Consider the following 119663-nt stretch of genomic DNA (forward strand, 5'->3'; position numbering starts at 1 on the left):
AGATAAGCGACTTTTATTAAGGGCAAATCCAGGGTCGTAGTCAAAAAAGTCCAAGTTCAGAAAGCCAACACGGAGAGATTGGGGTTCAGACATGACAAGAAACACAAATAGCAAACAGATTCAAACACAATACAGCGGACAAAAACCGATACATTAAACAAAGACCGGCGAACACTAAGGGCAAACACAGGGCTTAAGTAACACAGGGACAATGAGGGTCAGGTGCAGACAATCAGGGTCGGAGTTACAAAACAATGGGTTGGACTAGGACCACAACAAAAACGCACATGGACAGGACTGGGAGGGGCCAACCGTGACACCTAGCAGCAACACTGACGTATGTAAAAACTGAGAACTGAGACCGATTCAATGCCCAAACAATATCTGGACATCAGAAGTCCTGTGGTCAGAAAGCGACCATTAATAAATGGTGCAATGGCGTAAATGGGGCTGATAGGTTTTACAGCAACAAGTAGGTTACAGTATGAAATTGTACATATACTGTATGTAGAGGAGCTTTTTAGTTTTTTTAGTGAAGAAAATGATTCCATGTAGAGCCTTGAACACTCAAAGAACCCTTTGCATGATTAAATGGTTCTTTCCATTGTGAAAGGTTCTTCAGATTGATGGAGAACACATTTTATATGGTGCAATATAGAACATTGCTGAAAACAAAGAACCAAAAAGGGTTCTTCTAGTGTTACAGGCTTGACATTGTCACAATAGAAGAACCTTTTTAAAAACCATCTACAGCACAATCGCCATCAATCTGAAGACCCTTTCATGATGCAAAGAACCCGTTAATCATGCAATGGTTCTTTGAGTGTTCAAGGTTTATATAGAACCATTTTCTTCACTAGAGAACCTTTAAAGGACCATCTTTGTGGTGAGTGAGCACTTCTAATGAAGTGGAAGAATAAGTCTAAATCTCTCTCTGTAGGATAAGTTTGGCATTAAATTTGACCTCACTGGACTTAACATTACCATACATTTTATAATCCGCTGGTCAAAGTGGTGGCGATAGGAACCAGGTGTCTGGAGAGTTTAATGCCTCTCAAAGCTCCCACAGAGAAAGTTATTACATGAAGTGGTTCTAAATACACTGCCTGATACCTGAGACATGTTTATTGATAGTTTTGAGATGATATTTTGTCCCAAAAATGTTTTAAACTCAGAGACGTCAGTGCAAGGTGTCGTTAGGCAAAATAGTGCCCAAAGAAATGTATTTTTCAGACTGACCACTATTTTATCATCATCGACACTACAAGGCACCTGCAGGTTCACTGGTGGCTTTGGATAGTAAATAAAACGATGGCTATATTTTTGATGTAGACATGGTGACCCCTGGTTCCTATCAGCACCACTATAAAGAGTCAGCAAGTTTCTCTACAGTGAACCACTTCACAACAAACCACTGTGAATGACTCTTTTTACATCTCAGTGGTTGAACTATGCCTCAGGACACTCAGGACAATGTGTTTCCAGCAACATCTATCGCAAATATTGAGAAATACTGAAGAAAGACAGTGTAAGTGCAGTGTACCGTTCTTCCATGCTGCACGTCCTCTTCCTCCGTCCGGTACCGAAGTGCTTTCTGATGAAATTCTGGATGCAGTATCACTCCTGTCTCCATTAAACTGAGTGATCGCCTCCTCCATCACAAAAAGAACTGTCGGAAAATGTGCATTTTCACGAGAACATGTTAATCCTGGGCTTGTTACTATTATTACATATTAAGCTGAAGAATTAATATTAAACTTAATTAGTCAGTAACTACAAGGAAACCAATGATTATGTTAATATAGCTTTGTGTTTGAGGGGTTGAAGGAATATTCCAGCGCATTTCAACCTAATCTCTGTCTGCCATATCTGAAGCGCTGCAGCGTACAGTCGGCTAATACAGACTCTCTGGATAGAAGGTAGCCCCACTACTGGTCATTCCACCAGCAGCTCAGAACAATTCATATAATTGCAATTTTTTAAACAGTTGACCTCAGCAGTGAGTTTATCACAATATACATTAGAATAAAGTCGTATTCATAATTCAAATAAACATAAAAACTATAAAAAGTAACAAGAATTTCTTGGGTCCATATTTTTCCTGGACACCTTCACAGCCGCCACAGAGTAACACATAATATCATAATTAATATCATCAATTACATTATGAGCTCAATTTACTGAAGCACTGATTGGTCAAACCAGGAGCTGCTTTTTAACTACATATAACACTGGGCTTCCTCGAGGAGAGGCTTGGAAATGGTTAAACAAACATGCTAACATCCAGAAAATCACCGTTTATTATTATTATATTAACACTTTTCTCAGCAAATAAACACAAACTATACAAATAAATAGATTGTGAAAATGTGTCTTGGGTGCCTAAGACTTTCGCACAGTACTGTAATAAAAAAAATTCCCTGTAACTCTGTCCCTGTGACCCAGAAGGATGAGCGGTTTAGATGATGTGTGTGTGTGTGTGTGTGTGTGTGTGTGTGTGTGTGTGTGTGTGTGTGTGTGTGTGTGTGTGTGTGTGTGTGTTCACACCTCTCCACAAAGACGGCCAAGCTTTGATAAAACAGACAACTGCAGCTTTCTAATATTAAAAAACATAATAAAACAGCAATAAAACCATTTTTCTACAGCTGTTTACAGCTGCCACAATAAACACCAGCAATAAAACACAATAAAACCCTTTTATACATGTTACTAATGCAACAAAGGCATACTGAAAGAGTAATAATTCCACTTATTTTCCAAAATTTCTGCTCGATTAAATGGTTAAGATGTAAATAAAGTCATTCGGAGCGGTTTGGTGTGAAATGTTCCGTTCTAGAGGAACTAGAATTGTTCACAGTGGTGGTGATACGGACCAGACGTCCACCTCTAAAAGCTACTACATGAATTGGGGATGAATACACTGCCTGATGACGTTGTTTTATGACAGTTATGACCGTAGATAACAATGTATTCTATTCATGGCAGAGAGGTACATGCAGGTACATGCAACACCCGGTTCCTATCATCACCATTGTGAAGGAATTCAATTTGGTATGTTTCTCTACAAAGTCTGAATGACTTTGTTTGTCTCACTGATGACCAGATTATGCAGAAATTTTGCAAATTTGGTGGAATTCCTCTTTGAACTGACGGACCTCTAACAGAAATGTAATTTTACAGCCACTGTGAAAATGGCAGCAGCAGCCCAGTGAATATTATCAGTGAGTTTTGAGTCAGTGGGTTTCCTGCTCATTTCGAAGTACTGGGGAATGCGTATAAGGCTGTCTGTGGTAATTAGCTGTATTACGCTGATGCAGAAGCTGGTGATTGCATTTGAATGCTGGAGTGTCTAAAAAACATACACCACTGTTTAAATTCCTATTTAAATTAAAAGCTATTCAAATCAGACTATTCAAACTAACTTCGTAGAAAAGTTTTCAGTATATCATTACGGGGCACAAACAAAGCACACTTTTTTTTTTTGTCATTTTTTTCTCATCTTTCATCTTCACTGTGACCCAACCACATCATACATGAATCATGAGACTGTAAAAAGCCCCCACAAAATTAATTTGTGCGCTCAGCTGACATCATTCTCTCCTCACATTCTCACAGCCCAGCAACACACTCAACACATTCAACAACCAACCAATGAACCACGAGCCAGTGAGTGAGTCTAGAGCTAAATACATGGATTTTAAAAGCTCTTGCAGCCCAGTTGGCTTCGTTTTCTTGGATCCACATCCAATCCACAAGTCAAAATGTTTTGAACAAAGTGAGCTTTTCAGATGAAGCTTGGCTCTCTGCTGATTTGCAGTAGGCCACCCGCACTGGAACAGGAAACAGAGCGGCAACACTTCTTCTTTCGTAGTTTCACATATAAGCAGCTGAACTTTCTTTACAAATATTTAGCTCCCTTAGCTGAGAACAGCTCACACAGCAGAGTCAAAATGACAAACATCTCACACTCAGACTCTATATTTGCTTGTTTCTTGGTCATGGCTTCCAAAATCAGTAAACTCATTAACATTGACAGACCAGCTGGCAAGTCCATACGTACCCTTAAAATCAATAATAAATCACGTGTCTAATAATTACGTATCTAATCACGTAATAATAAATCTACGTAGTTACTAAGGCTCATTCTTATGATGTGGACATACAATAAGCTTAAGGAGCTGTAACCAAGACTGAATCCAAACATGTATTACACACTACAATAACCTTAGAATAACTTTGTTAGTTTGCATTGTAGTCCATGTAGGTTTAGATGGTGTCCATACAAGAAGGCTAAAGAATTGATCCCTTAAAAAGGCCAAAACATCCAAACATTTATTCCACACTATAATAACTTCTATAAAAAAAGAATATGTTAGCCAGTTTGTACTGTTTTCCATGTAGTCACTAAATATGCAGCAGTTAGTTCTGCCAGCACAATACGATTGGATCGGGAGTGTTCTTGCTGCATGTATATGTACATATTACAAATATTGGTGCAATATATGTAATGTATTAAAATACAGGTGCTAAATATATTTAACTGTGGTTGGTATGGTGTAGTGGGTAACATCTCTACCTTCTACGCTGTAGACTGGGTTCAATCCCCACCTGGGCAAACACCCTACACTAAACCAATGAGAGACCTTGGGCAAGACTCCTAACACCACCTTCACCTACCTGTGTAAAATGATCCAATTGTAAGTCGCTCTGGATAAGAGCGTCAGCCAAATGCCATAAATGTGCTCTTTTTTGAATATTGAAACATAAGCAAATATGTGCACATATATCAATATGTTGAAATAAAATATATGCACATATGCAAAAATGAAATATGTGCTATTTTTAATATTGGAAATATATTTACTTTGCAGATAGGCAGTTTTTTTTCACAATAATGGTATCATTCCATCAAGCACTGGTCCCTAAATAACAACTCACATTACTCTGATTTCTACTTGACCACCTATAAAAACATTATATTAGATTTCACATATTAGATTTCAATGCACATTAGGTAACTTCTATATAGCTGCAGTCTGTCTGGTCACGTTCTGAAGGGGAATCTGACAGCAGGTCTATACATCCAGTTCTGAACCTGTCATTAATCCTAAATACGCTTTTCAGCTCGGCGGCTTCGAGGGCGGAACAACAAAACAAACTGGATTCAGCCAGAAAGCAACAGAATACAATTCAGCAAATAAGATGAGCTGCGAATTGATTTACAGACTGAATAAAACCACATTCACCTGGCAAATTAATAAATAAAGCTGAGCTAAACCTGATATTGCGGCAGTGTTATGGCTCTATCTGTAATTCAAAAGAGTAGTTCTTTGGACTTTTTTGGTGGAAGAAATCACTCTTTTTAAAGAAAAGAGTTTGATATCATGTGGAAACATTTAAAGTGTACCTTTCACTCCCTCTTGATGACCCCTCACATGGCCAGGGCCTGACAGCTAGCCCAAAGTTTTATAACACAGCTACGACCAAAAAAATAGCTCAACCAGTTTACACTGAAGTCCCTGTAGTTACTGATTAGTAAGACTGGAATTGTAAAGGGTTACACTGTGGTACATAAAACCACACAAACATTATAAGTGGCCACCAGGGAGAAAAATAAAAGAATATTGTAGGATATGGGTCCTTTAAACAAGCCCTAGGATGTAATAAGTCTGGGAGTTTAAGGTGTTAACTATAGATAGATGTATAGATGACTACATATATACATAGATACACTCTAAATTTGTGTATTTCTTAGTTTAAATAAAGACACCACTGTCTTCTCAACTGCCTGCCAAGATTTGTTTACTTACTGTACTTCAGTTGAAGCTGCCAGCTCTGGCCCACATGTCCAAACACTCGCTTGGCTGTCAGTGTGTGAATGAGAGAAAGGAAGAGAATGAAAGATAGACACACTTAAACTCAAAGAAGCATAAATTAAGAGAAAAACACAACATACAGAAACATGGATTACCCTGATGTAGCTGCTCTCTCTCTCTCTCTCTCTCTCTCTTTTTCTCTCTCTCTCTGTCTCTCGCTCTGTTAGCTGGCGCGTGAGTAAGCCCACATTTTACTGCAGACGTGTACACTAGCAACCTGACAAGACTAGTCCACCTCTCCTTTTACTTTCCCTCTGCCTCTCTCCCTCGTTTTCATGACAGTATCCGCTCTGTTGCTTTCGTTTTTTTTTTTATCCTCTGGCTCCTCCCACTTTCAGCACTCATCTATGTTTCTTAACAGTCTGACATTTCCTCATCCTCACTGTTTTCTTACTTTATACTCTCTCTCTCTCTCTCTCTCTCTCTTTCTCTACATGCGACTCTCTCTCTTTCTACATACTGCACTCTCTCTCTCCTTTTCTCCACCACTATTACTTCCTCCTTCATGAGACTGTAACACCTTAATGACAGCAAGCCCTCCCCCTATTTTTTGCTCTTCCTCCTTTATCTCTCTCTCTCACCGCAACCTTGTGACTCGGATCAGCCTGAACACATGACTAGAGGAATTCATGAAACTTTTCTCAGCTATAAGGCCAGTCTGTGAGAGAGAGAGAGAGAGAGAGAGAGAGAGACAGAGAGAGAGAGACAGAGAGGAAGAATGAGTTAAAGAGAGAAAGAGTGAGAGAGAGAGTTTGAGACAGAAAAAGTGTGAATGAGAAACTGAGTTAAAGACAGAATGAGAAAAGAGAAAGATTGAGTTTGAGATAAAGACTGAGAGAGAATGAGGGAGAGAGAGAGAGAGAGAGAGAGAAAAAAAATAAAGGGAAAATTAGGGAAAGAAAGCAAATTGGAGAGAGAAAGAGATCAGAAATAAAATGAGACAGAGAGAGAAAGAACAAGACAGAAAGATTCAGAAAGAGAGAATGAGATGGGGAAAAATTCAGAAAGAGAGAAAGAGCCGATAAGAGAGAACAAGACAGAGAGAGGGTCAGAAAGAGAGATGGAGTCAGAAAGAGATAGAGTCAGATAGAAAATGAGACAGAGAGAGAGTCAGAAAGAGAAAGAGTCCGAAAGAAAATGAGACAGAGTTGGAAAGAGAGATATGAGATAGAGAGAAAGAATGAGACAGAAAAAGAGAACGAGGCAGAGTCAGAAAGAGAGAATGAGACAGAAAGATAGAGTGAGACAGAAAAAGAGTCAGAAAGAAAGAATGAGACATAATGAGTCAGAAACAGAGAAAGGGGAGTCAGAAAGAGAGAGAGAGTCAAGAGAGTCAGAGAAAGTGAAAGAGTCATAGCAAATGAGTCACTGGGAGAAAGAGTGAGCCACTGGCAAAGAATTAGAAAGAGAGAGAAAAAACTATTTATAGATAGGAAGAACAAGGTAGAGGGACAAAGAGAGTCAGAGAGAGAAACAGAATGAAAGGCAGCGAGAGAGAGAGAGAGATCAGATTATGGTCACTCACTCAGAGGCAGCCATCTGAAGGGAACATGTTTCAATTCCACAGTTTCAAAAACAGCACAGAGGAGAAAATGCAGGCCTGCCTCATCTGTGGGTTCCTGCAGGCCTCAGCACAGAGGCAGTTAACACTGAGTCTGACAGAGGTGTTATTTGACAGGCATGAACAGAGATCAGACTTACCTGAGAACCTCTATCACCTACACCTTAATCCTCACCCGTCACCACCTCTGGCTCGGTGATCTCAGGCTGCGGCTGCTGAATCATTCCCCCCACCCAGAGGGACTCGCTGACACTCTGACGATCTTTAAGGGCATAGCAGCTTTATAATGCAGCTGTGCTCCAGCTATTACACCAGCCCTAGCCTTAAAGGGGAATTCCACTAATTCTTCTAAATTTCTTCACAATTTTTACATTAATAACATTGAGATGTAATTAATACTCAGTCACTGAGATATCAAAGTCATTCAGAGTGGTTTGATGTGAAATGCTCTGTTGTCATAATTGCTCATAGTGGTGGTGATAGGAACCAGACATCTCAATGGTTTGATGGTTCTATGAGCTACATCACTTATGAATATGCTGCCTGATGCCTGGGGCATTGCTTTAGAACAGTTTTGAGATAAGATGTTGGCCTTAAACATATGTTTTAAGACTCGTGTGTGTTGGAGAGGTACACACAGGGCATTGTTACACAAAAGTAACAATAAAACTTCCGGATTCAAAGGGGAATTCCACTAATTTTTTCAAATTTTCTGCGTAACTAAGTGGTTAGGATGTAAATAAAGTCATTCAGGGTGGTTTGATGCAAAATGCTCAGTTCTTATTCACGGTGGTGGTGATAGGACAGTGTTTCTGCCTCTAAAAGCTCCCTCACATAAAGTTATTACATGAAATGGTTATAAATACACTGCCTGATGCATCTCTGAACAACTCTATTTTCCTCTCAGTGACTGAATTTTGTAGAATTCTTCTTTAAAGCTTTATCAACAATACATATGAAACTCAGACAATACATTTAGGTTCACTGGTCATTTTTTAACAGCATGTTTCTCTGCAATGAGCCATTTTACATCAAACCATTCTGGACGACTTTGTTTACATTTCAACAATTAAGCTATGCAAGCAGAATTGCCCTCAACCACAGGAACTAAAATCTTCAGGCACTTTCAGTTTCACCCAAATGGAAAAAGTATGTATTGAAACTTATTGTTCAGTAAAGAAAGTATATGAAAAATGCATTTGCAATAAATATTTAATATTTTATAGGTCTTTAATATTTGGTTCCCTGCTCTGTTTATTGCTCTTGCTCTGTTGGATTATGTCCTGCTGTTATATAGGCCATTTAAAGGAGAAGATATACCTTAAACAGCAATTAATCCACATATTATTGTTTGTTTGTGGTTTTTTTGTATGTTTTCTAATACACACACACACACACACACACACACACACACACACACACATATATATATATATATATATATATATATATATATACACATATACTGTTGTCAGAAGAAAACCTTGCTGCATATCCAAAAGTGTAACTGTACAGGAGAAGGAAAAAAACATACTTTACTTTTAATGTCAGTCAATGGAACCAGAATTTTTTTCAAGTACTTTTGGATAATTTCTCATGAAATATGCACACAATGTAAAAGGCAACAGGTATTTTCAAATCCAGCAAAAACTGAATTTGTGCGTATATCTGAGTGGCATGCATTTATATAATCTAAATTTTTTTTTCATATAGATGAAAGCGGCAAAGTAGTGTTGTTAAAAATCCTAATTGGGGCCTTCAAACTTTCTCTAAAACCTCAGACCTACTGTTTTCCACCATTGTGGGGACATTTGAACGCCACTTACAGCAAAGTATGTATACTTGTGCATGAATACATACAGAAATCACAGGAAAGGGTCCATGGGCTTTCCAACCTAATAACGAATGTAGCCATCTGGTGCCACCTTGAGGCGCACATAGGCAAATGCAGACAGCTCACTGAGCTAGTGATGACTGTGGGCTTTGTATTCTGTCAGCTAGTCACTCTGTGTCTGTCTTAGAAATGAAGGTTCTGTACAGGCACATTTTTGTTCATCAAGGTACAAACAATGCAAATGTTCCCTCGAAGGCACAACCATGATTTTAAAGTCCAGTTGGGAACCTTAAATACGTTTTTCCAGGTGAAGAGTTCATATTTGTACCTTTTTTGTAACTGAATGTTTTAAAAACAGAGCAGTAAAATAGAAGCCCCCTTGAGGGGACCACCCCAGTGACAGCACAGTACCTTTATTTCTGAGAGTGCAGTGCGCGGATTCTGTGAAGAGAAATACACATGAAAATAGAGAGAGGCTGTCCGAAGCGAGGTCCAAACACTTTCAGGAGCACTTCGCTTGCATGGGTCATGAAGGACTTCCATGCAGACACACTATATATGGTCTGTCTGGAATTAGGCTTGACAGCCAATGTGCCCATCATTTGAAGATGCTGATTACAAAAATTCTAACCTGCTATCAAATCAGTGCAGATGTATCTGCACCCCAAACAAAGAGCACCACAGTGTGTTCATGCAGGTGATGCACTGGCAGGTGTCTTGCATATACAGATTCATGTTCAAACAGGGTAACGTCAGTTAAGATGATATGTGGACTAACAGACGTCTGTCCAGTATCACCACTAAGCTGCACCTTGTTCCCTCTCGCGCTCACAGCCCAAGAAAAAAGGAATGGCATTTAAAAAAAATATTTATTTATTTATTTGTATTTTCATTTGTTTGGGGCAATAGAAAAAAAAATTGCTTCTTTTTTTTTTTTTTTGATCGCAGAAAATATGCACGCCTACCAAACGGTTGAAATGGGTGTATATAGTGACTCAAAATGTGCTCTACCAAATGGTTGAGCAGAACATTAAAGGGATATGATATCACAGGAACGTGGTGTTTTGATAAGGCTGAGAATTGCACATGCCTCTCCTTCCTGCAATGCTACTGATAAGAAAAGTCTGCTGAGCTCAACTATAAATTACACAGAAAAACATTGTTATCATATGGGAGGGAAGAAAAGTTTTCCTTTCACATAAAACAAAGACATTTTTTACATTTAACAATTCAATCAGCCCAAACACAAATCTGAATATATATTAGCATGTCCATGCCAAAATTTGGCTTGCGGTAACTGATTCAGGCAGAAGTGAAAAGGCAGAAGGGAACTCTCAGGGCCTTTTAGGCCTTCAGAGAACGTCTTCAGATTTCTGGGAGCTAAAAACACTTCTGTACGTTTTGGTTTGTCTTTTTTTTGTTGTTGTTGTTGTTCAATTGAATCATTCTTGCAGTTAAACTCTGCAAGTTTCACAGAACTACTGTTGTTTCATTGTTAAGTTCTGGACAGACTGGAAAACACAGAGTAAAAAACTGGCCAATCAGGAGTTGTTGTTTTTTTTTTTGGCAGTACCTAGGTTGATATTGCTAAGGGAGCCCTCCTGTAAGTTAGGACTTCAAGAACCGAAGAGAAGGCCTGATGAATGCTTAACTGTCAGCACAATTAATAAGTGACAGAGGAATCATCTCGAAGTTCTAGATACTCACTGGCTGAATCTGAGCAGCGGTCTAACCAGTGGCTTGTTAGTATTGGAAAACAGCAGCAGCAGCTCTGAAGCTCTGACCAATAATTCCCTGTAGTACATCTTTAGATCCCTTTAGGAAACCATCAAAGCATTGGAATCGGCTAATGGTCACCTGTTAAACCATCAGGATCCTTACACTGTTAGATCAAGCTATCAAAAAGGCCAAAACACATTACCAAACCTAATGGTTTCTGTTGTTTTTTCAGCAGGGAAGGTGAAGCGTATGGTGATATGTGTGCCACAACCTTCAAATAGAACATGGCACGTCTTCTAGAAGCTTTAAATGTCTGTGTTTAATATAGAAGAGCTATTATAATCCCATTGGGATGCTAGCAGGAAGTAGCATTATCGTTGAAGTGTTTTCTTCCTCGTGTTTTGACCCAGTTTTGACATTTTTGGCTCAAATTTATGGACTAGCTCTAAAAGTCACTGTTTATATATAATTCACACGAATATTAATTGTGCCTCCCATTAAAAGGAACCTAGAAAAAGCCACAAGAACTGAAACCTTACATTCTAAAACATGAGGATGTTAAACTGATCACGTTTTAGACTCATTGTTTCCATGCCAACTTCAATGTTTTTTAGGCAGTTGGAACGAAATCCTGGGGAGGGTTTTTAGTTTTTGGACCTGGATTATCCACCTCTAGTAAATTGTAAGCATATAGTAATACGTGTGATCAAGACGAGGGTGCAGGCAGGATGGAGAGGAGAGGTATGAAGGTCAGTAGAGACAAGACGGAATACATGTGTGTGAATGAGAGGGAGGCAGGTGGAAAGGTGAAGATGCGAGGAGTAGAGGTCGTAAAGGTGGATGACTTCAAATATCTGGGGTCAACCATCCAGAGCAATGGACAGTGTAGAAAAGAGGTGAGGAAGAGGGTGCAGGCAGGATGGAGTGGGTAGAGACGGGTGTCAGGGCTAATGTGTGACAGAAGGATAGCAGCAAGAGTGAAAGGGAAGGTTTACAAGACAGTAGTGCGTCCTGCTATGATGTACGGTTTGGAGACTGTGGCTCTGTCTAAAAGACAGGAGGCTGAGCTGGAGGTGGCGGAGATGAAGATGCTGAGATTTTCCTTGGGAGTGACAAGGATGGACAAGATTAGAAATGAGCAGATCAGAGGGACAGTGAAGGTGGAGCAGTTTGGAGATAAAGCCAGAGAGGCCAGGTTGAGATGGCTTGGACATGTGTTGAGGAGGAATAGTGGATATATTGGGCAAAGAATGTTGGAGATGGAGCTGCCGGGTAGAAGGAGAAGAGGTAGACCTCAGAGAAGGTTTATGGATGTAGTGAAGGAGGACATGGAGATGGTTGGTGTGAAAGTAGAGGAGGCAGTGGATAGGGCAAGATGGAGGCAGATGATCCGCTGTGGCGAAGAAGTAATATATGTGATCATAAAACACATGTTCTGTTAATCTGAGAGTAGCTTTTACAAAATACATAAATACATAAACAAATAAACACAAATTTAAAAATTACTGCATTACGGTTTGGTCACGTAAATTCAGACGGACAAGCCAAAGTACACCCTGGTAAACGGGGCTCTGTCTGCGCAGGACGTGCGCAGCAGTGAGAGTTCCCAAATCGCGTTTGGCTGGTCCATGTGACAGCGTGACGTCACGCACATCATATGATGAAGTTGTGAAGAAGCCGAACGTCCCGTCCGAGTTTCCTGATCAGATCGGTCAGCGCCGAGGATCGATACCGGACTCCGGATCACACGAACGCGCAGGAGAGGCTGCTTCTGGCTGCGGGATGGAAGGCGTGAGGCTGGCGGCTTTGCTCGCGGTCCTGCTGCAGGCGGCTGCGGGGCGCTCGCAGCTCCCACAGGTAACGCAGCGGCAGGCGCGTCGGGCTCGAACTTTCCCGTTCCACCTTAAATGGAGCAGCGTAACGTGCGGTCGAGCAACAGCTGTTCGCAGTCAGGTGGATGGCGAGCGTTTCTGAAGCTCTGCTGGGAGCATTGAGCACGGGCTTCTTCAACTTTGTCGCCGAGTAACGGCCGGTTTTGAGATTGATCTTAAAGGGCAACCCCACCCATTTTTCAAAATTCCTGCGCATGTGGGCCCTTGAGACGTAAACAAAATCACCCAGAGTGTTTTGGCGTGGAGTGCTCTGTTGTAGAGAAACTAGACGAGTCAGAAATGTTCTCAGCAGTTTCGATAGTAACCAGACGTCTGAGGACTTCACTGCCTCGAAAAGCTCGCAGGAAGTGTTGTGAGCACACTGCCTGATTTCTAAAGCGTTGTTTCACCGTAGCTTGCCACAGTCTTTTGGCTTAAAGCGGTTTGTTTTGTTAATTATTATCGTCTCATGGCGGAGGGATACATGCAGGGCGTTGCGAAGCAAAATAGTCCCCAGTAAAACTCAACTTTTGTCCTCATATATATCATATACTTACTTACTTAAGGCAGTCATTCTCCTTCCTTTTGTTACTGTCTCTTTAAAACGTCCTATTTAAATCTAAGGAATAAAGAGGAGCTGGGAGACGGTCTTGTGGAAATAAATTACGTTTTATTCATACGTAAAGTGGATCTCGGGGAGAAAACAAAATACCAAAAATGTAGGTTATGGGCACTTTAAACGTAATTAATATATTATAATATGGATCGTATAATTTAAAAGGCAGCAGTCTTGTTTTCCTGTGGTCTTCCATGAGATCATGATTTTTGGCCCCCTCTGTGCATCAGAGCTGGGAAAAGCATTGATAACCAAACCACTCTGAATGACTAACATCCTGCGAATGAACTATGCAGAGATTTTGAAAAATTTGGTGGAACGCCCCTTTAAGTCCTTCCTTGTAATAAGTTTAATTGGGAAGGTGAATGCTTAGTGTAAAAATGATGAGGTCTTTATTGGATCATAGGTTCATCCTTTCAGCAGTAGAGAGAGCTTGTGAACGGTCGTAAGTTGATGTGCCTGTGTTGTTGTTTGAGCGCATAAAGCCGCTTTAAGCATTTTATAACGTCTAAGAATTGAGGCTTCTACATGTAAGTGGATACAGTCACATCAGAGACCTCAGAACTGACGCCTTAACCAGGGCTGGTGTGTTATTTCTCTCCATGTGAGCCTAAAAGAAGGGTCCAGATCATTTTCCCCATTTTCAGCAACCGCTCCACATTTTGAGATTGCTTTGCTTTGCTTTGACTGTTGTTGGTCATAAACAGTAAACTCTGCTAATATAGAGAGTTTCTCTGCCTTCTTCTACAGGAATCTGCAGGACGCTGCCAGGATCCTATAGGACGGCCTTAAAGAGATAGTAACAAGAACATCCCATTTAAATCTAAGGAATAAAGAATAATAATAAATAAATACTTTTTTTTCATACGTAAATTGGATCTTTGGGAGAAAACATAAAATACCAAAAATGTAGGATATGGGCACTTTAAACGTAATTCCTCATATCGTATAATTTAAAAGGCAGAAGTCTTGTTTTCCTGTGGTCTTCCATGAGATCATGATTTTTGGCCCCCTCTGTGCATCAGAGCTGGGAAAAATATTTTAATAGGGGAGGGCAAAATGAGCGTGATGAACCACCTTGCTGAGCTTGTCTAGAAAACATCAGCTCTTGAACAACACTGTATACGTCATTACAGAGAGAGGATAATTAGTCTTATATAAGACAGGGCAGCATTATGAGATGTTCCAGTTATCAAACCTCTAAAAACTCAATTTTGTTATGCGTATAATGTATCATGAAAATGCCTCGTATTACGTGTTTTTGCCACATCGCCCACCCCTAAACTGTGTTTCACCTCTCCCACCCATCATCAAGCTCCCTGATACTGTGTTTCACAGTGCGTCACAGAACAGCAGGATGACTTCTGTTATGATCTCCAGTGCATATTGAATTTAAGGTGCAGTTTACAGTGTTGGGGAAGCAGCCTTGTGACCGGAAGGTCGCCGGTTCGATCCCCTTGGCTGACAGTATGTGACTGATTTGCAAGACACCTAACCCCCCCGCTGCTCCCCGGGTGCTGAGGGTCGGGGCTGCCCGCTGCTCCCCGGGTGCTGAGGGTCGGGGCTGCCTGCTGCTCCCCGGGTGCTGAGGGTCGGGGCTGCCTGCTGCTCCCCGGGTGCTGAGGGTCGGGGCTGCCTGCTGCTCCCCGGGTGCTGAGGGTCGGGGCTGCCTGCTGCTCCCCGGGTGCTGAGGGTCGGGGCTGCCTGCTGCGCCCCGGGTGCTGAGGGTCGGGGCTGCCTGCTGCTCCCCGGGTGCTGAGGGTCGGGGCTGCCTGCTGCTCCCCGGGTGCTGAGGGTCGGGGCTGCCTGCTGCTCCCCGGGTGCTGAGGGTCGGGGCTGCCTGCTGCTCCCCAGGTGCTGAGGGTCGGGGCTGCCTGCTGCTCCCCGGGTGCTGAGGGTCGGGGCTGCCTGCTGCTCCCCGGGTGCTGAGGGTCGGGGCTGCCTGCTGCTCCCCGGGTGCTGAGGGTCGGGGCTGCCCGCTGCTCCCCGGGTGCTGTCGGCAAGTGTGCTCACTGCCCATAGTGTGTGGATGGGATGGGTTAAATGCGGAGGTCTAAATCCTCTGTGGACAAAACACAGTTGGCTAATGGTTCTGAATCCAGTTCAGCTCAGTGAAATGGCTTTAGTGAGATCAGTGCTGTGTTCTGCACAGATGAAACGCGCTGTTTAAATGGAAACAGTCGGGTATTGAGCTCTGTTGTGTTACATGAGCGATGCAGCTATGGCAGCTGAGAAGGCCGCTCTTGGTGTTCTTTTCAAACAGTTTTCAGAGCCTGATGAAGTGGGTTTAAACTTATGTTTAATGCTGCTAAAAGTCTTGTAATGTGTTAAGTTGTTGCGAACTCCAAGCTGCAGCAGCCACGTTTATAGATGACTTCATTAGAATCCAGTGTGTGCATTGCCTTGTTAATACGGTGAGGTTTATACACACCTTTTTGAGGTTGACCGTGAGCCAGGTGTTGGAACAAATATCAGTTGCTTAGAAAAGCGTAGTCAGAGGTTATTCACATGGTGCTTTTTACAACAGGCATCGTCACAAAGCAGCTTTACAGCAAAGTCCTGGTCCGAGGCCCAATGAGTGTTGCCAATGGTGACAGTGGCAAGGAAAAACAACCTAAAAGCAAGAGGAAGAAACCTTGAGAGGAACGAAGACTCAAAAGGGGAACCCGTCCTCCTCCGATCGACTCTTGATAGCATTAAATAACACCAGCAAAATGAACAGAGAAAGGCTTTACCATTACTATAAAACATTAAAATAGAGTAAAAGGGGAAAACAGGAGAATCAGTGGCTATGGTTAAATAGTTGGACAGACCAGTAGAATTGGTCATACTAAAGAGCTCAGTGACTTTAAACATGACACTGTCACAGGAGGCCATATTACGGCCTTAGTTTTGGAACGGGATGTTCAACAAGCTCGTAGAGGTGTGGTCAGGTGTCCACATACGTTTGGCCATATAGTCAATCTCAAAGTGCATTGTAGTGTAATGTTTAACTTTCATATCATTGTGAATTGAATGGGAATCAGCTGAAACTTCAAACCTGACCCATAAAGCCTTCCCTAAAGCCTCTCGGTCAGCCCTTAATCACATGATGTTTTGCTGTTTTATGCCTCATAAAAATCAGTTATAATGCTTTCAGAGGTCTGTAAGGGTCTATTCATGATTTATCACCACAACAGAGATTATTCCTAATGTTTAGTTTCATATGACAGTGTTGAAACATCTGGAATCTTTAGAAAAGTCTTTCTTCTTTGCAGATTGATCCGCTGATTTATGATGAGCAGCTGCTGTGGGTGGGCGGGGGAGCAGGTGAAGTGAACACGTACAGGATCCCTTTGCTGACGTTTACATCACATGGAAGTCTGCTGGCCTTTGCTGAGGCCAGGAAGCATTCGTCAGGTGATGTCGGGGCTAAATTCATCGCAGTGAGACGTTCTGAAGATAAAGGTATCATGCAGCTTCAGTAGACATATACATGAGCACATCTTAAAGGGGAATTCCACCGATGTTTAAAAATCTGTACCTAATTAATTTGGTAGGACGTGAACAGAGTCAAACAGAGTCCGAGTCTTTTGTTGAAATGCTCTGTTCTAGAGAAACTTAGTGCGTCAGAATGGTTTGCGGTGGTGGTGATGGAAGCAAACATTTATTAACAGAATATAATAAACATATACTTTCAGCAGTATCTTCTTATTTTCTTAAACCATTTGCCTTTATCGTAGCTTCCACTCTTTTCTGGAGACTCTGTCTTTTTAAGGCATCTGCAGGTATGTTTTTCCACACCTCCCAAGTTCAGTCTTAGAAGTTGGTTGTGTTTTCGGCTTGCCTCCCAAGTAATCCCAGTTACACATGTAGATCCATAGGCCCATAAAACCTTGCTCCACATCGCCACATCTCGTTTTCTCAGTGAGGTTCTTCTTAACAGCTACACATCCTTTCAGACCCACAGCACTGAGTGGTCTTCTCACAGTGGAAGGATGGACAGAAACACCTGTGGATGTTTTCAGATCTGAAGCAGCTTGATTTTCTCCTCTCTCTCAGAGATGAAAGCGTTAAGTGCTGTTTATCTGATGGGGGCAGTTTTGGTGTCTACCAGGTGGTCTTCCAGGTGGTTGTTAGGAGCCTCATTTTCTCTGTAGCTTGTAATCATTATTTGAACTTCTGTTTTGTCACTTATTTTCTCCGACTTCCCTCTTTATTATGCAAGTGGAATATCTTATGTATAATCTTGAAATATCTCCTTTAGCTATTTTAGATACTTATGTGAGAAATGTGAAGACTGCTGAGGTGAGTTTATGTAGTGTCTTGTGTGAATGTCTGAAAGGGAACGTAATGTCAGTGACTCATGTGGGAGCAGCTTTTGTTGACTCGGCTGTAAATGGTTGGGTTTAAGATTGGAAGGATGGATAATTTATACTGGTAGTGGGATAAACAAGAGAAGAAAAGTGGACCGATTTTCTGTTATATTTGGTGATGAAGGCTTTTGTGTAATATTCTATTAAATAAATGTTTCCTACTTTTATGATGCTGAAAAATGACTTGTACTTTACCTATTTTGCATGGAAATTAAATAAATAAAAGGTGTGTTCTGACTTTTGCACAGTACTCTATCACAAGTAATTACGTGAAAGGCTGCTTGATGCCCATGTCATTTTTTTTCAATGGCTTTGAAAAGGTTTTGGGCTAAAATGTGATTTTAAAAACGCATTTATGGCCTGGACATACATGCAGGACATTGTAAAGCAAAGTAGTCCTTAAAGAAACCACATTTTTTTCAGATTTACTTTTGAATCGCCACCATCAGTATTGCGTGTAAAAGACATCTTGACCCATGGTTCCCGTCACCACCACTGTAAAGGAACCAGAGTTGGTAAATTTCACATGAAACCACTGCGAATCATCTGTAGAATTGCCCTGGAAGACTGGCACCAAAATGAACTTCTCCTATCCCTTTATTTGTCTGTCTAACAGGAGCGATAAGCGGCATCGGATTTAGCCAGATGCCTCATTTTATCTGCTGTGTATGAAAAATATAAACGGTGCTTTCACTTACATTCCTCACAAAAAGCTGCAACATATCCTTTGTACATAGTTACATGGCTGTCTGATCTTTCCTTATTCTTTTATCTCAAGGAGCCACATGGTCTCCCACATCCTTCGTAGTGGACGACGGTTCTCTGGTGGATGGTTTGAACCTGGGCTCGGTCGTGGTGGATGAACAGAAAGGCTCTGTGATGCTGATCTACTCCCTGTGCTTCCACCTTTATCAATGCAGCCCCTCCAGCACCATGCTGGTGGAGAGCCTGGATGATGGTCAGACTTGGAGCCCTCCTCGCAACCTCTCTGTCCAGCTTGGGGTCAAGAGTTTCGCCCCTGGACCTGGTTTTGGCCTTCAGGTGTGCTTAACATCTTCCTTCTTTTTATTTATATATATATATATATATATATATATATATATATATATATATATATATATATATATATATATATATATATATATATATATATATATATATATATATAAATTTAATGGTGAATATGAATGTTTGATTATTTGTTAATGTTGATTGATTTAGCAATATAACTAAACATGCCATGTTTTAAGCGAGGGAGGAAAACAGTACCCCTTGAGTTTTTATAGTGAACTCTACAACCACACACAGGCAGATTTATTGTAACTATCACAGGTGGTTACTAGGGTGTTGCTAGGCAGTTTCTGTGGTATCCATGCTGGTTGCTAGGGTGTTGCTAGGTGGTTGCTGTGGTGTCCATGCTGGTTGCTAGTGTGTTGCTAGGCGGTTGCTGTGGTATCCATGCTGGTTGCTAGGGTGTTGATAGGCGGTTGCTGTGGTATCCATGCTGGTTGCTGTGGTACCTCTAGTGCTTGCTAGCATGTTGCTAGGTGGTTGCTGTAATGTTCCAGGTGATTAGTAAGGTGTTGCCAAATGGTTGTTGGCTGCTTGCAAAGATGTTACTATGGTAAAGATGTTACTTCTAGTGTACTTGTATCACAGGTGGTTGCTATGTTGTTGCTATGATATCCCTGATGGTTGCTAGAGTGTTGCTAGTTGCTTTAAATGGTTGTTGCTAATGTAGTTGTATCACAGTGGCATAAGAGAGGTGTACAGTTTTTGGCAACATAATTTCACCATTCACTCTTATTGGAAATAAATCATTTGAAAATGATTGTATGAAAACAATGTATATCCAATCAAAAAGCTGTATAAAAGCCCATCATTCTGGATCAGACAGAGGCATGTAATTTTATTATTTGAGTCCCTGTTGAGTAGGAGCAGTCTTCCTTATTTTAGGAATGACATCAGTGTCACTTCACTGTATTCAGGGTACATCACTGTATGTACCCTGAATCAGTTGACTGATTCAGGGTACATACAGAACAAAAGAAAAGTTTCTTTTTTCTGCCTTTTTATATGTAATTACATGCATTTACAAATATTACATTATGTAAAGGTTGAAATCCCAGCTGTGCAATTTGCCATGTGAGGGATCAGCCAGGAGCTTTTTGGAAAACTTTCATAAACATTTTATCTTAGGAATTCCAACACATGACCCTATGAACAAATAATGATAGCATGATGGTAAAAAATTTGCAATTGAAGACTCTGGTTGTGGTTACTAGGCTGATAGGAGTAGCTGAGAAGTCAGTTTCATCAAGAAAAAGGCATGTTTTAAAGATCTGAAGTCAAATTATGTTAAAATGCAGGTAATTTTGCTCTTTTCACTGTTGGACTGAAGTACAGTTGGACATTAATTGGCAAAGCCTTGACTGTGAAATCTGGAAGGTTTCTGTTTCTGTTTCCAAGATGTTTTAAGCCTTTGAAGAGTAGCTCATGGTGGTTTATCATGTAGTCATAGCAACCAAATCTGGTTAAAGAGAGTGAAACTAAAGCATCAGTAATGCTTTTCCTTTTTGTGGATCACTAAGTGTGTCACAGGGCATAATGTACAGGTGGGTAACACAGCAAAATATATGATACTTGATCACAGCGTCTTTTGCGTCGTGTTTTGTAGTTTAACATGGTCTTCAGGTGTTCATCAGTGTTGTTCAAAGGGGAATTCTACAGATTTTTCTAAATATCTGCAGTTTTTAGTGGTTGAAATGTAAACATTCAGAGAGGTTTAATGTGAAATGCTCCGTTCTAGAGAAGCTTACTTGCTGTTTTCTTTACAGTGGTAGTGATAGGAACCAGGCGTCTCAATGTCTGCCAAAGAAATATATTTATTAACTATACAAAACCACCAGTGAAGATACATGTGTCTTGTGAGTTTTTATGGGCTGTCATGATAAAATTGATACATTTTTTTAAACTCCATTTATGGAAGTGTGTGTGTGTGTGTGTGTGTGGTTTCCATAACTGGAGTTAAAAAATTATTAAAAGATTGAAAAAAATAGTAACAACCACCTGGAAGACCTGGTAGACACCAAAACTGCCCCATCAGAAAAACCGCCCTTAAAGCTTTCATCTTTGAGAGAGAAGAGAAAATCAAGCTGCTTCAGATCTGAGAACATCCACAGGTGTTTGTCCATCCTTCCACTGTGAGAAGGTGACTTGGGGCTATGGGTCTGAAAGGATGTGTAGCTGTCAACAAATAAGCTGCTGATTTTCCAGACCTCGTTATCTCTCTGGAGTAACGTTCTTTGTGTCTACAGAAACGCTATCCACCTGCTAAAGGCCGTCTGGTGGTGTGTGGTCATGGCACTATTGAGGGTGATGGTGTTTTCTGCATCCTGAGCGATGATCATGGGCAAACGTGGAGAAACGGAGCTGCACTGAAGAGTATCCCCTACAACCAGCCCAAAAAGAGCCTGGACTTCAACCCGGACGAGTGTCAGGTAATTGATTTTTGTTTTAAGGCTGTATGAGAGGAGGATGATGATGATGATGATGATGATGATGTTGTTAACATGACTTAGATTTTTAAATATTGGAAATTGATTTAAAACTAGGTGTATATTTCATGCTATAAAATAGGGCATTCCTCCAAAAAAAACATGCAAAGCCATATATAGTAGCTTTCAACGGACTGTAATGACTTGTCATATTAATATTGTTATTTTATTCTATTTTAATATAGACAGTTTAAATTAAAGTACGGTAAGCTAGATGCCAGAATGTTTTATTCAGTATTTCAAGTTTTTGGAAACACCAGGAAGTTATTAAATAAATAATAAATAATATACTGTAATCATCTATTCATAGCATTTCCTTGAGAAGATGACCACTCCTGCTCAAATGACCTGTTTTGTTGAAAGTGAAAGTAAATTGACACTGAATTGACTTGTTGAATTTGTCATATTGGAAAACATAATGTGTTCCCGTGCAAACGTTAATGCACTTTTAATTATTTGTTTTATTTTTTCCAACTTTCTATTTCTATTTATTCAGTTTTAGAGAATAAATAGAAACTGTGCACTACAATTAGCAGAAAAATATGCAAACTTATTTTGAATTAGGAGACCAGCAAAACCATGGAGTTTGACCTTTCTTGGTCTACAGCTTATTCTGGACACATCCAACAGCTTCCTACAAATGATTTAAAATCTATAAAGTTGGAGTAATGATGTCGTAACAATGTCATTGAATGTAATTGAAGGGTAGTGTAAATTGTAGATATTTATTTACATTGAGTTGAAATGGTGTTGACTTGGTTGTTTTATCGAAGTATTTATTACATGCAAATATATCCTCCAGTTAGTGTTTACATAATCACTGTGGCCCTAAACACACACCCTTTAATTCTGTTGTGGTCCACAGCCGGTGGAACTGCAGGATGGAAGTATAGTCATTAACGTGCGAAACCAGAACAACTACCACTGCCGCTGTCGTATGGTGGTGCGGAGTCTGGACGGAGGCGAGACGCTGCCTGTGGAGGAGCTGGTGTTTGACTACACGCTGGTGGACCCTGTGGTAGCGGCTGGAGCTCTACAGAAAGATGGAGTGCTGTACTTCAGCAACCCAGCCAACTCCCACCAGAGTAAGAATGAGGGGGCAAGAAGTGGACTGAGGGCTCTAAACGGGAACAGGACTGTTTACGTAGTTTACAATGTTGAATACCCTGAAAAATATTGGGACAGTTAGTAGTGGGTGGTGTTGCCAAAAATGACTATGATAGTATGATCACTACGTGTGTAGTTTTAGACCCTTTTGAACCTGTTTTTGAAGATAAACTGTGGCTTATTATTCTGGGATACCCTTCACGTTTTAATAAGTACCATTTTTAACAACCTGAAATATTTTTATTGTGCAAAAAAGTAAACAAAACCAAACAATGTATGCATAAAACTTTTTTAATATTGCTCTTGGGCAAAACCAGTTCTAAATGTTACATCTGAATTTCAACACAGCTGAAAGTGTAATGGAAAATGCGAAGAAGCCAGCGTTGGCTTTTTTGGATTTTTCAAAATATTTGTCTCATAAGTGCATCACATTCTCGTACCTCTGACTGCCAGACGCTGCTGGAACTTCAGAAAACATATTAAGGTTGGTCATGTTTCAGTACCAGCTGTGATGCTGCTGCCTGAGTCGGGCGGCTCCTCAGCAAGGCATCATCAGTCCGGTGTCCAGCCCCAAAAGCCCAGCAACTCCTTTATGTCACCGGGCTCAAAAACACAGTAAACTACTTCACATCCAGTGTCGTGGGCAGTGACTGAGCGTCTGCTGTGTTTTCATTGTTCTTTGAAACATAACAAACATTCCTGGCTCAACCACTCAGCTAAAGGGGATAACATTTGTGTGGTTTGCTCTGTTTGTACGTCTGTGTTTATCTGTGCTTATGTGGCGTAATGGTATAACCGTTCAGATGAAACTCATACATGAGGAATGAATCAAAAGTGCAGAATGTCACCTTTTATTAATAGCTATGTCTAGGTGTATTTTACCATATTAGAGTAATATCTTGTGTTGAGTCCTTCATTTTTAGATAAGAATAATTATGATGCCAACCACTCCTGCCATCACACCGCACAATATGCTCATCAACCCAGGTCAAAGTCAAAATTTACTTATGTAGCAAGTATTTGTTAGCTGATGTAACAGAATTGACAGTTAGCTCTTTCCTCCAGGCATGTTAGTGTCCAGTGACTTTGCAAAGGGGCGTTGGTGCTTCAGCTCACTCAGAAGAGCTAGGCTTCACCATCCCAGTTTGGTAGCATTATGTGATGGGGGACACCTAGCTAGTGGGTGCAGCTGGACATGACTAAACTTGAAATGTTAGAAATTAATTAATTAATTAAACACGTTTAAGTTTATCCTTCTTTTCTCTCTCCTCCAGGGATCAATATGACTCTCCGTTGGTCTCTAACAGATGGTAGGTCGTGGGTGAACGAGGCCCTACAGATTTGGCAGGGGCCGAGCGGTTACTCTTCGATGACGGCGCTTGTCGGTAATTCTGTTGAAGACAAGAAGTATGTCTTCGTCATCTACGAGAAGGGCCATAAGAGCTCTGTTGAGACCATCTCTGTCGCCAAGATACACCTGTATGGTGGCAGGTAAAACGAAAGTGAACAGTGTGATGGAAAGAAAAAGGGAAACGGAAGTCACCTCATTAAATACTGGACCACCTGGAATTTGTGGATTTCATGCAGTAATTGAGACAACAATCATACAAAAATATTGAACTTTCTTGGTCAGATTACGCATTAATTTTATATACATAGAGATATAGATATAGATATATATATCTATATAGATAGATATAGATAGATAAATAGATTATATCATTAATTTTCTAAGTGAAAATGAGTTAACACATCCTCTACAGGTAATAAAATAAAAAAGACTTTTCTCTGTGAATTTTAGTTTTACATTTTCTGTTAATTTGCTAAGTTCAACCAAATGGGGATAAAGGTCAAATATAAATTGTGCCATGACCTTTGCACAGGCTTTTATCCCAATACGTTAAATTCAGGGAATAAACAGTAATTTTGCATTAAAACGTGCAGACGTGTTTCTCTGTAGAGGACGTGTTCACTTTATTTTTACTTTGAAACTCAATGATGTCAGGACTCGGAGCGCCTCGCCCTCCGACGCAGAGTCCTGGACGATGTGGATGAAACGCGTGTTGCTTATCAATTAATTCCAAGTTAAGTTTTAGTGCTAATTTATTCTGTTCTTTAATGCAAAAAAAGGGTCATTAAAATCAAAGGATTCCTGCAAAAAGCAGAAAAGAGAATACAGTCAAAAAGATTAAAAAGCCTTCTTGCAGGAGGTTAAAGAAATACGAAAGCCGAACTCCAGCCGATGGTTCTGTTGAGGAAGGAGAAGGCCCTCTTTGTTTATTAAGTTTCAGGTGACCAGTCGGCTCCCGGATCGAAAAAATGCAAAAATTCACCACATTTTTTCAAATATGGTCAGTGCTCCTCCCCGGGCACTCTCTTCACTCCTCCTCTCTGACCATCCTAGGGTTCCCATTGGCTATCATTATATTTACTTTTTGACACCTATGTTTTGTCTGACAAGGACCATTTTTACAACTTCTCCATAATGGGCCTTTTTTTAATTATTTAAGAGTTACGACCCATTCCTGCTCGCTGCTTATCTGTCTCCTCACTATGTATATATACTCACAGTGTATTTCTTTACTTCTTTACTTACTTCGCTTATCTCTCAAGGCCTTCTAACACTGCCTGGCACAAACACCTCTCGCACAGAAGCATTAGGCCTAACTTTCCTACCTAAGGCTGCCGGCCTTGGTTAGGATGACTCTATAATCTATTTTAATAGTTTCTAAATGAATGATTGCTGCAGACCTTTTATTAATGGATATTCAAGGATATATTTCATTAATACATTCCCTCAATAACATGTAATCTGACCAGAGATGTCCAAAATTTTGTGTACGATTGTAAACGTTTGGCAACTGTAACATAGAAGTTGATCCCCTGGGCTGAAGTGGAGTCTAATAGGTAGACATGCTTATTGTCTCCGTCTTGAAATCATCACAAAAATCCAGCTTGGAGGTTCTTCAAACAGGGATGGAAAAACCTGAGGAATATCAAGAAGATGCGTAATTGATTGTCTTCTAACAGTTTAAAGCCCTCTTCAAAATGGGCCATCAAACCGTTTCACTATTTCCCCACTCCAGCTTAGCCAAGTCATCTCCCAGCATGTGCAGTGATTGCTTCATGAGTTGAAATGGCAAAAACACTGAACATTACGGTCATTACTTCCAGGACGGGAGTTTAACATGGATTCCAGAAGCACATCAGTGTCTGAACATCTGACCTTCAGAGCAAAATGTGGCCTGGGAATATTTCCCTTTTGCATTTATTAATTGATGACTACTTTGTTAGTGTAGTGCAAGTACAACCCGCAGTAACTCAGCATCTCAAAGAGTATTTTTACGCTTCCATGCAAATGAAAACAGAGTTATGGTAGATGTTCGAGCTGCTTTCACTCTCTGTTGAAAATGCATGTGGTTTATTTTTGCCTTCATTTCATTCTTCTGTGCACATACAGTCGCATGCAAAGGTTTAGGCAGCTCTGGTCAGATTATATGCTTAGATTTAATTTTCCAAGTGAAAATAAGTGAACACGTCCTCTGAAGAATTTTTTTCCGAATTTAACAAATCGGGCAAAAAAATGTGACCTGTGCAAATGTTATGGCGCTTTTTATATTTTGTTTTATTTTATCCAATATGTTGATCTCAAGTATATAAAATTGTGCACTAAAATTTGCAGAACAATTGCTTATTTAAATTTATTCCCTCTAGATGTGTTAATTTACTTACATTTAGAAAATAAAATGTGCAAGAGGGGTACAAAATTTTGCATGTAGTCTTGAGGATAAGTGAATGAGAAGTTTGATATATGAGGCCCTAAGGGCTATTAATATGCATAGTTGATTTATTATTATTATTATTATTTTTTGTATTTTCAGTAGTGATATAGTTTAATACATGTAATAAGTGTGGTGATCCGGTGCTGAAGAAAAATCACATGGCACCCCCCTTTAAATCACAACATGCACAATGGAATCAAGAATTGATTGATTTTGGGATTTAGTATGCACCTCCAGCAGTCCAGTATTCAGATCAGTTGTCTTTTACTGGTTGTACTGTACGAATGAATTTTTGAACTCAGGTATTCTTTCTCTTGGACATATTATTTTTAATGTGCTAAGAACTCCTAATACTGGCCTTAGGAGATGGGCTACAATAGAATGTGAAAGGAGCATGCCATTAACCTCACTGTATTAGTGTACATATGACTTCACTCCAGTCATTACAGTTTGTCCACTGTTTTATTTCAAACAGGAAATGACGTCAAATATGCAAAGAGATGAGAGAAAGTGTACGAGTGATCAATTTATGTTTGTCTTAATTCCAGTTGTACTTCTGTGAAGTCAAAATACACTTTTAAAAACCCACTGCTGTTTTGTATGGTCTGTATGGCTTTGGGATGCATGGCCTAAACAATATGGACAAACTTTGTCTTTATCCAGGTATGTGTGTCCACTTGTTGTCCATACTGTGAAGATTTCCAAAAATCTCCAAAATGAGAACTTTTACAGCAGAAGGAAAAAACTTACTTTAGTTTTAATGTAAGTCAATGGAACCAGACAGTTTTCCAAGTCATTTTGGGTCATTTCTTTTAGTCCATTCATCATGAAATTTACGCACAATGTATAGGACCATGACTATTATCAAAGTATGTCAAAAACTGAAAATCTCCAAAAATGGAGATACAAGGTTTTCTTCTGACAATATATGCGCTGTGAAAAAGTATCTGCCCCTCACCCAATCTGTTCTATGTTTGCATGTTTGTCACACTTGAGTGTTTTAGACTATCTGACTTCATTGTCAAATATTACAAGATGATGCCGTTTTAAATTATGCTTTTGTTTATTTAAGTAAAAATGTCCCTGTGTGAAAAAAGTAATTGCCCCCTTAGCTACTAAATCAACCAGTTAACCAATTTCAGTTGTTGGGTTCAGTTTCATTAGCCACACTCGGACATGATTAGTGCCAGATCTGGCAGCTGGATCTAAACATCACATAAACAGAAACTGTCTGGCAGTGTGAAGCAGCTAGAATCTTTTCAAAAGCAGCACATGGTGCCACGTTATAAAGAGATTCAAATACAGATGCAAAACAAAGTCACTGAAATCTACCAGTCTGGAAAGGGCAATGGCTAAGGCTCCAGGACTGCAGTGTACTTTGCCTTTGCTTCTCTACCATGGGTACATAACCTTGAGACTTAGAGCAAGAGGATTGTTTGGGCCAGTTAAGGGCCCAAATGGCATCCATGGTAGAGACACAAGGCGCAAACCACTGCTGAACAAAAAGACCACAAAGGCTGTTCTCACACTTGCAAAAAAAATAAAAAATCATCTAGATGACCCCCAAGAACCTTTGGGACAATATTCTGTGGACTGATGAGTCAAAGGTGGCTTATTTTGGAAGATCTGGGTCCCATTACATCTGGTGTAAAATTAACAGAGCATAATAATATCATACCAACAGTCAAACATGGTGAAGGTAGTGTGATGGTCTGGGGCTGCTTTGCTTCTGCACCACCTGGACAATTTGAAATAACTGTGTAACTGTATATGCAGTATCTCACAAAAGTGAGTACACCCCTCACTTTCTACACATTTTATATCTTTTCATGGGACAACACTGTAGAAATGAAACTTGGATATAACAAAGTAGCCAGTGTACAGCTTGTATAGCACTATAGATTTACTGTCCTCTGAAAAGAACTCAACACACAGGCATTAATGTCTAAATAGCTGGCACCACAAGTGAGTCCACCTCACAGTGAACATGTCCAAATTGTGCCCAGTTGTGTCGTTGTCCCTCGCTGGTATCATGTGACTCATTAGAGTTACCAGGTTCCAGGTGGGAATGGGGAGCAGGGCTACTTGCCACTCACACTGGCCACTGGATATTCAACATGGCACCTCATGGTAAAGAACTCTGGTACCATCATGGTCTGGAGCTTCATGAGTGCTGTCGGCACTGGGGAGCTGTGGCTCATTGAGGGAAACATGAATTCCAACATCTACTGTGACATTCCGAAGCAGAGCCTGATCCCCTCCCTTCAGAAACTGCGCCGCATGGCAGGTTTCCAACACGATAACGACCCCAAACACACCTCCAACATGACAGCTGCCTTGCTGAAGGTAAAGGTGATGGACTGGCCAAGTATGTATATAAAGTATGTCTCCAGACAGCACCTTTGGGGCTTCCTCAAGCAGAAGGAGGAGGAGCACAAGGTGTCCAACATCAGAGGACAGTAAATCTATACTGCTATACAAGCTGTGCACGGAGTAAGTTATATCCAAGTTTCATTTCTATTGTGTCGTCTCATGAAAAGATACAATAAAATATGTGCAGAAATGTGAGGGGTGTACTCATATGTGAGATGCAGTGTATATATATATATATATATATATATATATATATATATATATATATATATATTTGTTGTCAGAAGAAAACCTTGTATCTCCAAAATGGTAACTTTACAGGAGAAGGAAAAAACCTACTTTACTTTTAATGTAAGTCAATGGAACCAGACATCTTCCAAGTCATTTTGGGCTGTTTCATTTGGTCCATTCATTTCCAAAAGTATTCACTCATCTGCCTTTGCACGCATATGAACTTGGACGACATCCCATTCTTAATCCATAGGGTTTAATATGATGTTGGCCCACACTTTGTAGCTATAACAGAGAAAAAAATGAGATCCTAATGAGTGGCCACGACTTAGTAAGGCGTTAACTAAGTCGTGACGACGACTTGATCATCTCATTCCCACGCCTTACTAAGTCATGGCCGAGCATTACTTTTATTTGTACAGGGTGTCACCAGCGGGGTTCCGTAGGGAAATAGTGCCTCACCAATCTAATAGCAGAGGAAGGAGGCAGAACATCTAGGTAGAAAGCGGCGTTAAACCCTAACATAAAGAAGTGACCTGTGGGGCTGAGATGCAGCCCGGTGGTGTTAAGGTGGAGTCAGAAAGTCGTAAACTTCGCAGTCATGAGCTCCAGTCAGGGTTTATACGAGCAGGGTAGCACAGCAGAAGGCTAATCAGCCATGAAGCTCTTCGGGCTGCTGCTCTCGGTTTGGTTCACCCAGGTTTCCATCGCAGGCGATAAAAAGGTAAACAATGTCTGTTTTATGATTAAAAGATCGAGAGACTTTTGAGTTTTGTCACTATTACCGGTTGAGCAGTCTGTAGGACCGCGTGGCGTTCAGCAGCTTGCTTTAGACGAGGAACATTTGATGCAGGAACTCCTGCAGGAAAGGAAGTAAATAGACGTCGTGCTCAGACTAACGCAGCTAACGTTACTGTGGAAGATTAGTGGAATTTTCCCGTTCCACCTTAAATGGTGACGCTATTAACGTTCTGGCGCCCATGGTGCCTGAGGCGCCAGAATGGAACTACTGCACCATTTAAGGTGGAACGGGTAAATTCGAACAGGACGTTCGAACTTAAGCCTTTTCATTAAATAATGTTATTAGTGTTAAAAAGAAATGACCTTAACTCTGATGCACTCCACCTGAATATGAATGATATGTTCTGTGTGACCCGAGGGCTACCTGATCCCAAATTGTGACCCGAGGGCTACCTGATTCGATTATTATTCGGTAACCAACCCAAAGAATTACCTAAATAAGGCACGCAGAGACGTTAAGAGGCTGGTATATTAACAGGTTTATTAAGGATAGAAAATTCGACAGCTGCACACATCATAGCGATCAGACCCACTTCTAAAATCACATCACCCTAGCACAATCTGGGCCTCGATGGGTTATTAATTACTAATGGTAAAATAACCACGCATAAAAAAAAGGAAGGAACCACAATACCAGCCTAGGTTCAACCCCCCATACTAAATTACACACTGTGATTAAATAAAATCAGTAGACAATGAAAAGAGATTACATAAATATACTTCCAGTCACCCACACTAATCAAATCAAAAATAAACCAAACGTGACACAGCAACCTTCAATATAGGTGGGACAGAAACCCGGCTTAAATGAGCTGAATATCCTCTACCTTTCAGCGTGCGCCTCCTAACCGTCCTTCCTAAATTAAAAAGGCACCAGATTAACCAGGGGTAAAATATATTAGGGGCTGCCCTGGGTCAAAAAGCCTCCCAATAATATACTAAAATATTCCTTTATTAACTATTTAAAAATGATGTAATGCAGAGGTATTAAAAAAGGGGAAGAAGAAAAAGCAGTGGCTATTGTTGCTGACCGTACAGACCGGTTAACTGTAGCAGGTGGAATGCACAGCGCAACTTCACTTTGTAGTACTTCAGATATCCCCAGGGGCTCACACAATATCTGTCACGCCACACTGCTGATTCAGAAAGCCCCCCACTCTCCCTTTAAAATAAATGAACAAACCATCATTAAGACACTAAACTGGGACCTCCTGTGGTTATTATTAATAAAAACCACCAATACCTGACAATACTACGACAGTAATACATATCGTAACTGCCAGCATTTACAAAGCATTTAAACAGCAACCGTACCTGTGTAAATGTGGGCTTCTCGCACACACACGGCGCCAGCAGGCTCAGTCACGTTCCTATGGTCTTCCCCAAAAGTTTAACATGCACATTAGCAACATACAGCTTCACGGATCTTCCCGACGCCGAGCTCAGATTTGCCCCCACGAGATCAAACGATACTTCGTTCTCCCTGCGCGAGACTATATAGCGGGTGAAGCCGAGATCAATCAAAACACCAGTGTCAAAATAAAAGCCCCCTCTATGCTTCTACCCATCACATCCACCCCTACTTTGAAATGTCACCGTCCCGGTGACAAACAAACCACAAGGGTTACCATGGTCTAAAGAAACACTGGACTGTATTAAGACTGGGCTGAGCTGTAGCCCCTACCTCCTCATGCTGGAAGGTGACTGATCGTGGGAGGTTATACAAATTCGAATGCTGGCCGGCCGTTTTCCGGGCTGAACGTCGTACTGGCACTGATGCCACTGACGGGGATAACTCAGGCTCTGGTGGGACAAGGTTTCCTACTGGCTCTATGTTCAGGTCTAACTCTGGAACAGCCTCTTGCCTCACCATCCACTGGCCAAAAATTGAATCCTCTTCACTACTACTTTCTGTAGAATGCTCCTCCACTGATTCAACCCTACTCGAGTGTTCTCTCTGTGAAGCCACTGGGGATGTAACTTGTCCCGGGACCACTCGTAATTCAGACCGGTGCAGGTTTCTGGTAGGACCTAGACCGTCTACTTGCCTAATGGTGTAAACTCTGCCACCTCCATCCAGGCACTTCACCACTTCATACGGCGTACTATCCCAGATGTCTTGAATCTTATTCCGACCTTGAAGGTGATTCCTTCTATAGACTATAGTACCATAAGGAAGCACAGGGGCAATCCCCTTTAATGAGGTCGGTACTTGCCGCCTGGTGGCCGCTGTTAGTTGCCGCTGTGCACTTGCATAAGCAAACCGTAGGAACTCTTGCTGCTCTTGCACCCAATCTCCTACCATACCCTCCACAATTTCTTCTTCCGCAACGCCCAGCAGTGCGTCAATGGGTAGTTGAGGTTTCCTCCCAAACATCAATTCGTATGGGGTGTGGCCTGTTGACTGATGCACAGTGGTGTTATATGCAAACAATAACTGGGGTAACTGTTGTGGCCATCTTCGTTTTTTCTCCACGGGCAAGGTTCTCAGTAAATCATGCATAGTGCGGTTAAACCTTTCGCACTGCCCATTACCTTCAGGGTGGTATGGTGTTGTTCGACTTTTCTGTATCCCATACAATTTACATAATGCTTTTAGCATCTCACCTTCAAAGCACCGGCCTTGATCCGAGTGTATTCGTTGCGGCACCCCATACACATAAAACCACTTCTCGATCAGGGTACGTACCACAGTGTTGGCTTTTTGGTCAGAAGTAGGGAATGCCTGTGTGAATTTTGAAAAAACATCTGTCACCACCAGTACATTCTCTCGACCATCGCTGGCCTTCTCAAGCAAAGTGAAATCTATAGCAAGGATTTCCAGAGGTTTAGAGGCAGACAAATGCCCTGGAAAAGTTCGCACCTTTGGAAACTTAGCTTTAGCTACTACACAACGGGCACACTGCTGACACCACCGTTCGATGTCTTTCCCCATCTGGGGCCAATAGCACCTCTGCCGCACTAGGTATGCTGTTCGTTCACACCCCTGATGGCCATGGTCGTCATGAAGAGCAGTTAATACTTCGGCCTGTAATGTCTCTGGTAACAGCAACTGCAAAAACTCCTTGTACTCCCCTGGCCCATGAGTCAGGCGGTAGAGCACCCCACCTCTCTCTCTTATCCGTTTCCAGTGCTTGACCAGTCCCAGTACAGGTTTCTTTTCCATTGCTCGCTCTTCAGAAGAAGGGGGTCGGCCCCGCCCCCAATACACTAGAAAAGCTCCTATTGTTGGATCCGCTGATTGGAGGGCTACAAGATCTACTTTTCGACGTATAGGAAGGGCGTCTATAGTAGCCAAGGACCCAACACACGGAGGCCCACCAGACAAATTTGGACCAATGGGTGGAACAGAGAACCCAGGAGCAAGGTCTTCAATATAAGAAGGTGCAGGTAAGTCAGGTTGTCGGGACAAAGCATCAGCAGCTCTATTGGTGCTTCCAGGTCGATACTTAATGTCAAAATTAAAAAGAGCCAACTGTGAGGCCCAGCGCTGCTCAACTGCACCCAACTTGGCAGTCTGGAGATAGCTCAGAGGGTTATTATCGGTTAGCACTGTAAACTTGGCCCCCAATAAGTATTCTCTGAATTTCTCAGTAATGGCCCATTTCAACCCCAAAAGCTCCAATTTCATGGAACTGTAATTAGACATATTTCTCTCTGTAGGATGCAACCCCCTGCTTGCGTATGCTACTGGACGTGGTTTTCCTTCTTGTTCCTGTGACAACACAGCCCCCAGACCCGTATGACTTGCATCTACTTCCAAGATAAAAGGCTTGGCAAAATCTGCATATGCCAAAACAGGTGCAGTTACCAACTTGTCTTTGAGTAGGCGAAATGCCTCCTCACATTCGTCACTCCAATGCCCATCTAGTAGGCTCAGTCTGGGTCTCGACTTAGCTCCTTGAAGGGTGGCCACTAATTTATGAAGCGGCGCAGCATATCTAGCAAATTGAGGGACAAATCGCCGGTAGTAAGAAGCGAACCCAAGAAAAGATCGAAGTTCCTTCACCGTGGTTGGACGCTGCCATTCTGACACCGCGGTAATCTTATCAGGGTCAGTCGCTACCCCCGAGGCAGAGATCACATGTCCAAGGTAATGGACTTCATCCTGAAAGAAATGACATTTCTCAAGTTTTAGTTTCAAGTTGTGCTGTTGTAATCTTCCCAAAACCATCTCCAAACGCTGTAAGTGGGACTCAAAAGAGGAGGAAAAGACCACAATGTCATCCAGGTACAGTAACAAAGACTGAAAGCGTTCATCTCCAAAAATACGTTCCATGAGTCGCTGAAAGGTACTGGGCGCATTACAGAGGCCAAAAGGCATTCGATTGAACTCAAAAAGGCCGAAAGGAGTGCAGAATGCTGTTTTTGGCTTGTCCTTTTCTGCCATAAGGACTTGATTGTATCCACTAGTCAGATCCAAGGTCGAGAACAATCGAGCACCCGCCAAAGCATCCAAAGATTCCTCAATCCTTGGTAATGGGTAAGCATCCTTTCTAGTCTTTGTATTCAACTGCCTGTAGTCAACACATAACCGTAGAGTGCCATCCTTTTTCTGGACCACAACAATTGGAGAGGAATAGGGACTACAGCTCACCCGCACCACTTCCCTCTCTAAAAGCTCTTGAATATGTGCCTTAACTTGCTCATACTGGGAAGGTGGAAGCCTGCGATAACGTTGACGAACTGGTGTATCATCAATCAATGGAATTTCGTGTTGTACTAAGCTGGTACACCCTAGATCACCTTCAGTTTGGCTAAAGACCCCACTATACCGTTGGAGCAACTCTTTCCCTTTTTGCCCCTGAGCTAATGACAAGGTAGGCCAAGAAAGATTAGACAGATCTAGTGGCTGACCCTCAACCTGTAGTGCCTGTATAATGGCAACACTCCCCTGATCTTCAACCCTCTCCTCCAAAATCACCACCGGGTTTTTGGTTTGTAGCGCTACCAAAAATAGACTTCCCAACACAGTACGGGGTGGTAGCCACACATCTCTGGTCTCCACATTAACTACCGGCACCCAAGTCTGGCCTCTACTAAAAGAAAGATAGGCTCTAGAAAGTAAAATGCCAGGTGGTAGCTTACTGTTCCCAGGCTCCAGCAATACTGACTGTAGTGATGACCCCACATGCTGATTGCCAATAGCTTCCACCAATTGAACTGAGCCTGCTGGAATGCGGATGGCCATACGTCCTGCTACCTTCACTGGGCCCAGGCAACCACTCAAAGGCAGGCAATCTAACTGATGGCATTCTTTGAAAGCCTGCTTCCAAACATACCCCACCGACTGCAAAGGAGGGGCCTGAAAAAGAGTCGAGCCATGTTGTTCAAACAATTCACGGTAACACTGGCCGATAACATTCATGCCCAATAATCCCGGGACCCTAGACTTTTGAATTTTACTATGGGGATCAACAGGATCTCTAATAACCAAAACACCCATTGCCGCCAAGGTCCTACCTAATACTTGCATATCCAACTCCAAGTAGCCAATATAGGGAACTTCCAAACCATTAGCTGCCCTAAGTTGAAGCCAGCGACATTGCTGTAAGGGTCTAAAAACAGACTGAAAATGTTGATTAAAAAATGTTTCAGTAACAGTAGTAACCATAGAGCCTGTATCTAGTAAGCAAGGAACAGAAACCCCTCCCATGCATACATCAATAACAGGACAAACTCCCATTAATCTAGATAATGGGCTAGAGGGCAAAGTGGAGCCTTCAATATGCCTAGCGGGCGGTTGGCCCTCCCCACCAGCCGGTATTAGTTTTCCTGCGGCTTGAACGGAATACCCGCGCTCCTCGATCCCCCACTATCTGGAAACCTACCCCCCCTAGATACTGGGTTAGATCCTCTACCTTCCCGACAAAACCTTGCAATATGGCCTGGTTGCTTACAACGAACACAAATAGGCCTACCAAAAGAATCATATGGATAAGATGGAGCAGTTTGACCCAAAGAAGCCCCCTGTGTAGAAGGTGACTTATTACCCAAAGACAAATGTGTCAACAACATATCCAGTTGAGCTTGCTGCTTTTTCAAACACTCCTTCAATTCAGCTAATTCATTACTAGGTTGAGCCGTTACTGCTTGGCTGGCAGCCCTATCCTCACCTACTACCTCAAGTTGAGTATCACAGGAGTATGCGCGGGTCCTTGCCAATCCCCCATGCTCACCTTCTTCTACCCAACGAATAGCATCACTGCGTATAGTTAAAAAGGGAACATTAGGGTTAAGCCTCACTGTACGTTTTAACTCCCGCCGTAACATGCTATCCCGGACGTACTCAATGAATTGATCCCGTACCAAATGATCGCCATTTGCAATGGGCCTAGGGCTTTGGCGTTTAATAATCTCCATTAGGGATAAAAGAGAATGCGAATATTCTCGCAAAGACTCCCCTTCTAACTGTCGACGGTGGAAAAATTGCTTTTGTAATCCAATATAAGATTTAGAACAGCCATAAATATCAACCAGAATGGTGAGAATTTTCTCTGGATCATTTCTTTCACTCGCTGGGCGAAATTTAATCTCCGTTTTAGCTTCCCCATCTAAATGATCGTATATAAATAAGGCTTGCTCACGTGGCGACATGTGACGACCTTCCAAAGACCTGCGCACCTCCTCAACCCAATCTTCTACTGAGGGCATATCTGCAGATTTGCCAGAAAACCTAGGACATTTTCTCTCTCTTGGAATGTAGATATACCGCTCAAACCTATTTTGGCTAACCTCTGCTCGCATACTGGCTTGTGTCTCCTCCCCATTACTGGTGCTAGCACCCACATTAACACCTTCAGTAGCTTTCAATCTATCATTTTCAGCTTGCAACTGCTGCACACGTTCGTTCAAAGCCCTTAGTTGTTCTTCCATATCAGAATTAGGCAGAGACATGTCGCCCAAAAAAAAAACACACCAAAAGGAGTCAATGTACTTAAGACAAAAGAAAGAAAAAAGAAAAAATGGTTTCCAGCGTCACGAGGAGCGGTCAGGTCTGCAGTCTTCCTTGATAGCGGCTTCCTTTCTGGCAGCTTCCCAGACGACCCGGTCCGTGGTCCCACTGGATCTGCTAACAAATAACCACTGCTTTTCTTCCACCCTTTTTGTTTTCTTCTCTGCCAAAAATCACCCTATATGCACCGCTACCCTATCAAATATTAAATATCCCCAAACAAATCGGTTAATATATGCTCGGAAAAGCTACACCAGCACTCTAATCCTGCCGACTACGCCAAATTGTGACCCGAGGGCTACCTGATCCCAAATTGTGACCCGAGGGCTACCTGATTCGATTATTATTCGGTAACCAACCCAAAGAATTACCTAAATAAGGCACGCAGAGACGTTAAGAGGCTGGTATATTAACAGGTTTATTAAGGATAGAAAATTCGACAGCTGCACACATCATAGCGATCAGACCCACTTCTAAAATCACATCACCCTAGCACAATCTGGGCCTCGATGGGTTATTAATTACTAATGGTAAAATAACCACGCATAAAAAAAAGGAAGGAACCACAATACCAGCCTAGGTTCAACCCCCCATACTAAATTACACACTGTGATTAAATAAAATCAGTAGACAATGAAAAGAGATTACATAAATATACTTCCAGTCACCCACACTAATCAAATCAAAAATAAACCAAACGTGACACAGCAACCTTCAATATAGGTGGGACAGAAACCCGGCTTAAATGAGCTGAATATCCTCTACCTTTCAGCGTGCGCCTCCTAACCGTCCTTCCTAAATTAAAAAGGCACCAGATTAACCAGGGGTAAAATATATTAGGGGCTGCCCTGGGTCAAAAAGCCTCCCAATAATATACTAAAATATTCCTTTATTAACTATTTAAAAATGATGTAATGCAGAGGTATTAAAAAAGGGGAAGAAGAAAAAGCAGTGGCTATTGTTGCTGACCGTACAGACCGGTTAACTGTAGCAGGTGGAATGCACAGCGCAACTTCACTTTGTAGTACTTCAGATATCCCCAGGGGCTCACACAATATCTGTCACGCCACACTGCTGATTCAGAAAGCCCCCCACTCTCCCTTTAAAATAAATGAACAAACCATCATTAAGACACTAAACTGGGACCTCCTGTGGTTATTATTAATAAAAACCACCAATACCTGACAATACTACGACAGTAATACATATCGTAACTGCCAGCATTTACAAAGCATTTAAACAGCAACCGTACCTGTGTAAATGTGGGCTTCTCGCACACACACGGCGCCAGCAGGCTCAGTCACGTTCCTATGGTCTTCCCCAAAAGTTTAACATGCACATTAGCAACATACAGCTTCACGGATCTTCCCGACGCCGAGCTCAGATTTGCCCCCACGAGATCAAACGATACTTCGTTCTCCCTGCGCGAGACTATATAGCGGGTGAAGCCGAGATCAATCAAAACACCAGTGTCAAAATAAAAGCCCCCTCTATGCTTCTACCCATCACATCTGCTAAACTGAATCTGAAAGTTTTCCAATGTCAAGGAGAAGGCACAGGAAGCCTGAACCTTCAGTTTAAAAGTAGGACGCTCTACTGTCCTGGTCATTCACACACAACACATTTTCACATTTTTCTTTCAGTTACAAAGAAACACACACACATACACATGTTCTAAGTCGCTTATCCTTCTGGGTCATGGGGGTGCTGGAGCCTATCCTAGCTATTATTGGGCGAAAGGCAGGATACACCCTGGACAGGTTGTCAGTCCATCGCAGGGCTTCAAATAAACAATCATTTTTTATTTTTTATTTATATGACAGTTAGTTCTGGCCATGCACCCAGTTGATTGGTTGAGATGCGTTCTAATCGTGCTGATATTTCACCGTAATATCACAGGTTTTTCACAAACACTATCACTCCACAGAGACGCCGTTGCTAAGCAACGACTTTGACAGCTGTAGGAGATGCTCAAGCCATTTGAACGTTTTCACTTCTCACTTTGCCACAACCAGAAACGAGACGACACTACATTCCCAAGCTGTCATCACCACTGAGCAACTTTTCAGTCGGCAGCTGTGACAGAAGAACAGCTGAACAACCTGGAATCAGCCAGAAATGAACCCGATACCATTCGCCAAGCGTGTAGTCTGGTCTTTAGAATCGGACCAATCTATAAAACCGCCGCAATAAAAAAACAAAAAGCTGCTCAGTGGTGATGACAGTTTGGGAATTTAGTGTAAGTAGCTGGAGAACGAACTGCTGGCTGTGCAGAGAGTGGACGAAGCTCATTACTCTATAATTTGGCGGAAGGAACTGCGAACATTAAAACATAAACGTCGCGTTCACGGCCCAGTTTATTCATTTCTTACTTTATTTATTTAACTGTGGTATAAAAGCAGTAGAACTCTTGAGGTCGTGTGTTATCATCAGTAACACACTCCCTCTCGTATTCTATTACTTAAATGCTTCACACTTTAAAAAGATGGTTCTTCAAGGGTTTTAATTTAGAACCACAACTTTGAATTTTCATGTTCCAGTTCCTGCTGAAATTGTTCTTTAGATTGATGGAGAATGTGTTGCGGTTCTTTATAGAACCTTTTTGAAAATATCACCAAAAAGGGTTCTTCTACTATTGCAAGCTTGACATCATAACAGCTTCTCTCTTTTGTGCTACCTAGAATCGTTTTTCAAAACGGTCCTATAACCACATGCAACGCAGTCTCTGCCAATCTGAAGAACCATTTCCCCATGCAAAGTACCATTTAAGCATGAAATGGTTCTATATAGAACTCATTGTTCTAAAGAGAGCTGTTGCCTTTACATTTCATATATCATAATATATGATGATCGGACCTTCATATTTACAGGTATTTTTACCTGCATATGTACAGATGTTCTCACTTCTCTTCAGCTCCTCCATGGCTCTTTAATTATTCAGTAGTTTTCACCTTTTTTGTTGTATTTATATTAAAATTTTCCCATGACTACATGCACTATATTTCCAAAAGTATTCAGTCACCCATCCAAATCATTGAATTCAAGTGTTCGTTTCTTCCATAGCCACAGGTGTATAAAGCCAAGCCCCTAGGCCTGCAGACTGCTTCTACAGACATTAGTGAAAGAATGGGTCGCTCTCAGGAGCTCGGTGAATTCCAGCATGGTACGCCACCTGTACAACAAGTCCAGTCGTGAAATTCCCTCACTACTAAATATTCCACAGTCAGCTGCCAGTGGTATTATAACAAAGTGGAAATAATTGGGAACGACAGCAACTCAGCCACGAAGTGGTCAGCCACATAAAATGACAGAGCGGGGTCAGCGGATGCTGAGGGGCATAGTGCGCAGAGGTTTCCAACTTTCTGTAGAGTCAATCACTACAGACCTCCAAACTTCATGTAGCCTTCAGATCAGCTCAAGGACAGCGTAGAGAGCTTCATGGAATGGGTTTCCATGGCCGAGCAGCTGTAACCAAGCCTTACATCACCAAGCACAATGCAAAGCGTTGAATGCAGTGGTGTAAAGCGCTGCCACTGGGCTCTAGAGCAGTGGAGACGTGTTCTCTGGAGTGACCAATCACGCTTCTCCGTCTGGCAATCCGATGGACGAGTCTGGGTTTGGTGGTTGCCAGGAGACGGTACTTGTCTGACTGCATTGTGCCAAGTGTAAAGTTTGGTGGAGGGGGGATTATGGTGTGGGGTTATTTTTCAGGAGTTGGGCTCGGCCCCTTAGTCCCAGTGAAAGGAACTCTTAATGCTTCAGCAGACCAAGAGATTTTGAACAATTTCATGCTCCCAACTTTGTGGGAAGAGTTTGGGGACGGCCCTTCCTGTTTCAACATGACTGCTCACCAGCACACAAAGCAAGGTCCATAAAAACGAGGATGAGCGAGTTTGGTGTAGAAGAACTTGACTAAGTCCTGACCTCAACTCGATAGAACACCTTTGGGATGAAATAGAGCGGAGACTGCGAGCCAGACCTTCTCGTCCAACATCAGTGTCTGACCCCACAAATGCACCGGAACAACAGTCAAAAATTCCCCCAAAACACACTCCTAACCCTTGTGGAAAGCCTTCCCAGACGAGTTGAAGCTGTTATAGCTGTAAAGGGTGGGTCAACATCGTATTAAACCCTGTGGATTAAGAATGGGATGTCACTCAAGTTCATACATCTGTGAAGGCCAAATACTTTTGGCAATATATTGTACTTGTTAACAGTCTGTTTGCCTGTCTGGTCTGTTTAAAATGTTACATGTCATACATGTGTGACTCACCAAGACAGATTCTTTGTATGTGTGACATACTTGGCAAAATAAAGTGATGCTGATTCTGGTAAAGATGCAGTAATTAAAACAGCTTGTTCAATCCTAAGAGATTAAGAGGTTAAAATGGACATTAAAAATGAATTATCACTCTTTTCTTTTAGATAAACCCACATGAATATTATAGGTGGGGAGAAATATTGTAGTTTATGGGCTCTTTCGAACTTCTGGGGTTATTACAGTAAAATATATTAAAGGGCCCATATCACTGCATTTTCTTGTATTTTATTTTAGTTGATGTCCACTTGTGACAGTTATAATTAATTTCCACACAATCATTTTCCAACTTCTCTTTCTTCCTTAGAACTAAACAGGCTGTATTTGTTCAAGAAGTAATCTAAGCTGAGACAAACTTCAGCATAAATGGGCTGTAGTTGAATAGGTGGATTTAGGTAGATGTCCTGGTTTTTGTGATCTCACAACAACAGTGAATTGTAAAAAAAAAGGAAAACTACATTTTCCACGATATGCTTCCTTTAAAATAAAATAAAAAAAGTTTATTTAAAAAGATTTGCTGAATCCATCTAAAACAAAACTCAATTTTACCTGCAATTAAATTATACAGAAAGAAGGCTGTGTAATGTAAAAGCTTTGTTGTCTCTCTTGCTCTTTGCCTTATCTGATCTCTATTAGTTTAACCCCATTATTACTGAAGAGAAGTTGCTATGGGTGGGCAGCGGAGCTGGAGAAGTGCACACATACCGCATCCCCCTGCTGACCTTCACCACCCGCGGAAGCCTGCTGGCATTCGCTGAGGGCCGGAAGACATCCAGCGGTGACATGGAAGCCAAATTTATAGCCCTGAGACGTTCCACAGACAGAGGTCATCACTTTTATAGTGTCCATCTCCAGCCGTTTAGTCTTGGTCTCTGATTTATGTATTAGTGCAGAATCAGAATGTGTTAAGAAGTTGTTCATTTATTTAAGGTCATGCCATGAGATTGGTGCCACATGGGCATGCTAATTGGAGTTTTTTGTGTCAATAATCAGTTATTTGTCTGAAATCAATATGTAATATGTTCACTTACAAAATGATTTTTCCAAAAAAAAAAAAAAGATTTTCCCACCTGATAAAACATTTTTTTTATTGTTTTTGTGCAAAATAACATGGAGAACTTAATAAGAGTGAACTTAGGATGAAAAAGTATTCAGGCTAAACAATTTGCTGCAACAAAAACTGATACTAGATCAGCGCTCTTACTCCGTAATGAAGACCTGGCTGCAGTTTGAGCAGAGTAAGAGGAGTTTGGTGATGTATTTTTACAGAAGTAATTTGCGCTATTTAAGTGACTTTTGACTGTTAGCCTCACTGCTCCAGTTCTAAATTAAGAAGCATAATTTGGGCTCCAGACGTCTCAGCTCATCAACTACAGCTGGGACCAGTGAAAAACTGTGTAAACTTGATTTTGATTTCCTTCCTTTAAGGAACCATCTGTTGAAAGGTTCTTTGTGGAATAATTGTAGTTCTTCTGTGTCATTGCCTCCCCAAAAAAAACTATTTTTATAAGCGTGTCAGTATAATATACAGGAAAAAGTTCCTAGTGCAAGAACGTATGATAATGTCAGTGCAGTGGAAGGAGATGTTACTGGTAAATTGATGTTTTAAGATTAAGATTCCCTTATTAGTCCCACAATGGGGAAATTCCACCTCCGCATTTAACCCATCCGTGAAGTGAAACACCACATACACACTAGTGAGCACACACACACACACACACACTAGGGGGCAGTGAGCACACTTGCCCGGAGCGGTGGGCACCACGCGCCCGGGGAGCAGTTGGGGGTTAGGTGTCTTGCTCAAGGACACCTCAGTCATGGACTGTTGGCACTGGGGATCGAACCAGCGACCTTCCGGTCACAGGGACAGTTCCCTAACCTCCAGCCCACAACTGCCCCTATATTTTATAGTATTTTGTATCGTAGTAACAGGTTCAGTGGAACTCAAGTAGCAGATCTCCTTCAATGCTTTTTCTCTTCTCTCTTTTATTCACAGGAGCTACATGGTCTCCCACGTCCTTCGTAGTAGATGATGGGATTCATACAGATGGGTCAAACTTGGGCTCTATTGTTGTGGATGAAGACACAGGCGCTCTAATATTGATCTACTCTCTGTGCTTCTACCGCTACCACTGCAGCCCCCCCAGCACCCTGCTGGTGGAGAGCCTGGATGATGGTCTGACTTGGAGCGCTCCTCGCAACCTCTCTGTGCAGCTGGGGGTCAAGAGCTTCATTCCAGGGCCTGGCTTCGGCATTCAGGTTCAGATGCCGTCCACTGATTTTGATGGTTTTGTCTTCTTATGAATGTCCCAGGGCGAACAACTTTTACATTTTTATTTAGATAAAACTAAACTACAGTGCAAAACTAAAGTAGCAAACTTCCAATACCGAACGTGTCGCTTTAATTTTTGGTACACTATGAAAAAACTTTGACTGCCCATTTGTGTTAAATGTGACAGAAACGATATCCACCTGCTAAAGGCCGTCTAGTGGTGTGTGGTCATGGCACTATTGAGGGTGATGGCGTTTTTTGCATCCTGAGCGATGATCATGGGCGAACGTGGAGAAACGGAGCTGCGCTTAAGAGTATCCCCTACAACCAGCCCAAACAGAGCCTGGACTTCAACCCGGACGAGTGTCAGGTGACAGACACTGGGGTTCAGTGTTTACACTAATTTATTAATTATTTAATTTGTTAATCATTACAGTTTTTTGCTCATAAGTGCCACCCAGGATGTCTCCAGGCTTTTATTTTACTGTTCTGTTATGAACAGGTACAAATAGGAACTTTTCACCTGGAAAAACGGGTTTAAGGTGCACAATCGGACCCTAAAATCACTGCTGTACCTCTGGGGGAACATTTACACTGTTAGTACCTTTATTAATGAAAAATGTAGCTGCATAGAACCATTATTTCTAACAGTGTAGTGTGCAGAAGCACAAGGTAGAAGATGTTAAAAGAATGTATTCAAGGGTGGCAAAAGTGAAAGAAGAAATGCTACCTATTGATCTGTTTAGGTGTTGATATCCTCATTTTATGAGCAAAATCATGGGGTGCCACAGCATACTAGTCAAATTTTATAATGCACTTTAAGGGCTTGCAGCTGAGGCAAATATTAACATACATCTACCATAAAGACAAAAGTCACATTTTCACAGCTCCACATATTTCATACCACCAAACATTTCTTGTATTATGTCGATTAGGGCAGATACTTTAATTCTGTGAGAGGTCATTTCAAAGTAACAACTGAGAGATGCTTTTTTTTATCAGGTTTTATTTACTATATTAGATTTAGAGCTGGTAGCATTGCCTTTTAATTGATTAACTTGAATCAAGCCCTCTGTGCTTGTATAAGTTTCTCACAGTACTTTGGTGGAATGTTTGCCTATTTCTCTTGACTGAGCTAGTGTAACTCAGTCAGGTTATTGGGCCTCCTTTCTCCAACACGCTTTTTCATGATGGCTTCTTTAGTACATTCGCTTTGTTGCATTTAAGCCATTCTGTCATAACTTCGCAGGAACGCTTAGTACCATTGCCCTGCTAGAAGACCCAACTGTGACCAAAATATGCCTTGCTTGAAGTGTTGCTTCAGTATTTCTAAATAATCTTCATTTATCATGATGCTATCTATTTTCTGAAGTGCAAAGTCCCTTTTCCAGCAAAACACTCCCCACAGCATGATGCTGCCACCCAACCTTTACAGTTGAAATTGCGTTTTTTGGATTAAAAGCCTCACCCTTTTCCTCCCTAGAGATTATTATAATGTATTAATTATAAACAGTTCCATTTTTGTTACATCTCATCAAAGAACACTTTTCCAAAAAGGCTGGGTCTTTGTCCTGTTGATCTCCTGTAAGCTTCAGTCTTTCGTCCATTAGAGTTTTGTGCCACCTTCCTGAGTGATGCAGTATCTGCGGTCAAAAGTTGTTTTTTTTTTATATTTGGTGCTTGTGGTTTCTGTGGTCTTGGCTGAGTTGCCTGGTTTTTCCTCAGCACCGTCTTTGAAAGTAAGCCCCTTCAATACAGCCACATTTTCACTCAGTGAACTCCTTGTTTTGGCAATTGGCCAATCAGAGGATTCTGTTATTCATTTAATGAATTTCTAGAATCTTCCGGACTGTTTAAAGGGACTGGCAACTTTACTGTTATGTGAATGAAGTAGATACCCTCTGACTTGCCAAAAAAAGATGGTAATATAAAGTATATGGAGTTTGAATGACTTTAGCCTAGATGTGTGTAAACTTTTGGCCTCAGCTGTATGTAATATTTAAAAGGCCATTTAATAGCTCATTAGCTAGTTCTTTGCTTTCAGTCTTGTTTTAACTTATCTTTTAAATGTTGTTATTACTGTGAATTTTGTTCAAGCATGGGTCTGTATTGTAAAACTCTTTCAAGTAAATTAAGTTCAAGAAATAAATTCCAAAATTTGCAGCCGGTGGAACTTCAGGACGGAAGTATACTCATCAGTGTGCGAAACCAGAACAACTACCACTGCCGCTGCCGGATGGTGGTGCGGAGTCTGGACGGGGGCGATTCACTGCCTCTGGAGGAGCTGGTGTTTGACCACACGCTGGTGGATCCCGTGGTAGCAGCTGGAGCTCTACAGAAAGATGGAGTGCTATACTTCAGCAACCCAGCCAGCTGCCAACAAAGTGAGCACAAGGGGGTTGGGGCGGAAGTCTAAACTGGACAGGACAGTATGGCACATATATAAAAGTAGTACACATACTGCATAAATGGTTAGAACTATATGTTATGTTACAAACCACAATTCCATAGAAGTTGGGTCAGTATGTGAAAAGTCAATTAAAACAAACAGCAGTGAATCTACTTGTACTTACACAAAAATACAAAGCTGAGATTTAATTTTTTTATCATAGCATGCTCATTGTTTTTTGTAAATATTGCTCTGTAAGTATTCTGATAATGACGCAATACAGACGGGGCAATTTGAGTCAAGATTTGAGTCAAGGGTATACAGAAAAAGCCTAGTCTTTTATTAGCATGAATGGAGTGAGGCTTGCCCCTTTGCCAAAAAATGCATCAGCAAATAATGCACCAGTGTAAGAGCAACATTCCTCAACAAGCGACAACAAGGTACACAATGTCATCAAAAGATTCAGGGAAACCAGAGAAATCAGAGAAAAGGTCAAAGCTGAAAACCACAAGTGAATGCACCTTTGATCCCTCAAGCTAGTATGCTTCTTCATTGGTATAACTACATGGGCTCAGGAATACTTTAACAAACTGTTATCATTAAACATTGTTCATTGCTGCATCCACGAATGCAAATTAAGACTGAACTCTGCACAGTGGAAGCCATGTATCAACAGTGTCCAGAAACGCCGCCTACTTCTCTGGGCAAATGATGCACAGTGGAAACATGTATTGTGGTCACATTGTTTTTAGAAACAATAGAAATCATGTTCACCAGGCCAAAGAAGAAAAGGATCCTCCAGATTGTTACCAGCATAAAGTTCAAAAGCAAGGGTCTGTCATGGTACGGGGGGAGTATTAGTGGGAATCTCACATCTGTGAAGGCACCAATAACACTGGACACATTTTGGAGCAACATCTTCTGCCTTCTAGAAAACGTCTTGTCCAGACACATCCCAGCTTATTTCAACATGACAATGCTAAGCCACATTCTGCATGGCTGAGTAATCAGAGAGAGCGGGGCCTGTCTCCTATTGAAAACGTGACATTATGAAGTGGAAAATACAGTGAAGTCCCCTTGCAGTTGTGTAGCTGTGGACGAATGAAAAAAATCTGCTTTCAAAACTGGATCAGTTGGTGTTTCCATTCCCCAAATTTGCTGCTTTGCTTTAGAATTTACTAATTACTGCTTTTTTGATCAATTACACCAGAGCTTTAATCTTGAAATGGTAAATGTGAATCAAAGGTACAGCTTTTATTTATCACCACAGGAATATCTAAACATCAACCTTATATTTTAATATTTTGTATGTTTTATGTAATGATTTTTTGTTTTGTCCTCTTATTTTAGATGAGATATGCTAAGTATTAGAATAACTTAAGAAAAGGTGGTGTAAAAGTTTTTCTTTTTTAAATATACGATTATATATAAATGTTTGAATGCCGTTGGTCAACTTGTACATGTTTTGTTGATTTTCTAAGTGAAAAACATGCTGTATGGGGAAAAAACTTAACCATTACTTAGCCATAACTTAACCATGGCATTTGCACAAGCCACATTTTATGTTTTTGTCTTTTTTTTTCCAGTTTGTCACATTCGGTGAATAAACAGTAATTTTGTATTAAATGTGCTGAGCTGTGTTCCCTGTAGGGGATGATGTTCACTCAGAAAATGAACAAAACGTCATTTGACCAGGGGTGCACTAAATTTTTTGTGTGAGTAAAACTGTTCAAATTCTTATGAAAGCCATATGTACTAGAAAGTTCAAATGGCACGGTCAATTTTGCCTTACTTCCATTGCTTCTGTTGTCATACTTTCTTTTTTCTCTCACCTCCAGGGGTCAATCTGACTCTCCGCTGGTCTCTGACTGATGGTAAGTCATGGGAAAATGAAGTATTACAGATTTGGCCAGGGCCGAGCGGCTATTCCTCTTTAACATCGCTCAGAGGAGACCAACCTGAGGATGAGAAACACATCTTCATCATCTATGAGAAAGGTCGTAAGGACTATTTTGAGACCATCTCTTTTGCCAAAATTAACCTCTATGGAGGATTATAGAAAGAGAGGGGGGATAGGTTTTATTTTTTTGGAAAAATACTGTAAAGAGCAAAGGGAAATTGCACCACGAATTGCAGATGGAGTCATTTTTTCCGCTCACTTTCACCTTTCAGTCAACAACTTTTCAGCGTTTGCAAGTTAAAAGGAAATTGCACCACTTTTTTTTCTCTCATCTATTGCTTATTTACATGACCAAAGTGTAAACAAAGTCATTTTGTCTGATGTGAAATGCTCTGCTGTAGAGAAACTTACCGCTTCAGAATAGTTCACAGTGGTGGTGATGGGAACCAAACGTCTGAGGATTTTACTACCTGTAAAAGCTCCTTCACAGAAAGTTATTACATTAAATTGTTATTAATTCGCTGCTTGATGCCTGAGACAGTTGTTTTATTATTTTTAAGAAGCTTTTCACCTAAAACATTAGATTTTTAAATCAATTAAAGGCATAGAGGAAACAAGTCCCAAAGAAAAGTTTCTTTTTTTTTCTTTTCACATTTATCACTTTTACCATAATTAGAAAATAAATATAAATAATAACAAAATAAAATAAAACATGCATTTCTACCATCTCTCTGTCTCTCTCTCTCTCTCTCTGTCTCTCTCTCTCTCTCTCTCTCTCTCTCTCTCTCTCTCTCTCTCTCTCTCTCTCTCTCTCTCTCTCTCTCTCTCTCTCTCTCTCTCTCTCTCACACGCACACACACAGTCATACCTGTAAACCTTACAATGTGCAATGTATGGGTCTAAAGTTAAAGCGCTGAGTGCAGCAGCAGTTAAAGGGTGTATAGTGGCAGAGAAAGGGATCAATGAGGTGACAGTCAGATAAGTGGGGTACATGACACTGTACACTGTATAAAGTAAATTCATACACTGTTATGGATGTAAAAAATGATTAATAATTTTAGCCTATAGTGTCAATTCTTCAAATTTTTTACGTCATGTTTTGAAATGGAACGTATTAAGAGTAAATCAATTAAGTGAACTGATGATTATTAAAAATATTTTGAAGCTCTCTTTTTCTTTCCTGAATTTCACTCGCTCCATATTTTATTTTTATATTTTACATTTACTTTATCTATTCCATCAATTAGTATGAAATATTAAAAAAAAACACAATATGGACACACATTGATCTTCAGTGTCTTTACCTTATTAGTCTATTCACATGGTTTTGTAGAGAGGTAAACATTGCTGAGCCAAAAGAGTCGTGAATAGAGAAAAATCGTGCAGCCTATCTTTGAGATTCTTTGATATCTTTAAGATTACTTTGTGGATCTGAAGCTTGGTTTTCTGAAATCTGCATTAAGCCCTCCTGTGTAGTCCCTTTTGGATTTGAACTGCAGTAGCTTTCTTCCATGGCGATTTCTGTTGGCGTGACATGATTGTAACTTTAACTGGTGCAGTCTCATCCATAACACATCCATAATGGGGCAGTCGTGGGCTGGAGGTTAGGGAACTGGCCCTGTGACCGGAAGGTTGCCGGTTTGATCCCCAGTACCGACAGTCCATGAGTGAGGTGACCTTGAGCAAGACACCTAACCCCCAACTGCTCCCCGGATGCTGTGGATAGGGCTGCCCACCGCTCCGGGCAAGTGTACTCACAGCCCCCTAGTGTGTGTGTGTATTCACTAGTGTGTATGTGGTGTTTCACTTCACGGATGGGTTAAATGCAGAGGTGAAATTTCCCCGTTTGTGGGATTAAAAAGTCTCATTCACTTAAACACTGACATTTTTTGAGTCAAAGCTGTCCAGCAAAGCATCAGCAGAATCAGATGGTTTGCACGGTGCAGAGCACATTTTGCCCATGAAAAGTGTCGTCATTTATAAACCTTTTCTCAAGGCAAACACCTATAGTCTTGATGTCTGTTGATAGACATTTCAAAGAAAACAGTAATGATCTGACAAAGCACCTTCCTTAAGAGAGGCTCATATGTTGAGACCTTTTAAGAGTGTGACCATGACAGTGTGAGTCCAAAAGAGTCCAGTATAGCAGATCCTTTGCATAATTGTCATTGGAATTGTCAATATGTATTTAAAAACAGCAGCAAAAACCAAAATCCAAGGAAGGAAAACAGATAACATCTGCAAATTCATCGATAAAATTAGCTCTGTACTTTCGGAGGCCGCTTGACAATTAATATTAATATTCTTGGTGCCCCTCTCAGAACTGCACAAAGATACACAAAGTATGTGAAATCACCCAATGATTATTACGCAGTAATGGCTGACGGAACCAACAGTTTCTCCGTGACTGGTGGGAGGTTCAGGTGGGGTGAGGAGGGCAACTGAAATGATAAATGGTGTGGATTGCTTGTGTGGGTTTGGTGTCTCCAGATACGGTTGAACATCATCACGGATCTCAAGTGCAGCTCCGTCAGGACATCCTCAGTGTTGGAGGACGTTGTGGCTCTGGTGTGATGACGGAGTCGTTGGGTGCTAGTGCTAATGTGTCTCTGGGTGGAATGGTGGGTTTTCTGGAGTGTTTTAGCTTTTAGCCCTGGAGAGGCTGTGTTTCAGCAAATTAAAAATATAGAGTTATGGACCGTAACCTTGAGTCATCAAGTTTCTCTTGTGAACCCCAAACATTGCAGTATTTTTTGCAGTTCACCTTTATTGATAAGCTACATTTAACCCCCAAAAAATGAATATCAGGATCCCAAAATTACCTGAATATTCAGCCCTCATAGACAGACAGACAGCTAGATAGACAGACAGACACAAAGGCTTAAAGATAGATAGACAGACAGATAGATAGATAGACAGACAGATAGATAGACAGATAGACACAAAGGCTTAAAGATAGATAGACAGACAGACAGATAGATAGACAGATAGACACAAAGGCTTAAAGATAGATAGACAGACAGATAGATAGACAGACAGACAGATAGATAGACAGATAGACACAAAGGCTTAAAGATAGATAGACAGACAGATAGATAGACAGACAAACAGATAGACACAAAGGCTTATAGATAGACAGATAAATAGACAGACAGACACAAAGGCTTAAAGATAGATAGACAGACAGATAAATAGACAGACAGAAAGGCTTATAGATAGATAGATAGACAGACAGACTGACAGACACAAAGGCTTAAAGATAGATAGACAGACAGATAGATAGACAGATAAATAGACAGACAGACACAAAGGCTTAAAGATAGACAGATAAATAGACAGACAGACACAAAGGCTTAAAGATAGACAGATAAATAGACAGACAGACACAAAGGCTTAAAGATAGATAGATAGACAGACAGACTGACAGACACAAAGGCTTAAAGATAGATAGATAGACAGACAGATAGATAGATAGACAGATAGACACAAAGGCTTAAAGATAGATAGACAGACAGATAGATAGACAGACAGACACAAAGGCTTAAAGATGGATAGACAGACAGATAGACAGACAGACAGATAGATAGACAGACACAAAGGCTTATAGATAGACAGATAAATAGACAGACAGACACAAAGGCTTAAAGATGGATAGACAGACAGACACAAAGGCTTAAAGATAGATAGACAGACAGATAAATAGACAGACAGAAAGGCTTATAGATAGATAGATAGACAGACAGACTGACAGACACAAAGGCTTAAAGATAGATACATTTATGGCATTTTGGCTGACGCTCTTATCCAGAGCGACTTACACTTTGATCATTTTTACACAGATAGGTGAAGGTGGTGTTAGGAGTCTTGCCCAAGGACTCTTATTGGTATAGTGTAGGGTGCTTACCCAGGTGGGGGATTGAACCCCGGTCTACAGCGTAGAAGGCAGAGGTGTTAACCACTACACCAACCATAGACAGAGAGAGAGATAGACAGAGAGAGGCAGGCAGACAGTCATGAATGTGGTTTGTGTTTTATATCTTATTTTTTCCAATATGTTAAACTCAGCAAATACATTGAAATAGTGGATTTTCCACTTTTGTGCTTCAGATTCTGTGGATGAGAATGACGAAAGAGAAGATGAAATGCAGGGTGGAAGCAGTTACATTAGAGACCATGTAGCTCATGTGGCTGACGCCTCGTTCCGCGTACTTCCCCTCTACAAAATCTCAGCGGTCGGCTTTGCTGCTTTTGATGTTGATGTGCCGCTTGTTTGTTCTGCTTTTGTTAATGTTAGATGCTGCTATTTTGTCCACACAAACTACCACTTCAGTTTTTCTGCTGAATCTGTTTTTATGTTATCGTTAAAGATTCTCAGCAAGATTATTCACACACAAACTGTTCTGTAATGCATATGCAGGCACATTGTTATTTAGAGTGGGATACCTTTATAGAGGGATATGAAATTAAGATTTGCTGTGTCTTGAGGAACTTTGTTGGACATGCTGGTGCAAATGTGCTCTCCAGTCCAGCTCCTTCCACTGTTACATGCACATTACATTGTAACCAGCTTAATTGCAGATGATATGATGCAGATGGCTGTTCAAAGTGGCTCATTTTGCATTTTTTGATGGACATCAAATGCACTGTGCTGACCACCTCGCTAAGCATTCATGGTAAAGGATTGTGCAGCATGTGAATATTCCATAGTGTGCATTTTTTGTGTTTTATTGTTTCCTTTTGGCTTTAATTGTAATAGAAAAATGATTAATGTTCACATGACCATATTGCTACCTCTCTTTATCCCTTAACCTGGGCAGCACCGGTGATAAAATTGCTCAGCGTCACTCTGGCAGCCTTTAGCCTGTTGCTGGTGAGCGTATTGACGTGATTACATGTAATAGCAGGTATCAGATTACAGGCAGCATGTTGGATTGGATCGCATGGTCATGCAAACTACATTTTTCTAAGCCTAGCAGCCAGCATCACCCAGTACTATATTTATTAACATCACATGAGACAAAGTATTTGAATATCTTTATTTGATGGTATCAAAATAAAAACAAGAAATTCGTAATATTTTACTTCTGTGTTTTTCCTTTTAATTTATGCTCCATCTGACCAGAAATGCTTAGTAGGCCAAACCATTTTGCTCACAATGTTAACCCTTGAACACGAGTGCCTGCATCTGTTTCAGGAAAGCAGATGCTACATGTCTTTCAATATCCTTTAAACAAAACTGCTTGACCTATAACATAAGCTGAGTTCAGAATGAGGCAGTGCTAAGCTAGCACTTCACTAGAGTTTCATGGTCATGGTCATCATTACAAAATCAGGAGGCATTTTCTTCTACCACAGTTTTTATCAATATCTCAGAATTTAAACACAGAATCCATATTTTCACATCCTTTGCACAGGATGTCCAAAAACCGCCAGACCGCGTCACAGCTTATTTCCATAAGTCTGTTCACTTAGTGACAATCTTGGCAACATCGCCGGGCAATTATTTCCAGTCAAACATGTTCAGACTTCTCTCTCTTTGAATGGGGAGAGCCCTAAATACTCGAGAGTAAAGTTCTATGTTTTTAAAGAGACTGTTTTTAAAACATATAAACATATTTGAAATCACTGATGAAATATGACAGAAATCTCATAAGCTGTTTGTAGCATTTGCATCAAATACTGTTGGGCTGTTTTGGCTACTGCACTTGTACTGATCTCCACAGCTGAGAAGGGCTTTTCCTGCTAGTGGTTTAACCAGCAAGCTGATTGTATCGCAGGCCAAGACCTTCCCCCTTAAACACAAGCCATTTTAAACATTAGGAGCCTTTTTCATTCATTTCCTAAACAGTGGCCTGTCTCCTCCTTTATAACGTCTCTGGCTGAACGTGTCCCCAACAGTTGCGGCTGCTTTGTTGCTCTCCTTGCCGGCAGAGTGTGAGGAGGGGTAGAATTAAACAAGTCTTTGTTACTGCACCTTCAAAGCTGATATATGTAACTGACCCCTGTTCTGGTTGGCCGTCCTGTGTTGTGCCTCAGAAAAGCACTCTGAACCACTCCTTATAAATTCAGCATGAATGGTTGGAGCTAAACTGTATGTTAAATAGGTGAATATGTAAATGAGTTGTTTTTGTGACATCACAAAAACAAGTAATTGAAATTGTTTTTGCAACATTGTTTCCATATACATACTATTCACTCTCCAGTCCTGTATTAACTGTAGTGTGAATAGTATGACTGGGAAGTGAATAGTATATTTACATATTATTTCAAACTGAATTCATTAATTCAATTCAACCTTTATTTACACTTGAAAAATATTGAGGAGGAATCCTCATTTGCAGTTTAGCAGAATAAAAAACAAAGCATCGCAACACAGACACCAAATAAAAATATAAAACACCAAATTAAAATATTTAGACCATAGGAATAGTATAATGATGAGATATAATCAAACATTAAAGTAATAATAAAAATAAAAAAGTAAGTAAACAGTAAGAACAAGTCAAACAGCAAAGATCAATGGAAAAACAAATACAAACAAAAGTACAATAAGTGAATTAGGGATGACTTAGAGCGGAGACTGTGAGGCAGGCCTTCTCGTCCAACATCAGTGCCTGACCTCACAAATGTGCTTCTGGAAGAACGGTCAAAAATTCCCATAAACACACTCCTAACCCTTGTGGAAAGCCTTCCCAGAAGAGTTGAAGCTGTTATAGCTGCAAAGGGTGGGCCGGCATCATATTAAACCCTATGGATTAAGAATGGGATGCTCCTCAAGTTCATATGCGTGTGAAGGCAGACGAGCGAATACTTTTGAAAAAATAGTGTAGTTCTGAAAGGTGTTCTAAGTTGCCGGAGCACAATGAATAAATCCAGATTTTCCTTCATTACTAAAAACAAAATGTATCTTCAGAGTAATCCAGTCTTTCAAGTCAATTATGTAAATACCATTATTATTAAGTCAACATAGGTGTGAGACATGGAGGTATTTGATAAGGGCTTTATGAATAAATAAAATCCAGTGTTTGTCACGCCTCACAAATAAAGAGGGCCATCCAACTTAAACATAAAGCTCACAATGGTGAGCACTATAACCATCACTGCTAATAGATCTAAGTGCAGCATGATGAACAGACTCGAGAAACATGAAGATCATCATAATTAAGGACTGAAAGAAAGTTTAAAGGGAATTGTGACTTATTTCTATAAATGAAACCCATTTTTGCCTAAATTTACTTAGTTTATTTATAACAGGTTAATAGGCCCATATTAATGAGCACTAACTATGAAGCATAAATGGTGGCAAAAGCAGCTATTTAAACAGCTGTTCGCATTAGCTGACATGTTAATCCAGCTGGATACAGGAATGTTAGCCTCGAGACATTTATGCTGTTGTCATGGCTCAGGAAACTGACAAAATAATCAACTACCAAGCTAGATTCAGTTGGAGAGGGGACAGGGAAGTGGCGTTTTGATTGGCGTTTTATTCCGCAAAGTTGAGACATTTGCAACGGTTGCGGCTAAGTATCAAGTGGGTTGCATGACACTTTGTATTGTGCAACTCTGTGCAATGTAGTTTCGTTTAGTTTTCACACAACTCAAATGTCACTGTGTAAAGTCAGGCTAAGAGATGGCATAGTTTACCACCTAAAGCCCAGCAAATCGAATGTCATGGTTTTGAAGCACTAAGTGTTTAAAAGCAGTTTACTGCTTTTACTTTGTCTGCCATTATTTTTGAGTTTGTGAAGTGAAATGTATCAGATCGCAGTGACTTCTAGGCAAGTTCCGCTGCTGCAGTTGGCACCTTGTGTTCACTCGATCCTTCAGCCCCTCTAGAGCAACTAACACCCTTGAGATAATCAAGTAGCGTAATGACTCTTAAGATGGCATCGAGGAGTCTCCTGAGGGGAAATGGCGAGGCCTAGTAAATGAGGGCCTGCTAAAACTGATGGAAACGGGCGATTAGTCTTGCAATGACACATCCAGCTGTCTTGGACATAGATTCTGCACAATGCTGCCACCTTGTGATATGAAGAGGCTCATGGTTGACCTGCTGTGAAGAAATGTTGAAAAAACAGTTTGTATTATCTAAAGTGTTAACTAACAGCAGCATTTCAGTGTCATCAAGAAGGTAAAATAAAAGTGAAGTAGATGTGTCAGGGGCTTATTTCACTGTTAGACGCTGTGAAGAGAGTGAAAGATGAGAAGGTTGTCTGTGCTACTTTGCATGGACCAATGAAGGTGATGAGATAGAAAACCAGAAGAGGACCAAGGTGGTGCTACAGTGCTTCACAAAGTTGTCTATAGATGAACCAAGCAGAGCTGCTTTAGAAACAACTGGTAGCAAAGGTCAGCCAGTGACCAACTCTGTAACGATTCTGAGGGTTTATAATGATCGCTGTTTAGCATGGCCACTTTATTAGAAACCCCTCCCTTGTATTTCCGCCTAGCTGGAGTCCCATGTACCAGCCCCACACTGGCCAATAATGAAAGCGAAGAGGGGGGGAGCTGATGCAGCAACACTCAAGGTACAGTATCTAATAGTTCACTTATGCAGTTCACCTAGAGTGCGCTGTTCAAAAGTCCAAGACCATAATATATTTATTTAATTTCTAGTTCGTTAAGCTCAAGTTATTCATTTTTCCTGAGTTATTTCTAAGGAGATTAGATGTAAAATAATCTACTTACATAAAGAGGTGAGTCAACCACAAATAAGTAAAAAAAAACAGAATTTAAAAAAACTGGAGCACCAAAATTTTCTTCTTATTTCGGCTGCTCCCTTTAGGGGTCGCCACAGCGGATCATCTGCCTCCATCTTGCCCTATCTACTGCCTCCTCTACTTTCACACCAACCATCTCCATGTCCACCTTCACTACATCCATAAACCTTCTCTGAGGTCTACCTCTTCTCCTTCTACCCGGCAGCTCCATCTCCAACATTCTTTGACCAATATATCCACTATTCCTCCTCAACACATGTCCAAACCATCTCAACCTGGCCTCTCTGGCTTTATCTCCAAACTGCTCCACCTTCACTGTCCCTCTGATCTGCTCATTTCTTCTTTTTTTTTTATAATTCTTTATTTATCATATTTATGTTTTTTCATAACAAAAACCCCATCAAATAAAAAATAAATAAATAAAATTAAATTAAAAAAAAAAAGGGGAGAGAAAATAATAATAATAATAATAGATACACATACATATAAAATAAATAAATAATGGTCACAATACATATCCTGTAACTACCCAATCACAACAGATGGTGCCGGCTACATAAAACAGTCAGAGGTCCATAAGTGGTTTCCATATTTTCTGAAAAATGTCTCCTTTATCTTTTAAGCAGTAAGTAAGTTGTTCCAATCGCAATGTTTCATTCATCGTTTTTTTGAACAGACTGAGTGTTGGAGGCCTTTGTTGATTCCAGTTGAGCAAGATGCACTTCTTTGCTGTGTATGATATTAAGCCAATCCTCTTAACAGTTGTGGGATCCAATGTCCTGTCCAGATCGGTACCAAATAGGTACCATATAGGTGCAAAACGTATTGGGATTTCCAAAACCTTAACAGTTAAATCATGTATCTCTCTCCAAAAATGTTTTAATGCCCCACAAAACCAAAAAACATGAATAAATGACCCTAAGCACATTTTACAGCGATGACATCTGGGGGATGAGTTAGGGTATATTTTGTTTAAACGAACTGGGGTGAGGTACATCCTATGTAAGAATTTATAGTTCTGTTCAATTATTTTGTTGCTAGACAATGAGATAAAGACACTCTGACAGGTAGTATCCCATTGTTCATCACTGAGAACACATCCCAAATCTTTCTGCCACACACTCTTCAGTGACGTCAAAGAGGAACTATGATTATCTAACAGGGTACTATAGAGTAGGGAAATTTTTCCTTTCAATGGCGTGGAACTTTCCAAAATCTCCTCCAAACCGGACAGCCCCAAAGACAGACGCCCATTCCTCTTCAGTGTAGTAATTAAGTGCCGAATTTGTAGGTATTTATAAAAATCCTGTTTCGGAATTTTAAACTCCAATTTTAAATCTGAAAAAGATTTAAGGGAGCCGTCACTAAACAAGTTCTGAAACTTGTATATACCATATTCTTTCCAGTTAGTGAATAGGGACTTACTGACTGAAGGTGGCAAATCCGGATTGGAGGATATTGGAGCTAACAAAGATATTTTGCCAAAAGAACCACAGAACTTCTTTACATCTTGCCAAGCCTGCAAAATATTATAAATTACAAATGTTCTTGGCACTGAATGTAATACATTTATATTAGTAATGAATGGTAGGTAATCCAGAGGGGTAGGAAAACAAAGTTCTCCCTCAGTATCTGTCCAGCGAGCAGATCCACGGTTCTGTAACCAGCCAATCAAACCCTTCACCTGAGCAGCCCAATAGTATAACTGTAAATCCGGGAGTCCCAATCCCCCTTTTGTTTTGGATTTGGTTAAAGTTTTTAGAGCTATTCTAGGTAGGGATTTCTTCCAGATAAAATAGCTTATCAATTTATTTATGGATCTAAAAAAAATCTTATCCAAGTAACAAGGCAATGACTGAAATAAATAACAAAGTCGTGGTAGGACATTCATTTTTATCACATTGATTCGTCCAAGGAATGAGATGGGAAGCAGATGCCAGTGTTCAAATTCCTCCTTGATTCTTTGAAGTAATGGGGTATAGTTTATATGAGATAAGTCTTTAAGTTTAGGGGACACATTCACACCCAGATACTTAAATCCTTCCTGTGCCCAAGCAAAGGGTGATGTACTCTTGAGTTCAATAGATACTGGGGAGCTTAATAAACATGCGTTGGATTTTGTTAAATTAACTTTATAACCTGACATCTTTCCAAATGTATTTATAAGATCCAATACTGCTGGAATTGATTGCTCTGGGCTGGTCAGGAACAACATAATATCATCTGCATACAATGATATCCTGTTGTCCATCTTTCCAATAGTAATTCCTGAAATTTGTCCACTAGTCCGTATGGCCGCTGCAAATGGTTCGACTGCCAAGTTAAATAAATACGGGGATAGTGGGCAGCCTTGACGGCAGCCCCTAGACAAGTCAAACTTTTCGGAAAGGGAGCCATTTACACATATTTGGGATTGGGGTTTACTATACATAGATTTAATCCACCCAACAAATCTATCACCAAAATTTAATTTCTTTAGGACGGAGAATAAGTATGGCCACTCAACCCTATCGAACGCTTTTTCCGCATCAAGTGATATTAATAACACTGGTTGTGCATGTAGGGCCGAGTAGTCAATTATATTTAATAATCTCCTAATATTGTCTGAAGCATACCGGGCCTTCACAAAACCAGTCTGATCTGGGTCAATAAGCTGGGGGAATAAATCTTCTAATCTATGGGCAAATAGTTTTGATATAATCTTGAAGTCAAATGGAAGTAATGAAATTGGTCGATAAGAGGCACAGTCTGTATCATCCTTATCTTTTTTATGTATTAATGATATCACCGCTGTCCTCATCGACTCCGGAAGAGTTCCATTTTCAAAAAAGTCTGCAAGCATGGGCATAAAAAGGGGTTCGATTTGAGGCCAAAAGGCCTTGTAGAATTCTACAGGATAGCCGTCCATTCCTGGAGCTTTTCCAGAGGACAGTGACATGATTGCCTGCAACACCTCCTCTGCAGTAAATGGAGAGGTCAAACGTTCCTTGTCATCTTCAGAAATTGAAGGTAGATGTATATTTTCTAAAAATGCACAGATATCTGGTTCTGGGGGATTTTCTGATGTGTATAACTGTGTGTAGAAGTCAAGAAATGAGGACTGTAGTGATTGTATATCATATTTTAATTGACCTGTTTTGTTGCGTATACATTTTATAGTGCGATCGGAACGTTCTTTTTTAAGCTGATATGCTAGGAGCCTACTAGGTTTATTACCATATTCATAGTAATGTTGTTTAGTGAAAAATATAAGTTTTTTAACATGTTCAGTTTGGATAGAATTAAGGCTACTTCTAACAGACTTTAGTTTCCTGAAATTTTCATCTGTAGGTGACTGTTTATGAGATTGTTCCAAATTAAGAAGCTCCTTTTTAAGTTGCTCTGCTTTTTTAATTGCCAGCTTTTTCTTAGCAGAAATATATGAAATCAGCTGTCCTCTAATCACAGCCTTAGCTGCGTCCCAGATTACAGCAGGGGTGACAGGGGAGGTTGCATTATCCTGTCTATACTGTTCCAGCCAAAGTCTAATATTATCGCAGGCTTCTGTGTTTGTAAGAAGTGAAGAGTTAAACTTCCAATACTTAGTTTGGTATGTCTGCTGAGCAAGAGAGAGTTGAAGGTAAACCGGTGAGTGATCCGATATAAGGATAGATCCTATACTACAAGAGATGACTGAAGAAAGATAATTTTTGGGTAGAAGAAAAAAGTCCAATCTAGAATATGTTTTGTGCCTGGCTGAGTAAAAAGTATAGTCTTTTGACGTGGGATTGAATTCTTTCCATACATCAACAAGGCCTGCTTCTCTAGTGGCCACACTTAAGGTCCTGTCGATGTTAGGTGTTAACATCGAAGACTTATCTAGATTACTATCCATGCAACAATTAAAATCCCCAGGAATTATTCCGAAGTCTGAGGTATACTGACTGAACAATGTGATCTTATCTGTCATAAATTTAGGGCAGTCCTCATTTGGTACATAGATATTAAGCAATGAAAATTCTTGACCATATAGGAGCCCACGAACCAATACATACCTACCTTCACAGTCAGTAATTTGTTCTTTAAAAATAAAAGGAAGCTTTTTATGAATGAGGATTGCTGTTCCCCTTTTATTACTTGTGAAGCTTGAAAAATAAACTTGTCCCACCCAATCTCTCATAAGCTTTTTGTGCTCCTCGCTGGACAGATGTGTCTCCTGTAAGAAGGCAATCTCTGCCTTCTCCCTTTTCAGAAACGTAAGCACTCTTTTGCGTTTAATTGGGTGACTTAGACCTCTGACATTGAATGTCATCACATTAAGGATGTGAGCCATAATGAAATTTGTATGTCATGTTGGTAATGGTTGACCATTTAGGGGAAGAAAAAAAAAAAAAAATCCCACCCCACTCCCCAAAGCAAAAGCCTTGTCCCCAGGTGACAAGACAGCCCTCTGTTAACAAGTAGAGCCTCAACTAGTCTGGCACACAGCAAACACCCCTCATCTAATTATTTTAAAGAAAGAGTGTCTATTTCCCAGAGCTAACAGTTCTGCGGGACAGCAGACACATACAACCATTGCTAAAGTAGAAATGCAGGCCAAGCAAACTTGCTATGCTTAGAAACAAAACGACATTAACCTATCCAGAAAACAGAACACTAAACCTCAAGAGAACCTTCTGTAGCTTCAGCCTGCAATGTCCTGTCCCACTGATCACTGTAACATGGTTACATCATAAATCAGTCGAGCTTAGTTTGGGATAATAAGCTTATACTTATGTTTATCAGTGTGAACTCTCACCCCTTCTCCCTAAAGACACATAGTGTTAACGTGACCACTCAGTCTACCTGGCACTGGTATGTAGAAATCTTCGGCATCTTGCGGTGATGCGAACAGCTAGATCTTCCCGCGGTGTAGCACCCTCAACTTACACGGGTGATGATGGAACCCGCGGAAAGTCCCCATATCAATAAAGAACTTCTTGACGCCGTCGAACTCGCGCCTCCGTCTGATGGTTTCTGCAGAGAGATCCTGGGCAAATGAGAGCTTGGTTCCATCATATGTCTCGTTGCCTTGTGGTACGTAGGACGAATTCTTTATCTTGAAATTTGAGGAAACGGATAAGAACCGCTCGGTTGTGGTGAGGTCTAGCAGGTGCCAGGGTACGGTGCACTCTTTCCAGTATGAAGGATCTGTCTGACCCCAGGTCCAACCATTTGGGAAGCATGTCGTGCACAAAATCTAAGAGTGGGCGACTACCTTCAGCTCCCTCCTTAAGACCGAACACCCGAATGTTCTTCCTCCTCGCGCGGTTCTCCAAGTCGTCCGTCTTTGCCTCCAGGTACGCGAGCCGCTTTGTAGCTGAAGCCAACGCTGACTCAGTTTTGTCGAGCTTTTCTTCGGCCGCTAGTATACGGGCTTCAGCTTCCTCGATGTATTTTCTGTTGGCCGTGACGTCTCCTTTGATGTCAGCTAGCTTGTTTTCTATCACCGTGACAGAGTTCGCCAAGTCGCCCAGGCGGTTGTCTATTCCGTCGAGCTTGGAACCAAACTCAGAACGGAGAGCTTTTAGCTCGGTTAGCACCTCAGCTACACTCGCCATGCTGTCCGCCTCGGTATTCCCAGCCGACGGCGTCGTTTTCGCAAGTCGCGAACTTGTCTTGCGTGCTTTAGTAAAAACGTCGCATTCCCTGACTGACAAAGGATTTGACATGATCAAAGCCGAGTTGTGGGTCAACTTTGTAAATGTTTGGGGTAGTTTTTGTGCGAAATTGAGAGCATCTTCATCTCCGCCACCTCCAGCTCAGCCTCCTGTCTGTTAGACAGAGCCACAGTCTCCAAACCGTACATCATAGCAGGACGCACTACTGTCTTGTAAACCTTCCCTTTCACACTTGCTGCTATCCTTCTGTCACACATCAGACCTGACACCCATCTCCACCCACTCCATCCTGCCTGCACCCTCTTCTTCACCTCTTTTCTACACTGTCCATTGCTCTGGATGGTTGACCCAAGATATTTGAAGTCATCCACCTTTATGACCTCTACTCCAAAATGATTCAAATCTGCAGAGAAAATTTGACTCCTGACAACCAACTGTAAGACCTGGTAGGCCACCAAAACTGCCCCCAGAAAACTTTAAAAAGATGGTTCTTCAAGGGTTCTTTAGTAAAAACAATGGTTCTATATACAACCATGATCACTCACTTTGTATGCTTAAAAGGTTCTTTGCATCCTGAAATGGTTCTACAGCTTGATGGAGAGTGTGTTGTATATGGATCTGTATAGAACCTTTTAAAAAAAAAAAGGTTCCGTATAGCACCAAAAGGGGTTATTCTGCTGTTACAAGCTTGACATTGTAACTACACACTGTCTTCAAGGGTTCTTTAGTAATGACAATGGATCTCAAAGAACCCTTTGTATCCTTATAGGGTTCTTTGCATCCTGAAAATGTTCTTGAGATTGATGAAGAGTGTGTTGTATATGGTTCTAAATAGAACCTCTTTGAAAATATTCCTACATAGCACCAGAAAGGGATCTTCTGTTGTTACAAGCTTGACATCGAAAGATGGTTCTTTAAGGGTAGGTAAAGGTTTCTTTAGTAAAGAAAGTGATCCTATATAGAACCTTGAACACTCAAAAGAACCCTTTGCGTGATTAAAAGGTTCTTTGTACAGTGAAAGCATTCTTCAGATTGATGGAGGATGTGTTTAATATGGTTTTATAAAGAATCTATTTGAAAAGGGTTCTAAGTAGCACCAAAAAGGGGTTGTTGTTACAACCTTGATGCTGTACCTACACACTTAATGAAAGATGGTTCTTCAGGGGGTTTTAGTAAAGAAAATGGTTCAACATAGAACCATGAAGACTCAAAGAACTCTTGGTATCCTTAAAGGGTTCTCTGCATCCTGAAAACGTTTGTCAGACTGATGGAGTGTGTTCTATATTGAATATGGCTCTATATAGAATCTTTTTCTTTATAGGCTTCTATGTAGCACCAAAAAGGGTTCCTCTATTGTTACAAGCTTGACAGAGTAACTATAGAAGAACCCTTTTTGGTGCTATGTAGAGTGCACTTCAAAACCGAGCTGCTTCAGATCTCACAACATCCACAGGTGTTGCTGTCCACCCTTCCACTGTGAGAAGATGACTCAGCGCTGTGGGTCTGAAAGGGTGTGTATCTGTCAAGAAGAACCTCACTGAGAAAAGGAAATTGACAAAAAAGAAGAAAATGTGGACTACAACATAGAAACTGGACATATCAGATGTGGAATAATGTTATATATGTTAAATAGACTGATGTGTCTAAATTTGTAATTAGGATTCTTTGGATAGTAAGAAAAACTGCAACAACCAACTTCAACGACTGAACTTTGGAGGTGCGGAAAACATCTCTGCAGATTTCTTTAAAAAACTGAAAGTCTCCTAAAAAGAATGGAAGCTGTAATAAAGGTTAAGGGTGGACACAATACAGAGATATTTGGTGAACCATCAGCCTACTGTGTTTGCACACAGAGGAATTAGACCTTCGCATTTTAACCCATCCATGCAGTGAAACACCCACTAGTGAACACACACACTAGGGGGCAGTGAGCACACTTGCCCGGAGCAATGGGCAGCCCTATCCGCAGGGCTGAGGAGCAACTGGGGGTTAGGTACCTTCCTCAAGGGCACTTCAGTCATGTACTGTCAGCTCAGAGGATCAAACCAGCAACCTTCCGGTCACAAGGCTGGTTCCCCAGCCCCCAGCCCACATTATATTATATGATATTATATTTAGTTGTTGAGACTTCTGTGTAACTATATAGATGAAAGGGTGAGCCCTGATGTTTGTACTAAATTCTATGGTGTTTCTGATAAAGTGACCAGTTTGTTGAAATGCATGGGAGGAGTTTTTTAATAAAATGCATCATGAAAGTTCAATCTTACACCGCTTGAGGGAGCCCAGGTCAGGCAGAGGTTTACATTTGTGTACTTCAGTGCTTATTTTGGATGCATCTGGCTTTGGCCTTGAACTCAGGCTTGGTTTCCAGTCTAGCACAATAACTGCATGAGCAGAGTCAGGTACAGACGATGATCATCTTATAACGCCATCATTATCTCTAGTTATCTACTTCTGTGAACTGGATGTCTATTCAAAATAGACAACATGACTGCAATATGACTTACTAAATCTCCTGTAGTGATTCAATTTGAAGTAGAGATGAACTAGCGGTTTAATCTGTGTGCTTTAACAACCATTCGAAAAATAGGAATACAACCCCATTTCCCAAAAGCTGGGACGCTGTGCAGAATGTAAATGAAGTGGTGAACCCTCTCCATCTTTACTTCTGAAAGACTCAGCCTTTCTGGGATGTTCTTTTATACCCAGTCATGTTACTGACCTGTAGCCTATTAAACATCAGGTGTTTTTTTTTTTCCATTACACAACTTTACCAGCCTTTTGTTTTCCCTGTCCCAACTTTTTTGGAATGTGTTGTTGGCATCAAATTCAAAATGGGTGTATAATTTTCAAAAAACAACTAAATTTCTTAGTTTCAACATTTGATATGTTGTCTTTGTAGTATTTTTTAATAAAATATAGGGTTTACATGATTTGCACATTATTGTATTTTGTTTTTAAATACATTTTGCACAGCTTCCCAACTTTTTGGGAAATTGGGTGGTATTTAAATGTAAAACAAAATTCAAATTTATATTTCTGTACATAATTGTTTACTAAGGGTTTGTTTTGTGTTTCTGGCTGACATTTTGGAGACACAGAAAAACTACAGTAAGTAGGGATGCACAATAACATTGGAATCATGTCAATATCAGCAGTTATTTGCTAAAAAAACATTGGTATTGGACAGATGTTTAGATTTGATTGATATTTCGAACTGATATTTGATGATGCACTTTTTGTTCTCCAGAATTGCTGAACGTTGCTGAACTCCACCGTCCCAACCAGGACTGTTAAATGTTACCTGAACAACAAGCCGTGGGTAACAATGGACATTAAAACTCTCCTTAACAACAAGAAGAGGGCCTTCAGGGCTGGAGACAGGGAGGAGGTGAGAATGATCCAGAGGGAACTGAAGACAGCTATCAGGGAGGCAAAGAACAAATATAGGAGGAAGCTGGAGTGGAAACTCCAGCAGAACAACATGAGGGAGGTTTGGAGAGGAATGAGGACCATCACCAGCTTCAGGTCCAGCAACAACAGAAGAGTAGCGGGCAGCGCGGACGGGGCCAACAAGCTAAATCTGTTCTTTAACAGATTTGACACTACAGGCTCTGTCCTCTGCTGGCAGTCCTCAGCAGCTCAATCCATTCCCTCTCTCTCCCCCTCCTGATAGCCTGCCCCCCTCCTCTGATTGTCCGTCTCACACCTCCACCCCTTCCCCACCTGTCACCTCTACAGTGAGTCTTACTGCTTTCCAAGGTGAGAAGACAACTGAAGAGACTTCACACAAACAAGGCTGCAGGCCCTGATGGGGTCCCCCCCAGGGTGCTTAAAGCCTGTGCCGCCCAGCTTTGTGGAGTACTGCAACATGTCTTAAACATGAGCCTGACTCTTCAGAGGGTCCCTATGATGTGGAAGACATCCTGCATTGTTCCTGTTCCGAAGACGCCGCGACCGAGTGACATCAAGGACTACAGGCCAGTGGCACTGACGTCCCACGTCATGAAGACCATGGAGAGGCTTGTCTTGGATCAGCTCCAGGCCATGGTCCAGCCACTTCTTGAACCCCTCCAGTTCACCTATCAGCCCCGCCTGGGAGTTGAGGACTCCATCATCTACCTGCTCAACTGAGTCTACACTCACCTAGACAAGCGAGCCAGCTCTGCGAGGGTCATGTTTTTTTACTTCTCCAGTGCATTTAACACCGTCGGGGCTGCTCCTCTGGGTGATAAGCTGACAATGATGCAAGCAGATGCCCCCTCGTGCCTTAGATTGTTGACTGGCAGACCACAGCATGTATGCCTGCAGCACTGTGTGTCGGACAGAGTGGTCAGCAACATTGGTGTCCCACAGGGAACTGTCCTCTCTCCCTTCCTCTTCACCCTCTACACCACTACTGCACAGAGACTTGCCACCTTTAGAAGTTTTCTGATGACTCTGTAATGGTTGGATGAATCAGCAAGGGAGTGGAGGATGAGTACAGGGCGACGGTGAAGGACTTTGTCGCATGGTGTGAGCGGAACCACCTGCAGCTCAATGTGACAAAGACAAAGGAACTGGTGGTGGACCTGAGGAGGGACAAGGCACCGGTGACCCCTCTGTCCATCAGGGGGGTCAGTGTGGACATTGTGGAGGATTACAAATATCTGGGAGTGTATACTGACAATAATAAACTGGACTGGGCTAAGAACACTGACGGCCTCTACAGGAAGGGCCAAAGTCGTCTCTATTTTCTGAAGTGCCTGAGGTCCTTCAACATCTATGCTATGGACTATGCTTAGGATCTTCTATGAGTCTGTGGTGGCGAGTGCTATCCTTTATGCTGTTGCATACTGGGGAAGCAGGCTAAGGGTGGCATACGCCAACAGACTCAACAAACTGATCCGCAAGGCCGGTGATGTTGTGGGTGTGGAGCTGGACTCGCTGACGGCAGTGTCAGAGAGGAGGACGCTGCCTAAGCTGCAGGCCATTATGGACAATGGCTCCCACCCACTCTACGACACGGTGATGAGACACAGGAGCTCATTCAGCTCAAGACTCACTCTACTGAAATGACCACAGAGCGCCACAGGAGGTCATTCTTAACTGTGAACTCGTAACTCCTCCCTCAGTGCACAATAACTCAGAGGTGCAGTAATTTGAACTGTTTTATAAGAATGTTTCATATTTATTATCACAGCCACTGCCACTTACTGTATTTGTAAGAATTTAAACTTGTACATATTGCAAATTTCTCTCTTTTGTCTTAAATTAGTTGTGTTCATTCCTATATATAAATGGTTGCAACTGTAACAACTGCAGTTTCCCTCTGGGATCAATAAAGTATTCTGATTCTGATTTAGGTGACACTGGACTATTATGGAAAAATATCTGCATTTGTAAGCTTATAGAAATCAATGTTGTATTTCTCTGTAATAATAGTCCAGGTTGACGTTAGTCCCAGTTTCTAAACTGGTTATTAATAATTCTGCTCAATAGGTGTTCTATGCAAAATCGTCCGTGAGAACAAGTAAAGACCTTCTGTCAGGTCCAGACTTCCATTCCTCCCTGCTATACATTAAGAAAAACAGCTAGTTTGTGTCGCTTTCCACATAGTCATACAGTTATTGAATTATAAACCTTAGTGTGTGAAAATTGTAGGACTACAAGGGTTAAATGTGTGAATTTTAACTGCAAAGACAGTTTGAGGAGTTGACATTGTGTTAATAAGAACCAATGACTGGTGACATGATATTGAGACCACAAATTACGTATGTATAAATAAATAAATACATTAATTAATTAATTAACGAATGAATAATATAATATACAAAGAAATAAAAGAATGCATATATTTTTTGGTCATGAGAAAGGGCATACTTAAACAAATGTCTTGAATTTATTTTTACTTTTATTTATTTAAATATGCCCTTCTACCATGACCACAAACAGTATTTATTCATTCATTTATTTGTATATTAAACTATTTATTTGTTCATTTATTTATTTATACTTATTTTTGGTCCTCCACAATCAACACTTGGGATAAAAAAGGTACTGTTACTGGAATGGACCTCAAAATTGGACAAAATTATGCTTAAAATAAAAAACATTACAAATGAGACCTGTTTGTACATTATAGTTTCCCAAATTTCCATATTGCTACTTACTTCACAGCTATTTGTCTGTCTAGCCTAACTGTAGGTTTGCTATGTCATATCAAATTCCACTGCAGCATTGGCTAATCTGTACATAATTCACTAAGAGCTTTGCATTTCCTTCCGTAATGCTGACCATCCGCCTGTGGTCTCTGATTGTTCTTTTGAAGCACTGTCCAACACTGATCCTTATAGGAACTGTTTCGGGCTTAATGATGCTTCAAAAGCCTCAGTGCACTTACCATAGAGCAGATGGGCCTGCTGCACATCATAGTGACAAGAAGACCGTCTGATAGCATATACAAACTTAAGCAGAGAACCCTATTAGCAATCAGTTTCTGGATAATGGACACCCCTGCCTACATAAATCCAAAAATAAAATAAACACACAGAATTAATTTATTGTAAATTTAGGGATGGGTAATAACCACTGGTCAATGGCAATGCGATGACATTTTATTCTTATCGTGACAGGATTTTCTTACTGTGATTCTTAATGATATCCAATATATGCTTTTCTGAGCATAAAGTGGATATAATCAGTATTTAAAGAACACTGATTCTGCAAGGAGTGCAAAATTTGCACAAACAACATCATTTGCATACAGTCTCCAAGCAAGGGTTAGTGATTTAATCCAACACAAATAGGCCAGAAACCAGCTTTTAGATCGTGTTAAGATAATTTAGCACGCACACTTTAAGAATATAGTTCTATATTGCACCAAAAAGGGTTCTCCTATAATTCTGATGTCAAGTTTGCAGTAATAGCAGAACTTTTTTGTGCCGGGTAGAACCACTTTCAAAAGCGTTTTAAACAGAACCACATACAACTCGCTGTCCATTAATGTGAAGAATCATTTCACCATGCAAAGAACCAATTAAGCATGAAATGGTTCTATGCAGAGATCTAGCACAGAACCCTTCTCTTGACTGAAGAGTGTCTAGAACATTGTTCGTACACACGGCGCGAATTAAATAGATGCAAAAAGCCCGCGTCTGATAGGCCGATGATAACTTTCGGATCGTATTATGTTAATATGACCCCGCCTCGCCATCCTTCGCCCCGCCCCTTGCTGCGCTGCAGCCCTCAGAAGCCGTTGACGGCTCTTGTGGTAGAGACGGACTGAAACCGTTCTTCTATATAGTATTTTTATTTTCCCTTTTTTCATTTATTTTGTGGAAAAAAGGAAAAAAGGAGTACAAGTAAGCTACACATCCGTCTACAGCATTCCCTGTCTGCAACTGAAGCCTTGTTTTATTTAGCTAGGCGAAGCTGTCCGCGTTTGGCTTGTGTTTAGACTTGGGCTGCTTTTTTTTGCCAGCTAGCTTGGTTAGCTAGCTAGGTTAGCTAGCTGAACAACAACAGCGTGAGCTTTAGCTGGTACATAAAAATAGCTGGCTAGAAACTGATCTTATAGAGTTTATTAATCATAATACCACAGCAATACAACCTCGAGACGAGTCGGAACAAGACCAGGTCAGTAAATGTATTAACTGTTATTCGCGTTTTGTATTTTCTCTCCTCCGTGTCGTTGCTCAGCGTCGGTAACGTTGACCCACTGTTGCTGTTAGCCTCTGGTTAGCGTTACTCCGTCTTCGTTTTACAGAGGTCTGTAGCCGTTTAACGCACTGGTACTTCAATTAAAGAACACCTTAAGCATTTATTCGGTCGCTCGGTGTTGAAAAATGTCCCTCGAGTCCGCTTAGATGGTCTGAGTTCCCCGCAAACCTCGACGTAGCCAGCGTTAGCAAGCGTTAGCTCACCTACGCTTTCTCACTCGCGTTCAACTTTTTTACAGATTTATACCTGTCTAATATGACTCGTTTTGCCTCATTACAGTCTATTCACTTGATACGCGGTGTATTATTGAACTATAGCGCTGTGTTTGTGTTTATAAATAGGCTGGTTAGCCGAAGCTAACGGCCTAAAAACGATCCGACGCCATTTTGTTTTGTTCTCGTTCACGTTAATAAGATCAGCGTCACTTTATCGTGTTATATCGCCCGTGTCCGCAATTGTGAGGGGCTTGTTTGAAATGATGGCTTATTAAAAGGCTAACTGCGTACAGTAGCGGTAATCGGGTGTGTACAACGCAACATTAATGTATTATGAAACGTTTGCCCCCTCCTCCTCCACCCGTCACACGAAGCTGGAGTCAGCCTCTCATTCGCCAGCTTCTTGGTCGAACTTCCCCGTTCCACCTTAAATGGCGCTGCGATACATTCTGGCGCGCGAGGTCCCAGAGTGAAACAACTTGCACCATTTAAGGTGGAACGGGGAAATTGGAACAAGAACGTGAAATATGGAGGCCGATGCTAACGCTAACACGCGTTAGAGCCCGTTAGCGGGTCTGGGAGCATCTCCGATCGTTTAAACCTCGTATCTGCATTGGGCGTTAAGGTGTTAAAGGCTTTTTAAGTTGTGTGTAGTTCTGTCCTTTTGAAGTATTGCTTAGTGAAGTAGTTAGCCGGGTAGTTATCCTAACATTGCTTGGGCCGTGTAGCGCGGCTATCAAGCCCCTATGTCTGCCAGCTAGCTAATCTCTGCGCAACCAGAATTGGCCGAGCTGGCCGGCCATCATCCTACGACCTAATTTTTCTAATCTCGATTTCGGCCTGCCGCGACAACATAGCAGGGTTTTCACCCAACACCACCCAGATGTTAACGTGCGCTCCGCTTCACCGCAGGGCAGCTGAACGTTACGCTGAAGGAGAAATGCTGGTCTTGATTTGTCAGCTATACGTTAGCGTTTCTACCCTGCACTCAGGCTACAGCTTCCAGTTTCTGTTTCTCCCCCTTTTCCCAGGCGTGGTGACTAAAAGCTGTGGAAAAGAGCTGATTTGATGTTCATAGAATAGGGTCCTGATATAGGGAGGTGTTAGATTAGTGCAGTGGGTTTTAGAGGATAATTCCACCGGTTTTTCTAAATTTCTTCTTAATTCAGTGTTGAGACGCAAACAAAATCCTTCAGAGTGGTTTGAATATGAAATTTATGTGAAATGGTTGATGCGTAGAGAACCTTACCGATGGTTTTCTTTAGTGGTTGGTGATAGGAACCAGGGGTTATGATGTATAAAAATGCAAAAATTACTATTTTATTTACTATCCAAAACCAGCAGTTATGCCACACGTGTCTTAGTTTTATATGTAATGTTGACGGTGGTAAAATTGTGGTCAGTCTGGAAAGATCAGTTGTCTTTGGGAACTGTTTTGCCTTAGAGCGTACGTGCCTCCACTATGAATATATTTAAGCAAATTGATGGAAATACCCCTTAAAACTACTGTAAAAACAACGTATTGGGCGTCAGGCTCAGTATTCATAACCGTTTCTTGTAATAACGTTCTGTGAGGGAGCTTTTAGAGGTAAACACACTTCAGGCATCTGGTTCCCTTCACCACGACTGACCCTGGGATGGAGCGTTTCACAGCAGACCCCTCTGAAATACGTATACATCTTTTAATTATGTAGAAATTTTGAAAAATCAGCGGGCTCCTCCTTTATGACCGCCCAGCCTATGAACAATTCACCACCTAAACAGGATGGCCTTTTGCATGTGCACTGGACTGTGTCTGTATCTACATTATGTGAGCTTCTTTTCTGCATCTGTTTGTGTACTGAAGTAAGAATTGTTTAGAGAGAAATGGGGGCCTGTATCTACACTGGCACTGTGTGTGAATATGGAGAAGTAAAGCAAGTGGTTTGGCATGGGGAGCTGTAAAGCTGTCATGAAATGCACTGGATGCCTTTATATCTGTGTATACACATCGTTATACACACTGAACCACGGTTGGCCCTGAATTTTATTGGTGAACGGTGAACCACACTCAGCCCACTGTTGCCATGGATGCAGCTTCCCAAAGCAGAGCAGCATCATTTATAATGCATCACCATGGCAACCACAGTTCATACCACTTCTGGCTTTTCCCTCCTGAAAGTCATTGTCACTTTTCTTTACAGTTAAGGTATCGACATCACTACACTGTTTTAGCACCTGCCTCTCATTTGACCGTTTTGGAAGTGTTTAAAATCATGGCCATGGTTCTTAAGTTTCAGCCAGAGGTGATTTTTGGTCCTTCAGGGCACATTGTTGTATTTAATGCTTTGCATGATGGAGATATATTGGTGTACAAATTTATTTATGCCCTTATTGTGGTTAATATTTGTTGCAAGAGAGAAGAATATATGATGAAGAAAAAAAAGGACACTGAAAATAATCTTGACCACCGTGCCGCTTTTGCAGACTAGATATTCCTTTGATTTTTAAATTGATCTCTTTTTTTTATATACAATTTTTTTAGAAACATGGGGATGGTTGCTTGTTTTTGAAGCCCACGCGTTCTTGTTCATGTACAATAAAACTCAAAATTTTCACAAAAATGCAGTTATAAACCTCGTTGTTCATTCAAAACATTTTTAGGGTGAAATATTGGCATAACTTCTTGTGTGAGGTGATGAACGCAGTTACACTGCAGTGTGCCATTTTCCCGTATACTGTGGCCAATCCTGCTGTAAGTTGTGGAACGTTTTTTTTCAACACAAACATGTAAATACACGAAACTGTTTTAGACTTTGTTTTTTTCTCTCTCTCTCAAGTAGATTGCACAACACCTTTTTCTTTTCTAATACTGATTTCGATAACCTTGAGTACCATTCAGTTCAGCTTTATTGTCATTATACAATACAGGGTAGTACAGTATAACGAAACACTATCGGGCTACTTTTCCAGTGCAGTAATAAAAGATGAATAGCAACAGTGCAAAGACAAGACAGTAAAAGACAAGACAAAATGTGCTTAGGCAAAGGTTATAATAGGTATATTGGACGTATAGACATTCAGTACTGATCCAGTATTTTTTCTTTAAAACAAATACATTTAAAATGAATTTGTTATTATTATTTTAGCATTATTAATTATTAATTATTATTGTAGCACTTCATGAGCATCTAAAAGTAGGTTATTTTGCTCAAACTACTCAAACACACTACCACCCCTCAATTTTATCCGATTTTCCCCCCTCCCTGGTATCCGGTCTGGCATTTTTCACAGATATTGGCCTGAAAGTGATGCCTGGTATCGAATCCATAGCATTTTTAGATTTGTTTGTCAGAATAACCGACTTGCTTATGTTTTTGTATCTTCCTTGAGTTTGATATGGTGATTTACTATATGCTTGTCAGGCTGAATTATGAATTTGGTGGTGGTGTGCCAAGTTCTGTTATGACGATGAATGTAGCATGATTAAGGTTTTTTGAAAGCTAGGACACTAATAAAGTAGTGGATGTAGTAACTTTAGAAGCCAAGTGAGTCAGTGGTGGCCTGAGTCCTGTTTTTACACTTATGATTACATACAGTCTTATTTTGCCACAGTTTGATGGATTATGTGTGTTCTGTTCATACTGTTTTTATGATTAGACCTAGACCGTCTCTGTTGGAAGCCTTTTCAGATCCTGGTGTCAATGATGGCATTCCCTGTATATGATTCTTGATCTATGATAATTGCGTTTAGGCACTTAAGTAGTTTAGCCAATAGCTTAATGTGTTGTTTGATGTATGAAGCTTATTGTTTATTGTACTGTTTCTATTTTTCTCTCCCCCCACTATTTTCTCTCACGTTTCCTTTTCTTTCTCCGTTAGTCTCAGGGCTCACCATACTCAATGAGCGTACAGCGCAATGTCAGAGCGCTCTGGGCAAACAGCAAAGGGGAAGGATGGCAAAACCAAGTATGCGTCTCTCAACCTGTTTGATACTTACAAAGGAAAGAGCCTTGAAGCACAGAAGCCTGTTGGTAAGTGGTGCCATGTTTATTTTGAACGTCTCCCAGTAGGAAAATGTTTTAAACGTGATTTAAAATCAACGGGAAAGCTCAGTTGAGATTTCTTTTTACCGTTTTAGTGTTCCTGATCGTCCACAGTGTGACCCGTCTTATCTTTTAAAAGACCAAATTCTTGTATCCGCCTCTAAATCAGGACTTGGTTCATGATGCGATACATTTCATGATAAAAGCAGCATGAACCAATGACGTGAACCAGATGTACAACAAAAAATTTTTGGTCTATGTATACAAAAATGTTAAAACTGGTGATAATGAATGAAAAAACACATCATACTCAAGAACCTTTTTTTATTTAATCAGTGTTTTAGGTCTCAAAAATGTGAACAGTTGTAAAGTAATCCTAAGGGAGCTTCTTATATCTTAATAGTGACCTTTCTGCACTTTGAAATCACAAAGGCAGAAGATCTGGCCATAGTCAGCATTTGGGTGTGCGTTTGAGAGAGATTGTTTGGCTGTAAAATTATCAGCAAACAACAAATTGTTCATGGACATGGAGCCACAGAGCTTGCACAGCACAGTAGCGTTATCCGTTTGGTATCTTTGGGACCTTTATAACATGAAGCAGCGTTTAACTTTAATGCTGAAAATGAAACTGCATGCCTTAAGAACAGTTCATAAAGGTTGCTTGAATTTATGTACACAGCAGCACACCATAAACTAATGAATGAACACTGTGCTTAATTTCTTCAAACGTGCCATGTGGAGAAGGGACCTATGCAGCTGTATACAAATCAATACAGACCAAAAATCCTATCAGTGTTTTTTCCACAGGTTATAAATATCTTCCTGTTATAAACTCTCAGGCATGAAGGCAGTATCCATCACTTGTGCATACACACGGCCTGTAAATGCAAATTCTAAAATATCAATGCAGCCGTCACTGTATCAATACGGTGTGTCTGCTTAAGTATGTCAGTGTTTTTTTTTTTATATATATATATATATATATATATATATATATATATATATATATATATATATATATATATATATATATATATATATATATATATATATACACATACATACATACACACACACACACACACACACACACCTCAATGTTTTGATCATAAGCCAACTGAAAATAGCGTTATGATTTTTGGTTATGTGACCTTGCCTGTTGGCACACGGAACAGTAACATTAACCAATAATATCTTGTTTCACCTTGAGGTGAAAGGGGGCGCTTTTCCAGTAGCAAGAGATGGAAATTATATCCTCTGTTGCAGTGTTCTATTGTGTTTTGAATGGTAAAACATAACAGCACAGAGTTTGTGAACTGTCTATATAGGAGTTAGACCAGACACCCATGTTCTGTGTACATGACAACACAACCACAACTAACTGTTGGTCTGGCACACTGTTTAAGCTTGAAGCCTTTCTGTTCTGTTCTTTCTGGCCAAAACAACAGACCTGTGGTCAATTAAAACATAATACATCTTAAGTGAGTTTTGACGTAGTTTCTTTTACCTTAGGTGAATTGTGGTACATCTCTTCAGGGAAATGTTTCAGTGGAAAGTAAGAAAACAATCCACAATTGTGAATGAAATGTTAACAAAATTGAGTTTCAGCAGTTTTAAGTTTTTTACAGTGATCAGAAGTGGCTTCTGGACCATAACTAAACAAACTGATGTAATTTCTAAATTAACAAATTTGTGCGGTGTTAAAGAGCTGCTTTCATGTACCAAGAAAATGAGTATAATTTGTTTTTTATATATATATATATATATATATATATATACACATACATACATACATACATACATGCACGCATACTTTAAAAAAAAAAAATTCTTTCCCCACATTTATTCCCATACTGCTTACAGTCAGTCCTGATTAAGCTGAGTGGGCCTCTTAATCACGGGATCTGCTTGGTTTGTGTTTCCATTTTCAGTCTGTGTCTGAGAATAAAGAAACATCTTGCTTCTAAAAGCTCTTAACATTCTTGTAATTCTACCTGTCTGGCTCACTGCTGCTCTCAGTGATGTTTTTTTTGTGTGTTAAGGCCATGTCTGCAGATAATAAGCTGAATTGCAGTCTGAAATGTTTTGAGCAGTGCAGCAACAGGCCTGTTGTAGCCGTTTGATTGATCGTGGGTCAGTGTTAAGCAATGGTGGTCTCTTAACATTGTTGGCAGCAGTCCAAATCCCAATTTTGCAAGTTACTGGCATGATATCACTTGGACCAGCACCATTTGAAACTTGGAGCCATTGTAGGTACCGCTTGCTCTGACTCGGTTTAGATCTGAACTAGTGGAAATGCTTTAAAAATTTGGCCAGGATGAATGCAGTACAGCCCAAATGTGCTTATGGAAGTGAGCCATGAATATATGGTTGTCTAGCCAGATTTACTTGCAAATCGCATTTTTAAGCATATTTTAAGCTGTTAATGTCCAATATGTGTAATGAGTGTGCATTAATTCCCGATGTAGTTAGTCCAATGTTGTATGTGGATGCTGGGTCAGAACGCCAGGTGGACCAAGGCTGCATTGAACATGGCAGCTTTTTTGAAACATATACCTTTCACTTAGAATTTAGTAGAATTTGTGATCAAATGATTGGTTGAGGAATGGTTTGAGAGTCTGGTGTTTTGCTGACTTTAATGTTAAGGCCAAGCTGCCGTATACATAAGTAATAAGTAGTCTGGGGATTGGTCCTGGAAAAGTATGGATTTTTTTTTCCTCTAAAATGAGAGGGAACCCTATTTAACTTAAATTTTTTTTTTCTCTCTATGAAATCTGGGTTCACTTACTTCTGATATAAATATACAGCAACACTGTATTTACAACCAGCAAGAGCTTGGTTGCTCTTGCTTTTGAAAGTGAGATGGTGGGCCATTGTTATGATTTCAAAAATTCATAATTCATTGATACAGTAGTCTCAGTTCTATACTGTAAACAGAAAAAGAACACCTGAAAATGTGCTTTGTATTACTATGTTAATGTTTCCATTTTTATTGTTAAGATTGGTTTCTTAGCAGCATATAAACACCAAACAAAAACAGTTCTTTATAGGGCCTTGTCCAACATGCTGATCTTGCACTCTTAGATAGGCCTCATTACCTACCTGTACTACCTGATGTATGGAACATTCCAGCAGTAATAATTAAAGCAATACATTATCTACAGTTCTGTCTTCTTACCTTGGACCTCACTAGGCTACCAAATTACATTATTTTTGATGACCTATTTTTACATTTCTGTTCTTATCAACTTTTGGGCTTGTTATATCTTTTTTGGGGGCTAATTTATGCTCATAAATTGAACTATAACTAAAAACATTTGTCATTGTATTGAAACTAGGGCTGGGCGATTATAACGATAACGGTATAACTTTTGATATTCACCATTCACTCACACTTCCATGTTCTAGTCACAGCCCTGGTGGCATTTCAAGGAAAACAAAACAACTCTGCTGCCGCCAGGAGAGGGCGCGCTTCTGAGTTTTTCGACATGATTAGAGAGGGAGGGGACCACGAGTAAAAAAGGGTCGCTATATATACACATTCCCCGATTTTGGGTGGAGTGATCGCCGATCTGTTCTGCTGTGACAGAGTGTGTGACAAGATAAGTGGCGTAACTGTACTGACCTGCAGTGAACTCGCCTCTTTCCTTACATCCTAACAAGCTTTAGCAGCGATAAATCACGTCCGATACTTGCGACTAAAGTCTGAAGTGTGTTCCCAAACAACGAAAGTGAAAAGGAAGTGGGTTCATGCAACTTGCAGTCCTGATTGCAATGAAAGTAAACTGAGGAGGCTGTGAGGCAGCAGAGAGTGGCGAGTGCTGTCTTTCTTTCCAAGCTAGCTGTTTTTAAAAGCTGGCTAACTTAAAGCAGCACAACACAGTGAATTGACGATACTGTAGATCAAACAAGACACAAACGCAGTTTAAACATACCTAAAAGGAGGACTCTGTTTGCCTGGTGTTGATATATTGCAGTTCACCCCTTAAACTACTATGATAGAATAGATAAATCCAGTTGTCTCTAGCTGGCGTTTGAATACTGTGATATGGCAGCAAGGCTGGTGGTGGGATCCGTCTCGGATGTATGAGCCAGCTAATGTTTACTGTTCATACCAACTTGGTGTTGTTGAGAAACTAAACAGTTTAGCGGTGTTGTTGGCCACCTGATTAGCATTTATAATGGGATAGCAGAGCACTCGTCACCAGACAGCTGAAAAGGATCTTTTCTTTCTTAAATTATGACCGTTACAAAAACTGTGGCTGTGCTTTTCCAGGTGGTAAAAGCAGCTCACCAGAAACTTTCTTTCACTCTGCCATGATAGATTTGTGAAATGTTCCACTGTTTGGTTGAGTGTCTGTCATTTTCTGACCATAAAGGATATTTTAAAACAGCAATTAACCACCCAGGAGCAAAAATCAGCCTTCAAACTTGAAAGAAATAATGATTTGACATTTATCTTGATATGTATTGATATCAAACTGTATTAATTTTGTTTATCGTGATAACATTTTGGCCATATCGCCCAGCTCTAATTGAAACATTAGCCCTGCCTTTTATTAATGGTTAGAATTTATTGTGATTTAATCTTGAACTGCTTTTTGAAGGAGGCTTAGTTTCTTAGTTATACATCAGTCTGACAGGTACAGTAACAAAAATGCCAGTTTAATTTTAAGGGATGAAGAGAGTCTGGACATTGGTCATATAAAATTAATTATGACTGTTGGGGTGCATGTGGTACATAAATATCATGCAAGGATATGGTGACATGTTTAAAAAGACTAAATGAAATGAAAATTGAAACTGAATGCTGACACTGTATTCATGACCAACATTTTGTGGTCAAGATTAAAACAATCTTGGTAAACTTTGTTAACAGGTGGTATAAATGTTGATTTATTTGTTGTATTTTCACTGCGCTTGATTGAGAAGGGTTTTTGTGAGGGTTCACTTTCATCTAGTGGACATGATCCACTAAATGTCCCTCATTTTTCAAATTCTTCACCCTCGGTGTGATGAGCCGTTCCTCGGCATGAGAAAAATAAAGGGTGGGGAGTCAGTGTTTAACACTATTGTCAGATTTAACCATAACCTTAATGCAACGTCACACATTCTGCTGTAGCGCTGAAAAGCTTGCCTTTTTCATGTGCCAAATCTGTTGTATATGGAATTGTAGTAGCTGTGTGATCCTATGAAGTTCAGGTTCACGTCTCTTGCAAACCTGAAGCAGATACCCTTGTTTGTGTTTCTCTTCCAGCCAGCCAGCCAGCCATGTATCTGTAATTGAAGGAGGGATTTTGACATTTACTTGCATGCCTTTGCCACTTGCTCTCCTGTTCCGTCTCTGGGTCTTCCCTTTTTCAGGACGGTGTCATGTTTCTGAGCTTGTTGTGTTGACCTACTCTCTTCTTTTTCGTTCTCTCTTTGCAGTTACCCCTCGTCATGGCTTGCAGTCTCTTGGTAAAGTTGCCTCTGCACGGCGCATGCCCCCCCCAGCCAGCCTGCCCAGTCTGAAGGCGGAGAACAAAGGCAACGACCCCAACGTCTCGCTCGTTCCCAAAGACGGCACAGGATGGGCAAGCAAGCAGGATCCAGCAGACCCAAAGAGGTCAGGCTTAGTATATAGTTCAGCTACCTCCGCTATTGTCTGTTTAAGGTATTACATAAGAGGCCGTGGTTTAGCATTACCACCATGGGCAGTCTTTGCATCAGTTCTATCAAAGAAGTCTGAAGTTACTGTTTATGTAGTGCATCATCCTCTGTACAAACGTTTTAAGAAAAAAGGCAACGGTGTAATTGTCTTAATTATCCATTTATTCTGCTTTTTGATAGACATCTGTCTATTTTTCTTTGTACAGAATTACTATACTAGTAGTCGTTTTATGGTTAAGTGAAGAACATTGTTCGTGGTAGTGTACAAAACTGAAATCAACTATGAACAGAGCCAATGAGATTGGTATTAGGCTTGTCATCAATGTATTGGTTCACCCTTAAGTCTGACAAGTTCTTTATGTCGACATCTGTTATCAGTCAATCTAAAATTTTAAATATTAGTTCTGTGCATAGTTGGTCTCTTGATGTATTGATCTGTTGATGTTGTGCTGACGTTTTCTTTCTCCTGCAGTACCGATGTATCGTCAGCACCGCAGCCGGAGTCGCAGCAGCCTGTGGCTTCACAGACACCTGCGCCGAGCCTGCCGAGAACACCTCCAGCTCAAGAGGTGCTGCACCTTTTTCATTTTGCATGTTGTTCTGCTTTATCTTAGAATGTCCACTGATTTGCTTTAGCCATTTTGCGCGTTTTCTGTTACAGTCTCTTGGAGGCCGCTGGTATTTGTTTTAGGTTTGTATATAAAAAAGAGATGCATGCCGATTACTGTGGTTTTAAACAGTACTTCATTAATCGTAATTGTAAAGCAAGCAGTTCTGTTATTGTTAAATCAAAAATAATCACTGCTGTGATTGAATTGAAAACTGTCTTTTGCATTTCCTAGGCCCAAACTACAGCTCTAGCCGCAGGGACAAGGTCCTGGGCTCAGGCCAGTGTTACACATGGAGCACAAGGAGATGGTGAGACATGATTCCCCCAATTCAGTATGATTTTGTGTATGTCTCTTTTCAAAGGAGTTACTAAATTACTTACGCATGTGGAATTAGATTGTAACTTTTGCTTGTTATAGTGAAACTAAAAATTGGGTATGTTCAAAAGCTGCTTAGTGATGGCCTGAATAAAAGGCATCTATTATCACTGCTTGCTCCTTGCTCTGTTCAGGTGGAAAGGGATCAAACCAACCGTCGCCATTCTCTCGCGAGGAATTTCCCACCCTGCAGGCGGCGGGAGACCCGGACAAAGCTGGCAAAGAACAGGCCACTGCAGATCAGTGGTATGGGCCAGGACCAAGCCTCCGCCCCCAGAGTGAGTGCACGACTCTTATTCCTTTAGTCTTTTCTCTTGTACACACTTGAGACAAAGTGCTTAAAGGCTACACAGTGATCGAATTATTCTTGTCTTCTCTTTCTCATCTAGATGTGACGAGTTGGCGGGATGGTGGGGGCCGTGCATTGGCACCCACCATACCTGGGGAGGGGTTGGTGGAGGGCGGCATTGGAGGTGCAATGACGATGGAGGGTGCTGCTGGGGCCCCTCCCCTCCAGCAGAATCCGCCCTCCCTTGGGCCGCCTAGAAACCCTCCTGCTGGCAGCCCCACCCTTCCACTCCCCCAGCCTCCTGTTGGCCCGCAGTTCCCTGCTTACAGAGGAATCATGCCTCCATTTGTAAGTACAAGTCTTTTTGATGAGCAAAACTGTTATAAATCTTGTATATTAACTTGCAACCCTAATTAATGACCGAAACTTAGTGTCGTGAAATGCCACAAGTGCTAGTTGTTTCAGATTTACAGAGAAATACTGTGTATTTCTATTGCATCTGACATCATTTAGACTCTAAACATGCTTTTCCCATTGGAATTAGTGTGCTTCCACATAGAAGTATGCTGTTTAGTGTAGGCCCATTTTGTGATTTGTTAATTTGTATGAGCACTAATGAACCACTAAAAATTTTCATTAAAGGGTTATGTATATTTTAAATTTTTATGGCATCTTAAATGTGTTGCTCAGGATCTTTCCATTGAATTTAAATTTACTTTGGCTCGTATTTGGACAACCAAATACAAGCTGGCATAAATGATTAGTTAAATCCTCTTTTGTCTTCTTTCCAGATGTACCCACCTTATCTGCCCTTCCCACCCCCTTATGGTCCACAGGGGCCTTACAGGTTTGCTCCACCCAGTGAGGCTGCCAGGTATGACATGTAGGCAGTTGTTGATGTGCGCCAAGTACCTTAATTTTGCCATATACCACATTTAATTATTACTCACTTAGTCAGTTATTAGCTCCTCTGCTTTACACTGTTTCTGTTGGTTCCTTCAACTCTCATAGTCTTTTCTCTCCGCACATTTTCAGATTCCCTCGTTCGCAGGGCGTTGCTGGACCGGATGGGAGGCCCCCATGTGGTCCCCGTGGTGAGGTGGTCAGACGCCCCTCCATCCTTAAACAGGATGACCTCAAGGAGCTGGATGAGTTAGATCATGATGGAGATGAAGGGTGGGCCGGTAAGGAGCATGTTCTGCTGTTCAAATTCCATTTTGTGGTCAGGGTATTTTTCCAAGTTTTCCTCCTGAATTGGTTCTGAGTTGGTCTCCTTATTTCCCTAATATCCTCATATTCAGGGGCACAAGAGGAAATTGACTACTCCGCCAAGTTGAAGTTCAGCGATGATGAAGGAGATGATGGAGAGGAGGAGAAGATTGAAGGCCAGAATGGAATTCGGTATGTCTAGATGTGTTGCTGAGTTGTACAGAGATCGTGTAAATAATGTGCCCTGCGGGTTGGCTAGTCTGTTCACAGTATGTATTCGCATAAATTTGTGTTCAACCATTTGTGGTTTGCGTACATATTAGGAGTTTTTATGTGTGAGTCTCCTCCTCCTGCATCCTCTTAGGGAGCAGCAGAAGTCCCAAGACGGACCTGCCACAGGTTTACGTTCTCAAACGTCTGACAGTGGAGGGGAGATGCGGCACACCCCTCCTTCCAGTAGTGATGACGCCTCACCAGCACCCTCCAGCAAGCCAAGTTGGGCCGAGGAGGGAGGAAGCGGCTGGTGTGCTCAGACAAGCACTGGACCCCATCAGGTACAACCCTAAAAAACTAGGCACACACAGACTTATCCACAGGTTTATTTGTGCGACTTCTGCCTTTTTCTTAGAAGTCGCTGTGAGGACAGGTGTAAGCCCTTCAAGCGCACACGTTGTGCTTCCTTAACGGGATGCACCAATTTCACTTTTTCTCTCCTGATGCAGATAACTGAACAGATATCTGAAAGTACCAATTTGATACCCATTTGTGCTCTTTTTATTTTTCCAAATTTTTAACTCTCTATAATTTAGTGTGTGGAATTGCTTGGCATCATTCCTCTGTACAAGGTAGCTACCAATCACGTTTTAAATGTAGAAAGAAAAAACGAAGACATAAAATACGGGGTAATGCTGCGTTACAATTTAATAACGACCTTGACTAAGAAACAATATAGAATGTGAGTGGCCGATACCTGGTTTGTCAAACGAGGTCAGCACTGGTGCTGATACCGATCCATTCTTTCGGATCGGTGCATCCCTACATCCTGGATGACTCACTGACAGGTGCTTGTGCCTGTATGCAGGGGCGTAGGCCTGGACTAGGTGGCCCTCGGGAGCTGCCCTCTCCCCCACCAGGGTCGCTTCTTGGGCAGGGGCCCTATTCCTACTACCGCCAGGTACATGGGGATGGGGTCCGTTACAACAAGGACAACATAATTGTAACATCAACCCCTAAACAAGAGCATGTTCATGGTGTTGGAGGCAGCTAAGATTTCTGTTGACAAGCTTAGTGATTCTCCCACACTCTTTTTCAACAGGACCGGCCCCCAAACCAGTCAACCTCCCAAAAGCCACCTCAGGCCCAGCCGGGTGCCCCTGTCCCTCCAGCCTCAAGCGTCCTGCCCCCCCAGCAGCAGGGTGAAGATGAGGATGAGACATGGCGTCAGCGGAGGAAGCAGTCATCTTCAGAGATCTCTGCAGCGGTGGAGCGTGCCCGACGTCGGCGCGAGGAGGAAGAACGTAGGATGGAAGAAGAGAGGCGTGCTGCATGTGCTGAGAAGCTGAAGAGGCTGGATGAGAAACAGCAGCAGCAGAAGCAACAGCAACTTCAGCAGCAGCAGAGCATCAAGCCCAGTGCTGCTGGGGACGTTCCAACGACCAGTCCCAGCCCTTCCCTTCCAGCATCAGTGTCCTCCTCCAGTGCCAGTCAGCCCCCATCACCCTGCGTAGACATAGAGGAACCGCCTCTTGCATCCGCTCAGGCGGGTGTCACCACATTGGGGCTAAGTGCTAATGCTAATAACAGGCAAAGGGCTGGCAGCAACAGCAGCTATGACTCAAACACTGGTTAGTCTTCATCCTGCTTTGTGTTTGTCATGTGAAGTTGAGTAGATATCCCAACCTCCTGTTTGTAAATGGTCACTTTTTTGGTGGACGTGGATGTAAAAGACAGAACTGTACAGTAGCCGCTAATCCTTCTTGTGATCATATTAGTAAAGCTGACTACTTAACAATTTTGCATATACCTTAGCTGTAACTTACTACATAATTCATAGTAGCTACTTAAGATTAGTAACTAGAGTTTAGTTACTTTAGAGCTAAAGTTGACTTCTTGCTTTCTTTTTCCTCATTCAGAGTCCCCACAAGTTGCTCAGCCTCTCGCCCCTCAGCATCAGCCGCCCCTCGAAGTCCCAGGACAAGGGGAGAGCAAAGAGGAGCCCGTAGCAAGTGGTGCACACATCCGCAGCAGCAGAAGTGGAGATGAATCTGTAAAGACAGAAGCGGTGTCAGGAGGAGCAGGACGGCAAGGGAGTGGAATGCCTGGCCAGGGTTTTTCCAAATACCAAAAGTCTCTGCCACCTCGCTTTCAGAGACAACAGCAGGTTGGTTCCTGGTCTCAGATTGTCACAATTCCTGATCTGTGCCACACAACTATTGCTATATTTTTTGCTGGTTTAACCATGGGGTTGTTATGACTCTGATTTCCTCTTGTTTAGTAACACTTTGTGTACTATTAACGCAAAGGCAGGTGTGGAAAAAGCAAATGTGGTGAAAGGAACGGAATATATGTTCCCCCAGAAACGGAAGCTGGCCTTTATTGGTGTACCAAGAAAATCTTGAGCAACAGCACTGCTGCATTGCAGCTGTAACCTGGAGACATAATGGTGTGATTCAATCCACTGAGAACAGCTTGAGTCTTATGTAACCGATCCTACGAGTACATATATGCTACAGCAGCTTTAGCATCAATGAAGGGGAAATAAAGCCCATCCCTTGGAATTAATATTAGAAATATTAGTTGGCGGTATGAAACAAAAATGTATATTGTGGTATAATACAGATTTCTGACTTTTCCGAGTATCATGTCGGGTGTGTGTATTTGAAGTTAGAAGCTTAAGCAAACCTGTTTAAGTTAATAGTGGCTTAATTATTCTGTTATGCCTTCATCTTTTAGTGAGAGTGATTTTTTTTAAAAGTAAATCAATAATATCTTTATTATGCAACAGTAAAGATTAGATTGAACAATATGTAGACAAGTGTCAGTAATTCTTTCAACACTATCCCTGTAAGCCTAGCAAAAACAAGTGCTAAATCTTGTTCCACGTCTGAATTTCTGATGGCAGCTTTTTTGTTGGAATTTGTAATACGCATGGGTTTTTTCAAAGTGTCAAGGAGAGAACTTTAGCTTTGTCACATTTCTCTGTCTTATACGTGTGTCCGCTATATTCATGCCTCTGACTGTCAGGCGCTGCTGGAATTTGGGAAAAATATGAGTCGTTCACACAGTCAGTACCAGCTGTTCTATGGATTGTGCAAAACCTGAGACTCCATGATCTAATGCAGCTAATCAAGTCAGGTGGCTTCTTGGGCAGTATGAGAGGAGAGGTGTGGACAGAAACTAAATGGACAGGCTAGACAGCGGGAGGTGATTTGAGGGATTTCTGTTTTAATTTGAACATTTGAAATATGACAAACATCCCTGCCTTACTTGCCTAAACAGGATAACATTAGCCTGATTTGATCGACTACTCACTACTAATCAGAAATTTGAAAAACACAAGTAGAAAACCATGAATGTTTAGAAAACTGATCTTTCTAGTATGGATTATTTAGAGGATGTTTTTCAAAGCAGAGGCAGTATGTACCGCACATGCTCACTCTGTGTTTGGCCAGCAGTTTTTACTACTCAATTGATAATGTGTAAATTGTGCTCAGGAACAGCTCCTCAAACAGCAGCAGCAGTGGCAGCAGCAGCAACACCACAACCAGGCAGCCCAAGCCCAGCTCCAGTCCCAGCCGACTCAGCAGGGCCCCTCTCCTGGTCCCACACCGCAGTCAGGCCCTAAACAACCTGCCCTGTACCCACCGGGCTCCATGGGACGACCTCCTCCTCTGCCCATGAATTTCGACCCACGTTGGATGATGATGCCGTACATGGATCCTCGCATGATGCAGGGTCGTCCCCCTCCCATGGATTACTACTCTGCCAGCATGCATCCCTCTGGTTCGTTACAATTAAGCATAAATAGTAATTAGAGTATTAGACTTAATGTGAAGAAAAATTTGGACATAATTGTTACCTATTTAGTTTAACTTACCAGTTTGCTAACAGCTCTAGAACTGGGTGGCAGGGAGAAAGAATGCAAAAGATACAATTGCATCAAATGGCGTAATTATATCTGTTAGCGCAGAATAACTGTTCTCCACAATACACATTAACAATGCATCCTGATATCACAGTGCAAAAATGGTATAGTTCTCTAATACTGGTACAAACAGAAGTGTCAAATATACAGTAAAAAAAAAAGTTGAATGCCAATTTTTTCTCCCTTCTTTGCTGGCATTGTAGGACTGATGAGTCGGGAGCGCTCTGATTCAGGTGGCTCCGGTTCAGACCCCTTCGATAGACAACAGCATGGAGGTCCCCCTCATCCTCATCGTGGTACACCCCCCATGGATCCTAAACTGGCCTGGGGACCAGATGTTTTTCCAGGGGGCAGTGAGGGTCGAGCTTTGAGTTCTCCCTTAAGGCAGAAACAGACTCTGGAGGAGGAAGACATTGGTAAAGGCCCAAGGTAAAGGCCTGCTTTTGGTTTGTCCACTTCTTGTGTGTTTTTAAAGAATGTGTATATTTTGTGTAAACAGTGATTTTGTATTTTGAAATGAGAAATGCAGAGGTGTTAATGAAGGGGAATATTGAAAAAAGTTTTGTCTGTGTCTCCAGCTCCAAATTGGTGGCACTATGCTGTCAAGATCGTGTTGCTCTTGAACAGTAGTTGTAGATATTTAAACATATGATTGCTAATAATTTATTTTTGTTGTAAAGGATGAATGTAATTTTGTGAAGTAGTATACATAGTTGCATTGTTCATCTGTTGAAAGTGCAGGAGCTGCCTTTGTGATACATAAAATGAGTGCATGTTTGTCAATCAGCATCATGCATATTTGTGTTTTACATATGTTCTAGGTCTGACACTCCTCCAGTGCGCATGCGAGAAGGTGGTTCAGGCCCCATTCAGCCACCTGGTGTGGCACCTAATTCTCCTTCTGGATCCTCTGATCAAAATACAGCACCTATGGGGACTCAAGTTGGTTGCCAGGGAGGCAGCCATCACCAACCCTTCTTAGCAGGGCGAGGAAACTACAGCACCTTTGCTGACAATGGATCCAGGATGGCCACTCACCCACAGCAAAGGGGGAGCAGTGCTGGAGAGCTTCGTGGCTTTGGCCATCAGGATGAAGGTCCACAGGGCAGCCAGCAGAGTCAAATCTGGGGGGCCCCACATGCCCACTTTGACCGCAACGGTCGTGCAGATCTCTCTTCCATGGAGAACAACCCCCATTTGCAGCACCATCATGCTCATCACTCTCATCCTTCTCATTTCTCTCTTCATCCTCACAAACAGGAGAATGGCAGAGAGCAGGAGAGAGGAGGAGAGCCCAAAAAGAGCGAAACCTCGCCTCCACTCCACCAGCCGTCCCTGTCCTCCTCCTGCTCCTCCTCTTCCTCCTCCTGTTCAGCAAGAGAGGACAGCAGTGGAAAGCAGTCACTACATCACCCACCTCCTCATCATGAGCATGACACTGGTCATGGAAATGTTGGTAGCCGGAAACAGGACAAAACGGGAAGTGCATATTCTCACATGCAGTCCTCCCAGCATACTGTGCAGCAGCACCACTCCAAAGCTAATTTACGTGGTCGGGAGCAAAAGACTGAAACACAGTGGGGTCCAAGACCTGGAAGCAGCAGTGCGAGTGGTGGACATGCACATATCAGAAAGGCAGGTTCTGGACACACAGGAGGAGAAGAGTCCAATCATCAGATTGATAAGCCTGTTGTCCAATCAGGAGGTGGTAACCCTAACAAGCGGGCAGGTCCTATTAAGCGTCCTGTGCTGAAGGAAATGAAGAAGGATGGTGGTGAAGGTGAAGGAGGGAAAGTGACCGGAGGCTCTGGAAAAGATAAAGAACAAGATGCAAGTCAGGCATCAGTCAAGCAAGATTCTGGTCCTCATTCCTCATCTGGACCCTCTGGGAAAGATGAACCCCCACCATCTGGAAAACCAAGAAATGGTGGAAAGGATCGAGGTGCAGGTGGGGGACCTAGTAAAGGACCCAAAGAAGGGGACAACTTTGTCCAAGCCGCTGGCTGTCCACCTCCACTGTCTAGAAGGGACAGGGAGCGTTCTTATGAAACGAGTGGTAGCGGAGGAGGTACTACTTGCCATGCAGGCTCTTCCCGAGGCAACCGAGCGAACCGTGGAAGAGGAGAGTTCTATGGTCGGGGCAGAGGCTACAGGGGCACTTACACGGGCAGTGCACGTGGCAGGGCAGGTGGTAGAAACAGCCGAGACTACAGGTCAGCTGCCAACAGTGGCTATCAGCATGGCTCCTCCAACCAAGATTACAAGAGGGAGGTATCGTCTGGCAGACATGGCCAGGGAGGCTCTCAGCATAATCCTGGACGTGCCAGAAACCACAGTGAGACACGAAGTGAGGGATCTGAATATGAGGAGGTGCCGAAAAGGAGGAGGCAGAGGGGCTCTGAAACAGGCAGCGAGAGCGCTGCTAGTGACCTTGCTCACTCTGACAAGGAGGATCGCAAAGCAAACCCAAAGAAAGGAACAATTGGCGAGAACCCAGCTATGACCAATTCATCTAGCTCAGCCCCTCCTAGAAACACACAAGCCAGAGTGTTCACGCCTAGGGGAGTGCCTTCTAGACGTGGCAGGGGTGGAGGAGGCGCTGGAGGAAGTGTCTACAGAAGCGCAGGCAGTGGAGGAGGAGTGTCTGGTGGACATCGTGCTGGGTCTGGTTCTTCTCAAGGTTTGTCTGTTAAATCCTCTGCATCGGTCCGAAAGCAGCATACACCCTCACAACCCCCACCACCAAAAGAAGCAAATCGTGGACCTAACGGGGAAAAGAGGGAGAAGACTGCAGAGCAGGGCCAGGCTCCGAGTCAAGGCATAAACTCTTCAATACCCTCTGTGCCCACAACTGCCCACCAGGGCACTGAAAATGGGGGTCTGATTCAGCTGTCCTCGGGCCACACCACATCCAATTCCACTGGTCCCACAACCAAACCAGTCTCTCTGCCCAATGCAGACGGCCGGAGTCTTCCGCACAGAGGTTTTGAGCGACCCCCTCGTCGCAGGCGCCACGGAAGGTCCCAGCACCAGCAGGATAAGCCTCCTAGATTCCGTCGACTGAAGCAGGAGCGTGAGAATGCAGCCCGTATTAACGGAAGTAGTGGAATCATTGAATCTGTAGGTGGGCGACAGCAACGGTCCACTTCGCCACCCCAAAATTCCATGCAGGAAACGGATGGCACCCCTAGTGTACCCACTACCGCCAGTGTTGTTGCAAATGCAAACCATGGCGTCACAGCAACTACCAATAACAATAACAATGTTGGGCAGCTCGGGAGTGCAAACCTGAATCTGAACAGCCACCACCATCACCACCATCACTACCATGGCAACTCTGGCCTGACCCACCCTCAGCACCACCATAACCACAACCCAGCTGGCGGCGCCAAGTCTCCTGATGTCTCCAACCAGAACTCTGACCAGGCCAACGAGGAGTGGGAGACTGCCTCAGAAAGCAGTGACTTCACAGAGTTTCGAGAGAGAGACGGCGGAGGAGCCGGCAAATCCTACTCCTCCTATCACCACCACCATCCTTCAGGCAGAGGAGGCAGCGGAGGAGGAGGAGGAGGTGGTGGTGGAGGTGGAGGTGGAGGTGGTGAGAGAGAGATGACTACTAAAGAATCGGCTGCCAACAAGAGGAGCTTTTCCAGTCAGCGTCCTGGAATGGAGAGGCAGAATCGAAGGGTCAGTGCTGGTGGCAGTGGAGGTAGAGGCTCCAGAGGCCCACCAGGCGGTGGTGGCGGGCCAGGAGGTGTAGCTGGTAATGGTGGGGCCAACCGTGGCGAGAGACGTGGCAACTGGCCCTCTCCCAAAAACAGGAAGTGAATCCTTCTCCCCTTTTTAATTTGGAAACATTTCGAAAGCATCCCTCTTTTTCTCTGCCCACTCATCTCTCAGTTCTCCTCCCCTAACATAACCTTATTATTATTATTATTATTATTATTATTATTATTGTACAAGATATAGTCATGAAGATGGTGTACACACTCATTCTAGCTCCCTTGGTTTATTGCTTTGTCTCTTGTCCCCCCCCCCCCCCCCCCCCCCCCCTTTTTTTTTTTGCCCATGCACACCTTGTTTCCTTTCATGCACCCAAAGCACCGAAGTTCTACTCAGATTAGATATTGCATCTACTTGACCCCATTTTAAATGTATCTTGACTGAAACAAACATACAGATATAAAACTCATACATGTTTGCATATACAAGCACAATATGGCATCAAGCTGACACATACACTCAACCCTATGACTGCGGCATGCGGTGGTCATACATTTGTAGCAGAATTGACAGAGTAGTGGCTTGAAGCATACATTGAAGGCTGATGTTTATATGATGTCCCTGTGTATTTATACAATGTTGGGGGTTCAGCTTGTATATTCAGTGAAGCAGTTCTGCATATTCAGGTTGGGACTGGGGTGTGGAGGTGCTCTTTTAATAACAGATGTACCATAGATTTGCTTTTTCCTACTTCTGTGCTACTTCTTTCCTTTTACCTCATCGTTCAGTTATGTTCATATTCCCTCCCTTTAAAAAAGTTAGGGTTGTAATACTTTTTTTTCCTCTGCAAAGCAGGTCATTAAAATGCATTTTTTTATAAACACCCTTCTTGATTTTTCGCAGTTTTTGAGTTCCTCACTAATTTGTGCTCGCCAACCCATGAAATACTAATGTTCACATTTACTGTTTCTGATATCACTGTTGTAGCTGCTTGTTCAGAACTAGTGTGACCTTTTGGTTTTGTTTTGTTATCCAAGGTTGTTGGTCTTCTCTGCTCTAGCTTATTTGTGTTTCCCTGTAGTTCACTTGGCTCTTTTGGCCTCTGCATATATTAGTTTTGTTACTTGCAAACAGACTCGGAGAACAAATGGTTTCTTCTTCCACCTTCCACAAAAAAAACACCTGAGTGTTCTGATCCTAAGAACAGGACTTCAAAATGTTCCCCACTTTTTTTTTTTTTTTTGGTTCCCCTGGCATTTCTTCAATTTTAAAAATTATTTTCAAACGTCTAAAAGCAAATAAAGACTTGCCTTCTCATTTAGAAACTTGAAGTACTCCTAATTTGAAGGCACCACCCACATTTGCTTTCTTTAGTATGCAACCAAACTCAGACACTCCTAGAATATTCATCCCCCTCCCTCCTCCAGTGTGTGCCTAGTGTTTTGTCATTTATTTATTAGGTGTCATACTGCAGTTCTGTTTTAATCAACATGGGCAGTAAATATTGTGCTATTTGCTACGTTTACTCACCAGTTGTAGTAAATATAGAGGTGTTCTGTTAATCATTCTCCATTTAGTTTCCGTTGCATCTTTGCTTCAAAAAGCTGACTAAACCTACGGTTCAGTTCACGTTGGTCGGCATTGTTGATCCCAACAAAGTAGGACCGATCAACATTTCACAGGTTGTCTCATAAAGTCTTTGCCAAGGAGTTACTCGCCCTTTTTGGTTAGTGTTATTAAAAAAAGCTCATTGATTCCAGATGTGCAGTACACCTTGGAATCAAGTCACGTGTACCCACTCGAAGGGACTGTCTACTGGCAAAGGTGGTCCAAATTAAAAAAAAAAAAAAAAAAGAATCCATTTTAAATGAATAACCCCTGAATTTAAAAGAGGTTCCCTTCTGTTTTCTGACCAGCATCTGTATTTTTTTACTGCTGTAAGTTGGGGTTTGTTTTCTGGGAATGCCTTTTTTTTTCTGGACAATAGCTTTGGGATGTTGAGTAGGGCCGAATGAATTGTGTATGAGTGAGTAGGGCATTTGAAGTGTGTGTGTGTGTGTGTGTGTGTGAATTCTCTCTACTGTATGTGTAAGGTTATTTTGTGGGGAGGGGGGCTGTTGAAGGCAGAAACAATTGCCCTGTTTTTTTTCTTCTCCTTTTGTGGACAATATTAAGATGTTTTTACCGTGTTCCTTATATACATTCACGGATATGCATTCAAGTGTGTGTATGTTTATCCAAATTAAATACTTGCAGTGAGAATCATTGCACACACTCCCCCCCCCGCCCCCCCCAAAAAAAAATCCTTACAGTAAGGAAAAGAAAAGCAGTGGGTATATTACTTCACCCCCATTCCCCCCACCCCCCGACATTTTTACCAAGCATGAACACATCCTCGGCTGCAGCTCTGTGAGCCTATCCATCGGTAGCCATATACTCCCCTAGGCTCTCAGTGCGATCCCTCGTCCCTCCTTAACTCTTAGCTATCTATTGATGTGGTCATATTGTATGTACCCATGTTTAATGAGTAAATAAATAAGCATTAAAGCGTGTTCCTGGAATACTCAAAAGATTGTACTATACTTTCAACTCTTACCAAGGTACCTGAAGTGGTTACAGCTGTAATAGCATTTATGGTTTATTATTGGAGCCTTGATATACACACATGTATGTATATTGGTATGTATCTAAGTTTGTCTACCCCAACTTACATTCCCACAAACAAATGTTGCCATTTTTAAGTTCAAGGGAGCAATGTACAAGCAGAGAAGTGTCTTATTATAATAAAGTATACAGAGAGAAGAGTTAAATAAAAATCTTTTGTTTTAATGGACATTGTGTGTCATCCTTTTTTTTTTTGCCCTGTTTAAATGATGAGCAGTTGGGTTACAAGCAGATGGTGTGTGCTGAAGTTCAGCTTCCCAGGCAGGGATTAAAGCCTTTCAGTGCAGAATCTTCAGTATGTTGTGTAGGCCCAGGATTGGGTTTAATTCCCTCCAGTAAACCACAAGCCTGGCACATTTTGAAGTGGCTTGTCTAATTGTTTTGGGTCGTGTTAAATTCATAGGGATTAAGTGACCCTTATTAGTCACACGATGGGGAAATTTCACATCCACAATCTAACCCATCTGTGCAGTGAAACACCACATACACACTAGTGAAGACACACTAGGGGGCAGTGGGTAGTGGGCAGCCTTATCAACACTGCCCGGAGAGCAGTTTGGGGTTAGGTGCCTTGATCAAGGGCACCTCGGTACTTTCGGCTCAGGGGATAAAACCAGTGACCTTCCGGTCTCAAGGTTGGTTCCCCAACCTCCAGCCCAGCATGCCATGCCACAGTTCTAAACCTGTGAAAATTAGGAGGACAAAGCTAAGCTCATTAATGGAAAGTGACTGACAGGGCTAGTTCTAATCTCGGTGCAAATGTAGTCAGATGAGGATGTTTCTCTTCGCCTCCCAGAAATACAGGTTCAGGCAAGCAGAGTCACTGAAAAAAGGAAAAACTTCCTAAGAGTATGAGGAAAAACAAACTCAAAAAGAGGAATCTGCCTTCCTTTGGGCCACACATGAGCGAGATGTTAAGACAGACCCACAAGAAGTTTACAAGGAAGGTTAAACTGAAGGCCTGGTCATTCAGAGGAAGCATCCAAAGGACAAGCTGGTGACATTAAAAGTCCAATTTTCACGAAGAAAACTGATCAAAGATCTGCAGGACTGCTGAATGTGAGAACATGGTGGGGATGTAGTTCAGTATGGATCTAAATCAGCATTAGCCTACTTGTAGACACAGATTAGGAGTTCATACAGAGGTTGGCAGTCTTTATAAAAGCTCATTAATAATCATGACAGGAGATCAAGACGGCGTGTGATGGTAGGCTGTTCATCTTTGGCATGGCACACGGAAGTGGCTCCAAAGTACTCAAGAAGGCCTTCATAGAAGGTAGAGGTGTTATCCACCACACCAACCAACCACACTTTCTGGAAAAGACATGCTTTCCGGAAAGCTGCATTGTTACAGTATCTTGTAACAAGCAGTGTACAAATAGAATTAAATTGAGCGGAACTGAATTGAATTCGTTATCTCCCGAGACGGAAAAAAACTACATTTCCCATAAGCACAAGCGCCTGGTTCGCCATGACGTCGCTAAAGACGAAACACGCCAATCAGCGACCCGCTTCTGCTGCAGCTTTTACTCTGAATCCGGGAGGTAATACACAAGTACGGCTTTTATACGCGATTATACACGCAGATATACGTTATTTAATTCCGCGCTGTGGTATTTCGCGTTGGTCTGTGCCTCTGCGCTCACCCCGAGTGTGAACGTGTGTGTGTTCGTCGTTAAATGGACGATTTCGCCGCTCCGGTAATGCGGCCTGGTCCGGTTTGAGCTGCGCCATGTTGAAGTCCTCCAGCTAAGAGGCTGAAATATTTCAGACTTTATTCGTAAGAAGGTCTGTCGAGCAGCGATTCGGTGGGTTGACGTGTAACGGTGCTCGCTCTTTCGCAGCGTATTTGAGGCGAAAGTGGTGACGGGCTCGTCGGGCGGTTTTAAGACCGTGGTAAATACACAGAGGTTAGCTAGGCAGCTAACAGCTAGGCTAGCCTCCTCGCTGCCCCGGCTTGATTTATAGCGCGTCCCTCAGCTTTGTAGCCGAGCTGTTTATGCCGTTGGTCCGAGGGCTTTGGGTTTCTGAGTACCGTTTAGTTCAGTGAGTACTCTTAATTCGGTGTGTTTGTGTCTTTAATCGGCGCTTGGCTTTCATAAACAGGCCGATGCTAGTCAGCCGGTTTTCTAGCGAGTCGTCCTACCCATCGAACAGTCCTACTGCGCATGCGCGTATTATTAGTGTAGTAATTTAGTGTTTCAAACGTTTTATTGTGTTTTTAGTGCTAATTCAGGATAAACCCGGCTTCATATTAGTGCTTGCCCACTGATGAGGCTGTGCATTCAGTTTGTCAGAATGTCTTGCCTGTAGTTTTAGTGCTGGCAGTATTTTTTTGTTAAGTTATTTAGTTTTTTTTTAAACCATTTTTGCCAACTGTGTTTACACACTGTGGAATTAGACCTCCACATTTAACCCATCCGCGCAGTGGAACACACACACTAGGGGGCAGTGAGCACACTTGGGCACAGTGATGGGCAGCCCTATCCACAGTGCCCAGGGAGCAATTGGGGTTAGGTGCCTTGCTCAAGGACACCTCAGTCCTGGACTGTCGGTCATGAACCTCAACCATCCAGTTACAGGGCTGGTTCCCTAACCTCCAGCCCATAACTGCCCCCAGAGGTGTCGTTTATTTCTGCCCAGTTACGAACCGGGGACCTTTTGTGTGTGAGGCAAATGTGATGACCACTACACTATGGAAAACATGCCAATTAGTCAATTTAGGCTATTAAAATATCCTGCTTGTAATTTGGTGATGGTCTTTTCTAACATGTTGATTTATGGTGTAAAAAAAAAAAAATTTAATACCTACAGTTTTATGTAGAGCGCACCCTATAAATGTGTGCTATGGTAGGACGTTTGGACGAGGTGGCACAATTTGGCATTGAGCTGTTTGTACCTTCTACTTTTTACTCCCAGTTTCCCCAAAATGAGCAGTTCGGAGGAGGTTTCGTGGATTTCTTGGTTTTGTGGACTACGAGGAAACGAGTTCTTCTGTGAGGTTAGTAGTCTTAATCTAAATCGTTCATCCATCAATAACCAGCCGCCGTATTTAGTAATAAACAAGTGTGTGTGCTTCTTGCTGTGCCCAGGTGGATGAGGACTATATCCAGGATAAGTTCAACCTCACCGGACTCAATGAGCAGGTTCCACATTACAGACAAGCTCTGGACATGATTTTGGATCTGGAACCTGGTTAGTATCGCAGATCAGCCTGTTCTTAGACAAGCTAATTCACTGTAAAGGATGTGAGACATAGGCTTGGGCCTTATTTCAGTTCAGGTCTGAAACGTGAGGCATATTAAAAGGAAGAAATGCGTGATCCAATGTAGCCCAGATTGGATTACTGATGTGCCTTAGTCAGTAGTCTTCCTTAACCTCATTCATAGTGAGCTGTAGTGTTGCTGCAGCACATTCATTTGACTCTGTACTTACTTTATCTTATTACAGCTCTAAATAGACACTATTCTTAAATAACATCAGCAGAGTGGATTGGAGTCTTTGCTCAGTGATTTGCTTTACGAATACTCTTGTTCTCTTGTGATGATTTAAACATGTTGCCTTTTTTCTTTGTCAGATGAGGAGCTGGAGGACAACCCAAACCAGAGTGACCTAATTGAGCAGGCTGCTGAGATGCTGTATGGCCTGATTCACGCGCGATACATCCTGACCAACCGTGGCATTGCGCAGATGGTACCTCTACATTTTTCCTTTTGTTCTTTTTATTTAAAGTAGCATTTTTGTATGGTATTTGAAGTCCAGCAGAAATGCAATATGCAAAATACAAATAATACACATTTTTACCTGGTTTTTGTTGCTTTAGTTGGAGAAGTACCAGCAGGGTGACTTTGGCTATTGTCCTCGTGTTTACTGTGAGAACCAGCCTATGCTGCCCATTGGTAAGGAGTCACTAATAGACTTTCTATTATGCTGTACTTGACTGAAGGAAAATGCAGATGGATTTTTTTTTTTTTTTAATTTTTTATTGTATTTAAACCTGGTGCCGTTATTGATTGAAATCAGTGCCTCTCATTATCTCCAGGTCTCTCCGACATCCCTGGTGAGGCTATGGTCAAACTCTACTGTCCTAAATGTATGGATGTGTACACGCCAAAGTCATCTAGGCACCACCACACTGATGGAGCCTACTTTGGGACAGGCTTCCCTCATATGCTCTTCATGGTGCACCCTGAGTACCGGCCAAAGAGGCCTGCGAACCAGTTTGTGCCCAGGTTTGTACTCACAGTTATGGTCATTAATGCTAGTTTATATACTTTATTGATGTGGCACATTTTCCTAAATAAACCTTAAACTAAAAGTGCTTCTCAGGATATTTAAATAAAGCAGTAAGCTGCTGTGTATGGCTGAAAATAGCAAGAGCATGCCTGTTAAATAAACTAGACTAAAATGGGAAAAATAAATATAATTAAAAAATAAGAGGACCATGTAAAAAGAAGCAAAATACCAAATTAAATTCCTTCTTAAAACTAGTAATGATGGATGTTTCATTAATATTAATGCATTAACAGTAGGTTTGGCAGTACAGTGATATTTATTGTTAACTATTAACTCTTGTTAATTATTTACTGATAAATTGTCACATTTGTGGTCTGTCATTGTACTTTGGGGTTGCTTAACTGTGTTGCTGTGTTCTCTCTCTCTCTCCTGTGTAATTCAGGCTCTATGGTTTCAAGATCCACCCTATGGCATACCAACTACAGCTGCAGGCAGCCTCCAGCTTCAAGAGCCCCGTCAAGGCCATCCGCTAAGAATTGAAGAAGAAGAAGGAGGAGGTGGTGGAGGGAGGGTTGGTGAGGCAGGAGGAGAGGGGAAGATCTGTGTCTGTGTATACATAGCCTCACTCTCCTCCCAGAGACCATTTGTTTTAGATTAGGTTTGATTGAGAGAAGCGTTTAAATATTGAGAGAGTGGGAGTAGAACCTGCACACTTTGGAAATCTGTAAACAACCTTTCCTCTTAATCACACAGACGCAGCACGGGGTGCCATGCAGACATTGGTGTTTACCTTGTAAAGAAATTGTCCCTTTTCAGCGGTAGGAAAAGAAACTATAAATTGATGACAGATGAATATGACGTTACTCACTTTTGTGTCAAGAGAAAATCATGTATGTTTTGGTCACAGAGGTGGTGTACCGTACAAGTTAAACAGTAGTGGCTCAGTGTCCCCCTCCCCACACCTCATTCAGTGACTGGCAGACAGAGACTCTGTTGGGGGGAGAAAGAGCAGTTAGGAAAAATTACAAGTGTGAGAACTAATGAGTTCTCCTATTGGCTTATTTATCCTTAAAACAGTCCAACAGTTCCAAACAAGCTGTAGTTTGCTAAACTTGGACGTGATTGGCTGACACTTGTTAATTGTTGGCCTAATGCTCCTTCTCTGCTGCATGTTTTAGTTGTTAAAGCAAGTCTCTGTCCCCATCAGTCTCCAGTGAGTATGTGTAAAATCTCAGTATTGCGCAGATGTTCCCCTCGGAAGTACATGTACATTGATTCCTGCCAAGTTTCTCCGCAGTTTTGGTATGATTATTTATGTGAGACTTTTCAAAAGGAGGTCATCTGTAGTTTGGAAATGCTATTTTAGTTTCCCCATGGCCCTCTCACCTGGGCGTCTCCGAATTAATTGAAAGGCATGCGCCTACAGGTTATAGATTGGATGCATTGATAAAGATTGTAATTATTGTTGCTGTTAGTGTTTGTTTTTTTTTTTTTTTTTTTAATTTTTTTTGTTTTGAAATTTTCCTTTACAGCTGTTGAGGAACCAGGGTTCAGAATTCACATTAAACTTTTCTTTTCCTATAATCTGTGCAGTCCTGTTGCTTTGCTCCACGATCTGGATGCTTTTTTTTTTTTTTTTTTTGATGGAGTCAAAACTAACGTCAACACATTTGCTGAATGGCTGTGCTCTTATTCTGAGATTTCACCAGGATAACCGCAATCCTGCAGTTTGATCCCACATGAAAAGTTTGAGGTCTGTAGTCTTGGTCCAGTTTTGGTTTCTTCTCTACATGTACATAAAATCTGTGCTGTCAGTTGAGGATCTAATTGATCTGTCATGATGGCTCAACTAGTTATTTGTTGACGTTCATTGATTCCAAAATTCAAGCATAGACCTGAACGATATTATATTTCATTTAATATTAAAAATTTATGAATGTTTGGCTTAAATACAGTTCACTTTGGGTGGGCATCTGACTAGACTTTAGAAAAGAGACCAAGAATAACCTCACCGTCATTTATTTCCAAAGGTTACAAAGCAAATTGGGACTAATGTAATACTTCAGGCAGTATATCATTTTAGAAAATGTAATATTTTTATTAAAATATAAATAATGAACATACAGCTGATGCAATTTCAATTTTCCCCTTTTATATTCTTAAAAAAAAACACTCTATATATAGCCCTGCGATAGACTGGCTACCTCTTTTTTGTTTTTGTTTTTTTATATATATATATATATATATATATATTATACACACACACACATGCTGCTCAAAAAAATAAAGGGAACACAAATGACACATCCTAGATCTGAATGAATGAAATATTCTCATTGAATACTTTGTTCTGTACAAAGTTGAATGTGCCGACAACAAAATCACACAAAAATCATCAATGGAAATCAAATTTATTAACCAATGGAGGCCTGGATTTGGAGTTGCACACACAATTAAAGTGGAAAAACACGACAGGCTGATCCAACTTTGATGTAATGTCCTTAAAACAAGTCAAGATGATGCTCAGTATTGTGTGTGGCCTCCACGTGCCTGTATGACCTCCCTACAACGCCTGGACATGCTCCTGATGAGGTGGCCGATAGTCTCCTGAGGAATCTCCTCCCAGACCTGGACTAAAGTATCCGCCAACTCCTGGACAGTCTGTGGTGCAACGCGGCGTTGGTGGATGGAGCGAGACATGATGTCCCAGATGTGCTCAAGCAGATTCAGGTCTGGAGAACGGGGCTGTGCAGCCCTCCAAATAAATGCCACCCCACACCATTACTGACCCACTGCCAAACCGGTCATGCTGAAGGGTGTTGCAGGCAGCAGATCGCTCTCCACGGCATCTCCAGACTCTGTCACGTCTGTCACATGTGCTCAGTGTGAACCTGCTTTCATCTGTGAAGATCACAGGGCGCCAGTGGCGAATTTGCCAATCCTGGTGTTCTCTGGCAAATGCATCCTGCACCGTGTTGGGCTGTGAGCACAACCCCCATCTGTGGACATCGGGCCCTCATACCATCCTCATGGAGTCGGTTTCTAACCGTTTGTGCAGACACATGCACATTTGTGGCCTGCTGGAGGTCATTTTGCAGGGTCTGGCAGTGCTCCTCCTGTTCCTCCTTGCACAAAGGCAGATGTAGCGGTCCTGCTGCTGGGTTGTTGCCCTCCTACGGCCTCCTCCACGTCTCCTGGTGTACTGGCCTGTCTCCTGGTAGCGCCTCCAGCCTCTGGACACTACGCTGACAGACTCAGCAAACCTTCTTGCCACAGCTTGCATTGATGTGCCATCCTGGATGAGCTGCACTACCTGAGCCACTTGTGTGGGTTGTAGAGTCCGTCTCCTGCTACCACGAGTGTGAAAGACCACCAACATTCAAAAGTGACCAAAACATCAGCCAGAAAGCAGAAAGGTACTGAGAAGTGGTCTGTGGTCCCCACCTGCAGAACCACTCCTTTACTGAGTGTGTCTTGCTAATTGCCAATAATTTCCACCTGTTGTCTGTTCCATTTGCACAACAGCAGTGAAATTGATTGTCAGTCAGTGTTGCTTCCTAAGTGGACAGTTTGATTTCACAGAAGTTTGATTAACTTGGAGTTATATTGTGTTGTTTGTGTACCCTTTATTTTTTTGAGCAGCGTATATTATATACCTCAATATATATATAAATTAATGTAGTTTAATTTTCCCTGCAATTTGCATGGACAAGAAGTCAGATGAAGAGGATGTTTTAGGGATGGAGATTAATGTACAGAAGCCTCCTTGACGAAAGGCACTACACAGACTCCAGTGATGAACAGGGTAAATGAGATCATGCCACACCCAAACGCCGTGATTGATGTGCCTGATTTCTCTTTGAGAGGCGCGTAACGGAATCTCTGTGGATCTGGACCCGGCTGACTGACACAAAATCTGCTGACGCTCATCATTCAATTCTTAAACTCCAGATCTGGTTTTTGTGTGGGTGTCATGTTTGTTCCTAAGCCCGTCTTTTTTAGGTTTAGTATGGAATTATTGTGAGATTAAATGTGGAAAACTGCCACTGCAAGTCTGAGGGAAATGCCTTTTAATACATGGAGGATCTGCGGTGCCACAAATGAAGTGACAACTGGAGAAGGCGGACAACTGACGAGTGTCATATAACCCGGTTGTTTTTTTCTGTTTCCAGATGCATTTTCAAATGTATGATGACAGTCTGAATCCTCCCTGATGAGCTAATTAACTAAATTAATGTAACTAATGTAACTAATTTCCAGAATTGGGAAGAAAAACCTTTGCATTTAAACCATTATAAAAGTCAGTTTAATGGTTATGGTTACACTTACATGGCAAACAAAGCAAAAGAAAACAACAAAGCAGTGTTATTCTCTCCTGGTGCTAGAAGACCAAGTCCTTTCACAGCGGGCTGGAGCAGAAACCTGGTAAACAGTGCTGTTCTTTGGCCCTCCATGGCATTGTTAATGTGCCCGTCCTGGTTCATAAATCCCTAAATAACCACATAATAATAAATAAATTGCTGCTGTCGGAACAAAACCTTGTATCTCCATTTTTGTCATTTTTTAAAATTTTTGACATAATTTGAATGTCTGTTGCCCTTCACCTTGTATGTAAATTCATGATGAATGGACCAAATGAAATGACCAAAAACGATTGGAAAAACGTCTGGTTCCATTGACTTACATTAAAAGCAATGCATGCTTTTTCCTTCTCCTGTAAAGTTACCATTTTGGAGATATAAGGTTTTGTTCCAACAGCAGCGAAATGTCCAAGACCAAATGTCCATGTCCAATAAAATCATGGCCAAGTTTCCAACATATAAAGCTCACCAGCTCCTTCACCTTTGAGAAATGGAACCTGAAACTGGAAAAAAGCAACATTTTCCCCACTAAAAAAGCCAAAAATTATAAGGATTTTTTTACCCCATACAATTACTTGAAAATGAGCAATCCATGCATTTACCAGTAAAAATATTAGGGTCAGGCAGGGGTGATAAACATGGTCAATTTAATGAGAAAAGCAGATTTAAGCAATAATGACACAGTGTTAGCCTGGGATAAAAAGAACTGAACGTGCAAGTGAGCTCCCTCAAAGCGCGACTGATGGACGAGCATCAATCAGGAGTAATAATGGAGTACGAGAAGATAAAGGAATGCAGTATATGGTGTAAGAGAGACGGAGAAAAGGCGAAACAGAGCATCAGCGCATGTAACAGTAGTGCACAGCTTAAGGCCCCAGGACCCTCCACAGTTCAACTAGGAGAAGAGTTTTCTCAAATGTATCTAACATAATTTAATGTATTTAACATGAATATAAAGGTCACAGCTTCAGAGCGGAGGAGACTGGCTTTTGCTTTTTGACGACCCTGGTAAATAATTAATGATGCACCTCTGCTAGTCCATCTGCAGGGCTTGTTCTGGTGACTTGCTGAAAGAACTGATTCTTCAATAGCTTTACTGAAGGGCAGTGTTCATAAGGCTAAGCCTTTTCAAAACTATGTAGACATTTATAAAGGCTTATTCCAACAACCACCAGTTGCCTCAGTAGATATAATGACACCAGAATCGACAAAGGCAGCCTTTATGACAACTGAGCCTTGTTGGAGTGAGTCTTTATAAACGTTGGTGTAGGTTTATGTCAGCTTTATGTAGCCTTACGAATCGATAAAGGGTCCCTGATCATTCTCAGAGGTCAAAAGAAATGGAAAACATCACTACTCCAATGGGATCTTTTCGAATGAATGATATGTGTGGCTGAGTTTCTGGAGGTCCCCAGTGACCTGTATTTCAGCAGAACCAAACAAATGAAACCTGTGTAATGAACTGCATTTCCCAGCATCCTCCCCTTCCTAGCACTTCACAGTTCTTCTTTCACTCCGTTAAGCACTAGTGAGCTGGTAGCTTCTCGTTTCAAAAAGCTGATAAAGTCCTTCACTTCACGGGGTCCCTGAAACAACAGAGACATGCTTTGTTTTATGGTACCAAACAAATGCCATGTTAAAAAACCTCCACACATAAAAACGGTGGTTCTTCAAGGATTTGTTAGTGAAGAAAATGATACTACATAGAACCATTAACACCTCGCATGATTAATGGGTTATTTGCATGATGAAAGGGTTCTACAGATTGAGGCTGTAAATTTAGAAAAAGGTTCTATAAAGCACCAAAAGGGTCAAGCCTGTAACAACAGAAGAACTCTTTGGCTACGTTCACACAGCAGGTAAAAGAGGCCCAAATCTGATTTTCTTACCGAATACATTTTTTTGGTTTGGCTGTCCACAATATCTTTTGAATATGATCTGTATGTGACATCAGTCTGAACAGATCAGCTCCTAAACCGACCCACATCCGCAAAAGAACAGAGGTACCCGTGGCTCATCCAGAGGTGAACAGTCATGATGGCCAGCGAATGACTGTCGTTCTCAGAGGGTTCAGTATCATCTTCACCAGCACCACAGGAGCGATTATGAAGTTCTAATGGGTGACAGCTGGACTCATCACCCACAATGTGTTCGAGTTCCCTGTAAAAAGGGGTACGTTATTCGGTCAGGGCCACTTCTTTAAACTGTTCTCTGTCGCTGCGGCCTCGGGCTCCTCCGGCCGCGCTCGGCTGCTTCATTGGAAACCTCTTCAGACTCGGAGCGGCTGCGATGAGTCTCTAATTTTTTGGTACAGAAGTATCAGCCTAAATGTTTCTGAGTCTCAGAAGCGCAAAACTATGACGAATGTCGAGTTGGACTGACGTAAAAGTTTTCCAAGTGAAAGAATTCCGATCTGGCTGTTTAGACTGAGTCACACTGCTACAGCTCGGATACGTATCGGATTTTTCGGTGCTATATAGGACCATTTTCGAAAAGGTTCTATATAGAACCATCTACACCAATCTGAAGAACACTTTCACCATGTAATTATTTACATGGTGAAAGTGTTCTTCAGATTGGTGTAGATGGTTCTATATAGAACCTTTTCGATCATGCAGAGTATTTGTGGTTCAATAGTTCTATATTTCCTAAAGAACCCTTGAAGAACCATCTTTTTTAAGTGTGTAGTGACCCTGTGGAAATCAAGAACATTACCTCATATCGCTTTGGTTCATCTTTCCTCCCAGCAGGAACAAAGTATATTGTGGGAAAGCTGTAAAAAAAGGTCAAATTAACCTTAACAAAGGCATACGAGTGTAGATACAGCATGCATTACAGTATAAACTAAAAAGCACACACAAAAATCTTCATGAATGTGTGTTGTCCAAGTTAGAAGATGAGCTCTTAAAGGTAAATCAGATCAGGGACCCTTTTACATTCTTTATGAAAGTGATACTTTTTTGATCCCACAACTGGGGAAATTCCACCTCCACATTTAACCCATCCGTGAAGTGAAACACCACATACACACCAGTGAACACACACACTAGGGGGCAGTGAGCACACTTGCCCAGCCCTATCCACGGCGCCCAGGGAGCAGTTGGGGGTTAGGTGTCTTGCTCAAGGACACCTCAGTCATGGACTGTCGGCCCTGGGGATCGAACCGGCAACCTTCCAGTCACAGGGCCAGCTCCCCTAACCTCCAGCCCACGACTGCCCCAAAAGCAATACTCTCTAAGCCTATGGAAAATGAAAGGCTAAAATGTCACAGCACAAATGTTCCACAGAAACTATGTAAAAGTGACGCTTTAAAATAAGTGGACAGCTCCTGTGCAGCTGTTAAGTGAAATTACAGATTGGTCATTGTAGTCCATGTTTGCTAATACAACATATTTTAATTCATTGCATGAAAGTTACTTTTAAACATCTACTGTGTAAATAGCAACAAAGTTGGTGGCTGGACACCAAAGTGCCTTCATCTAATGCATTTTGATAGGTCAATTTTGTGCACCATCACCCCTCCCCTCCCCAGGTCCACCATCATCATCATCATCACCTTTTGCCTTTTTGTAAGTGTAAAAATATAATGTTAAGCTATTAGAAAGTCTAAAAAATCTACTGCTGATAAAGACGCAGAAGCAGTTGATAATGGTGGGATTGTTCTGACTGCCTACCCTTGTACATCATAGCCTAGTGGTACATCGTTGGCAGTGGCGTCCATCTTGGCAATAACGATACTGGGATCACCGGAAAGCTGAGGAAAGAGAGATGACAGCTAACCAACAAAAAGCGCTGGAAGGCAGAACATACACAGCTGTATGCAAATTTTGAACACCCCTGGACAAATTACGCTGTGTAGTAAGTAAGTCTTTTAACACAACAAACTCTACAGAAAACAAAGTTAAACATGACTTATTCGTACAAATGAAGTGCACAATTTCTATCTACTTACTGAGTTCAACATACAGGAAAAAATAAACCAAAAAAATATAAAGTGTGGCTTAACTTAACTGCGTAGTTACACATTAACAATACTTGACACAACAATATAACTACTGTTAATGTGTTCACCGCTGCAGATGGAGTTCAGCTGTGCAGCTCATAAACACATGGAAATTCATTTTCTGCTCCTGTAATTCCACAGGATTATGACAGTTAAAGCATATTTAATCTTGTGCAATTACACACAGTATTGGAGACTATAATTTAGTTTAATATAATACATTTTTTTATTCAGAATTAAAATACTGTAAGTTCTTTTTAAGGATGTGTTGCTGTTGCTGTGTAATTACCTACACATTACAGAATAGTTAGAAGCCCAGACGTTGGTCGGGTTATCTTGTCATACCACATAGCCATGCACAAGTTACTATAGCTAGCTAAATCCTCTTAGCTTCTATTGGGTATTTAGCTTATTAAATTGTAAACACTGTGTGACCAGAGGAGGTTCCTCCCAAGGTTTCTTCCTCCAGTCTGAGGGAGTTTTCCCTTGCCACCGTCGCCTCTGGCCTGCTCACTGGGGATATATGTTGTAACTGTGTGTTTTCAAACTTCTGTGAAGCTGCTTTGTGACAACATTGTTTACAAATAAACTTGAATTGATTTAATAAGATGCAGTGCATGTACTCTTGTATGTTGATAATTACACAATTCCTGTGGTTGGGATAGTGTAGTGGTTAACACCTCTGCCTTCTACAAAACTATGGGGTTCAATCCCCACCTGGGCAAGCCCCCTACACTATACCAATAAGAGTCCTTGGGCAAGACTCCTAACACCACCTTCGCCTTGCTGTGTAAAATGGTCGAATTGTAAGTCGCTCTGGATAAGAGCGTCAGCCAAATGCCATAAATGTAAATGTAAATGTTACAATCAGAAAAACAGACTTGTTGAAGGAATTTCAGTTATTAGAAATAATAATACAAAGTGGGATTGTTACATTGAGAAAATAAACAGGAATTATGCATTAAAATGTGCAGAAGAGTGTCTCTGTAGAGGATGAGTGACTTATTTTCACTTAAAAAAAAAAACGGAATTTGACCAGGGGTGCCAAAACATTTGCAGATGAGTGTACATAGCGACAACTAATTCATAAATAAACTGGAAATAAAAAGAGACATTTTGAAACATTACAATAACACTGAAAACGCTAACAGGTTGAAAGGTGTCCAGATGCTGATGTCGATGAACAAATCTGTGCTTGGCTCTTTCTGTCGTGGTGACCCACCTCCTGTCCGAGTTCTGTATATTTGGGCTCTAGCTTCTTGCAGTGGCCACACCACGGGGCATAAAACTCAATCAGCACATCTTTTTCTGGGTCATTCACTATTTCTTCAAACGTATCTGCTACAACCACCTACACACACACACAGAGTCATTAAAAACAGTGGAGTAATGTGTTCTGAAGCAAACATTAATAAAAGAGCGTTAATTATATTAAAATAAACTTATAAAAAATAAAATAAAATAATAATAAAAATGTTAATCCTGTGTACACACCTTGACTGGTCCATTGTTGTTTGCAGGTACAGGCTCAGATTTGATATAACGTTTCAATCTGTCAGCAAAGTAATCCTCCAAAAACCTCTCCAAAGACTTTCCATCTCGCCTGAAGAGTAAACAGATTATTCATATGATCATGTAATATTTAAAACAACACTACGAGTTTGTTTCACAGCCTAAAGATCCATTTCAGAGGCCTTTTTGATCCTACATTTCCTCTAAAATGACTAATATATACTACTAATATTTCCTTTAGGCTTTTTTCTAAATAAAACTGACCAATTATTTCCACTAGACCCCCTGTGTCAAACACAAGGCCTGCAGGCCAAGTCAGGCCCATGACGCAGTCCTATTCAGTCCGCAAAATTATTTGAACTTTCTATTCCTACTACCCTGAGATGCACTACAGTCCCCAGCATGCACTGCAACACAGTTTGCGTTCTGACCCTCAATAATCTCTGGGTCAGCGGTTACACAAAAAGAAAATGTGTCTGGTGTCTAGTTCAAGCAAATAGGCAGCTTAAAAAAATACCTAAAACTGTTTCTTTTTATTTAGAATTATTTTTAAATACATTTTTATTACATATTGCAGTTCTGGCATATTTTGAATAAACAATGGCCTGTTCAGGTCATGGTAAAAATGAAATGAAAACCCAGCTGGCCCACATATTTGATGAGATTCTTTATTATGGCCTTTTTAGTAGCTAAGATTGACGCCACTGATTCAGAATTTTTTCTAAATAAGGACAAGTGTGTCTGAGTTTAAAAGATCAGATGAAAATCTGAGGTATATAAGTGAGTGTCTGGCCTTCATTAGTCCCTTCAAAAATCTGCTGTGTGCATTGAGACGTGGCTGGACTTACGTGAACTCCTCGCGCATGCTGTATTTGTGTCCTGCTCGATTCCTGATGGTGACAAATGGAACCTCGCTGCCTTCTGATGTTCCCAACCCATAGTCTTCTTCCAGCTCATCCTCAAAGTCTTTCCGATTAGCCACAGAGAAGAGCAGGCCACGAGAACTGTACTGAGATGCCACCTTCATCACCCTGACCAAATCAGCACAGAGCAACTTTTCAATACACTCTTACATGCACAGCTGTGTCAGTAAAGAGTCCTCAGGCTTTTATCTACTGTAAAACAAACTGCAGAAATAGCCCTTGCATATTGCCATGCCAATAAATATTCAATTATATCCTTAAAAAAAGGAGTTTTAGAGTTATCTCTTAAGTATGGAGGCACTCAAAAAAGCATTTACTTGTATTCTCTGTGGCCCAAATCAAGTCAGTTTGTATTGTCTAAACTCAAGTGTATCACTCTAAACATTAAAATGACTATAAACTATAAAAGCAATTAAAGTCAATTATAGTACTAACTGCATTCAAGATTCAATTAAACATTTGGACAATTTTTTTATCTGTGAGCAGACGAGCTTATTGGGTAAGAAACCTTTTTTGGTGTGACGGCAATGCGTAAATTCAGTATCCTCTTCAATCTCTGTCATTTATACGTCTTACCCTGAGTGAACTGGTTAAAAACATTACAGACATCCTGTGGTAATACTATATAAGCCCAACTTCACAAGTAAAATGACCTGTCTAAATAGTACTTTAGTACCTAACTCAGCCACTCAGTCACTCACTCGCTCACATTTAGCAGGCCGAAGAGTCTCCACAAGAGGGTGCTCTTTACACTTAGCAGCTTTGGCGCATGATTGAAAGGAAAGAAATCTGAATGAACCCACACCAACAGGATCTGACGAATGCATGTATACTTGCAGTCACAAATTTGCGTGAAATAAAAGGCCAGAAAAACACACCCTACGTATGTGAACAAAGGGCTGCTGAAGATGCAGTACAACTGCTTACTGATATGGGAACCCCTCACTTGATCTGCATGTAAAGCCTATTTTGGCAAGGCTGTGAAGATGACCAGAGGGAAACAGCAGCAGGGGAGCTGTAATATAAATCTGAGGAAAATTGCTGCTCACCTGTTTCTCCAGTAGTTGGAGCCTTTGGGGTTGTGCAGGTAATCCAGGTCATAATACGCCGTCAGCAGGTCCCTCTTCCGCAGCTGATCGTTATTCTCTTTGGTCATGTGTGGGCAGATTCCATAACTACAGGCACACAGACAGAAAAGTATTGCAGTGTGCACGCTCACCTACGGCTGAGGCAAAAATAGTCCCCAAAGAACACTTATTGTAGATTTTCAGGTTATTTCAGGGTCAGATTTATGACTATTTTACCATTTTATCATCATCACACATAAAAAAACAGACGGCACGTGTAGATTTAGTGGTGGGTTTGGATACTAAACCAAACAGCTTTATTTGTGTTGTAGACATGGTGAGTCCTGGTTTCTATCAGCACCTCTGCAGAGACCTCAGACTGTATGCTCCTCTACAATTAACCATTTCTCAGCATGACTATGTTGCATCTCAAAGACTGAACTAGTCAAAAATTTGGAAAAATTGGTGGAATTCCCCTTTAAGGCCTATTTTGTGTAGTGGTAACTGACAGTGTCATGCAGACAGAGACAGAGAGAACCAAATAGACCAGCCAGCTTGATTTTGCTGTATTAAGCATGCTGTCCTTGCTGTTAGAACAAAACCTTGTATTTCCATTTTGTCACTTTTTAACCTAGTTTGAAATCACCAGCTGTGTCCAGATTTCATGATGAGTGGACAAACAGAAACACTCCAAAATGAATGGTATTAAAATATTTTTTCAATTATTTCCATAAAAAAATTGTTTTTTTCCCTCTCATGTAAAGTTACCATTTTAGAGATACTAGGTTTTGTTCTGACAGCAATGATAGGTAATTTTACATGTGCATTAATTAGGGCTGTCAATGTTAACACGTTAATGCTCATGTTTAATCTGGAAACCTTAATGTGTCAATACAGCAAAGACACAGTGAGGGCACCGCCTCCACAGCAGAAGCACTACTTAAACTTCACGATAAATCATAATTAAGCACAACCTATTATTGTGATTCATTCGATTAATGATTTTTATCATTTAACACCACTGACATTAATATTTTCACTAGTATCGACAGTGTAGTATACAGTAGAGGCCTTGATTTCCGGCGAGAACTGCAATGCAGTGGGTGCCAGTATGAGTACAGAGGTATGAAGGCACGTTGCTTACATGTTGTCTCTGATGAAGCGGCGCAGGGCAGTGACGGAGAAAGGGCCTCTGTGTGGTACCACGCTCTCCTCAAACATGCTGGCCAGCCGGGGAGGCCTGAACAACAGCACACCCCTGCAGACACACACAGCAGCAGCTTCAAGGTTATTTAACAGAATCACAGTCATAGGTACACACAAGTAACTTCTCATCAAATTCAAATAGCAATAAAATACCTCCTCCTCTACTCAGGAACACAAATGTGACATGGATTAAATTTGAATTCTGAACTTTGAACAGAATTTCTCAGTTTGTTGAAATGAGCTACGAGTGAGAAATGACCGATCAAAAAGTAAGAAAAGTCAGTGTACAGGCCATGGGAGGTTCTAGGCAGATTAATTAGCATTTTCCTTTATTGATTATTGGGTTTGGTCCCGGTTGGCAGCCCACTGCCTTTCTCTCCTCTGCCCTTACTCAGATGGGAGGTCATATCTGAGGCCCAGCTGGAGGTCAGTGGTGTGCGCAAAGCGGAATTTGTCCCTCATCAGATTGGCTCCTTTTAGAAACTCCACCAGCTGAGGGCTATCACTGCTCTCAAACACACCTGAACGTTGGAGTGAGAGACAGAGAGACAGCATGAGAGAGGGAGATAGTATCAAATTAACAGCACAGCCATATAATCTAAGTGATGCATACCTGACTATATAATCATTATTTACACACCTATTTCCTTAAATAGTGTTTTACTTTATAACACCACAAATTTTCATTATACATTTTTTTGGCTAAAGAAATTGTAAATTGTATTAAAGATCATATTTGAAAATCAGCACAAGAACAGTTTGTCAGGAGCTTCATGAGCTGGGTTTCCATGGCCATGCAGCTGCACACAAGCCTAAGATGACACTATCCGCAATGTTAAGCGACGGCTGGTTCGGTATAAAGCACGTTGCCATTGGACGCTGGAGCAACAGAAACATGTTCTCTGGAGTGATGGTTCATTCTGCACTATCTGGCAGACTGATGGATGAATCTGGGTTGGGCAGGTGCCAGGAGAACACTACTGCGCCAACAGTAACGTTTGGTGGAGGAGGGATCATGGTACTGGTTTTCAGAGTTTGGGCTCATGAATTCCAGTGAAGGCTAAAAGACAATTATTTGCTTCTAACTTTGTGGTGAGAGTTTGAAGAAGCCCCTCTTCTGTCTCAGCATGCCTGTGTCCCTGAGCACAAAGCGAGGTTCATAAATACCTCCTAAAAACCACCTGGAAGACCTGGTCGACACCAAAACTGCCCCCATCAGATAAACAGCACTTAAAGCTTTCATCTCTGAGAGAGAGGAGAAAATCAAACTGCTTCAGATCTGAAAACATCCACAGGTGTTTCTGTCCATCCTTCCACTGTGAGAAGACCAGTCAGCACTATGGGTCTGAAAGGATGTGTAGCTGAAAGAAGCCTCACTGAGAAAAGGAAATAGACAAATTTGCACTAGAACACCAAAACTGGACATCTGAGATGTAAAGTAAGGTTTTATAGACCGGTGAGTCCAAACTTGTCATTAGGATTACTTGAATTGTAAAAAGACAATACAACCAACTTCTAAGACTGAACTGTCTTCTGTTTTTAATGACACTGAAAAATGAATAACTTGTGCTTAATGTCCATTTTGACTGGGAATTTATGGAAAAAGATGGTCTCTGTCATATATAGAATACCTGCAGAGGTACTGTATATGATATCACAACAAGAAACAGTGGACGCTACATAAACAATGAAGACAGAGCATGTTTCTTGAACAAATATAACGCTTTAACTCCATAATAAACACGATTGACCTCAAAGACTAAGTACTCACCAACCACACTAGCATCAAAGTGGTTGATGAAGGTCTCTAGGTCTTTTTCATTGTGTAGAGACACAGAATCTGGGCCTGCCTGCTTCTTCATATAATCCACGATTCCATCTGTAAAAGATTTACATTTATGATTTAAATTCTGCTAAAAATCATTTCAGAATAAACCATAATACTTTGAATGGCATCGATAATACCAAATGAGTTTGGCACATAACAACAGAAGTATATACATTCATGAAAATGAACTCCTCAATGGGAAGCAACTGTGTGCAATCATATCGGCATAAAAATCAAAGTGCAAGCAAAACCAATTTGTCTCCACTACGAAACAAAGCTCTAACAGCTTTACTATATTAAATAGTATATTTAACTTACTGAAATGGATTTTGCGGCAAATGTAAAGAAATCTAGAACATAATCAAAGGATAACGTATTTTGTGCGATGGCACTTCACTGCTTTGAATCTACAATGCACACCTGCTGAACGTGGACCATCATATGATGATGACTCCTCTCCGTTCCTAAAGATTTTGAGAGTGGGGTATCCGTTTACCCCAAAACGCCCACAAACCTCTGTGTTAGTCGTACAGTCCACCTGTAGAGGACAGGACAAAGCACTGACCAGTCAAAATAAACACAAACTAATATCTCTCTGTAGACACTTCTCATTCACAGCACAGTGATCACCCACACAGTAAATCCACAACAAAATCGCTAAAAAAGGAGTGTCTCAGAGAGGTTACCTTGGCTAAAGTTACTATTCCTTTCAGTCGCTTGGCAGCAGTTTCAAACTCGGGAGCAAGTTTCTTACAGTGGCCACACCTGTGGAGAAAATGAAGTGAAACAGACATTTATAGCTGGGGAATAATCACTTATAACTGAGGAATGCACACTTATAACTGGGAAATAAGCCCTTATAACTGAGGATCACACACTTATAACTGGGGAATAATCACTTATAACTGAGAAATAAGCCCTTATAACTGAGGAATGCACACTTATAACTGAGGAATGCACACTTATAACTGGGGAATAATCACTTATAACTGAGAAATAAGCCCTTATAACTGAGGAATGTACACTTATAAGTGAGGACTGCACACTTATAACTGAGGAATGCACACTTATAACTGGGGAATAATCACTTATAACTGAGGAATGCACACTTATAACTGGGGAATAATCACTTATAACTGAGGAATGCACACTTATAACTGGGGAATAATCACTTATAACTGAGGAATGCACACTTATAACTGGGAAATAAGCCCTTATAACTGAGGATCACACACTTATAACTGAGAAATAAGGCCTTATAACTGAGGATCGTACACTTATTAATGGGAAATAAGCACTTGATATTGAGGATTGCACACTTATAACTGGGGAATAAGCCCTTATAACTAAAGAATGCACACTCATAACTTAATACTCATAACTGAGGACTCAAAACTAAGAATTAATAGTTCATAACTGGTAAATATGCATTTATAACTAGATAGAATAAATCTATTACTGAAGAATAAATGTATGATTGGGGCATTTAGACATACATTTATAACTGTAATATGAATTTATACTTCTCATACCTCATATATACACTCAACTCATAAAGGAAATACACTCGTATAACGCAGAACTGTAAACTAGGAAAGATGCGGACATACACTGACCGGCCACTTCATTAAAACTACCTCCATGTTTCTCACTGTCCATTTGATCAGCTCCACTTACTGTATAGCTGCACTCTGTAGTTCTACAGTTACAGACTGTAGTCCATCTGTTTCTCTGATACTCTGATACCCTGTTCTTCAGTGATCAGGACCCCCATGGACCCTCACAGAGCAGGTGCTATTTGGGCGGTGGATCATTCTCAGCACTGCAGTGACACTGACGTGGTGGTGGTGTGTTACTGCAGTGTTCCGCTGGTACGAGTGGATCAGACACAGAAGTGAACTACCAAGTGATCCCTGCTCTGTGGGGGTCCTGACCACTAAAGAAGAGGGTGAAGGGGGGCTAACAAAGTGTCAGAGAAACAGATGCACTGCGGGCTGTAATTTAACTCGCCTATAAGGTAAATGCAGCTGATAAACTGGACAGTGAGCGCAGGAGCGAGGCCGATAAGGCTTTCAGAAATGTTATGGCTACACTTCCAGCTTCAGGAAGCCACACTCGATTAAAGCACGACCAGCTCTGGACGAGGCTCTGAGCTCGAAAACTGACCGGAGGATTTACATTAAAATTGTAATGCGCACATTTACAAAGGCAACAGCTTTTGGCTCCACTTTTCCCGTCCCACCTTAAATAGAGCGGCAGTTACATGCAGGCGCCTGAAGCTCTAGAACGCAGCCGCTGCGCCATTTAAGGTGGACCGGGGAAACTGGAACAAGATGCTTCCAGGTCCATAACCGGCGCGTGCAGCGGGCAGCAGGTACCATGGACAGCTCAGTAAACCCGGCAGCAAAGCTGAGCGCGTGCAACACACGGTGTCTCGCGCACAGGTGTCCAGACAGGTGTGAAGCGCAGGAGAAGCTGCGCGTGCGGCTCACCAGGGCGCGTAAAACTTCACCAGCAGGGTCTCGTGCTCGGCGGCCGCATAGTCGAAGTCAGCGTCTCGCAGTTCGACGACATCGCTGCGCGCGTGCGCAGAGCGGCCGAAGAAAGACACGAACAGCACACAGGACAAAACGGCGGACAGCGAATTAGCCATGAGAGCGGGATAAACCCCGGATGGACAGAAGAAAGAAAAGATGAATCTCCTCCGCTCCGCGCTCTCTCTCTCTCTCTCTCTCTCTCTCTCTCTCTCTCTCTGTCTCTCTCTCTCCCCACCTCTCCGGCCCAGACCGTTCCTCCACGTTGGGGGCGGGGCGAAAGGAAAAGTGAGCGGCGATTGGGCGTCATTTCTACAGGTGGTGAGATGTAAGCCTGTGATTGGTGGATCCGCAGGTCAATCAGAGCGCGTCCAATCGTCCGCGCTTCACTGTAATTTCGTCTGACGACGATTTTACGAGCAGCCACCAGAGGGCAGCATCACGGGCACTGACAGCGTCTGTTTAGCCCGTAGACTGTGTTCTGTGCAGTCCTGTGGCTTAATCTGTTCAAAAAGCACTACATAAACAAAACGACAGCGGCTGGATTAAAATGACTTATTATAAGATTTTTAAATAAGTACGTGTTTTTACATGTACACTCTTAAAAGGGATGGTTCTTCAAGGGTTCTTTAGTATGGGGAAATGGTTCTTTGCATGGTGCAATGGTTCTTCAGGTTGTGGGGAATGTGGTGTATACAGAACTTTCCTAAAAACAGCACCAAAAAGGTTCTGCTGTTGTTACAGGCTTGATATCTGGTGCTATATAGAGCAAATTAAAAAAAAAAAAAAGGTTCTTTAGAGAACCATATAGGGTACATTCGCCATCAATCCGAAGAACCATTTAACCATGCAAAGAACCATTTGATGCAGATGGACGTGCATCTTAGCAGAACCACTGCTGTTAGTAGAGAAACCTTGAGGAACCGTATTTTTGAGGGTGTCTGGGTTGCTTGCCACAGTATTAACTTACAAAAGTCTCACAAAAATGATTTTCCTCTTGAAGGTTACACGGTGTCAAGGTGGGGTTAACTTTTTATTGGTCTGTATTAAAGCAAAATATAAATAAAATAGCAATTAAAATATATTTCAGTTCATACAAACGCAGTCAACTATACTTATATAATTAAATAAATAAATAAATAAATAAATATAGCACAGCTAACATGAAGCAAATACAGAGCTGATGAGGGCGGAGCCGGATGGTCTTAGTCTGCAGATGCTGGGATTTTGTCACAAACATATTAAACGTTGTTTGCTGAACACATTACTGACCAGTGCACTAACGAATACAGCCAGAATGCAATACTGTACTTTATTACTGTTTACATTAAATATGTAAAAGGTTGCTGTGACCTCTACGCTACAGCCCATTTAATAACGAGTCTCTCAGGATGAAAAATAACTTTAAACCCAAACTATTTCTGCATAAATGTATTTCGTATTTGAACAGATTTTGTTTTATTTAAACATACATTTCATTTTAGTTGTTTAATTTACTAAAACAAGTTTACAATTGTGATGTTTTAATTGAGGCCAGGAATAAAATACATTTAAATGCTTCAAGTGGCCCTGTGATGGACTGACCACTGCCCAATGACCGCTGGGATACTCTAAAGCACCCCCATAACTCGAGTGTGTGTGTGTGTGTGTGCGTGTGTTTTCAGTGGCCAAGTTTATTTTTCTTTTTGATTATCTTCTTCTGTTCAACACAAGCCGACACAAACAAAACACTCCTGATGTTTCATTGGTTCAAACATTATTTGTTGCCAGCGAAAGTTTAAATTTAGTTTGGGTTAAAAGAAAAGATCCAATCGTTCAGTAACTCTACATAACAGCTTCTACTTTATAACCCTACATAGCTTCAGTAACTCTACATAACAGCCTGTACTTTATAACCCTACACAGCTTCAGTAACTCTACATAACAGCCTCTACTTTATAACCCTAAACAGCTTCAGTAACTCTACATAACAGCCTCTACTTTATAACCCTACACAGCTTCAGTAACTCTCCATAACAGCCTCTACTTTATAACGCTACACAGCTTCAGTAACTCTACATAACAGCTTCTGCTTTATAACCCTACACAGCTTCAGTAACTCTACATAACAGCTTCTGCTTTATAACCCTACACAGCTTCAGTAACTCTACATAACAGCCTGTACTTTATAACCCTACACAGCTTCAGTAACTCTACATAACAGCCTCTCCTTTATAACCCTAAACAGCTTCAGTAACTCTACATAACAGCCTCTACTTTATAACCCTACACAGCTTCAGTAACTCTACATAACAGCCTCTACTTTATAACCCTACACAGCTTCAGTAACTCTACATAACAGCCTCTACTTTATAACCCTACACAGCTTCAGTAACTCTACATAACAGCCTCTACTTTATAACCCTACACAGCTTCAGTAACTCTACATAACAGCCTCTACTTTATAACCCTACACAGCTTCAGTAACTCTACATAACAGCCTCTGCTTTATAACCCTACACAGCTTCAGTAACTCTACATAACAGCCTGTACTTTATAACCCTACACAGCTTCAGTAACTCTACATAACAGCCTCTACTTTATAACCCTACACAGCTTCAGTAAATCTACATAACAGCCTCTGCTTTATAACCCTACACAGCTTCAGTAACTCTACATAACAGCCTCTACTTTATAACCCTACACAGCTTCAGTAACTCTACATAACAGCCTCTACTTTATAACGCTACACAGCTTCAGTAACTCTACATAACAGCCTCTACTTTATAACCCTACACAGCTTCAGTAACTCTACATAACAGCCTCTACTTTATAACCCTACACAGCTTCAGTAACTCTACATAACAGCTTCTGCTTTATAGCTCTATACAGCTTCAGTAACTCTACATAACAGCCTCTACTTTATAACCCTACACAGCTTCAGTAACTCTACATAACAGCCTCTACTTTATAACCCTACACAGCTTCACTAAATCTACATAACAGCCTCTACTTTATAACGCTACACAGCTTCAGTAACTCTACATAACAGCTTCTGCTTTATAACCCTACACAGCTTCAGTAACTCTACATAACAGCTTCTGCTTTATAACCCTACACAGCTTCAGTAACTCTACATAACAGCCTGTACTTTATAACCCTACACAGCTTCAGTAACTCTACATAACAGCCTCTCCTTTATAACCCTAAACAGCTTCAGTAACTCTACATAACAGCCTCTACTTTATAACCCTACACAGCTTCAGTAACTCTACATAACAGCCTCTACTTTATAACCCTACACAGCTTCAGTAACTCTACATAACAGCCTCTACTTTATAACCCTACACAGCTTCAGTAACTCTACATAACAGCCTCTACTTTATAACCCTACACAGCTTCAGTAACTCTACATAACAGCCTCTACTTTATAACCCTACACAGCTTCAGTAACTCTACATAACAGCCTCTGCTTTATAACCCTACACAGCTTCAGTAACTCTACATAACAGCCTGTACTTTATAACCCTACACAGCTTCAGTAACTCTACATAACAGCCTCTACTTTATAACCCTACACAGCTTCAGTAAATCTACATAACAGCCTCTGCTTTATAACCCTACACAGCTTCAGTAACTCTACATAACAGCCTCTACTTTATAACCCTACACAGCTTCAGTAACTCTACATAACAGCCTCTACTTTATAACGCTACACAGCTTCAGTAACTCTACATAACAGCCTCTACTTTATAACCCTACACAGCTTCAGTAACTCTACATAACAGCCTCTACTTTATAACCCTACACAGCTTCAGTAACTCTACATAACAGCTTCTGCTTTATAGCTCTATACAGCTTCAGTAACTCTACATAACAGCCTCTACTTTATAACCCTACACAGCTTCAGTAACTCTACATAACAGCCTCTACTTTATAACCCTACACAGCTTCACTAAATCTACATAACAGCCTCTACTTTATAACTCTATACAGCTTCAGTAACTCTACATAACAGCCTCTACTTTATAACCCTACACAGCTTCAGTAACTCTACATAACAGCCTCTACTTTATAACCCTACACAGCTTCACTAAATCTACATAACAGCCTCTACTTTATAACTCTATACAGCTTCAGTAACTCTACATAACAGCCTCTACTTTATAACCCTACACAGCTTCAGTAACTCTACATAACAGCCTCTACTTTATAACCCTACACAGCTTCAGTAACTCTACATAACAGCCTCTACTTTATAACCCTACACAGCGTCAGTAACTCTACATAACAGCCTCTACTTTATAACCCTACACAGCTTCAGTAACTCTACATAACAGCCTCTACTTTATAACCCTACACAGCTTCAGTAACTCTACATAACAGCCTCTGCTTTATAACCCTACACAGCTTCAGTAACTCTACATAACAGCCTGTACTTTATAACCCTACACAGCTTCAGTAACTCTACATAACAGCCTCTACTTTATAACCCTACACAGCTTCAGTAACTCTACATAACAGCCTCTGCTTTATAACCCTACACAGCTTCAGTAACTCTACATAACAGCCTCTACTTTATAACGCTACACAGCTTCAGTAACTCTACATAACAGCCTCTACTTTATAACCCTACACAGCTTCAGTAACTCTACATAACAGCCTCTACTTTATAACCCTACACAGCTTCAGTAACTCTACATAACAGCTTCTGCTTTATAGCTCTATACAGCTTCAGTAACTCTACATAACAGCCTCTACTTTATAACCCTACACAGCTTCAGTAACTCTACATAACAGCCTCTACTTTATAACCCTACACAGCTTCAGTAAATCTACATAACAGCCTCTACTTTATAACTCTATACAGCTTCAGTAACTCTACATAACAGCTTCTACTTTATAACCCTACATAGCTTCAGTAACTCTACATAACAGCCTCTACTTTATAACCCTACACAGCTTCAGTAACTCTACATAACAGCCTCTGCTTTATAACCCTACACAGCTTCAGTAACTCTACATAACAGCCTCTGCTTTATAACCCTACACAGCTTCAGTAACTCTACATAACAGCTTCTACTTTATAACCCTACATAGCTTCAGTAACTCTACATAACAGCCTCTACTTTATAACCCTACACAGCTTCAGTAACTCTACATAACAGCCTCTGCTTTATAACCCTACACAGCTTCAGTAACTCTACATAACAGCCTCTGCTTTATAACCCTACACAGCTTCAGTAACTCTACATAACAGCCTCTGCTTTATAACCCTACACAGCTTCAGTAACTCTACATAACAGCCTCTACTTTATAACTCTACACAGCTTCAGTAACTCTACATAACAGCCTCTACTTTATAACCCTACACAGCTTCAGTAACTCTACATAACAGCCTCTGCTTTATAACCCTACACAGCTTCAGTAACTCTACATAACAGCCTCTGCTTTATAACCCTACACAGCTTCAGTAACTCTACATAACAGCCTCTGCTTTATAACCCTACACAGCTTCAGTAACTCTACA

General features: G+C 41.4%; 6 protein-coding genes across 12 annotated transcripts in view; 4 read left to right on the plus strand and 2 right to left on the minus strand.

Annotated features, from left to right (window-relative positions):
* Positions 1–7658, minus strand: part of LOC108411941 (transmembrane protein 268) — a 20818-nt gene extending 13160 nt beyond the window's left edge. Inside the window, exons 1-3 of one of the 5 annotated variants that reach the window (XM_037535231.1) lie at positions 7578–7658; positions 5811–5864; positions 1544–1669 (exon numbers count right to left, since the gene is read on the minus strand). In XM_037535231.1, coding sequence (XP_037391128.1) covers positions 1544–1658 — 115 coding nt within the window. In that variant the 5' untranslated portion in view covers positions 1659–1669; positions 5811–5864; positions 7578–7658. Of the gene's footprint in view, positions 1–1543; positions 1670–5810; positions 5865–5956; positions 6411–7401; positions 7421–7577 lie in introns of those variants that run through there. The other 4 variants (XM_037535230.1, XM_037535232.1, XM_017683750.2 and 1 more) reach the window with 4 other exon arrangements.
* Positions 7659–12638: 4980 nt separating this feature from the next.
* neu1 (neuraminidase 1) lies at positions 12639–26866 on the plus strand. Its single transcript, XM_017683736.2, has 6 exons — positions 12639–12847; positions 16735–16924; positions 18611–18873; positions 21150–21332; positions 22255–22474; positions 23771–26866. Exons 1-6 carry the CDS (start codon positions 12773–12775, stop codon positions 23989–23991), a joined length of 1152 nt encoding a protein of 383 aa, XP_017539225.1. The 5' UTR covers positions 12639–12772; the 3' UTR covers positions 23992–26866.
* A 2459-nt stretch (positions 26867–29325) lies between these two features.
* LOC108411940 (sialidase-1-like) lies at positions 29326–48183 on the plus strand. The gene is made up of 6 exons (XM_017683749.2): positions 29326–29606; positions 41593–41782; positions 42953–43215; positions 43416–43598; positions 45393–45612; positions 47456–48183. Exons 1-6 carry the CDS (start codon positions 29541–29543, stop codon positions 47674–47676), a joined length of 1143 nt encoding a protein of 380 aa, XP_017539238.2. The 5' UTR covers positions 29326–29540; the 3' UTR covers positions 47677–48183.
* A 20897-nt stretch (positions 48184–69080) lies between these two features.
* Positions 69081–92653, plus strand: prrc2a (proline-rich coiled-coil 2A). Of its 2 annotated transcripts, none has more exons than XM_017711411.2 (16): positions 69081–69219; positions 73654–73805; positions 79248–79425; positions 79942–80038; positions 80312–80387; positions 80590–80733; positions 80845–81092; positions 81536–81618; positions 81780–81928; positions 82046–82145; positions 82318–82507; positions 83269–83797; positions 84086–84333; positions 85667–85955; positions 86301–86526; positions 86919–92653. In XM_017711411.2, the coding sequence occupies exons 2-16, from the start codon at positions 73691–73693 to the stop codon at positions 89923–89925; spliced, it is 5679 nt and encodes a 1892-aa protein (XP_017566900.2). In that variant the 5' UTR covers positions 69081–69219; positions 73654–73690; the 3' UTR covers positions 89926–92653. The 2 variants fall into 2 exon arrangements, with proteins under 2 accessions (XP_017566900.2, XP_017566901.2); XM_017711412.2 differs by lacking the exon at positions 69081–69219 and adding an exon at positions 69236–69493.
* A 1296-nt stretch (positions 92654–93949) lies between these two features.
* On the plus strand, positions 93950–97573 carry csnk2b (casein kinase 2, beta polypeptide). Of its 2 annotated transcripts, none has more exons than XM_017711408.2 (7): positions 93950–94028; positions 95404–95485; positions 95577–95679; positions 96062–96177; positions 96308–96383; positions 96527–96716; positions 97163–97573. In XM_017711408.2, exons 2-7 carry the CDS (start codon positions 95414–95416, stop codon positions 97251–97253), a joined length of 648 nt encoding a protein of 215 aa, XP_017566897.1. In that variant the 5' UTR covers positions 93950–94028; positions 95404–95413; the 3' UTR covers positions 97254–97573. The 2 variants fall into 2 exon arrangements, with proteins under 2 accessions (XP_017566897.1, XP_017566898.1); XM_017711409.2 differs by having other exon boundaries at positions 93970–94039.
* Positions 97574–101003: 3430 nt separating this feature from the next.
* pdia8 (protein disulfide isomerase family A, member 8) lies at positions 101004–114423 on the minus strand. Its single transcript, XM_017711406.2, has 13 exons — positions 114113–114423; positions 112307–112385; positions 112041–112158; positions 111564–111671; positions 110184–110313; positions 109731–109844; positions 108569–108694; positions 107445–107627; positions 106579–106687; positions 106307–106435; positions 104756–104835; positions 103797–103854; positions 101004–102667 (listed from the first exon to the last, which is right to left on the minus strand). The coding sequence occupies exons 1-13, from the start codon at positions 114271–114273 to the stop codon at positions 102578–102580; spliced, it is 1485 nt and encodes a 494-aa protein (XP_017566895.1). The 5' UTR covers positions 114274–114423; the 3' UTR covers positions 101004–102577.
* Between the last annotated feature and the right edge of the window lie 5240 nt (positions 114424–119663).

This window comes from Pygocentrus nattereri, chromosome 27 (assembly GCF_015220715.1).
Source record: "Pygocentrus nattereri isolate fPygNat1 chromosome 27, fPygNat1.pri, whole genome shotgun sequence".
Taxonomy (NCBI): Eukaryota; Metazoa; Chordata; class Actinopteri; order Characiformes; family Serrasalmidae; genus Pygocentrus; species Pygocentrus nattereri.

Bases quoted from the DNA above. Each gene is read 5' to 3' on its own strand.
- prrc2a (XM_017711411.2), top strand. From the start codon at position 73,691: ATGTCAGAGCGCTCTGGGCAAACAGCAAAGGGGAAGGATGGCAAAACC. The intron at 81,093-81,535 runs GTAAGTACAAGT...TCTTCTTTCCAG, and splicing joins GAGGAATCATGCCTCCATTT to ATGTACCCACCTTATCTGCC. The intron at 82,508-83,268 runs GTACAACCCTAA...CTTTTTCAACAG, and splicing joins CAAGCACTGGACCCCATCAG to GACCGGCCCCCAAACCAGTC.
- neu1 (XM_017683736.2), top strand. From the start codon at position 12,773: ATGGAAGGCGTGAGGCTGGCGGCTTTGCTCGCGGTCCTGCTGCAGGCG. The intron at 16,925-18,610 runs GTATCATGCAGC...TTTTATCTCAAG, and splicing joins GAGACGTTCTGAAGATAAAG to GAGCCACATGGTCTCCCACA. The intron at 18,874-21,149 runs GTGTGCTTAACA...TTGTGTCTACAG, and splicing joins GACCTGGTTTTGGCCTTCAG to AAACGCTATCCACCTGCTAA.
- csnk2b (XM_017711408.2), top strand. From the start codon at position 95,414: ATGAGCAGTTCGGAGGAGGTTTCGTGGATTTCTTGGTTTTGTGGACTA. The intron at 96,178-96,307 runs GTACCTCTACAT...TTGTTGCTTTAG, and splicing joins ACCGTGGCATTGCGCAGATG to TTGGAGAAGTACCAGCAGGG. The intron at 96,384-96,526 runs GTAAGGAGTCAC...CATTATCTCCAG, and splicing joins CCAGCCTATGCTGCCCATTG to GTCTCTCCGACATCCCTGGT.
- LOC108411940 (XM_017683749.2), top strand. From the start codon at position 29,541: ATGAAGCTCTTCGGGCTGCTGCTCTCGGTTTGGTTCACCCAGGTTTCC. The intron at 43,216-43,415 runs GTTCAGATGCCG...TAAATGTGACAG, and splicing joins GGCCTGGCTTCGGCATTCAG to AAACGATATCCACCTGCTAA. The intron at 45,613-47,455 runs GTGAGCACAAGG...TCTCACCTCCAG, and splicing joins CCCAGCCAGCTGCCAACAAA to GGGTCAATCTGACTCTCCGC.
- pdia8 (XM_017711406.2), bottom strand. From the start codon at position 114,273: ATGGCTAATTCGCTGTCCGCCGTTTTGTCCTGTGTGCTGTTCGTGTCT. The intron at 112,159-112,306 runs GTAACCTCTCTG...TGTCCTCTACAG, and splicing joins GAATAGTAACTTTAGCCAAG to GTGGACTGTACGACTAACAC. The intron at 103,855-104,755 runs GTAGGCAGTCAG...CTTTTTTTACAG, and splicing joins CTAGGCTATGATGTACAAGG to CTTTCCCACAATATACTTTG.